Here is a 144,179-nt window from a genome sequence, read left to right as displayed (position 1 = left end):
AATATGAGCAAAGGTACAGTTCACCTTGTGACTACGTGCAAAGTAACTTTTGTTTAGAACAAAGTTACTTTGAAAAATTTCAGATATTTGAACATAACAGGTTTTACAGCTATTAACTGTTTCAAAACCAAAATATTTCAAATGATATCCTCCTATTTTGATGAATTTTCAATATGAATTATGTAAGATGTAGGTGAAAGGGGTAGTTATAAAATTCATATAGCCATAACTGACCTAACATTGTCCTTTTAGTTTTTACTATAAATTTGCAAAGCTTAATATTAAAGATGTAGTTCATATTTCTTAACACAAGACACTTGAAATATAGTAATAATTATTACTTCAAAAACCATTTGACTTGTTCGACAAAATAATGGCGTTGATTTGAAAGGAGAGATGACTTAGATGATAATAATTTTATTTTATATAAAACTTTTTCTACAGTAAAATGAGTAACAGGAGATATGATGTCCGCAGTCTACTAATATCTGCACAAAACGACAACCGTCAGACTTAAACGACCCCCGAGTCTAGTCAAGTTAAGAATAATTATACCAGATTGGAATAAATATAAGCAACTGTAGTTCACAATGTTAAAATCTCATAAATTGGTTAGGTATACAAATCAAGGAAACAAACAAAAACCTAGAGAATTGCTAGAACTCTTAAAAGAGCGAGACAAGATGCGTCGACAAGGTGAGCGTCTACTGCTGTGCATGCATCACCCGCCATGCGAATCTTAATTCAGAATAAAGAAGACTATTATAAGATTAGGAGGGTTTGAAAAGCGGTGGAAAATAAAGATAATTATAATAATCACGGCAAATGTAGTACGATACAGTAAAGACCTTAATATGCAATTACCACCTACATTTTTTTGTACTTCTCAAGAAACAACACTTTAAAAATTAATTAATACAGCCATTGAAGAAGTTTCTGACATGAGAAAGACCTAGTTTGAAATGGCTCTAACCAATTGGTTTGCGAGACCAACCTCTTTTCCCTTTTCATCTTGATCAGTGAAATAAAAAACGGTTTGTAGAAGAAAGAAGATTAACAGTCCTTCTGTTTGTAGGTAGAGCATAGCAAAGACTACTACGTCTTATTTTTTCATGTACTGAAATTATCTGATTACAGCTGTACTTGACATAAAAATTTAGTTATACATTTATATGTAAAATATATATATCATTAATACAACCACCGAACAAACACGAAATTCAAAAAAGGGCAAATGGCTAGCAAATATTAAAAGCAAATTCATCGGAAATCTCACTTTTTTTACAAACGAAAATAGTTTACATCTTACGCGAACATGATAGTTTTTAATGTTATGGTCTCATAATTCAAATAAATAGTATGTGAAAATGAAAGACTATAGAACAATGATTTTTGCGAGAAAAGGTTTAAAAGCGCAAGATTGTGAATATTAAAGAGAACGTAGTAATTTGCAAATACTGATGTAACTTCAAGTTCTTCAAGATAATTTTATAAAGATGACTGGCACATTATTCAATTATTTTGTCCCGTTAGCTTACAGGATTTAACTATAATCTATAATCAGATAGTACAATATACTAGGCTAACTAAAGGTCAATACAGTGGGTGTTGCAGTTAGGAGTTATTGTCATGTCCATCGTGATCTTTCTTCATCGTATATACTTTGATTTTCCAAGTCTTCTATACTATGTTGAAGAATCTTATCAACAATTTAAATGAATTTTTTAATGAAAATTAGGATTTCCTAGCAACAAATTTGGCAGTGGAGTTAGTCCCAAAACACTAAATGACTAACAATTGATTTCCTTAAAACAAAATTGTTTTCTCATTTATGTTCAATTTCTAGACACCATTTAAAAGATTCTGATTTTAAAATCTAAAATATGATTAAAACAGACCATTTTCGCAATGTTTTCCTTCGAATCCAGCCGCACAGTTACACTTATAGGACCTAATGTAATCAATACAGCTGCCATCATTTTGACAGTTGATTCCTATGCAATCGTCAATATCTACAAAATATATAAAACTAAGCTGCTAGTATTAAGATTATAGATTCTTATTATTCTGAGTCTCAAATGATTGATTTTAGGTATACACAATTGCTTAGTATCTGAGAAACATATTCATACAAATTCGTTTAGTAAATAGCAAACGGTGTATGGCACACTCGTTTTGAAGCTGACATTTTCACAGATGTGGTTAAGTTTTCGGAGTAAGAAGGGTGTATTTTGTCACTTATTGAGAAACCCCGAATGGTACCATGTTCTGCGGCTTCAGCAAGTAAAAAGTCCCTTTTTTCACACAGTTTAATTCTCTAGACATTCAGTACTTTACAAACATTTTCCTCCTTTTCCCAGAAATTGAACTCCGGAATTAGACTTATAACCGGGTTTTTACATGACCAACACGACGGGTGCCACATTTAGAGCAAGGTCTGCTTACCCTTCCGGAGCACCTGAGATCATCACCCGGTTTTGGGTGGGGTTCGTGTTGCTCAGTCTTTAGTTTTCTATGTTGTGTTTTGTAAACTGTTCCTTGTCTTTTGTCTTTTTCTTATTTTTTTTGCCATGGCGTTGTCAGTTTAATTTCGACTTATGAGTTTGAATGTCTCTATGGTATCTTTCGCCTCTCTTTTTCAATCATTTCTAACATCCATATCTTTCGCCTCTCTTGAACAACTTCACGGTTTTACATCTTTAATATACAGTCTCCTGCTCTTGGTTAATGGTTAAGCTAAGTCAATTACTAAAATAAGCGTTATGTCCAATATCCTTCCTAGCCATACAGGTTTTTTTTTTAATTTATATTTATAGCTGTTTTCCTCGATTGTAGATGCATTAGGGCTACTTACCCATATGGAGTATATATCTCCCAGTTGATACGATATTCCAGAGCTTGGATTTCCTATCATGATTTCCTTGATAGTGGGTTAGCTATTTATCCAAGAGTTTCAAGTGGTGAAGTTGAAGTAATCCCGTCGAAAATTTTAATGTCGCCATCATGAGTTGGTTGACACCGTAATGAAATCGTTTTTAACAAATGACGACTAATATGTTCCAATCCTGTCCTCGTCGGTTTTTTTGGGGGGGGGGGGAGGGGGTGTTGATCATTGGGGGTGGGGGGTGTTGATCAGTCTCTAGTTTTGTATGTTGTCTTTTGTATACTGTTATTTTTTTGTTTGTCATTTATCGTTTTTTGCCATTGCCAGATCGTTTTCTACTTAGTTTGACTATTCCTTTGATATATCTTCCGCCTCTCTTTACGAGTTCAAAATTATTAATTTTACATAGATTTCTGTTATTATTAATGTTCCCTGATACTTAAGTATTTACCTGTACATGTATTGCCATCAGTACCCAGCTTAAAGCCTGGTCTACAACTACAATGATAGGAACCAACGGTGTTAGTACACAACTGTGAACATTTAGACTGTCTTCGGCATTCATCAACATCTGAAATGTCAAAACAACTAGTTTATTTAAAGTAAACTTAAAATATGTCTTACCTATTAGATAAACATAAGATACACTAAGTTCTATGTTAAACAAATAGTTGACAATATTTTTATATAAATTTACTCCTGTGGTATTCTGAATACAAGATATCTGATTACTAAACTTATAAAGCTTATAAGGCAAAAAACTACTGTTCAATATGGAATGCATTGTTTATTAAATTACAAAGTCACTCCGATTAAAATCGTGAAGTCCACTAGTGCAGTTCTATATTGATTATATATTGTCTGTTTGTACGAATGAAACAAGATAATAATTGGCAATGAAATCTGTGCATCACAGTTACACTTATCACTATAAACTCATCATAGATACCAGGATGAACATTTTACTTTCATATTTTTTTTACAGTAATAGGTGGTTTGCTTATAGTATAGTTGTTTGATTGACAATCATAACGCATCTATTTTAAGTTATCAAATATATATATATTTCTCTAATTCTTACCCGATTTATCCTTTTCCTGACCCGGTGATTATTTTTTTTAATCAACGTGTGGTTTGTTTGATCTCAAGTATTCATTGGTAAATATTCGATTCTGACGTCAAATTTTCTTGCTTTTCTCTGAATTTCCTATTGTGACGTCATGAAAAAAAGGTGACCATGCCTGATGACGTCACATAGAAAGAACACATCTTTTTGCAGTTCTTTTGAAAAGAAGGAATAATTTTGCCTGCATATTGTATAAAAATCATTAGAGAATCAGATTCCACCACCAAATCTCGTATAAAACGATATTAATCCACTCTCGACATTTAAATTTCAAACATTTGAAACAATCGGCAAGTCTCGCGTTTTAAATTTTAAAATTTAACTGTCTCGAGTTGACAAATATCGTATCACACTCAACGCAGTGGTAAAATCTATATATATTTATATATATATTAAATATTTGTTCTGCTGGTTTACTCATATAAACATTACCAAATGTTTTCTGAATCCTCTAAGCATCGAATGTTGCAGAGAAGTGATTAATTTACTGAAGAATCCATTTTTGGTAAATAAAATTTAGAAAAGTAAAAAAAAATAAAAATCACCTTCGCAAGTTTGTCCATTATTTGAAAAACGATAACCCTTTCTGCACTGACACGAATATGTCCCATGCTCGTTTATACAAAGTTGGTCACATCCACCATTGTTTAATGTGCATTCGTTTATATCTGAAAAATAATAGGAAGTAAAAACATGTTCTTCGTTCAATATATTTTTAAAATATTATATGTTTAAAATTGATTTTATGCATTAAAAACATTTGTCTGATATGATTAAATCTGTGGTTTACCTTTCAAGTACAGATTCAATATTTCTGTAATACAAAACCTGTTAACGCTTAACAAAATGACAAAAAACGATTCTTCTCCTTTCGTTTATGGATAACAGAAAAATCAATTATGTCTCGCACTAGTAAGGAGTAAACTTTTGGAACATAGTAATGAACAGATAAGAAGGCTTATACATTTTCGTTGGTCAATACATCTACATCCTAAAAACATATAAAAGATATCTCTATTTATTTTTTTTCAAAGTTGAGGCAAAACTAAGTACGCAAACAGTAAAAGTAAAACATCACTTCAACAATTCAACATATAATAATCAAATATAAATACGACTATTACCTGTACATGTTTTTCTATCGTTGAGCAGATGAAACCCTTTTTTGCACTGACACGTGTAAGATCCTGCAGTGTTCTTACAGTTGTGACTACATCCACCATTGTTGACCAAACATTCGTTAATATCTAAAGAAAAAGGTACAACAGATTTGTAAGTGGTATCGCCTATGTCTTTCATGAAAAGATGGAAGGATACAAATTTCATAAAATGATTATTGAATTTCTTTCTTACAACAGAGTGGTTCGATACCTTGTGAAAGCTTCTCAAGATCTACAGGATAAATATTAATGGAAAATAAAACAAATGAAGGTTTTTATAACTATTGTATTATGAATTTCATTACAAGAGAATCTCAAACTTTCTCTTATTAAACAAGTGAAATTAATCAGTTCCAATGCAATTTTAAAGGTCTTAAGAACTATGCTTTGTCAGCTGACTACATGATATACACATATATTTGTCTTTGGGTACGGACAACACAACATACCAGAACATGTTTTCTTGTCATTTTCGAGATTGAATCCTATTCTGCAGCGACATCCAAATGATCCAACAGTATTTACACAGATTTGACTACAGACACCGTTATTGGTTGAGCATTCATTAATATCTGTTAAGAATAAACGTTAGTATAAATATTACCAAGAATGAAAAATATTTGACACATTGCAATAATCTTTTTTTTCTGGAAGTGTTAAATGAAAACTTTCTTCTCAAATTTTATCATTTTGTTTGTTCATACCGAACTACCTTAATAGCAAATAATACGTTATTGTTAAACCATGTTGTTTGAAAACGTACCAGCACAGGTTTTTTTATCGCCTCGCAGTAAAAATCCTCTTCTACAAGAGCATCGAAACAAACCATGTGTATTTGTACATATTTGGTTACAGCCTCCATTGCCATTAGTACATTCGTTGATATCTACAAGCATAACAAATTATCTTTATTTGATAAAGGTTATTGAAACATAATTCAATCTTAAATATTCATTACTGGACCAATACCCAGTACTTAGTCTTATTGAAACAAATTACAAGATAAGTTAAGCTTAAAATCTTGTTAATAGTTTTTAGCATATAGAAAAAGGTAATGCCGTTGCACAATTTTAGTATAAATTCACTCTATTTTTGTTAATAGTTTATGTTAAACCTTTTCAGTTAATTTATAGATATTGATCAAATATTTTTTTTTTATTTGAATGCAACATAAATTCAACATAAATTATGTTTAAATGGTAAAACTAGCGTCATAATTATACCTATAAAATTACACAAATATAATGGAAACCATCCCTTTTTGTACAAAATAAATAACAGAAACCACATTTGCAGTTACTGTGAAAACCTACATGTTAAATGTAGACTGCAGAAAATTCTCTTTCTTCCCTCCTAAACTTGAATCCGGTTTTATAAATACAAATATAGGCGGGAGACGAATCACACTTTGAAAAACAAATCATCCTGATTCAATAAAAAAAACTAAAACTAAAACCGAGGTAATCCAAATGCTTGTTTTCAGTGACAAATATCTTTTGGTGGGACGTGTTATTCTGTTAAAAGTCGGCATTCCTATTTGAACCAACTGTGCTCCTTTTTTTGGCGATTGTTTCTCTTTTCGTAAGAGACAGATATCATAACGTTCCGCTATATAGATGATGTCCTCTCACACAATAACTCAAAGTTTGGTGATTATGTTAATCTTACCTAGCCAATGGAATTTGAAATACCTTTAAGGGTACAACAGATACATTTAAGTCTGCTTTATAACTTGAATTACATATTAATCCACATTAGGTATCTCTTACTAACTAAGCTTTACAATAAAAAAGAGAATTTCGTATTGTGAAAATTTCATTAATGTTTAGAAACATTTCAATACTTTGTAGCAACATTCCGGTATTACCTACATCTTGAGTAGATATCGAAATTCATATGTTTCCGTTTCCGTTTCTTTTATGATTTCTTCGGTAGAGGATTGCTGCTTACAAAGGAACCTTTTGAAACTATTTTTTTAATAAAAAGTTTGAAGTCATCTGAAGATTTACGGACTCCATTATGGTTTTGTTGTTCATAATTGAATACCTATGTCAAAATGACTATGTGTATTTTCCACTTGTCTAAAACACGATGTAATTCTTTTTTCCCGCTTGTGACATCACCATATGTTATTTATCAACAGATTTTTACTTCCCATGTGATTAAAACGGCGGTCCCGCAGTGAAACTGTAACTGTCTATTCTTACTGAGTACCTGAGTTCGCGCCCATTTTTTTTTTATCTCAATTTATAGTTTTCTGTAAAGTGTTTTGTGAACTTTTGTTGGTCTGTTTGTCATTTTTCTCTTGTCTATTGTGTTGTCTGTTTTTGTATGACTTGTGGTTGATGATTGCACTCTTGGTATCTTCCCCTTTTCAAAAAACAATATGCTAAAATATTTTAAAGAACTAAATGCGTCGGCACGTTTAGAATGTATCCGTGTGCAACCTTATTGTGAAAAGTATGTCTGCGAAACGCCAACTCGATTTATAAGACATCGATTAACACATTTGTAAATTAAAATCATCTCCAGACCTGAGGCATTTTGAAAATAACGCAGGCAAGTACAATTTTCATGAAATAGCCTTATCGCAAAATGGCAATAAACCAGAGCTAAACGCAAACTCTACCTGCAATCATCATTGTACAGTAATGAACCAACTTATTAGATTAATATGCGCAAGCATAACGAAAAAAAGTCTGACTAACTAATTATTTTATGAGGACGGAAGGAAGGACATCTGTAAGTCTATATGTCCAGGTTTACTACATATCATGCAGTAATAACAGGGCACTACGAAACGGATTGATCAACCTCGTTATTACAGGCAGTAAGGTCAATAACTACGGGTTCAAGGATAACATACCTCTGCAATACGGACTGGAGAACCCTCGTTTACATGTACAATAATTAGGCCGTGCGCATGTTCCCCCATTCGGACAGGTTGTTGATCCGTGACAAACAGCTTTGTTTTGTAAAAAGCAAAATTGAAACGATTAATGACAGAAAAAACATAATATCAAATGTTACAATCCTAAACAGAATGTAATCAGATCACAATTTTGCCAAAGAATTAGGCTACTGTCATTATGTTCTATTTGTATAAAAAACCTTCTTGAAGAAAATGATCTTACAATAATTACATTACATATAAAAATAAGAAGATGTGGAATGATTGCCAATGAGACAACTCTCTTCCAGAGTCCATATGACATACATGTATATGTGTCATTAGAATCCGTAAATTTGATTGGCTGACAACAATCGTGAGACACTTCAATATCAATTTATTTCCGTAAAAAATACACTGTCAGGTATGACTCCACATGCTATCCGTGACAATGTTAAAACAATGCATAGAAAAACAAACGGAAAGCTTGATATAACTCTTAATTTCATGGTTGTAGCATAAAAATGTAATTATAACAACTGAATGCTTCTTTTTATAATTTTATAGGTGGTTGAGCGTTGATCGTGCGCACATTTTCAGAATGAAGCGCTTCCGCCCAATAAAATTATAAAAAGGAGCATTCAATTCTTAAATGAAATTTGTTTTAGATTAACGCCTCATTTCGTCTTAGTTTTTTTTCTCTTCTAATTTGCCTATTGTAATCATCTTCCCCCTTTTGTAGCCAAATAAACACGATTAACATTTTTTAAGCGGCGGCTTCAATCTTAATTGAACAAATTAGACACTGCTTAGTTATAACATCGTTGATGATCCTATAATGTTTGCATATATGCATTCCCTTAAATAAAGGCTGCATGTGTATGTGCATAGAATTCGCCTAATTCCGAACTATTTACGAGACAAATAGATATGCAAGAGTTTATGACCTACTCATTTGATATAATGATTGTATGCTTCTTCTTTATTCATTATATAGTTTCACAGCATGGTATGGAAACAGAAAGTAATCAATCGAAAATATTTCTTCTATTCCAAACTTTTTTTTTAATTTACAGAACAAATATCAAACTTAAGATACGGTTAGGTTAACTATTCCAAGTAGATGAACGGGTATAGTTATATATATAATTATACATTAAAGTTAAGGGCTTTCGATTTTATGAATTATCAAAAATAAGTCAAATCTACGTTGAAATGTATAAATTACTTATTTCAAATTAATTAATCCACGAAAAGGTCAAATATTTTAACTTTTAAAGATCGTAATTGTCTCGCTTTAACTTTCTTATATAGAAAAAAATCACACTTTTATTGATATAAGAAGCTAATTAATAATCGTGATGTACAGTATTTAGAATGTATGGTAAGAGTTGAATGAGTAACGCAAATTGTGAAAATGCAGAATGACCTTACCCTGAGAACATGATGACCCGACATATCCAGTGCAACAACGAGCTTGCCTACAGCCTGCGTAATATGTATAAAGTTTTTGTCTGGAAATAAAACGTGGCAAAGTATGCATTTCAGATATTATTAAAATGATTATTACAACTGATCACCGGATGTTTCGTACCATGAGACACAAGGGAAACTGGGTTGTGTTAATAATTGAACATGCACTTACTGTTCTGCAGGACGAGAGTTTACCTCAAGTTTTCTTTTAAAGGGTTCGTGTTGTTTTTGCTTAAGTTAGACACATTCACCAATCCACTATAGAATAAAGCCATATTACAACTGTCTATAACTTATAAAGATTCACTCATCAGTGCCCCGACGGGTGCAACTAGTATTGCAAGAACCGCTTACCCTTCAGGGACACCTGAGCTCAAACAAGATTTTTTTTATGGAGTTTGTGTTGCTCATCGTTCTTTTCGATTCTTTTGATCGTGCATTCATCATGCAGATTTTATTCTTTGTTTTATTTGTCCATCTATTTATCTTTTAGTAGTACTTGTGGTAAAAGCTTAATAGTGAAAGTATCGTTAAATTATAAGACATTTTAATTGTTGAAATCCAAAATTCCAAACGATCTTATTATCATTAAGCATGCAATTCTCCTGAAACACACATTATGCATAACGTCACAGTACCCAAATTGCACCTATTCAGCAAAAAAAGCAGCGGAAATCTTACAAGTTTTCTTTCAGACTAAACAATTTGTATTTTTATAATTTGACATTATACACGTCTTTCAAGATAAACTGGTCCGCCATTCCACCAAATCTAGTGTAGCGATAAGTGAACACAACAGGGGTCCAGTCTACTTTCAAGATTATAAGACATAGGTAAACATATCTAAATATACACATAATGTTCACAGTAGATCAACAAATGAAGTATTCAAAGGAAAAAAGGAAAATCTTGCGAAATCCACAAAAAAATCATCTTTTAAAAATGAGCAAATAACATATGTTACTAGCATCCATTTCTTAAAAAATGAATACTAAGCATGGACCAATGTCAAATTGTTCTAAATATTTGAAGAAATAAAACAAAACATCTGTTATTCGATTTTTAAGGTTGTGAATTCAAGCATGGGTGCAATTTGGGTACTCCTCATTACATAATCATGAATCGTTTGGAGGTCGGTTCAAACCCATTTTTCTACGATTCAATATGGATTCAACATGAAATTGGTGTAACCATATAGACAAAAAGGATACACATCTACAAAATAAACACAGAATGGAAACTTTTGTCTGGATCATAAATAAACATAGGTGAAAAAACTGTCAGAATCGGTGCAATTTGGGTACCGCAACGTTAGAGACCCCAAGTAGCATTTCGCTCATCTGGCATTTTTTTTTTTTTAAAATATATACAATGCAATAAGACTATTTATGCTAAATATAACCTGTGTGGGCAAGTTTGCGGGACGAAGTTTTTTGTCTATTCATTATAGTTTTCAAGCAACAAGACATCGACAAAAAGAAAAACAATACTGGTAGTAGAGTTGTGATTTAAGGACAATAACTCTTTCCCATGTTATATTGACTTCGTAGATCTTATGTTGCTGATAATTTTTGCTTTAAAAGTTTGACTCTATTTATAGTAGTTTCAAGCGCCCAACCCTCCTCCAAAAATGGACAGTGCTGATACAGTACAACATAAGTACAAACTATAAATATCTGATGAAAAGGCTTGTTTTGCTTATCATTTTTCTATCAACCATATTTTCTTTAATAAAAGGGACCAGGTTGACCAAAAATGTAAAGCAATACAAAGGCGAAATCTTACACTCTCTTTAAAGCTAATAACATAACGGAAATGAATTACGACAGACGGCAACTAACGACAATCACTGTGTCTCAGTCTCCTTGCTTGAGACAGACATATAAAGAAAGAGTCTGTGTTTAATATGTTTGTGTGCGCTCTTTATCTTTATACATTTTTTTCGCTTTTTTGTCTGGTTCTAATTTGATTGTTCCCGTATTTTACGTTGGATTACATCTTAGCATCTCTGACATATTATCATGAATTTCTATTTAATTATTCTTATTACCTGTATCGAGTGCATCTTTTCCAATTAAAGGCTCCACAACGTTTGTGATACTTTTCAGTTCTGTATCCAGTTTTTCGACATTTCGAATAATAGTAACAAAATCCGCTTTCTGACAGCCTGTAATATAAAAAAAAAGCGTTAATCTCCTAAGGAAGACATGTGTTTCCCGTCGTCTCCAAGTACTATCAGCAGAAATGGCGAAGTCCATGTTTTTGGTATGTGAAACCAAAAAAATTACATCAGTAGGTACAATCCTTTACCTCTCATGTGGAAGAATATGTAAAAGTTTGGTGGAATTCTGTCAGACCGTTTTCCATAGTTGCGAATTAACAAACTGAAATAAGCAGAAATAGTTTAGGTCATGTTTTGGTATGAGATAACACAAACATCACTCTATTCCAAAATCAAAATAACAGATTCGGAACTTTAAATAGAAATAAGAAGATGTGGTAAGAGTGTCAGTGAGACAGCTCTCCATCCAAGTCACAATTTGTAAAAAGTCAACAATTATAGGTCAAAGTACGGCCTTCAACACGGAGCCTTGGCTCACACCGAACAGCAAGCTATTAAGGGCCCCAAAATGACTAATGTACAACAATTCAAACAGGACAACCAACGGTCTAATCTATATAAAAAACGAAAAACGAGAAACACTAAGAACCACACCAACAAATGACAACTACTGAAGCCTGAGGAAGATTATGTGAAAGTTTTGTTGAACTACGTCAAGCCTTTTCAGGAATTTGCTTACAAACAATCGTGAGACACGGACGACGAAAGACGACAGAAATGATCCCTTTGTGACGCCCAGCTTCGCTGTCTGCCGACACAGTTAGTACAAAATAATAGGATAACACTCCCAAATTATCAATACCCATTAAATTCGTTTTATAAAGACAACTGTTAAAAATGGTCGTTTGTGCATACTCCTATAATTCGTGTACAGGAAATATTGTATTTTTGGTTTTATATACCAGTTTTATAGACAAATTGTAAGTACAAAGACTAAAGAAATAAGGCCATGACATAATATGATATAAAAGGCTACTTTTGTGGTGATGGCTTAACTATCGGGAAACAAGTAAGCTGGTAGAAAAGAGATATTCCTATTTATTCCTTTGATCATTTTGATATCAAATAAAGTTTGTTTTCTCCATGGCCATAATACTATCATTCCGTACTTAAAATACTGTTTTTCTCTCCATAAACAACAAATAAGAAAATAATTTCAATTGCATATTTAATCGCAAAAATGTAAACAGGGTGCGAGATTTTCTCGCTGCATTGAAGACCCATTGGTGGCCTTCGGCTGTTGTCTGCTCTTTGGTCGGGTTGTTTTCTCTTTGAAATATTCCCCATTTCCATTCTCAATTTTATAGATAACAATCAGAGTTGTTTATTTTTCACGCATACTGATTCATTGCATACAACATTGCAACAGAGCCTTTCATCCAAAACATTTTATAACGATCTGAGAAACGCGAGGACAACAATTAAGGTTTTATTTTTTGAATACTTACATACTATGATCTGCCGTCAAATAACAGGTGAAAATTTGTTGGCATTCAAGGGATATAGTGTTGATCAAAATTGAATGTAGTCAAAACAAACCGTACAATTTCATGTTTTTCTCTGACTGTTTATGACGTCTTTACACTAAATCCACTGGATGTGTACTGATTGATATTTTCGGCTTAGATACATGATTTTTTTTATTAGTTGTTATTATCTTTGAACTAGCTGTCAGTAACTGTGAGTACTCTCAGATCTGTACTTAGTGTCTTTTTTGTAGTTGTGGATGAGGGATGGATAAAAACCCTGCCACGTCCGGTCTGTGTTTTTGTTTGCTGTTTTTCTGCTTTGTATCGATCTGACGAGTTAAGCCTTTTTCAACTGATTTTTATAGTTTGTTCTTATCTTGTGCAGTTACACCACTGTTCCAGGTTAGGGGAGGGGTGAGCGCTCACACACATGTTTAACCCGGCCACATTCTTTATGTGCCATTCCCAAGTCAGGAGCATGTAGTTCAGTGGTTGTCGTTGGTTCATATCTGTCATATTTGTTTTATCGTAAATTGTTTTGTTATGAATTAGGCCGTTAGTTTACTCAATTGAATTGTTTCATATTTTTCATGTCGGTGCCTTTTATAGCCGACTATACGGTATGGATTTTTCTCATTTTTGAAGGCCGTACGGTTTCCTATAATTGCTTATATCCACTTCATTTGAACTTTGATGGATAGTTGTATCATTGGCAATCAAAAAAACGGGTGTTGACAGCTCAATTAAAGCATGTATAAAAAAAAACTAATATGAGAATTATATTTATTTATTCAAGTAACTGTTTAACAATTGCAAAAGATACACATAATGTTTATTCAATCATTAGACAGACAAAGTACAATAAAAAGCAACATGAATATCAAATCAACATGAACCAATCACATTTAAATTAGATATAATTAAGATGTATAGTAACATTACACGACACTATAGATCTTTATGCCTCCTTATTTTATAATGGATGGAACTGAGAACAGTGGGAACTTGATTACATTTGTATGGTTTTTTTTTATTTTATGTTGACGATGATGCTTTTTTTTAATTCTATGTATTATTATAGCCTTTCATCATCTTATTGGTGATATTCGAGTTGAATAAAGTTGTCTGTCTTTTCCAAGTGTAGTAGGTACTAGGTATCTGCTAATTGAATGGTAGAAATCTCTCTTTCCTGATAATTGGTCTAAAGGATGGTAATCCTTCTAACCTTCTTGATTGTTGGATGTCCTTGTCCTTGTCCTTCTGTTCTGTAATGGTTTCACAAATGCTGATTAACTCCCACGCAATATTCAGCAACATCATCAGTCCATTTGTCGGTATTAATGTAATATTCTTTAATCAGTGAGCTTTTCAAAATCTTAATATTTCAATGAACAACATTTTAAGATTGTATTGATTTTGCATACATTTTTGAAAATTAATACTTTAAACAATATAAATCTATGTAAAAGACATATCTATTTAATAAACATTGGGTAACTTTTATTTATTTATATAAATATTATTTTAATATGAAAGAATAACTACTATTAAGTAAAATAACAAAAATATCGAACTCCAAGGAAAATTCAAAACGGAAAGTCCCTTATCAAATGGCAAGACAAAAAGCTTAAACTCATGAAAACATAACCACTAGTCATATAAAACCTAAAAAAATAACATTATGCATAAGAGTCTTAGGAGTAAAAGTATTGACAGATTAAATATTTACAACATCAACATCCGAGAAAACTGCTAGATATCAAGCTTTTAGTTGGAAAAACACTTTTTTGTATGAAAATTTACAAAATAGTTTTATTCTGTTCGTCGTACTATTGACATAAATGTTTAAAGTTACTTATAGGCGCAAAGGGTCGAGTGTCGATTGTTTTATTTACACAGTATTTTAAACTATTTGTCAAAATTACATGTTACTATAATAAATAATCTAGGTTAGTTTAGTTTAGTTATACTTGTATTCATATTTTCGATTGCTTTTTCTTTATTCCCGCTGAAAAATTAGTATCTCATAATGTGCTTTGAAACGAATATGTATTGTTTTTATCACAGGTTGAAGCTTTCGGGATTTTTGTTTTTGTTTGAATGCTCAAGGTAAAATGGAGAATGGAAATGGGGAATTTGTTGATTTCTGTATTTGGTGAAAATGACGTCAGGTTGAGCAGTAATCAATTCTACATCTTAAGACAGTAAACTAAACTGATCCACACAGTTTTCAAATCATTTATTATTGAACGATGTTGCGTATTGATTATAGCCTTAGATTGGTCACTTATTAATCAAATTATTAGGATATTTTTATGAATAGATGAAGGGTCATTTGATATCATTTATTCAAATAATGAAACATTTACGCATTTGTAAATCTTTTTTTTCTTTCTTTTTTCATGGTGGTGGGGGGTAAATTTAATATTTTGTTACTTCCGTACATGCAATATCTAACAACTACCTATTGATAATGTCATGAAATTCCTACCAATGAAAATATCCTTTAGTGCGATATGAGAGTCGTAGTTACATTATTTGGCAAACACTTTTAAAACATTCCATTTTTCTAAAGAAAAGTATATGACTTTACAAGTCTGACAAAAATAGAAAAAAAAAATTAAACGATTATAAGGTGTGCAATCTGTCTGTGAAGTTTCAATTATCTCGAACGAATAGTATACAAATTGTGTACGAGGAGTTGATTACAAAGAAATGGTAACGTTTTTATAAAGTATGCTGAAAAAAATTAATAAGTTTCCAAGTCTGCAATAATGGGAGAAATTGATCACACATTGTCTTGTTGTGGTCCTCTTTTTATTGCGTACAGACCAGGTTATTCCGAGTAAATAAACATGCGTCCAAATCGATTTTCTCTTATTTCGCACGTATAAACCTTTTATTGATGAAAGTCAAACGTATTTGAATTAAATACAAGTTTTAAGTATAAACAACGCATAATTTCCTTCTATTAAGCTTACAGTCCAGATTTTTGCAATGTCAAGGTTTTTCGAGTGCTACAATTAAAACGTCCCGGTTTTTTTTCAAAATTGGTCCGAGTTTTGCAAGGAAATATGAACAAGAAATAGAGAGGCGAAAGATACCAAAGGAACATTCAAACTCATAAGTCGAAAATAAACTGACAACGCTATGGCAAAAATAGAGAAAGACCTAAAGACAAATAACAAAACACAAAACAAAACAAAACATAGAAAACTCAAGACTGAGCACACGAACCCAATCAAAACCCAGGGGTTATCTTAGGTGCTCCGGAGGTTAAGGATATCCTGCTCCACATGTGACTACCGTCGTTTTGCTTATTTAAGTACAAACCTGGTGATAAGTCTAATTCTGTAGGTTACATTCGGGGAAAAGAGGACGAGATTGTGGTAACGAAAATTGGAACATATCCTTCGTCATCTGTGAAACCGATATTCCATAACGGTTAACCAACTTGTAATGACCTCCGTAAAATTTACGAAGGAATGATTTCAACTTCATCACTTGGAACTATTGGTTTGATAGATGGCTTGTGAGCAGCAACCCTATATTAAGGAAATCATGATAGGAAATACAAGGCCTGGAATATCGTATCAGCTTGGAGATATATACTCCATATGCAGGAGCTTCTGGAATGTTGCTACATAGAAATGAAAAGTTCACAATTGGGAAGCTGAAATCATCTCTTTTGTCGTAAAGTTTTGTTTTCAACTGACCCTTATTGTCAATTTCTAGATGTAAGTAAAGATATGAGGTAGACTTAACTATATCTGTTGTTTTTCCTTTATCTCAAATTCGATGGGTTAGATACGTTCAGCATCATATGAATAAAGGAACAAGTCGGCAAGAAGAGGAGCACAGTTGGTTCCTATAGAATGCCGATTGCATGTTGAAAAACACGTCCTCCAAACGTCAATTAAGAAATCAAGCATCTTGATAATGTCAGTTTCAGAGATATTTTTGTTTAAATCAGAGTGATTTTTTACAAAGTACGATTTATCCTTCTACGTTGGCTTTTTTTTATGAAACAAAGCAGGACCAATTACTTCAATTTGTCTTTTAGCTTGGAATAGGGAATACTTGTGTAAAGTGTAGAAATGTCAAATGTTTTAATACTATTGCAAGATGAAAGAATCTCAGATTGTATGTACTCTAATAGAATCTTCGGAAATTTTTAGCATCCACATTTGTCTTTGATTGCTGATAAAATTGGTGTTATTAAATTAGAAAGAGGTTTCGTGGAGCACTTGGTAGACCCAGCAATATATCTTTGTGGGAAGGACTCTTATGAAATTTAGGTATCCAATACAGTGAAGGAAGATCCGGTTCTTCATCTTTGGTTGAAATTCCAAAGGAACATAGAACAAACCTATGATTATCCAGGATTTGGTACCTCCTTGGTAAGTGGCGTTGGGGTATATTTTGAGTTTCCAAGTGAACTATCAATACCTAATGTATTTATCAACCAGTTTATGTAATGTGATTTACACCCAAAAATCATGTTGTTTGGAGCTTTATCAGCGGGGACAACAGCTTATTTTTCATGGAGGTAGGACAGGTGTTTTGCAACATTTGGGTCTTTAAAAAATGATGTAGCATGTATATTCATAGACCCATTCAGTTCTTTTTAATTCTGATTTGTATCAACGACCTCCAAGCCTCCATCCATTCGGAAAGAAAGAATGCATTTGGGACCTTTAAAACGTTCATGATTTATGTTATTATGGTAATCAGGTAAAAGACAAAAACACAATAAAAAAAAGACCACAAAAATATAAATGAGTTGATCAAATTTATCCCGATTCAATGGGTATTTTATGTTCTGAATACAAATTCACTATAGCCTCGCAATATCAAAATCACTGGAGCTTTTATAAATGGTCACTTAAACTAAGGAGAATGGATTTGTTTCATATCATTTAATGCTTGCTTTGATTTTAGTCTGTCATATTTTATGTTTTTTGCATGTATGTAAACTCTGTATTAGTCTCCTTTCCGAGGAGCTCTGTATTAGTCTCCTTCCTGAGGAGCGTAATTACGACATATGGTGTAAAAAAAGACACTTAATCCGGGTTTTGAAAGATACTTGATTTGAACATTTTCATTTTTTCAAACGTAAATGCATCAATATATTATCTTTTAACCAATCAGATAAAGATATCCAATAAAAAAAATGGACCCTACTCGAAAAACCCATACATATAAAACATATTTTTTTGATAAAGATATTTATGTGCACCACTAATTGCGGAGCTGTTTCTGTATTTTTACGAACAACAATTTATGTCTATAAACAGCAGAGATCCATCAAAACAATATCTGATATAAAAGTTAAACAACACTTTTAGATATTTGGATGTTATTTTGGTTCTCAATAATGACTAATGACAATTCATTATGTACGCTAAAGAGATTTATCCTGTTGAACTTACTCTAAATAAAGCTAATACTAACAATAAACACTCTCCTTCCCTTTATCTTGCTATCTATATCTTTAATGGGAAGCTTAATACTAAAATTTACGATAAAAGAGGTGATTTTTTTATTTCCTTTTGTTAATTATCCATTTTCATATGATGACGTTCCCTTGGCACCATCGTATGGTGTTTATATATCCCGACTTGTTCGATTCGTTCGTGAATGTAACAACGTATTTGATTTTAATTAAAGATATCTCTGTATGACTGAAAATTATTACATCAGGGATTTCGATATCACAGACCTGTCCGTTAGCATTGGTACATGGACATCATTCGCTTATATACTCAACGTGCAGACATCTTATACGTTAATCACGAGTTGGTTGACCGTTATGGAATATCCGTTTCACAGATGATAGCGGAAATGTTCCAAATGTCGTAACTACAATCCTGTCCCCTTTTCCACGAATTTGACCTACCGAATTAGACTTATTACCGGGTTTGTACTAACATGAGCAACACGACGGGTACCACATATGGAGCAGGATCTGCTAACCCTTCCGGAGCACATGCGATCACCCCGAGTTTTTGGTGGGGTTCGTGTTGCTCAGTCTTTATTTTTCTATGTTGTCTTTTGTGTACTGTTGTTTGTGTTTGTGTTTGTGTTTGTCTTTTTAGCCATGGCGTTGTCAGTTTATTTTCGACTTATGAGTTTGAATGTCCCTTTGGTATCTTACGCCTCTCTTTCAGGTATTTCAAATCCAATCTTTTACGGTTATATTCTATACAAAAGCCCCAAAAAGTCGTCATTTACCTCATAAGCTTACCAAACCCTTCCTTAAAAAGATTTATTCACAAAGGATATAGTTACGATATTGTTGTCAGGTCATCAGTTTAATTGAGGTCTGGAGCTGCCATGTCAGTAACTTCTAGTAGTCCTTTGTTAATTTATGTTGATCATTGTCATTTTGCTTAGTTTCTTCTGTTACCTATATTAACATCAGACTCAGACTTCTTTTAAACTGAGTTTTGCGTATTGCTATGTGTTTGTTTATTCCACATTGGCTACATATTTGCCAGATGTATAGAGGGAGGGTTGAGATCTCACAAAACATGTTTAACCCCGTCACATTTTTGCGCCTGTCCCAAGTCAGGAATCTCCAGCCTTTGTTATTCTTGTGTATTTTTTTAATTTTGGTTCATTTATATGTTTTGGAGTTTAGTGTGGCGTCCATTTCGCTGAACTAGTATACATCATTGTTAAGGGGCCAGCTGAAGCCCGCCTCCGGGTTCGGAATTTTCTCGCTGCGTTGAAGACCCATTGATGACTTTGGGCTGTCTGTGGTCGAGTTGTTGTCTCTTTGGCACATTCCCCTTTCCATTTTCAATTCTATTTTTTACAAAGTTTGTCTTTAGTACCGTTTTGAGGTAGTAGAGTACCTCCCCGTGCTTAAGGTGCATGTTCTTATAATATACAAGATAATGGAGTGTGTGTCCGTGCGCGAACTTCTTATTGTTCATTACTTTAGACATATTTATCTGAAACTCATATTTCATGTTTCAGCCCCATTCTTCATTTTAGTCGGACTTCAGGCGCTATCCTGATATACCCTGTCCTCTGGTTTCGTAATTTTGTTAGGTACTTAATGACGGCTAGCTCTTGACGTCTTATGTCGAACAGTTTAATCTTTTTACTTGATTTAATTCCTGTGTACTGGTTTATATTCTGGACGCCAGTCTTTGCTCCTTTCAATTGGAAATACGGATAACAAAATGAAGCTCAGAAAAGGATAAATACTTAATACCAAAGTCGTTCAAAAGGTATCCTTCTATCGATAAGTGTCATGCCAAAAAAAATACTAACATGCCCCCGTCTTTCACCCAACAATACGGTAAGGTCCAACTTTAATGGTAATTTACTTTAAATATTGAAACTGATATAAATTAAAAACTAACAGTATTATCTATATTCTTAGCTGAAACAAACCGGGATGCGGTATTAAGTACGTAGGTGAAACCGGATACTATGAATTTAAATGCACACAAGAACACCTTTATCGTTTTAGAAGACCCCATTAGTTAAAAGTATCATTTATCAACACATTTAGGAACACAATCATCCTATTAAATATTCCACAGCTCAACCTTTAGATAGAGTAAATAAGAAACCTGGGGAATTTCTTTCAAAATGGTACGATCGAGGAAAATAATTGAAATAAATTGGATTAAAAAAAATTACAGACGGTTTATCATCTCGGTCCTAATGGTAATATCAGTGGAATTGGTAATATATCAAGAACCGATTCTGTTAACATTTTTGATATAGTTTCTAAAACTGTACGTAAAACCCGTCCGCATGGACGTAGAATAAATCGCAATAATAGAAAATTTCGTACTAGTAATACAAATATTTTGGACCTAATTACTATTTCAAAAAACAACGTCAGATATGATCTGTTAACCAAGCTCTGTTCTTTACCTACCAATAAATTACATCAAATTCTGGAGGATTGCAAAAAAATTCATATTGCAGTCTTAAGTATGAAATCGTCCTAATTATAATTGCATACTGTTATTTTTAACTGTTTCCCAAAATTGATAGCTCTGAAGATCATAAAAGTATTCTATTCAAATCAAATATGTCAGTAAAGGTTTTGATTTCATAAGTATTGCCGGTATTCCTAATAATCATGCTGCCAAAAAATAAATTCCTGGTTATTTTGTAATACTTAGCTCCCTCTGATTTGTTATGTTTACAAAAAATCTACCCGGAAATATATTTTTAATTATAGCGAGGTGTGTAAAGATGCTTATATCAGTGACAATACACATATGTCAGGACATTGCAGTAATTCTAAATATATTTATGGTCCCAGTTCCCATGTTATAACAGGAGACCTTAATATAGTCCATGACCGAGAGTTGAAATAATTCATTAGAAAAGGAGCTAAATATCGACTCCCGGCAATTATGAATTGGAATGAGTGTCGTAATAGCATCGGTTTTTTTTTTTATTATTTTGGTTCATTTATATTTTTCGGGGTTTAATGTGGCGTTCATTTCGCTGAACTAGTATACATTATTGTTTAGGGGCCTGCTGAAGCCTGACTCTTTGGTCGGGTCGTTGTCTCTTTTACACATTCCACACTCCTCATTTCCATTCTCAATTCTGTTATTGTCTTGCGAAAACAATCATTTTTGTCAAATGTCTGTTATAGACTATTTTTATATTACCTACTTTTGACTCCGGCGCATATAATTTTCCGATGAAGGACATTCTGGTACTCTGTAAAGTAAAAGCAACTCAAAGATGTAAAATCAACCTTACTATCGATGCAATTTTGACCGAATACCAGAATGGCCTCCCACAGAGTAGGTAACCTGACGAAAATTTCCTGAGTCAAAAGTCGTTTATATAAAAATAGTCTATTGTAAGGATATATAGATTCTACGAATGCATTTCCTTTGATTTTTGCTTTCGTTTGTGTATCAAAAGGGGTTTATTCTATATTTTGGAATAAAAACATCTTAAGGGTATATTTAACATTAATGACGCAAAATAATGTATGGATAGTGATAATGTTTCATCCCAAATACGAACTTAACTTATATAGATAATATCACTGCATCGAGTGTGATACGATAATTCTCCATTTGAGACAGTTATTTTTTTTATTTGAAACACGAAGCTGGCCTAGCGTTTCAAACACTTAAAATTCAACTGTTGAGCGTGGATAATTATCGTATTACACGAGATTTTGTGGTGGAATCCTTAAGTCATAATTAATTTTGGCCAATAAAGAACACCGAAATCAGACGAGCCACACGTTGATTAAATAAAAAATAATCAACAGGTCAGGAAAGAGATAAATCGGCTGAGAATAAAAGAAATATTTATTCCAACTTGGTTTCATGTCTTACTAAAAAAGAAGTATGTTTATTTACATTTTTTTCAAACGTTGTCATACTTAAAAAATACCATCAAATTACTCGAAAATAAATATTTTACCTGAAAAGTAAGACTGCACCAAATGCAATGAGAACCTGTCTAAATAAAAACATTTCCTCGGATCCGTATTCCTTGTCAGACACTTATCATTTCACAAAATGAAAAGGTATAAATTAATATTTTAAGTCGAACAAACAAAATAACATTACTCGGAAACGAGATACTGGTTATAAATCCGGTGCGTTGTCAGAATATGTCAACTTTTTATAGGAAAACGGACGTCTTAAAAAGTTACTTTCAAATTGACAGCTTCATATAGAAATTGTTATGTCGTTTGTTCAATTCAGTTATTTATGTATACCACGGATTTTTACGTTATCATATTTTACATATAAAATCGATGTATAAAAATATATATCTTGAAAGAGCACTTAAACAATAAGGAACATCTGAAATGAACATAAATGACATAACATTGTCTCATTGCCAATCATACAACATCTTCTTATTCTTATATAAATGAATTCCTTTCAGATAGTGATATATAAGTATAACATATTTTAAGGGTAATAGTTTCGTACCGAAACGATTAAGCGGTTATATGTATTCAGATAAATGTTTCAATTCACCTATATTCAAAGAATTAATTCACAGTTTCAATAAAAAAAATTTATAGCTTTAAATCCCCAAGTGTTCAGTTAAATTACTTTTCAGGGTAATAAATCTCTTTTTAACAGGAACTCTTTAAAAAAGAGAGAATCCCCCTTATGCATGGATGGAAAACTAAAATTATGTACAATGTAGAGTGCAACATTTAACCCATTTGGCCTCAAAACGTAGCATATCAAAACATGACTTAAAACTAGACATTGATTCGTACAAGGGAATAAACTTGCAAAGAAAAACATCAAATGAAGACATAAAACAGCTACGTTGAACATAAAACCGCTAAATGTCTACAAGGGAATTACTTTTCTCTGATAGCTGTGGCCTGTTATCTATGTCTAGCATGAAGAGATGTTTCTCGCATCACAATGCACGGAGTTTGATACGAAAAAGTGGTACAAATAAATGCATTTATTTGATTGGCGTATCCAGCATTATGAAACGATGTTGCGACATTTACTTTGGCTTTTCGTTAGGTCATGGATCGTTTCCAAAGATCAAAACGATGTACATTTCCTACATGACAACGGGAATATGTGATTTCTTCAATAAGATACAAAACACTCACTTTTCACCTGAAAATGTTACTTTTGTCAGATTTTATTATATTCTGAAGCGTACAAACAGTTTTTAAATATCTGATGTTAGAATTTGACACCGGAACAGGACACATGACGTCATGCTGGTATGTGCAAAAGACTATATCAACAAGTCGCGGACTTTTCTATTTAACACAAAGATAATGTTGACCATAAGAATTTAACAACTCGTGAGAATTGGAAAAAGTTGTATATCAACTGTCGTTTTTCAATTTAAGTAGTAATGATATGCTCACCAAAGTCTCGTTTGTTATTATATTGAAGTTAAATATATCTAGTTGATATCAAGCGATATCTTATTTTTACTAGTTATGAAACCTATAAGAAAGTAAAGTAAAAGAGGGGATATGGTGTATCCATTTGTTACGTAAATTCCCTACACACACTTAATAAAACTCAAAGCAAAGGAACGATTAATTTATTACTGTTCTTTTTCCCAAAATCACAGTGACCAAACAGTCACACTCCACTTGAAGTCCAGGTTTTCTTTGCTACATGTCAACTAATTTACTTCTGTTCATTGAAGCACACATATGCGGGTACTATCAATAAATCACGACTAAAACTGGAAAAGATATCTAGCAAATACTGTTAAATAACATTAATATAAAAAGCGACTGAAGATGCAATGGCGTTGTTGAAAGTGTAATAAACTAAACACAGTAATACCATGTATGTGCAGTACATTTTTCAGATTCTCTAGCCCTAATTTTTTTACAACTGGTCAAGAATGTTTAAAGAAGTTGCAAAACTAAGAAACGCAACTGAGGTTACCAGGACTGCTGAAAACCGAATCGACTGGTAGTTATTTTGTCCAATAATTTTAAGAATAAACGGTTGAACATAAAATAAGGAACTAACCTGCGTTTCAAAAATATCTTACGACTTAAACTGAACGTAATTCATGAACGAATTGATACACTCACCATCAATTTTAGTCGCAAGATTTTTTGTGAAACATAGGCCAAGAACAGAGAATTTTTTTGTTATTATAGAAAATATTTTCAAATTAAAATCAAAACATTAGTCATCATTCGCTCCAAGAAACTTTATTCCTTCTGAATATTAAGACAATCGTTCTGAAAAAAAAAATTAATTAGTGAATTATTTTTAAAATACTATTTTGAGTAGACTTTAGCTTTGTTAGAGTTATATACGAGTACTCAAACTGTCTGTTTAGAACATCGGATCGTCTTTGGCTGATTTCTATCACATCAAACCGGTTTGGTAACAGTTATCGCATTTTACCTTGCATAAACACTTTTTGGCGCCATTGATCAAATCGTCATTTCCAAATGGATGCACCTTTATATAAGCGTATTGTTTAATGAATAAACACCCATTTTACCATTCGACACGTTCACTATCTAAAGTTCCCGATTGATATTCCTCTCTTGTTTGTTCCTCCGTGTCGTCCTTCTTTTTTTTTTTGCAGTTTTCCATATACGTGGTTTGGGTCCCTCTTAATATTTGTACAAAATATGCTTTCAGTTGTTTGCTCCCTTTTAAGAGACAATCAAAATTGGTGGAAGTGTTCATCTTCTATCTTTGAACGTAGTTCCATTTCCTTCTTTGTAATTTTTGTAAAACCAGGTTCAACCCACCATTTTTTCTTAAAATGTCCTGTACCAAGTCAGGAATATGGCAGTTGCTATCAAATAGTCCGTTTCTATGTATGTTGGCGTTTGTTTTTGTTGCAGTTCAGTGTTTCTGTTGTTCTGTTGTTTTCCTCTTATAGTTGATGTGTTTCCCACGGTTTTAGCTTGTAACCCTGATTTTTTTTCGCTTAATCGATTTATGACTATTTAACGGTATACTACTGTTGCCTTTTTTATTTCTGTGTTGTTGAAACTTAGAAACACGTCGGAGTCAGGTACAAAATCTTCCATCTCAACTATAGTAGACCGTATTTCTTCCATTTCTTATTCTTCTTCTTCAAGAGAAGCAAATAGTCCATATATTGCCTTATTTGTTTTCTCCTCAATTTATACAATTGCTCTAGCATATCGTCTTGAAACCAAATGTTGATTAACTTTATTTCTGGTATCTCGAATTTTCCGTTCAATTATCTTTCTGCTTTGTGTGATTGTGGACAAATTTTCATTCCCTTGATTTCGAATTTGACCCATTGCTTCTTTTAATTCTATGAAAAGCCTTTCGAGTTTCTCCGTAGCATTGGATCTGTCTACATTTTGGAGGGCATCATCAAAAGAAAGAATGTCTGTACAATTGTTATGAATAGTCCAAATACATTTTGTGCAATATGGCTTCTCGTGCGATTCACAAAATGTTCTTTAAGTCTCTCCATGTTCATAACACATATAAAAACATGTCAGAAGCGGATTTTTATATTCAGATAAAAGAGCCATTTCGCGGTGTCTTGATGCCACACACAAAGTGTGAATGTCTTTACAATGATTATATAGACATAGACTACCTAGACAACAATCGAAGCACCATGCATTCGCTTTTCTAGAAACAGAACTGAGAGCACAATAACCGCACATCTTTGAAGATCTGTGTCCTTGTTTTGGTGACTGTAAAATAGCAAGAATATCATAAGGGGATAAAACATTTACAGTATATAGATAATAGCCAAATACTCAGATTCGCAAGTAGATAATGGTGTTAGAAGCACATCTATTGGAACAACCTTTACAGGAAAGTTCAAGTAAAATAACAAAAATACCGGACTCCAAGGAAAATTCAAAACGGAAAGTCCTTTATCAAATGGCAAAATCAAAAGCTCAAACACACCAAACGAATAGAAAACAACTGTCATGTTCCTTACTTGGTACAGGCATTTCCTTATGCAGAAAATGGTGGATTAACCTGGGACAGAAGATACAAAGGGGACAATAAAACATCGTAAGTCGAGGAAAAACAAACAACACCATGATGAAAATAAATAGTTTCAACTGTCTATGGTAAAGTTGATCTTAAACTGATTTGCTTGCATTAAAAGATATGATGAGTCCTTAGTTTTCATATATTTTAACTACCTTTACGTATAGCCAGGAGTGTATATAACATGTGTCACTCACTAAGGTCGGTGTGTTCCCGTTTCTCCAACATTTGATATTTTGTCTACATGTAAATAATTGGTGGGAGAAACGAGATTTTTTTTTTGGCAATATGGATTAATAAAATTTACCTGCAAATGGAGTCAGAGTGAATCCAGCTCAAATTAACTTTTGAATGATCTGACTTAATGATTGTTGAAAAAATGTAAAAATTGAAGAAAAAAATTAATTTATTTCATCAAAAGGCAATAATTATATACAGAGCAGTGACTGACGACGAAACTACATATTTTACAATCGTGTAAAATTATCAAAAATATAACGGACATATGCGCTATAATATCGTGAAATTATGCACAGGAAAATGCTTTAAATTGCGGGCACATTAATAGTATTATACAAAAAATTAAAATCTTTGAATTATGCACAAAAAGCTTAATTAATAAACAAAAGTGCACAAGCTAAAATTTCTTGCCTTCTTTACTAATCATGATGGAATTTATGTTGAAAATCTGTAATATGAAAATTTTGCTACAAATATCACATAAACTCGGCACCATAAATGATACATGTAAATGAGGTCAAGGTCAGATGAACCCTGTACGCTTTACAAGTATACCGTACACCAAATATAGTTAGCTTATTCCTTTAATAAAAAATCATTTATTATATGTAGTGGAAAAAACAGCTTCCCAAGATAATGTTGGCGAATGTTCGTTGGGCAGAATTATCTCAAAGTCGGTCAAGAATATCTGTGTTGCTAGTTGGAGTAAGCAGTTTTCAGCAAGTTGAATAAGTGGACAACATTTCGGCAGATGACGTTGTTATTAATCAGGTTCATGCATTAAGTTTTTCAGAAAAAAAAATTCAAAACTAGATAATATATGTAAAATTATTGTTTTACAGGAACTTACCTTTGGATAAGCATATTCAAAATTTATAAACTAAGTGCATGCAAGTTATAAATTGTATGAAATTACTTACAGGGATCAGATGGGGCGCAACCAGTCATACACTTAGAAAAACTTATTTAGCTTTGATTTGATACAAAAATGGATTATGGTTGTGAAATATATAATTACATCTAAAAAATATTTATATAACATTCCAACGCAGGCATAACTTCTTTGCAATCTTTACTAAGTTGAAATGGGTGATCAACCTTGTGAAATAAATAGAAGAAAGAGTCCGGCTAAATATGCGGCGATTAACGATACTTTTATTTTTTATTATTTCTAAAAAATTGTTTAACAAAATCCTTTTTAAAGCTGTCATATATATTCTTATTTTAGATTATAATTGGAAGTTGAACAGTATAAGAAAAATGTTCATACTAAAACCCATTTACTTTTTCTTTTTTTTTTTCTGTATGTATTTATTATTTACATTTATTATCAAAAAGCATAATATGAAAATTATATTATACATTGTATACAGGTCTCACTATACCTTCATAGAAACAAGAATTTTAATTGCTATATAAACACCAAGCCCATCTATTGTTTGAAACTTGTTGTATAAACGTGAGTTGGATTTTTCAAATGTTGGAGAACCGTGAATAAGCCCCTAGGTTATGTTCATCTTCAACAATGAACGCTCTCCAAATTCATAGACTAGAGTAAAATTCATGACTTCTTTTTTTTTCTTGTATTGCTGATCTTTTTTTCTGTTTACAGTTTTTCTATATACTCTACAGATTTTTCCCAAAACACAAAAAAGATACAAATCGTCATTTTAGGGCAACAACGCCTATAAGAAGACAACTTACTGTTGTATTCAATGCTGGCTTATTTGCAGATTTTGTCTTTCTGGTCATTTTTTATTTTTAAACTTGCTATCTATTATAGTTTTTAAGATAATAGGCAAACACGCAAAAAATCGTAAAAATCGTCATTAAAGAGCAAAAACTGACAATTTCGGCTATATCGGCTTATTTGTAGATCTTTTATTGCTCCTACAAGAAGCCATCTTATTTTGATCTAAATGGACAGTAAGTAATCCTAACATTTCGAATATATTTGACCCTGTCAGAATTTCTTTATCTATAGCGGTTTTCAAGAAAATAGACAAAACTTGCATTTTACCCTTATGTTCTATTTTCAGCCAAGTCACCAATGTTGGTTAGCAGGCGGAGTCATTGAACACATTTTTCAAACTCGATACCCTAACAATGATTATTGTGGCCAAGTTAGGGTAAATTTGGCAAAGCAGTTTCAGAGGTGTAGATTTTTGTAAAAAGTTAATGGACGACGACAGATGACGGACGTCAAGTGATAGGAAAAACTCACTTAGTAGGTATACAGACTATTCAAAAACTCGTCATGAGCACTGAAATTGGTGTCATCTATACATTTTGCGTAGTGAGCGATTTTAACAAAAACAATCTTCACATAATTGTTCCTAGGCAAACTTGTAGCAAAATAGAGGCGGAAGATACCAAAAGGATATTCAAAACTCATAAGTCGAGATTAACTGAAAATGACACACAATCTGAATTTAAATAAAATAACAAATATGCATACATCAGCTTGACAACGTTCTCTACCAAAATATTAAGTTACTTGTGAAGCTGCTGTATGTTCCTCTGTTTGTTCCTCTATCTAACTTTATCATATAAATCGACAGGTCCATTGCCTACTATTTGTGAATTGCATCATGCAATCAAAAATATTAAATAGATATCTGTTTATTGTAAACGTAGATAGATGTTGAATTTCTAATTTCAAATACTGCTTTATTTATAAGACAGAGCTAGTGTTCATCTCCTTTCATAAAAAACGCTTTCAATAATCATATATTGACTTACTTGTATGGTCATCTTATTCTCAGAATACTTTTACGTCATTTTATGGATTTTTTTGTCGTTTTTTCTGGCGTGTATTATTTTCATTTGTTTTTTCAGGTTGAGGGAACACTCTAGTACTTATGCGCCAAAGACTAACAGTGCCTGAGAATTTAGTCAGTTCTGCTCTTCAACTTCGTTTTTGATATGGCCTTTTAATTATTTTTATTCGACCGTCACTGATGAGTCTTTTGTAGACGAAATCCGCGTCTGGTTTTTTTTTTTTTTTTTTTTTTGTGGTTTTTTTTGGGGGGGGGAGGGGGTCGGTCTTTACTTTTCTGTGTAGTGCGTGGTTTATAGACTGCTTTGGTTTTAAATTTCATCGTTTTTCATTTTGGCCATGTTATTGTCTGTTTTTTCGACTTATTACTGTCTTTTGGTATCATCTGCCTCTTTTTGATTGTGAGTATTAGATCTAGTGTCAAATTCAGCGAGGTGGTAAAAAAATATTGAGAAAGCTCCAAAGAAACAGTGAGATTTCAATTTTTCCAGAAGGTGTTGTAACCTATATGTTTTCATGTAATTACTTATAGTTATTTATAACCTGATAATATACAAATTACGAATATTATAAATCATGTAGTTATATAAGATCATATTAAAACCACGGTCACACCTTCCGACAAAATGATCTTTTACATACTATAAAGACCTTTTGGTTACATGCTCACAAAATTTCGAGTATTTAACTTACCAATTATCTTACATCTAGAGCACCTAATTATGATTATTCCTGTTAAATTGTCGTTGGCTCTGATATCATGTGTATCATATGATTAAATGGCAGTCCAATAACAAAATTCTGGATTAAGATATAAACAAAAATATCAAGAACATTAGAACGAGTATATAAGTAAAAATTCACTTACAGTTTCTATCAGGCCAACTTTGTTGCAGAGATGAGTAAAACGCCTTATCATGAGAAAACATACTAGCACTCACAACGGCATCAGCTACCTACAATTGGAAAGTTTGACAAATAACATATATATTTGAGGGGATATGAGGGGATCTAGTTTCCCTTCTTCTTTTTTAAGTCTTTCTCTGTATCTTTTAGGCAGGTGGAATTTTTTCCTCAATTGGTTTCAACCTTTTCTATTGAATCATTAGAATGATGCTTTTTCGTATGAGTTAATGATTAGTTTGACCTTGCCAATACAGTGTCTCGGAATAATAAATGGCGGGTAGAAATGTTAACTATATAAATTGCATAGCTCCTGTAACAGTGTCATTTTTTAATTTCACTGTGTTTTAGACACTGAACGATTATTTCTGGAATGCCAATAAGTAAATGAAATATTTTGTTGTTGTTGAAAATTGGAGATCCGCATGTGACAATGTTGAACACCAAGTAAGAGTTAGAGTATAGAAAGTAAATTTTGAATGGTCAGAATGTTAGGAACAAGAAAAGCAACCCAGGATTCTTCTTACGTACATCAAAATTTTGCTTAACATAACTGGCTTGGAGTGTGAACTGATTTTTCATATGCCAATTCTAAGCGCATAGATCCTGTGAAACGTAAACAGAAGGGCTTAAGTACACTTTTTGTTAGTGGCCATCTGTTGGCAGCTGGATCATACAGGTTTTATTATGTATTTAACTTTTTTTTTGACAAATGGTCTATATATGCTAACAGTTGGGTATTTTGTGCACGTGAAACGAAACTGTGTAGTCCTTTTTCGGAGTGTTGTTTGTCTTTTTAACGTGTTTTGGCCATGATGTTGCTTGGTTTTGGGGTTTTTTTTTTGCATTGTAAGGGGCATTTTACATGGATCTGGTATTCTATTCCTTTTTTACTGCGGCAAATTACCTGAGGTGCCTACAGTAAGTTCACCTCTAAAAATCTTGTTTGCAAATGTGCTTCGCAAGGTTTGTCGTCTCTCAATAGAAAACTTGTACACTGTCGTAGTTCATTAAATTCCATGAAAGTATCAACAATCTGAAAATATAAGAGACATATGTACGTCGGATGGCACAAAGATAATATATATACACATAAGTAAATCAAAAGTAAGATTCAGGAAGGTTTAGAGCTTGGCATATTCAGACACTTGTCTATTATTGAAGACCGTTTGTTGACCTCTCAATGTCTTTCAGTGTTTGATTAGTTGGGTTGCTGTCCCTTTCAAAGAACTACTTAAACTCATCGTTAGGTATGTCAGTGGCTGTGGAACAAACGAGATACAAAACAAGCACAACGAATTGATTCAGCAGGGTACGTCGGATAGATTTGAATAAGAGAAAACAAAGGATTAGTATATTGCAGTCTTATTCAAATGTAACATCAAAGGCGATTAAGGAATCAACGTGCTAACAATGATCTTATTCTTTATATTAGTACCATTTGGAATCTTCAGCATATGCATTTCTACAAATGAAGAACGACAACAGCAAAACTTGGATAGAAATAATGTACAAGATTCCAAACGAATTTAATACAAAAGAGGCTTTCTCATAAGTGACAAAAACAAGAAACGACAACCGGTGGATTTCTTTCATTTGTCTTATTTAGAATCACTATTCAGTGCTCTATTTTTCATCCCGATTGTTAATGAAAGCAATAAAAACATACGAAAAAAAATATAACTGAATACTTAAAATAACCGCAGATTGCCAGATATTAGGCAACACATAATTAATACATCATATCAAAGAATATTTTTGAAAAACAGAAATGTACAGTACCTTGTCTATACCAATATTATGTGGCACGGTAGTATTTCCTGGCCCATAGGAATAATGATAGACTTTTTAGAATTCACCACTTTCTAACACTACCCAAAATTCTACATACACAGTTAACTGAAGTACTTTCGTTATAATATTCAAAAATTAATTTGAATATGTATGATGACCGTTTACTTTTTTTGCTATCTTTATAAACCTAAGGCTTCTAGTGCTTCTAGGTCTTTTATCATGCAGTGAATACAAAATCATCAAAAATTATCAAAAATTCATTTTCACCTGTATGTTAAATTATTTCATATTTTTCTACACCTGATCCATCCCTCAGTTTGGAAAAGTATGTTCAGTAGATACTGTTTTTTTTGTCCAATCATACTGTTCAGATACATTGACTTAAGTAGGGTACACAAAAGAGCAACCTAAATTCCGGAATGTAAATACTACCGTGCCACCAGCAATTGTCACTCCTTGTTCTGAATTTAGAGACAAGAAATTTCTTAGCAGAGATATAAAGTCTGGCGTGAAATCGATTTTCTTCACATAAGGAAGCATCTTCTGATATTCCCCAGCTCAGCAAAACACTGGGTCACCTTCATATAGGTATGGGCTCTCGGATATGTAGACAAAGCAAATGTATTGTCCGTTTCTATGACAAGGTCTCCCAGTTCTTTACTCCTTTGAAGCTATAAAAATTGAATTGATAATTGCTAAACATTCTCTTGAAAAAAATGTGTAAAAAACTTGACTTCTTAAATAAAGACTTTGGTTTTTCAAGAAAATAAAAAAGGACGAAAGCATTTTCGTCTGCCTAACATGAAATAAGCTGTAACTGTAACATTCACTTTGTTATAGGATAAAACTCATTAGATATTTAGATACATTTCTACACTATAGATGCTTACCTGTACCTTACACAGTTACAGGAATATATACCTTTTGTTTTTAAATATTCATTACTTTAAATGCAAACTCATGACCAAGAAGAGTTATGTTCTGCAATATACTGTATCATTTTCATGGGTTGTATTTAACGCTTTTTCTCAATCATAGTAGTTAGTTATCGTTGCAATTACATACCTGGTCTTCTTTCAACCATTTCTCTAAAAATATTAATCTTCCCCTGCTTTAAAACAGTTACATATCTTTATAGATTCACACTTATTCGATTTGCCCATTGTCATCAGAATATCAAAATACTGGAGAAGAGGAAGTCTATCCATCTTGACTGGAATATCCTGGAATTTCTGTATGGTGTCTAATGTTCTCAAAATATCCTGTAATAAGTTTTTCAATAACAAATGATATTCCTACGGAAACGTATTAGTATGGAAGTTTATTAGCGCCACATTCTCATGTGCCCAACATATTTTTTCTGGAAGAAACTTACCCAGCTATGCTCGTATCCAAAAGTTTAGACTGCGCAAAAAAAAACGTTTGCTTCAGCACAATTACAAAATTTAAAAGAACTGGAAATTCACAAACAAAAGGTATCATTCAAATCATCGAAATACTAAATAAAATTGAGAATGGAAATGTGGAATGTGTCAAAGAGACAACAACCCGACCAAAGAGCATAAAACAGCCCAAGGCCACCAATGGGTCTTCAACACAGCGAGAAATTCCCGCACCCGGAGGCGGGCTTCAGCTGGCCTCTAAACAAAAATGTGTACTAGATCAATGAAAATGGACGTCACTCCGAAACATACAAATGAACTAAAATTAAAAAACATACAAGACTAACAAAGGCCAGAGGCTCCTGACTTGGGACAGGCGCAAAAATGCGGCGGGGTTAAACATGTTTTGTGAGATTTCAACCCTCCCCCTATACCTCTAGCTAATGTAGAATAAACAAACACACAGCAATACACACAGTAAAACTCAGTTTAAAAGAAGTCTGAGTCCAATGCCAGCTCCAGACCTCAATTAAACTGATTGAAAGATTATGTCTTCATCAATTGAAAATCAAGCACAATCCCTCCTGTTAGGGGTTTAGTATCATACCATCATAAAATATATGAGAAGAACATAACCCGTATCATGCCAACAACTGGTTTCATGTCTGGCGTATTGAATTTTAAGCCTAGTACCTTTTGTTAGCTATTATTCGAGTGTTTCTTTGTCCTATATGTTCTCCCATTTATTTGTATTGTAGTCCTGTCATGTGATGTTGTCGTTTTGGTGTTGTGTTTGACGTTGCCATAAAAGCGGGAGGTTTGGCATGCCACAAAACCAAGGTTCAACCCACCATTTTTTTCTTTAAATGTCCTGTACCAAGTCAGGAAAATGGCCATTGTTATATATTATAGTTCGTTTCTGTGTGTGTTACATTTTAATGTTGTGTTTTTGTTGTGTCGTTGTTCTCCTCTTATATTTGATGCGTTTCCCTCAGTTTTAGTTTTTAACCCGGATTTGTTTTTATCTCTATCGATTTATGAGTTTTGAACAGCGGTATACTACTGTTGCCTTTATTAAGAATAAACGTGTTTATTTCCGAAGCAAAGACCCGGTGAATCAATATTAATTCCAAAATATACCATCTTCAATGACCTGACAACAGTATCGTAACTACATCCCTTCTGAATAAATCTGTTTAAAGGTTTGGTTAGCTTTTGAGGTGAATGACGACATTTTTGTGCTTTGTATAGAATATTACCATTAAAGATTGGATGTGAAATACCAGAACGTATAAGATGTCTGCATGTTGATTTATATCTACGAATGATGTCCTTGTATATACCGATGATAACATTTAGTAAATGTTTTGACTAGTTTGTGATATCGAAAACCCTGGTGTAATAATTTTTCAGTAATACAGAGATGTCTTTCGTTCAAATCAAATACGTTGTTACATACACGAGTGAATCGAACACGTTGAGATATATAAACACCATAAGATGGTGACAAGGGAACGTCACCATCTAAAATGGATAATTAACAACAGGAAATGAAAAATCATCACTTTTATCGTAAATTTTGGTATTAAGCTTCCCGTTAAAGATATATAGATATCAAGATCCAGGAAAGGGCAGTGTTCATTGTTAGTATTAGCTTTATTTAAAGTCAGTTCCGCAGGATAAATCTCTTTAGTGTACATACTGAAGTCGTCATTATTGAGAGCCAATATATCATCAAAATATCTAATAATGTTATAAAATTTTTGTATCAGATGTTGTTTCGGTGGGTCTTTCCTGATTTTAGTCATACATTGTAACTCATAACAATACAGAAACAGGAGCGCAATAAGTGGTGCACAGTTAGTTCCCATTGGAATTTCGATAACTTGACGATATACAGAATGTTCATAGCGAACAAAATTGTTATCTAGTAAAAATTCAGTGCAGTTATCGTATCAAAGAAGGTCCAATTGACATAGTTCTTTTGATTGTTGTTACTAAAAAATGACTTAAAAGAGTTTGAACATATATATATTCGCATTCTTACTTTTTAAATCCCCATTTAATTAGGTGTGTGATTTTTTTCTTAATGAGATTATGAGGCAAAGTGGTTATAGGGTAGAAAAATCAAAACTTTGAACATATGCGAAATCACCAATATAAGCATGCAATTTATCAAGTACTTCCAACGATTTTTTGACACTCCAAAAGTAATTAAAGGATAGGTAATTTTACGTCGAGGAGCGTACAACATACAATAAAAAAAGGTATTTAAAATAATATTGAGTAACAATTGTTCTTTGTTGCATGACTTTCACGCCTGGGCCGTTATCTTCGGTCTCCATCTGCTTCTTTGTTCGGATAACCGTCTGTACTAAGATTGAAACAAAACGACTGTTGTATTCACCGTAATAAGAGCTATCATGCTTTAGAAAGACTTACCCTTGGTGCAAGCGCAGCTATCTGTCCTGTATCTTCATACTCCCCACTTTCAAACAATTCGTTGCACCTTGTAAGTGGGCCATGTGAGCTATTTTCGTCGCTGTTTGTGGATTCTCTATGTTTTGAACCATGAATATCTTTTCATTTATTCCGACTGAAAATACCTAGGAAAATGCAGAAATATTTAGAGATATCTTTTAAAGCACTATCTTCTTTAATGTACAGGGGATACAATTTCACTAAGTACTGTACAGGGGATACATTCTCACTAAGTACTGTACAGGATATGTATTCTCACTAAGAAATGTACAGGGAATGCATTCTCACTAAGTACTATACAGGGAATGCATTCTCACTAAGTACTGTACAGGGGATGTTTTCTCACTAAGTACTGTAGCGGGGATACATTCTCACTAAGTACTGTACAGGGGATGTTTTTTTTACTAAGTAATGTACAGGGGATACATTCTCACTAAGTACTGTACAGGGAATGCAATCTCACTAAGAAATGTACAGGGGATGCATTTTCACTAAGTACTGTACAGGGGATACATTCTCACTAAGTTCTGTACAGGGGATACATTCTCACTCAGTAATGTACAGGGGATGCATTCTCACTTAGTACTGTACAGGGGATGTATTTTCACTAAGTAATGTACAGGGGATACATTCTCACTAAGTACTGTACAGGGGATACCTTCTCATTACGTACTGTACAGGGGATGCATTTTAACTAAGTACTCTACAGGGAATGCATTGTCACTAAGTACTGTACAGGGGATACATTCTCACTAAGTACTGTACATGGAATGCATTCTCACTAAGTATTGTACAGGAGATGCATTCTCACTAAGTACTGTACAGCGGATACATTCTCACTAAGTACTGTACATGGAATACATTCTCACTAAATACCGTACTGTACTGTGTAATGTATAGGGGATGTATTCTCACTAAGTACTGTACATGGGATGCATTTTCACTAAGTAATGTACAAGGGACACATTCTCACTAAGTACTATACAGCGGATGTATTTTCCCTAAGTGATGTACAGGGGATACATTATCACTAAGTAATGTACAGGGGAAACCTTCTCACTAAGTACTGTACAGGGGATGCGTTTTCACTAAATACTGTACAGGGGATGCATTGTCACTAAGTACTGTACATGAGATACATTCTAACTAAGTACTGTACAGGGGATACATTCTCACTAAGTAATGTACAGGGAATGCATTCTCATTAAATAATGTACAGGGGATTTATTCTCACTAAGTACTGTACAGGGGATGCATTCTCATTGAGTAATGTATAGGGGATGTATTCTCACTAAGTACTGTACATGGGATGCATTTTCACTAAGTAATGTACAAGGGACACATTCTCACTAAGTACTATACAGGGGATGTATTTTCCCTAAGTAATGTACAAGGGATACATTATCACTAAGTAATGTACAGGGAATGCATTCTCACTAAGTACTGTATAGGGGATGCATTCTCACTAAGTGCTGTGCAGGGGATGCATTCTCATTAAGTAATGTACAGGGGATGTATTCTCACTAAGTACTGTGAAGGGGATGCATTCTCATTAAGTAATGCACAGGGGATGTATTCTCACTAAGTACTGTACAGGGGATGCATTTTCACTAAGTACTGTACAGGGGATACATTCTCACTAAGTACTGTACAGGGGATGTATTTTCCCTAAGTAGTGTACAGGGGATACATATTCACTACGTACTGTACAGAGGATACATTCTCACTAAGTACTGTAGCGGGGATACATTCTCACTAAGTACTGTACAGGGGATGTTTTTTTTACTAAGTAATGTACAGGGGATACATTCTCACTAAGTACTGTACAGGGGATACATTCTCACTAAGTACTGTCAGAGACATATATGTCTCTGGTACTGTACAGGGAATGTATTATCACTAAGTACTGTAAAGGGGATGATAAGTACTGTACAGGGGATACATTCTCACTTAGTACTGTACAGGGGGTACATTCTCACTAAGTAATGTACAGGGGACACATTCTCACTAAGTAATGTACAGGGGATACATTCTCACCAAGTAATGTACAGGGGGATGCATTCGCATTGAGTACTGTACACGGGATGCATTCTCAAATAGACTCTACAACGAAAATGTGTGTTTAAATTCTTCTAAGCAATTTTGACATTTGTTTAATCATAAATACAATACAGCACAGAACACTATAAGTTATACATTTCAAACTGTATTAACTAACTTTAAAAATACGAAGGTGCTTATATTTCATTATGAAATATTAAATCTAGAACTACTAGTACTAAGAGCAAACATTATATAGGTTTTAATAAGCTTTCTATGTTTTGCCGAAAATGATTTTCAAATATTACGTATGTATGATATGTACGTAATAAACGTTTGAATCACTTAATCTTTGTATTGTTATAAGTGACATATAGCTGGCTTGATGATCTACTGCCATTAAGATTAAGTTCTAGAATTTTATTTATCAAAACGAATAAAATGAGATGTGGGGTACATGCTAGACAGCACAACTTACAACATAAAAATCACTATAGACATCAGGTATCATTTGTGCCAAGTCGGCAGTAGGTTTCTCAGTAGAACCTATCATACATCCATAATTTATTGGAATATTACTTTTAATGATAGAGATGCTCGCAGTTAAAGGGAATTCAATCGGTATACACGCAGGTTCTCATGTCATATATGACCCTAGGTCATTATTGCCGAATATGTCTACGTCATAGATATATGTTCTTCAGACAAATGTGCATAGCAACTCCACTCTCGATTGAATTTAAAAAAAACGCGTAATATTTAAGAGATCGAAAATGTTTGATGTCTATGATAACTGATACTCTCATATCAGGAATATTTAAATCACTTATACTATTTGAATCGGGGTTACTGGCTTTTATTTTGGGATGTTTGTGGTCATCTTCTTTATTTTGGATATCTAAGTTGAGAGTTGATGGGTTACTGACAACTAATATATTTGATAAATTTGCGGTAACATTCATGTAGGCTTAAATACAGTGCGTGCTTGCTCATTTTTCAATAAACCAAATCATCGTCATTACAGATAATCTCATCATAGATACCAGGATTAAACTTATGTACGCAGACGCGCGTTAAGCCTACAAAAGACTCACCAGTGACGCTCAAATCAAACAAGTTAAAAAGGTCTAATAAAGTGCGAAGTTGAAGAGCATTGGATGAACCAAAATTTCGAAAGGTTTTGCCAAATACGATCAAATACAGCTAGGTAATCTATTCCGGGGTAGAAAAGCCTTAGTAATTCGAAAAAATATCTAAACAGTTAATTTATAATTATGGACATATCAATGATAAGGCTAGAGATACCCTCGAGGAGGCAACCTCCAACAGTAGTGGCATCGACCAAGTGGTTGTAAATAAACTCATCATAGATATCAGGATTAAAATTGTATACTCCAGACGCACCAGAACAAATGATTGGTTGGTTGGTTGATTGATTATCAGGTAGGTTGTTGTTTGTTGAAGGTATAGTGGAAAATATTTAATTGTCATTCGGGACGATAAACGACCGAAGATAAATGATGAGACAACATGGTCGACTTCGATTTGATTAACTCGGGTTACTCGGATAAAACTTTTTTACGTAACTGCACAAACGCACTAGACAGTTAAATCGAACATTAACTTACAGGTCGAGTAAACTCTCCAAACCCTTTAAATTGCAGCATTACATGGAAGAAATATTAGACGACAATAACATTATATTGAATATAATTGAAAAGAATTAGAGAAATGTTTTAAACTATTATATGATCTCAAACATTGTTAGTGTTGTCTTATTTAACTATAAGAGTAATGATATGATTTGTTTGTGTTGATAAATAATAAAATTACCTCTTTACAAAGAAAGCGGCAAAATAACAAATTCACGATATTGCCAGCGCCGGAAAAATGGACATTGCTATAGAATATGCCTTTTTGTTGTATTTAATTCGGGTATTTTGATCAGAGCTGGCAAAAAAGATTATTTTCTATTTTTGCCGGCGCCGGTATTTTGTAATGGAACTGTCGAAAAATGTTAAAATTCCCTCTTCAAAATAACAAATCCACGATAATGCCTGTGCAAGCAAAATAGCCATTGCTATATAAATATGTTATTTTGCCGGCTTTTATCAAGGTATTTTAATCAGAGCCGGCAAAATACCATATTTTCTAGATTGCCGTCGCCGGCAAAATAGCCACTGCTTTATCAAATCGTACCAAATCGATGAAAACATTTTTATTTTGTATTGAATCAATAACTGAGCTTCTTTTTATATTTTGTTTTTATGGTTTTATAAAGTTGTTATTTTTGCCTGTTACCCAGTGTAACATGCAAGTAGCTTAAATTTGAAGACAATATGTTTTCAGTTTTTATTTACTTCACTTGTTCTTCCGTCTTGTTTTTTTTTTTCTCTACTCGATTAAACCTGCCCACGAGGTAGGTAGAACTCGACTCGGGTCAAAAGGTTAAATTGATGACGTTTTAGAGAAACTCTACCCGTTCGATTTAAACTCTACTTACACGAGTAACCCGAGTTAATCAAATCGAAGTTGACCCATATGAATCAATAAAATCAGAAATTCAGACTCCGTAATTACTTTTGCAGTAAAGGCATTGTCTTTGTGACGATCATAGTAACACATAGATCGTAACACTTGGATAGTGAAGAAGATGGTATTAAACAGCCTTCATTTACTTTAGGTGACCAAACCCATGTATGAATATAATAAATTAAACCTAACCTAGTCTTATTTTTGTCTTGTTGTATATGTCCCTGGTATAAAAAAATGTATCTTGTGTGATTGTGCATAAAGGTTAGCCTTAAATAAAATATTGAATTGTTGGTTAAGTAAGCAGACTCCTAATTCGATGACGGTTTTAGAATTTTATATGAAATTACCAAACTTCATCCCAATAAGTATTATGAAATATTACTAGATCACTTAAAAAGGTCTCACATGCAAGGATTATTCGTTTATTTATGGGGAGGGGGAATACGATGTGTATATCAACTGTTTTGTTTGGAAACTCTGTATTTGCTATTCGTTTGAGAATACGTAGATATGTGTAAAAATCTTGCATATTTCGATATCCCTGATCATCTTCAAATGTCCCAGCAGATATCATTTATGTTAAAGACACCGGTCTTTTTTCAACCGATGATTTTACTTTCAATTAAGTTGTCGAGACGATCAAATATCTTCCGATGTTGAGAGTTAATTGTAAAATGTTTTATAGGAAGTATCATATAGACAGGTCAGATAGTATCTTCGTGCATATTGAAATAATAACTTAAGTGTGCGATAACATTGGTATATCATACGTTGACTGTCATATATTCGATTCCGCTGCAGGGTGACTGTCATTCCCATTTCTCCAGGTACTGGTATAATATAATCATACAATCTCATTTTAAATGTTCCATTAAAGTTTTATAAGTCATGCCATTTTCTTACAATTGAGGTTTTAATTCCTCCAGACAAAATTGACTGTAGACGGATGTTTGCTGTAAGTTCTGTTAAGAGACTATTTAAATGTTAATACCTCCAAACGTTCTATGTATTTCGCTTCTCAAATAATTGCTGTTCTGTATTGTTCCACTAAAACGCTGGAAATTGTATATCAGAAGTGACTAGGAATTCAGTATTGTATAGTCCTGTGTATATATAAACTAGTAACATATTTTTAAAAAATGATTATCTAGTCCTCCTTTTGCATGGCTGATGCACATGTTTTATATACATATTGTAAATTGGGTAATTAATATGTTTCCTTTAAGCACCTAAAGTTAAATCAAGAGGTAATGGACGCCGGAAAATGCAAAATCGAACAATAATATTTCTTCGGAAGACACATAAAACACCTCGTGTATCATAAATTTTACCTTTGAAGGGTAATGGTTACATTTTTCGTTATTTACAAAAGTTTTCAGATGGGTAATTTTGAAAGGACATGTAGGAGTGTGTGTTTAACTCAAACGAAAATCAGAAACATTTCCTAGGCGAAAAGGTTTTAAAATTACAGTCATCTGAATATACTTACTCTTAGTAAATGTTAATTAGGAACACCATAAATAACATTTTTTGAAATTCCCCACGGTCAACAACACGACAAATCAAATGCAGTCAGACGCCACCATCATTTCTATTAAATTTTCTCTGACTGTTTATGATGTCTTTACACTTAATTCATTGGATGTGTACTGATTGATATTTAAGTCTTGGAAAATATTTTATTGTGTGCTCTTGGCTTTGAACTAGTGTCCAGTAAAAAGGTTTTAAAACCAACGGAACGAATAGAAAACAATTATCATATTCCTGACTTAGAACATGCATTTCCGAAGAAAATAGTGGGTTAAACATGAACATGATTTTATGGCTATTATAACTGCGATTACTCTCAGATCGATACTTTTGTGTCTCAATACAAGAATAAGAAGATGAGGTATGATTGCTAATGAGACAACTCTCCACTCTAGAAACCAAATGCCGTATAAAATAGCAACTATATGTCCCCACACGGCCTTCAACAATGATCAAAACCCACACCGCATAGCAAGCTATAAAAGACCCCGAAATGTAAAACAATTCAAACCGGAGAAAACTTTAAATTGGAATTTTATTGCAATCGGTGATTTTTCGCTTATTTGTAAATCTTATACAGTGGCAGTTTTGTAGATATTGATACTATTTAATGTTTACAGTTTATACCCATCTATTAAAGTTTCTAAATTATATGAATTAGTTAAAATTTCACCATTTGAGGACAATGAATACTTGTTGATCTTAGTTTACTGATATGTTTTTCTTTTTAAAATTCCTGTTTATTTACTACAGTTTTTATAAAAGAAAAAACAAAGAATGAGCTGTCAAATTGACAACAAACTGGGTTTTCTGTATTTTGAAAGGCGCTTTCAGGCTTTTTTAACCGCCATATTTCGGAAACCCAATCAAAAGTGGGTAAAAATCATCACTCAGGGAAATAACTCATATAAGTAGTCAGTTGACAATTTCGTCCATGTTGACTTATTTGTAGATCTTATTGAGCTGAACCTTTTGCTTTTATCTGTTCCTCTCTATTATAGATTTTGTAAAATACTCAAAAATTGGTAAAAATCATCTTTCATGGACAACACCTCCTCTAACGGGTCAATTGCCGATTTGAAACATGTTGACAGATTTGTAGATGTGATCTTGCTAACCAATTTTTGCTATATATTGTTGTTCTAACATAGTTTCTGCTAAAAATTCATAACATGGTTAAAAAAATCATTCAGGAGCAAGAGCTCCTATAAGGAGTCGGTTGACAATTTTAGACATGTTGACTTATTTGTAGATCTTAGGGTGCTTTACATCTTTGCCTAATACAATTTCTCTCTATCTATTACGGTTTCTGCATAAGATGCAAACATATGTAAACACCATCTTTTAAGGGCAACAGCTCCTAAAAGGGGTCAATTGACGATTTCGTCCATGCTTATTTATTTGTAGATCTTATTTTGTTGAACAGTTTTGCTATTTAAAGTTTCTTTCTATCTATAATGATTTCTACAAAAATGGGTAAAATCATCTTTCAAGGACAATAACTCCTACCAGGATTCAATTGATCATTTTGCCCATGTTGACTTATTTGTAGATCTTATTTCGCTCAACATTTTTGATATTTACAGTTTCTATCTATATAAAGATAACTAGATGTGGTATGATTGCAAATGAGATAATTCTCCACCAGACCAAATGACGTAGGAGTTAGCAAACTGTTTGTTGACCGTCTGGCCAATAATATGTAAACCCCATTATAAAATGCCCCGAAATAAACTGTTAATCAATCCAAACGATAACACTAAACGCCTGATTTATGAACAAAACAATAAACGAAAAACAACTATGATATACAGCAACAAATGACAACCAGTTGATAAAACTTTGCACGATTGTAGACCTTTATATGGTTGTCAATTTAAGCTATGGACCCACTCTGAAAAATCAAATATGGCAGCCATTTTCATGATGGCTGTCAATCAGTCAAAATTTCACCACCATGTATAAATTAAAGCAAATAATATTCAAATCAAATCTTTGAAAAGCATATAAAATGTAATCCAACGTTTCTAGTAAGTCATGGCGGTATATAAGACTTTAAAACTTTTTTTTAAATGGCGAAAAATTACAAAATGTCCGCCAAAAAGTGAAGTAAAACTAAACTTAGGCAAGGCTCTGTTGATATTCATTTCTTTCATCGAATTGCACTTTGCAGTTCATACGATATTCTAGGGATTGTGTTTCCATGATACACCGATGCTGCTTGCAAGAAAATTTAATCAAAGGTCCCATAAATGGAAACATTCGAACGTTTTTAAGACGCGTTTAGGATTTGTTTGACTGTGTACCATCTGAGTCACAAATGATAGTTCATATGTTCCACTTCTCCTTGCCACAATCCTTTCTTTTTCCTCGACTGTGGATCAAGATGATCAATAAATACGACTCATCACCGATTTTCTACTTGTAATGAGTAACACCACTCGTGCTAACAGTTGGCCAGAAACTACACACCCTTCTGGAATACCTGCGTTGACCCCTAGTTTTGATGAAAAGGGACTTGTTTTGTTTATGCTGTCAATGTTGTGTTATTTGTTCTTTATTATTCATTGTCTGTGTTGTAAACCAATGAAAGTCGTGTTTATCCATCGTACAGGCATGGAAAACCTTATTTCATTTCAAACTTTCACATTTGGTCAAATTTTAGATCCGTTACATATACCAACAGGTTTTAAATTTGGTGATACTGGATATGAGATCATCCCCTGTTTGTGAGGTGTTAGATTTTTGTGTAGAGATATCTTGACTGATGTTGAGTCTGTTTGCGGTTTTTTTATTCATGCTGTTGTCTGGTTTTGTTTTTCTACTAATTTTTGAGTGCGTAAGTGTCTTCTTCATCTTTTTTATCATCTAAACAACAACATTTTCACAGCAGTTTACAAAGTGTTTATTATGGACAGTCCATTTAGTCTTTCTCCTCAGCACATTTTAAACAGCACTGTACATAAGATCATTGTCCTCGCACATATTTATCTACCGTTTTCAACCACAATTTATTAGCTCATTCCAACATGCTGAAACTTGTGTGATAAATGTCCAATAGGGTATATGCCATCCGCTTTCACTCGAAGAAAAACTCCGGATAAAAGGCCGAAACATTCCCCATTGTAAAGCTTTCATATGCCTATAAGGTGGATTGAAACTTGTTAATTACTATAGCCATTTCTAGACAAGACACAATATTTATATGCTGTTTTTGTGCGATATTAACGGCCAATCCGATTGCACAACCTTCTCCTTTTACAAGTTTGTAATTCTACTCATGGATTGAACTACATTTACCATTTTCAAATTACGTTTACAACACTTGAACTGCATAGTTAAATCTCATAATATCGCACACGGGTACTGGGAACCATAATTAGGATGGGAAAATGCAAAGAACCACTGAATAAGCAGTATAATGATACCTATATACACATCAGTAAAATTATGTTAGTATCTTTGTATTAGAATGAGAAGAACATCTACTGTAACCTCATGGAAATGTCTTCTTCATGGCACATGAGAGCCTCTAAAAAGAATCTGCTGTTCATAAAGTATTATGTTTCCTTAATTGAACACTTGTTCAATTACTGTTTTCTAACCAATCATACAAGGTTCTAAACGATGCCATTCCTATATGAAAACCTACAGCAAAACTAATCTGTTGTGCTAAAATATGTTTGCCACTGTTCCGATTTGGCAACAACAAAAAAACGAATTATCACAAGTGATAATTGATACTGCCTCAGAAAACAATTAACACATTGCTAGATTGTATTCATGGAATGTCGAATCGTAGTGACAGATTTGACCTTTTTCTGAAACATTGATCAGTGCGACGGATATATAAAGGTGGATGGCCATTTGTCTCGGCTCTACATGCGTGGAATGATGTCCAGACATACTTAATGTTTTCATTATCATCTGCTTCAAGCCATCTGTATTATCATTTTGTTAACTTATGTATACCATGTAAGGATAGAGTTGCACAATTGACTAATTATACCTATATTTCTGGTTAGACAATTGACAGAGTGCATGTCTAAAAAACGGTTATTACTAAATGTAAGTATGAAACGCATGGTTATATCTAGTTAGTGCTAGGATATAGCTTATTCTATACTTATAGTATTAGTTACTAAGATATATCAATAATACGAACAGTTGTGCTGGCGCGTAATATATTGGTTAAAGTATCCGAGAATATAAGAGAAATGCATATATTTCAAAGCATTAGGTTATGACGAATTAGCCTAGTTAGACAAAAAAAATGCTGAAATATGGAAATGTTCGTACTATGAGACAATTCTTTAGCCGTATAGTTGAACTCCTGTTATTGTCAATAGTGCCCACGGCTGCTGTTGTTAATCCACCAGGATTTCTATAAAAAATATTAAAGATAATACATAACCCAAAACTGTAAAATTTCCTAAAAATTAACTATTTCTGGACAGTAACCCAACAATAAGTTGTCCTATTGGTCTGAAGATTACTTGACAGGTAGATCTAAACCTGTGTAACACTTTCACCTATGTCAGTTTTGCTCTTACTGCTTTAGTTTTTGAGATGAAAGCCAAAAACTTCATTTGACCCCTATGTCTATTTTTAGAAACTGCCGCCATGTTTTTGAATGGATCAAATTCCCGAATACAATCTATAAACTAGATATCCTAAGGAACATTCAATTAAAGTTTTTAAGTATTTGGCCAAGTAGTTTCAGAGAAGAAGATTTTTTAAAAAGTAATTAGACTTTCACAAAAAATGTAAAAAAAAACGTTTTAAGGGCAATAACTCCTTAAGGGGTCAATTGACTATTTTGATCATGTTTGACTTATTTGTAGATCTTACTTAGCTGAACATTTTTGCCATTTACACTTTCTCTCTATCTATTATAATATTAAAGATAATAAACAATAAAATGCTTCGCTGAGCGCAGCCAGATACGTCCGCAGAGGTCTGATCCTGAACAGTTGGGGCAAGTTTGGACACAATGTTCAAGCTTGATACTGTCTGAATTTGGATTGTGGTCAAATTTTTTGACATAATATAGGTTTCTGACACAAAATAAATGTTGTCAAAGATCTTACAAATTGGAAATGGGACATTTAATTTACCTAGAATGGTCTGATATCCAAATCTATCAACATGGTTAGATTCAGCATATAAAAAACACCAAAAGTTTAATTTTAGTTGAAGTCAAACAAAGTTTAATTTTAGACCCTTCAAACCTTAATATGGACTAATTTGAAAACAGGGCCCAAAATTAAAAATTCTAATTGCACAATAAGATTCGGCATATCATACAGCCGCGCATTAATTCAATTTTTGATGAAATCAAACAAATTTTAATTTTGAACCCATTTCACCTCAATGTAGACCAATTTAAAAATGGGCCCAATATCCAAAAAAGTAACACAAAGTTAGAACCCCAAAAATTCAAGATTTTAAATTAATCCCATTGAAATTGGTTAAAAGATTTGTATTTATTTTCAATTTAAGATTTCTTGCTATTGTGCAATACTGTGCAATTGAAGATTTCTTGCTATTGCGCAATACTGTGTTGTTGCACAATACTGTGCTATTGCGCAATACTGGCCAATTGAAGATTTCTTGCTATTGCGCAATACTGTATAATTGAAGATTTCTTGCTATTGCGCAATACTGTGCAATTGAAGATTTCTTGCTATTGCGCAATACTGTGCAATTGGAGAATTCTTGCTATTGCGCAATACCGTGCAATGGAAGATTTCTTGCTATTGCGCCATACTGTGCAATTGAAGATTTCTTGCTATTGCTCAATACTGTGCTATTGTTCAATACTGTGCTATTGCGCATTACTGTGCAACTGAAGATTTCATACTATTGCGCAGTACGGTGCAATTGAAGATTTTTTGCTATTGCGCAATAATGTGCAATTGAAGATTTCTAGCTATTGCCCAATACTGTGGTTTTGAACAATACTGTGCAATTGAAGATTTCTTACTATTGCGCAATACTGTGCACTCATTTGAAATTTCAAAAATTTGAAGAAAAAAATTATGAACCCCCCAAAAAAATTGGAAAAAAAGAATCCCCCCAAACTTTTTGAACCCCCTCCCCCTTGGAGTAATTACCCCCAAATTAATCCCAGCCTTCCCTTTGTGGGATGGAACCTTGTACAATTTTAGAGAGATCCATACACTTAAACACAAGTTACTGTCTGGAAACTAGAAAAATACTTGTTTTTGGCCCCTTTTTTGCCCCTAATTCCTGAACCGTTGGGGAAATTACCCCCAAACTCAATCCCAGCCTTCCCTTTGTGATATGGAACCTTGTGGTACAATTTCTGAGAGATCTATACACCTTTCCACAAGTTATTGTCAGGAAACTACAAAAATGCTTGTTTTTGCCCCCTCATTCCTAAACTGTTGGTACCATAACTCCAAAATCAATCCCAACCTTCCTTTTGTGGTATTGAACCTTCTGGTAAAATTTCTTAGAGATCCATTCACTTAAACTAAAGCTATTGTTCGGAAACCAAATGTGTCTTTGGACGACGCCGACGACGACACCATAGCATTATAGAACGCAAAAAATGTTTAGTGGTCGTATAAAAAACAGTAAAATTTCATAAAAATAATCTATTTCAGACAGTAACCCTACAATGGGTGGCCCAATTGGTCTGAAAAATTTTTAGCAGATAGATTTTGACTTATTCATCACTTTTAACGACATGTCACTTTTGCTCTAACTGCTAGTTTTTGAGATAAAACCCAAAAACTGCACGTGACCCCAATGTTCTATTTTTAGCCATGGCGGCGATGTTTGTTCATGGATCAAAACTTCGGATACAATTTATAAACCAGTTACCCTAAGGAACATTCAGTTAAAGTTTAAAAGTATTAGGCCCAGTAGTTTCAGAGGAGATTTTTAAATGTTAGCAAACATGATGAACAAATTGTGTAAAATTGTCTTTAAAGGGCAATAACTCCTTAAGGGGTCAATTGACATATTTAAAGATCTTACTTTGCTAACATTTTTGCTGTTTACAGTTTATCTTTATCTTCAATAATGTTCCGGATAATAACCAAAAACTGCAAAATTTCCTTAAAATTACCAATTTAGAGGCAGCAACCCAATAATGGGTTGTTCAGTTCATCTAAAAATTTCAGGGCTGATAGATCTTGACCTATTGAACATTTTTACCCTTGTCAGATTTGCTCTAAATGCTTTAGTTTTTTGAGATATAAGCCAAAAACTGCATTTGACCCCCATGTTCTTTTTTAAGCCATGGCGGCCATGTTTGTTGATGGATCAAAACTTCGGATACAATTTATACACTAGATACCCTAAGGCACATTCAGTTTAAGTTTGAAGGTGTTTGGCCAGTAGTTTTAGAGAAGATTCTTGAAATAGTTTACGACGATGACAGACGACGACGACGGACGCCAAGTGATGGCATAAGCTCACATGGCCCTCAAAGGGCCAGGTGAGCTAAAAAAAGTGTGGAAAACTGATTATTTGTGTTAATTTCTAAGTCCAAGGGCCATTACTTTGCACAAAATCATCAGACCGAAACAAAATTCGAACTTGATCTGATCTTGTCATGATAAAACTATATACCAAATATCAAATCAATATCTTCAAGCACGAAGAAAAAAGTGTGGAAAACTGATTTGCCGGACGGACAGACAGACAGACAGACGGAGTGCAAACCTAAACTCCCCTTCGACTTCATCGGTAGGGGAATAATAATCATCAAACAGAAGAAGTAAGCAACTGCCTTGTTAATGGCATGGCAAGCCTCAGATTACTGCAATTTTGTTTAGATCATTACTATGTCCTCTTCCACCTGATCATAAAGAAAACTGTTCGTCGAGAAGTTTTCATTCTAGTTAAGTCTAGATTAAATATTTGAATAACTCCAGTATCTTTACGTGCTACCTCGTTGTAGACTACATTTCTGCAAGAATGGTACCGTAGTTACGATTTTCTATACTTTCTTCACAAATTTCTTGAAGTTTGGCTTCAGTAAACTAGAGGCTCTCAAGAGCCTGTGTCGCTCACCTGTATTTACTGATGCTTTGGAAATCATGTAAAATAAGGTTTAAATCGTAATTAATAGTATTAGATATTAGAAATTATAATGATAGCTAAGATAATAACAAATAAAATGCTTCGCTGAGCGCAGCCTGATACGACCGCAGAGGTCGAACCCTGAACAGTTTGGGCAAATTTGGACACAATATTCAAGCTTGATACTGTCTGATTTTGGATTGTGATCAAATTTTTGACATAATAAAGGTTTCTGACACAAAATAAATGTGGTCAAAGATCTTACAAATCTATTGCACAATACTGTGCAATTGAAGATTTCTTCTTGAAACTTTTCAAAAATTCCAAAAATTTGAAGAAAAAAAAATCCCCCCCCCCAACTTTTGGAACCCCCCCCCCCCTTGGAGCAATAACCCCAAAACTCAATCCCAGCCTTTCCTTTGTAGTATGGCACATTGTAGTACAATTTCAGAGAGATCCATACACTTAAACACAAGTTATTGTCTGGAAACTAGAAAAATGCTTGTTTTTGGCCCTTTTTGGCCCCTAATTCCTACATGTTTGAGGCAATTAACCCCAAACTCAATCACAGCCTTCCCTTTGTTATATGGAACCTTGTGGTACAATGTCAGAGAGATCCATACACTTACACACAAGTTATTGTCTGGAAACTAGAAAAATGCTTGTTTTTGGCCCCCTTTTGGCCCTTAATTCCTAAACAGTTGGCCCCATAACCCCTAAAATGAATCTCAACCTTCTAATTGTGGTATTTAACATTGTGGTATAATTTCAGAGCAATTGAAATACTTATACACAAGTTAATATCCTTCCTTTTGTGGTATTGAACCTTCTTAAAAAATTTCATAGAGATCCATTCACTTTAACTAAAGTAATTGTCCGGAAACCAATGTGTCTTCGGACGACGACGCAGACGACGATGACGACGACATCATACCATTATACGATCCAAAAAAAATTTTTGCGGTCGTATAAAAACTGCAAATTTTTTGTAAAATTACTAACTCAGGGGCAGCAACCCAATAACGGGTTGTCAGATTCGTCTGAAAATTTCAGGGCAGATAAATCTAAATCTGATGAACATTTTTGCCACCTGTCAGATTTGCTCTAAATGCTTTAGTTTCAGAGATATAAACCAAAAACTGCATTTTACCCCTATGTTCTATTTTTAACCAAGTTGGCCATGATGGTTGAAAGGCGAGGTCATCGGACAAATTTTTTAAACTAGATACCCTTATTATGATTATGGCCAAGTATGGTTAAATTCGTCTCAGTAGTTTCAGAGAAGAAGATTTTTGTAAAAGATTACAAAAATTTACGAAAAATTGTTAAAAATTGACTATTAAGGGCAATAACTCCTAAAGAGGTCGACTGACAATTTTGGTCATGACAACTTATTTGTAGATCTTACTTTGCTGAACATTATTGCTGTTTACAGTTTATCTCTATCTATAATAATATTCAAGATAATAACCAATAAATGTGGATAGTGTCGACATGTGGACACAGATGATGCCCCAGCTTGCATATCATATAGTTATAAAGGGACATAACTGAAGAACGGTTAAAATGACGCTACCCAAATTTAAACTAGATCTGAGTTTTGTGGTAATACGCATTGTTTGTAAGTCTCATAACATTTGGTTGAGGCTAACTTAAGTAGAGAACAGAAACTAAAAATTCAGCAATTTATCTATTTGTAAACACGCATAACTCTAGAACGGTTGTGTATAAGTTTTATAACATTTGGTTGAGACAAACTAAAAAAATTCAGCAATTTTTATGTTTATAAAGGGACATAACTCAAGAATGGTAAAAGTGTGGCCACCAAATTTCGTACTTCATCTGTATAATGTAGTAATAAGCATTGTGTATAAGTTTCATAACATTTGGTTGAGGCAAACTAAAGTTAGAAAATGGAAACAAAAAATGTGTACTTGATCTTAGTTTTGTTGTAATGAATATTGTGTATAGGTTTCATAATGTTTGGTTGGGGCAAACTTAAGTTACAGAATGGAAACTAAATATTTTACAATCTTTCGATTTATAAAGGGGCATAACTCAATAATGATTAAAGTGACACTACCTAAGTTTGTATTTGATCTGTGTTTTATCAGTGGGAGTCAAAATTAAACATTGCATTGTATAAAGCATTGATTGTAGTTGATTCAACTATAATCATGGACAAAGAAAGATAACTCCAATTTTAATAAAATTACTTTATATTTAGAAGAAAATAAAAATTTTGCAATTTTTCCATTTCTAAAGGGACATTACTCTAGAATGGTTAAAGTGTCGCCACCAAACTTCAAACTAGATCTGTGTTTTGTGGTAATAAGCATTGTGTATAAGTTTCATAACATTTGGTCGTGGCAAACTTAAGTTCGAGATTGGAAACAAAAAATTCAGCCATTTTTCCATTTCTAAAGGGGCATAACTCTAGAATGGTTAAAGTGACGCCACCAAAATTCAAACTTGATCTGTGTTTTGTGGTAATAAGCATTGTGTATAAGTTTCATAACATTTGGTCGTGGCAAACTTAAGTTCGAGATTGGAAACAAAAAAATCAGCATTTTTTCCATTTGTAAAGGGGCATAACTCTAGAACGGTAAAAGTGACGCCACCGAAATTCAAACTTGATCTGTGTTTTGTGGTAATAAGCATTGTGTATAAGTTTCAAAACATTTGGTTGAGGCAAACTAAAGTTAGAGAACGGAAACGATAAATTCAGCAATTTTCCATTTGTAAAGAGGCATAACTCTAGAACGGTAAAAGTGACGCCACCAAAATTCAAACTTGATCTGTGTTTTGTGATAATAAGCATTGTGTATAAGTTTTATAACATATGGTTGAGGCAAACTTAAGTTAGAGAACGGAAACTTAAAATTTTGCAATTTTTCCATTTATAAAGGGGCATAACTCTAGAAGGGTTAAAGAAACGCCACCAAATTTCGTACTTCATCTGTATTATGTAGTAATAAGCATTGTGTATAAGTTTCATAACATTTGGTTGAGGCAAACTAAAGTTAGAAAACGGAAACAAAAAATGTGTACTTGATCTTAGTTTTGTTGTAATGAATATTGTGTATAGGTTTCATAATGTTTGGTTGGGGCAAACTTAAGTTACAGAATGGAAACTAAATATTTTGCAATCTTTCGATTTATAAAGGGGCATAACTCAATAATGATTAAAGTGACACTACCCAAGTTTGTATTTGATCTGTGTTTTATCAGTGGGAGTCAAAATTAAACATTGCATTGTATAAAGCATTGATTGTAGTTGATTCAACTATAATCATGGACAAAGAAAGATAACTCCAATTTTAATAAAATTACTTTATATTTAGAAGAAAATAAAAATTTTGCAATTTTTCCATTTCTAAAGGGGCATTACTCTAGAATGGTTAAAAGTGACGCCACCAAAATTCAAACTTGATCTGTGTTTTGTGGTAATAAGCATTGTGTATAAGTTTCATAACATTTGGTCGTGGCAAACTTAAGTTCGAGATTGGAAACAAAAAATTCAGCCATTTTTCCATTTCTAAAGGGGCATAACTCTAGAATGGTTAAAGTGACGCCACCAAAATTCAAACTTGATCTGTGTTTTGTGGTAATAAGCATTGTGTATAAGTTTCATAACATTTGGTCGTGGCAAACTTAAGTTCGAGATTGGAAACAAAAAATTCAGCATTTTTTTCGATTTGTAAAGGGACATAACTCTAGAACGGTAAAAGTGACGCCACCAAAATTCAAACTTGATCTGTGTTTTGTGGTAATAAGCATTGTGTATAAGTTTCATAACATGTGGTTGAGGCAAGCTTAAGTAAGAGAATGGAAACGATAAATTCAGCAATTTTCCATTTGTAAAGAGGCATAACTCTAGAACGGTAAAAGTGACGCCACCAAAATTCAAACTTGATCTGTGTTTTGTGATAATGAGCATTGTGTATAAGTTTCATAACATTTGGTCGTGGCAAACTTAAGTTCGAGATTGGAAACAAAAAAATCAGCATTTTTTCCATTTGTAAAGGGGCATAACTCTAGAACGGTAAAAGTGACGCCACCGAAATTCAAACTTGATCTGTGTTTTGTGGTAATAAGCATTGTGTATAAGTTTCAAAACATTTGGTTGAGGCAAACTAAAGTTAGAGAACGGAAACGATAAATTCAGCAATTTTCCATTTGTAAAGAGGCATAACTCTAGAACGGTAAAAGTGACGCCACCAAAATTCAAACTTGATCTGTGTTTTGTGATAATAAGCATTGTGTATAAGTTTTATAACATATGGTTGAGGCAAACTTAAGTAAGAGAACGGAAACTTAAAATTTTGCAATTTTTCCATTTATAAAGGGGCATAACTCTAGAAGGGTTAAAGAAACGCCACCAAATTTCGTACTTCATCTGTATTATGTAGTAATAAGCATTGTGTATAAGTTTCATAACATTTGGTTGAGGCAAACTAAAGTTAGAAAACGGAAACAAAAAATGTGTACTTGATCTTAGTTTTGTTGTAATGAATATTGTGTATAGGTTTCATAATGTTTGGTTGGGGCAAACTTAAGTTACAGAATGGAAACTAAATATTTTGCAATCTTTCGATTTATAAAGGGGCATAACTCAATAATGATTAAAGTGACACTACCCAAGTTTGTATTTGATCTGTGTTTTATCAGTGGGAGTCAAAATTAAACAATGCATTGTATAAAGCATTGATTGTAGTTGATTCAACTATAATCATGGACAAAGAAAGATAACTCCAATTTTAATAAAATTACTTTATATTTAGAAGAAAATAAAAATTTTGCAATTTTTTCCATTTCTAAAGGCGCATTACTCTAGAATGGTTAAAGTGACGCCACCAAAATTCAAACTTGATCTGTGTTTTGTGGTAATAAGCATTGTGTATAAGTTTCATAACATTTGGTCGTGGCAAACTTAAGTTCGAGATTGGAAACAAAAAATTCAGCCATTTTTCCATTTCTAAAGGGGCATAACTCTAGAATGGTTAAAGTGACGCCACCAAAATTCAAACTTGATCTGTGTTTTGTGGTAATAAGCATTGTGTATAAGTTTCATAACATTTGGTCGTGGCAAACTTAAGTTCGAGATTGGAAACAAAAAATTCAGCATTTTTTTCGATTTGTAAAGGGACATAACTCTAGAACGGTAAAAGTGACGCCACCAAAATTCAAACTTGATCTGTGTTTTGTGGTAATAAGCATTGTGTATAAGTTTCATAACATTTGGTTGAGGCAAGCTTAAGTAAGAGAATGGAAACGATAAATTCAGCAATTTTCCATTTGTAAAGAGGCATAACTCTAGAACGGTAAAAGTGACGCCACCAAGATTCAAACTTGATCTGTGTTTTGTGATAATGAGCATTGTGTATAAGTTTCATAACATTTGGTTGAGGAAAACTTAAGTAAGAGAACGGAAACTAAAAATTTTGCAATCTTTCGATTTATAAAGGGGCATAACTCAATAATGATTAAAGTGACACTACCTAAGTTTGTATTTGATCTGTGTTTTATCAGTGAGAGTCAAAATTAAACATTGCATTGTATAAAGCATTGATTGTAGTTGATTCAACTATAATCATGGACAAAGAAAGATAACTCCAATTTTAATAAAATTACTTTATATTTAGAAGAAAATAAAAATTTTGCAATTTTTCCATTTCCAAAGGGGCATAACTCTAGAATGGTTAAAGTGACGCCACCAAAATTCAAACTTGATCTGTGTTTTGTGGTAATAAGCATTGTGTATAAGTTTCATAACATTTGGTCGTGGCAAACTTAAGTTCGAGATTGGAAACAAAAAAATCAGCATTTTTTCCATTTGTAAAGGGGCATAACTCTTGAACGGTAAAAGTGACGCCACCGAAATTCAAACTTGATCTGTGTTTTGTGGTAATAAGCATTGTGTATAAGTTTCAAAACATTTGGTTGAGGCAAACTAAAGTTAGAGAACGGAAACGATAAATTCAGCAATTTTCCATTTGTAAAGAGGCATAACTCTAGAACGGTAAAAGTGACGCCACCAAAATTCAAACTTGATCTGTGTTTTGTGATAATAAGCATTGTGTATAAGTTTTATAACATATGGTTGAGGCAAACTTAAGTAAGAGAACGGAAACTAAAAATTTTGCAATTTTTCCATTTATAAAGGGGCATAACTCTAGAAGGGTTAAAGAAACGCCACCAAATTTCGTACTTCATCTGTATTATGTAGTAATAAGCATTGTGTATAAGTTTCATAACATTTGGTTGAGGCAAACTAAAGTTAGAAAACGGAAACAAAAAATGTGTACTTGATCTTAGTTTTGTTGTAATGAATATTGTGTATAGGTTTCATAATGTTTGGTTGGGGCAAACTTAAGTTACAGAATGGAAACTAAATATTTTGCAATCTTTCGATTTATAAAGGGGCATAACTCAATAATGATTAAAGTGACACTACCTAAGTTTGTATTTGATCTGTGTTTTATCAGTGGGAGTCAAAATTAAACATTGCATTATATAAAGCATTGATTGTAGTTGATTCAACTATAATCATGGACAAAGAAAGATAACTCCAATTCTAATAAAATTACTTTATATTTAGAAGAAAATAAAAATTTTGCAATTTTTCCATTTCTAAAGGGGCATTACTCTGGAATGGTTAAAGTGACGCCACCAAAATTCAAACTTGATCTGTGTTTTGTGGTAATAAGCATTGTGTATAAGTGTCATAACATTTGGTTGAGGCAAACTAAAGTTAGAGAACGGAAACGATAAATTCAGCAATTTTCCATTTGTAAAGAGGCATAACTTTAGAACGGTAAAAGTGACGCCACCAAAATTCAAACTTGATCTGTGTTTTGTGATAATAAGCATTGTGTATAAGTTTCATGACATTTGGTTGAGGCAAACTTAAGTAGGAGAACGGAAACTAAAAATTTTGCAATTTTTCCATTTATAAAGGGGCATAACTCTAGAACGGTTAAAGTAACGCCACCAAATTTCGTATTTGATCTGTATTATGTAGTAATAAGCATTGTGTATAAGTTTCATAACATTTGGTTGAGGCAAACTAAAGTTAGAAAACGGAAACAAAAAATGTGTACTTGATCTTAGTTTTGTGGTAATGAATATTGTGTATAGGTTTCATAATGTTTGGTTGAGGCAAACTTAAGTTACAGAATGGAAACTAAAAATTTTGCAATCTTTCGATTTATAAAGGGGCATAACTCAATAATGATTAAAGTGACACTACCCAAGTTTGTATTTGATCTGTGTTTTATCAGTGGAAGTCAAAATTAAACATTGCATTGTATAAAGCATTGATTGTAGTTGATTCAACTATAATCATGGACAAAGGAAGATAACTCCAATTTTAATAAAATTACTTGATATTTAGAAGAAAATAAAAATTTTGCAATTTTTCCATTTCTAAAGGGGCATAACTCTAGAATGGTTTAAGTGACGCCACCAAAATTCAAACTTGATCTGTGTTTTGTGGTAATAAGCATTGTGTATAAGTTTCATACATTTGGTTGAGGCAAACTAAAGTTAGAAAACGGAAACAAAAAATGTGTACTTGATCTTAGTTTTGTGGTAATGAATATTGTGTATAGGTTTCATAATGTTTGGTTGGGGCAAACTTAAGTTACAGAATGGAAACTAAAAATTTTGCAATCTTTCGATTTATAAAGGGGCATAACTCAATAATGATTAAAGTGACACTACCCAAGTTTGTATTTGATCTGTGTTTTATCAGTGGAAGTCAAAATTAAACATTGCATTGTATAAAGCATTGATTGTAGTTGATTCAACTATAATCATGGACAAATGATTGTAGTTGATTCAACTATAATCATGGACAAAGGAAGATAACTCCAATTTTAATAAAATTACTTGATATTTAGAAGAAAATAAAAATTTTGCAATTTTTCCATTTCTAAAGGGGCATAACTCTAGAATGGTTTAAGTGACGCCACCAAAATTCAAACTTGATCTGTGTTTTGTGGTAATTAGCATTGTGTATAAGTTTCATAACATTTGGTCGTGGCAAACTTAAGTTCCAGATTGGAAACAAAAAATTCAGCATTTTTTCCATTTGTAAAGGGGCATAACTCTAGAACGGTAAAAGTGACGCCACCAAAATTCAAACTTGATCTGTGTTTTGTGGTAATAAGCATTGTGTATAAGTTTCATAACATTTGGTTGAGGCAAACTAAAGTTAGAGAAGGGAAACGATAAATTCAGCAATTTTCCATTTGTAAAGAGGCATAACTTTAGAACGGTAAAAGTGACGCCACCAAAATTCAAACTTGATCTGTGTTTTGTGATAATAAGCAATGTGTATAAGTTTCATAACATTTGGTTGAGGCAAACTTAAGAAAGAGAATGGAAACTAAAAATTTTGCAATTTTTCCATTTATAAAGGGGCATAACTCTAGAACGGTTAAAGTAACGCCACCAAATTTCGCACTTCATCTGTATTATGTAGTAATAAGCATTGTGTATAAGTTTCATAACATTTTGTAGAGCAAACTAAAGTTAGAAAACGGAAACAAAAAATGTGTACTTGATCTTAGTTTTGTGGTAATGGATATTGTGTATAAGTTTCATAACATTTGGTTGAGGCAAACTTAAGTAAGAGAATGGAAACTAAAAATTTTGCAATTTTTCCATTTATAAAGGGGCATAACTCTAGAACGGTTAAAGTAACGCCACCAAATTTCGTACTTCATCTGTATTATGTAGTAATAAGCATTGTGTATAAGTTTCATAACATTTGGTAGAGCAAACTAAAGTTAGAAAACGGAAACAAAAAATGTGTAATTGATCTTAGTTTTGTTGTAATGAATATTGTGTATAGGTTTCATAATGTTTGGTTGGGGCAAACTTAAGTTACAGAATGGAAACTAAATATTTTGCAATCTTTCGATTTATAAAGGGGCATAACTCAATAATGATTAAAGTGACACTACCCAAGTTTGTATTTGATCTGTGTTTTATAAGTGGAAGTCAAAATTAAACATTGCATTGGAGAAAGCATTGATTGTAGTTGATTCAACTATAATCATGGACAAAGGAAGATAACTCCAATTTTAATAAAATTACTTTATATTTAGAAGAAATTAAAAATTTTGCAATTTTTCCATTTCTAAAGGGGCATTACTCTAGAATGGTTAAAGTGACGCCACCAAAATTCAAACTTGATCTGTGTTTTGTGGTAATAAGCATTGTGTATAAGTTTCATAACATTTGGTCGTGGCAAACTTAAGTTCGAGATTGGAAACAAAAAATTCAGCATTTTTTCCATTTGTAAAGGGCATAACTCTAGAACGGTAAAAGTGACGCCACCAAAATTCAACTTGATCTGTGTTTTGTGGTAATAAGCATTGTGTATAAGTGTCATAACATTTGGTTGAGGCAAACTAAAGTTAGAGAACGGAAACGATAAATTCAGCAATTTTCCATTTGCAAAGAGGCATAACTCTAGAACGGTAAAAGTGACGCCACCAAAATTCAAACTTGATCTGTGTTTTGTGATAATAAGCATTGTGTATAAGTTTCATAACATTTGGTTGAGGCAAACTTAAGAAAGAGAATGGAAACTAAAAATTTTGCAATTTTTCCATTTATAAAGGGGCATAACTCTAGAACGGTTAAAGTAAAGCCACCAAATTTCGTACTTCATCTGTATTATGTAGTAATAAGCATTGTGTATAAGTTTCATAACATTTTGTAGAGCAAACTAAAGTTAGAAAACGGAAACAAAAAATGTGTACTTGATCTTAGTTTTGTGGTAATGGATATTGTGTATAGGTTTCATAATGTTTGGTTGGGGCAAACTTAAGTTACAGAATGGAAACTAAAAATTTTGCAATCTTTCGATTTATAAAGGGGCATAACTCAATAATGATTAAAGTGACACTACCCAAGTTTGTATTTGATCTGTGTTTTATCAGTGGAAGTCAAAATTAAACATTGCATTGTATAAAGCATTGATTGTAGTTCATTCAACTATAATCATGGACAAAGGAAGATAACTCCAATTTTAATAAAATTACTTTATATTTAGAAGAAAATAAAAATTTTGCAATTTTTCCATTTTTAAAGGGGCATTACTCTAGAATGGTTAAAGTGACGCCACCAAAATTCAAACTTGATCTGTGTTTTGTGGTAATAAGCATTGTGTATAAGTTTCATAACATTTGGTCGTGGCATACTTAAGTTCGAGATTGGAAACAAAAAATTCAGCATTTTTTCCATTTGTTAAAGGGCATAACTCTAGAACGGTAAAAGTGACGCCACCAAAATTCAAACTTGATCTGTGTTTTGTGGTAATAAGCATTGTGTATAAGTTTCATAACATTTGGTTGAGGCAAACTAAAGTTAGAGAAGGGAAACGATAAATTCAGCCATTTTCCATTTGTAAAGAGGCATAACTCTAGAACGGTAAAAGTGACGCCACCAAAATTCAAACTTGATCTGTGTTTTGTGATAATAAGCATTGTGTACAAGTTTCATAACATTTGGGACGTACATACGTACGGACGGACAAGGGTAAAACTTAATGCCCCCTCCGCTACGGCAGAGGCATAAAAACTGCAAAATGTCCTTAAAATTACCAATTCAGGGGCAGCAACCCAACAACAGGTTGTAAGATTTGTCTGAAAATTTCAGGGCCGATAGATCTTGACCTGATAATCAGTTTAACCCCATGTCAGATTTACTCTAAGGGGACGACCATTTGATATTCTGGGGAGGGGGGGGGGGGGCCAGGAGGATTTTGAAAATAAATAACTCAGCCTTGATAATCACAAAAATAAATTGTTTGTTCTGTGGTAGTTTGAAAATAAATTACCTGACTTGCAATGTATTGAAAATAAATAACTCAGCAGGTCTAATCGAAAGTATGAGATGGCAACCGATTCTTCATAAATTCATCTTTTTTCCAAAAAAAAAATCGGGAAACACTTCCCATATCTTTTAATAATAAAAGTATAAATATTATTTAAATATACTTGAAATGTCAGAAAATTGGTTTCATTTAACTTGAGGTTAATTGTCTCAGGAACACTTACCTCACTTTTATTAAATCAGGGCCGTATTAACTACATTGAGACAAATGCCTCATGTAGGAAATTTCAAAACCAAACACTTGTCTCCATATCATATTGTGTTCACCGTGAGTGCCTTGCAAGAAGCAAGTTCCGTTCTCCCTCAGACGTAGCCCCTGATTTTTCGGGATCAATGTTTCTTATGTATTTGTCTTTTGTTCATTGATTGCCCTTCTGTATTCTGTTAGTGTTGCATTCATTTTGTAATTTAGTAATTTTATTATAACTTGATTATGAGTTTAAAAAAACACAGCAGCCACAGACTTAACTATGTGAATTACATTTTTGCTTTATCATGCATATTTGTCTTTTAATGTTGTTCCTAGAAACTTAAGTCTTACACTGAATCTATAACGTGATTTTGCTTTGAGACCAAAATATTGTCATAAAATTATTTAAACAGAACTTGCATTTTCAGTTTAAGAAAGGGTCTGGGGAACACCCAGAAGGCATGATTTTGCATCATTTGTTCTATAGCTTCTTGGGCCTTCAGCGGTTCAAAAACCCTTCAAAAAAAATTTTGCCTCGCTCCGCTCGGCGATACATGTTTGCCAATACTTTTAAAAGAGCCTTAGTTACAACCAAACTTTAATACTGTGTATGTATGCAATACATGTATATGCATTGGGGAATATAGAAGATTCATTTCTGCAGAGGATAATAATTAATTCTGATTAAATGGTACATAATGACTTGACTATACATGAATTATTTATAAATAACAAATAATTTAAAAATTGTATGTTTTCGAATATTATAAATATAGTTGTGAAAATAAATAATCAGTGCCTTGCTTTAATGAAAATGAAAAATCTTGCTTCAATAGTGCAGAAAATAGATAATCTGTCCTCTTAGTTTACAAAAATAAATAACTGATCCAAAACAAATCCTCCTGGCCCCCTCCCCCTCAGAATATCAAATGGTCGTCCCCTAAATGCTTTTGTTTCAGAGATATAAGCCAAAATCTACATTTTACACCTATGTTCTATGTTTAGCCATGGCGGCCATCTTCGTTGGTTGGCGGGGTCATCGGACACATTTTTTAAACTAGATACCCTAATGATGATTGTGGCCAAGTTTGGTTAAATTTGGCACAGTGGTTTCAGAGAAGATTTTTGTAAAAAGCTAACGACAACACGCCAAGTTATGAGAAAAGCTCACTTGGCCCTTCAGGCCAGTTGAGCTAAAAATGTGGCTTACACCTGGTATCATAGGGCACTTGGTTTTACTGAAGGTACGTCAAAACAAATCACTTTGTAACCTTATACAAGGGATATTTGTTGATTTTGATATCTTATGGCGGCCATCTTGGAAAAAGCCACCATTTTGAAATTTCAACTTGGATCCATGTTATATTGTTTGAAGCATCCAGCGCTACTAACATTCCAAATTTGAACTTGTATACAGTCCACCACACAGCCCTCTATTTTTCGCTATTCTGGAGCGCTCTTTCATCTGGTATTAAATGTCAGATAAGCTAGTATTATCTAAGTACTTGTCACTTTCAATTAAATATATTATTGTTTCAATTTTTATCTGTAAAAAGTTAAACTATGTACAAGATGGTGTAATATGACTCCCAACAATGTAAACACTACTTGACTACAAGTTTTGTCATAGATGGAGATTTTACATTATGAAAAAATTAAGAACGAAATAAGAACAGTAATTTATTATTTTCATGCTTATTAATTGTATTCTTTTACAAACTGATTGTTTATATAACACTGAAATCTTAATCATTGATTTTAGAGTCTGAACGTTCTGATTCAAATAGGGTGGGAGGTGGCTGGTTCCTAAGTCAATACAAAATAAGATTGCTGTGTGTGGCTTCTCCGCTAAGCACAAATCATGACGAGTAACCGCAGAGTGTGGTCAGCTCAGAATTGGAATGTTGTTTCTCAGATGACTAAATGATAAAATAACAATTAGATTTGTCCTGAAATGTTAATAAGGGGAATGTGTGTGGGGGGAGGGGGATTCTGCTAGAGCCTTAGTGAAATTTACTAAAAGAATAAACTGTGAATCCTGATATTTATGGATCTTAATTCATTTGTGTAAAATTTAAATGAAATATTTTTTTTTATTTTTCAACTCCCCTTTTTTGTTCTTTATTTTAGTAACTTGAATTGTGCGATACATGTAAACTGCAAAATAACTGAAAAGATGAACTTTGAAAATGCCAATTGTCATACAGATGTGAAACATATCCATGTTTAAATTTAAAAGTTTGTGTATCTTGCTTTTAAAATGTGTTATGTATTATAACTAGTTGGGGGCCTCGGTGGTCTAAGTAGTCCAACTACTCTATCACTAGCCAGTCAACACTGAGGTTGTGAGTTCGAATCCCGCACAGGACAGGTGCACTTGACTTCAATCTTAATTGACTAGAATTGTCAGTTTTCCTACCAAAGTTCGGTGGTTCTCTCCGGGCGCTCCAGCTTCCTCCACCAATCAAAATTGACCGCCACGAAATAGCACAATAGTGTTGAAAGTGGTGTTAAACACCAATCAATCAATCAATCAATTATTATAACTAGTTGAAATGTTTATACCAAACAGTTACTTTCTGTTAACTTTTTTTTTCATCCCTAACAAAAAGTCATGAAATTGTTTATTCTTTTATGTATATAATATGTATTATATTTACACCTGAAATTATATTTCATGTTCTGCACAAAAACAATGCCATCTATGTACACCAGTTTTATCACAAAGGATGCAGAAATTATCACTGTAGCTAGCAAGAACCGACCGAACCTGTCTAATGTTAATTTTACTGATACAATTAAAATTTGACAAATCATTTAATGAATGTTGACAGCCACTTAGGATTTATGTTGTTTTTATCTAAACAGTAGTTGTGTAAAACTTTTCAAATTTGAGGGCTGTGTGTAGGACTGTATAAGTGATATTTGTTGATTTTGATATTTTGAAACGGCCATCTTGGAAAAAACCACTATATTGAAATTTCAAGGTGGGTCAATAGCTTATATTTTTTGACACACCCCACACTACTATCATGCCAAATTTGGCCTTGAATTTTACCTTATATAATATATGTTGATTTTGATATTTTATGGTGGCAATCTTGGAAAAAGCCGCCATATTGAAATTGCAAAGTGGGTCCATAGTTAATATTGTTTGAAACACCCAGAACTACTACCAGGTCCATGCAAAACTTGGTGCTTTTGTCATCAAACCCACAATTTTGTCACCGATCAGCCAGACTAGAGCTTTTATTTTTCAAATTATTACCACTCTTTAGGTTGCAATAACGAACATTATGCACAGCTTTCATCAGGAAAGGTTACTTATCGAATGAAAAATATTTCCAGAGACAGCAAGTAGAACTGAGCAATTGCTCACAAACGATACCCACTTTTTTTTTGTATAACATGAAGTGGAATAGAAATTATTCTGAAAACATATTACATGGTAGAGCATGTTCACATAAGCCTGATAACAAATTTCAGCAAGTCCTTATTTTTAGTTCCCAAGAAAAATGTGACAAAAATTTCATACATGACCATTATGTTTAAAACATAAGTATTCCTTAAACATGAAGTTGATGAAACTGTGTCACAGTATAGCATGCTGACATGGAGTCTGATAACTAATTTCAGGAAGCTCTTATTTGAAGTTCCCTAAAATATGTGACAAATTTCATACAAGTTTAGAATGTATAAATATTCTGTATTAGGAAGTTGATTATCGATGATTCTGTAACCACATCAAAACAGTATACATGTAGCATGATCACATAAAACCTGATAAAAAATTCTAGTATTTGTAGTGCTGAAGAAAAATGTGCCAAAAATTTATGGAATGGACGGACAGACAGAGGTAAAACCATATACCCCTCATTTGGAGCAGGGATATAATGATGCCAGCTTAATACAAAATTCATAAAAAAATTGTATTCATATAAAATGGTTACATATATACTCTTTTGTCAATGAAATTATCAAGACTGGTATAAAGTATATAATGTCTTTATTATAGATGCATTGCATAAGACATTTAATTAGTCAAAGAGTCCAAATCCCATGTCATCATCAGACTCTGATTCTGGCTCAGGTTTCTTCTTTTCTTCTTTCTTTGCTAAAATTTTAAAATAAGTAGATTACTTTACAAGTAAAAAGAATTTATTTTATGTTTGGCCTTTCTTTCGACTACTATTAACTACATATCAAGTAAACATTGCAATGAAACTAACTTTTTTTATAAAATGCTCCGCTAGGCGCAGCTTGATACGACCGCAGAGGTCGAACCCTGACCAGTTGGGGCAAGTTGGTACCATAACCCCCAAAATCAATCCCAACCTTCCTTTTGTGGTATTGAACCTTATGGTAAAAATTTTTTAAGAGATCCATTCACTTAAACTAAAGTTATTGTGCAAAAACCAATGTGTCTTCCGACGACGCCGGCGCCGCCGATAACGACGCCAACGTCATACCAATATACGACCGCATAATTTTTTTTTCGGTCGTATAATAAGTCATTATATTCAATATATTATGCTACATTTCACATTTGTATCCCATGCTCAAGGGAGATAGGAAGATTTGTGCACTGAAGAAAAATCTATTTCCTGAGGGCATCGCCCATTTTATCTAATTTTCAATCTAATCAAGGCAGACCTCCTTTCACAAAGTGGAATACCATTAGAGGATTATTTATATTCATGCCTTAATTTCATAAGAAAACTTGTCTGGAGTAATTAAAACCTATTGTTTCATCCTTGATAAAAAATTCTGCATCTTTTTATTCTCTTTAAAGTCAAACAATTGAAAGAAATGTACAACTATATTAGAGTGACAATCTTGAACAAATAGAAACGGTTTTGTAAATGAACTGGTCCCTAGAAAGTAAACATTACTGGGATCCGGAAAACTAAATTCACTCTAACAATTCAAAACAGGTGATCATAGGATCAAAATTGTTTTGGAAATTTAAGGTTCCAAACATGATTAAATGGTCACACAGAGATACGACTAGCCTGTATGTAATTTTGATAGTACAATGCAGATGTTGAAATAAAATGACAATATTTTTATCATTTTAACTAGGCAAAATGTTCAAACACAATGAACAATACTTGAAGGTGCAGGATAAAATAATCTGTGGAAATGAGAAATGCTAATGCTTATACAACTGCATAACAAATACCAAAGACTTGCCTTCAGTTCTTTCCCTTAAGGTTCATCATAACTTTTTGGCAAATATGGCCGTATTTACACCACAAATTTTATTCAGAGTACAGACAAACCTGCGCACCTTGTAAAGTTTTAAGGCATGACAGGAACTAGATAAATACATTTTAAATGCATTTAATATTTCAGAAAATTATAAACTTTTATGGATTTTGAGATTCCTTTTTTTTCTTTCCCACAGGTGCCAAAATAAACTAAGTTTGGAAAAATGTTTGAGATGTTCCCCTATGTAATTAATATTAGTGAGTTGTTAAAATTGACATGGACAATAGATACCTGCACAACAATATGTGATTTAAACTGTGTAATTGAGTGGACCATATCAAATGAAATTCAGGTGTTTGTTTATTTTGGCACTCCTGTTTACTTTCTAGGGACCAGTTCATTTACAAAACCGTTTCTCTTTGTTCAAGATTGTCGCTCTAATATAGTTGTACATTTCTTTCAATGCTACTAAAATTTGGGTTGGGCCCCTAAATTTTTTTATTAAAATGCCCATAGTGCTTATGTTAATTTATACATTGTGGCAGGTTGGGCCCCTAGTTGGGAAATGTTGAGTCTTATTCCCCGTTATACATTTTCTGAAACATAAAATGCATTTGAAGTGTAATTATCTAGTTCCTGCCATGCCTTAAAACTTTACCAGATGCACAGGTTCGTCTGTACTCAGAGTAAATTTTGTGGTATAAACACAGCCATATTTTTCAATTCCTTCTGATGAACCTTAAACTAACCTAATCAGTTAACATGAAAACAGAGTCAATAGACCATGACTGAGAGGGTAGATCAAATAATCTGCATGAAAATAAGATGTCCCACACAACTACATACCAAATAATAATGACCCACATCTTAAACTGACTTAATCATAGACTGATACATCGATGAGGATGCTGTCGTAGGAAGACAAAAATCAAGACAACTGAAGAACATTGCATTTCTTCAGATTAAAAATCTAAATTTTTCTGTATTTACCTCCTCCTTTAGGTGCTTCCTCAGCAGCAGCAGCAGGTGCGGCAGCTACAGCTCCTCCTGAAGGTACTGAGGCCAGCTTTTCTTGACCTTTTCAAAGAGAAATATGTATGGAATAATACCAATGACTTTACAGACAACAAACTGTATTCTACAAAAACTAAGATACAAGTGGAAAACATACTTAAACAAATTTAAAGCTCTGTCCATTCAATTGCATAATCTTTAATTTAAATATTTATAAAGATGTAAATCTAGTCTGACAGTAAAAAATAAATTTGTAAGCATGTAAAAGATCCTTCACAAAATGAAGTCTAACAGCCACAACTATAATGCATTTTGTTCTGGATTTATCAACTCGATGCGAGAAAATTGCTAGGCCATAATTTGAAAGTTCCTGCAGCAGAAAAAGTACAAATTTAAATATATTGATTGCAATTAGACTAATTAAAATGTATTTTCGACTGATACATTTTCATTAATGATCATCGGTCCAAATGTCATTCAAGACAAAATTCTTTTTAAAATCTCTGACCATGTGTCAACTATGGTTCAGTAATTTATTTGATCTGAAAGCATAACAAAAAGTATGACTATTGTATACCTTCTTTGATCAGGTCTTCTAGGTTTTTTCCTTTGAGTTCACTTATAATTTTCTTGATTTTATCAGCTTCGGCTTCTATACCAACTGACCCAATAATCTTTTCAAGGTCACTGGCTGATGGATTTGCGTTTCCTCCAAGGGATGCAAGTAGGTAAGCTGCCACGTAACGCATTCTGTGAAAAAAAATACAGATCCTTGCATAAATTTAGGTACGCCATATTTAGTAATTCCAAAGTTCTATTAAGACACATGCAAAGGATCAGCTAAAGGATAAGAATTAAGATCAAATTGATAATCAAATAATCCAACAATATTCTTCAGATGTTAACAAGACAGTTGTCTGATACACTATCAGTATTGATCTTTTTAGATTTTGCTTTTAAAACAAATTAGGCTTAAATTAAATATTGTTTGCTTGCAGTTTACCGACCGACCCTTGAAAATCCCCCCCGACTGTGAAAATTTTAATGCTTTAAATTTTAAGAAATTATTTTTAAAACTTCTATTGCCGAGATCCAGAAATTCAGGTCCTTTCCGGAATTGATTTAAGTCTAGGTTTTTCTTGCCTTCCCGTCAAGCGTTCATGTGACCGTTTAATGATAAAGCACATGAAGCTCCATGAAGTTACGGAAGGAGTACTTTGTGCTGTCGACTTCTGTCAATTTTAAGACAAAATACAAACAAAAAAGTTTAATAGTAAACTGTTTATACAGATTCAGGCACATGGAATAATGTCTTTGATGATATCATTGAAGAAGATGCAGCGGATATTCACAACCGAAACGATAACTCATCTTTGCCAACTTTCTGTCTCAAACAAATCGGGTACAGAATCTTTTGAGCCTGACTTTATGGAACAAATTTCAGTGGTTAAACAATTCGACAGCAGTTTGAAGTATGTCATATTTTCTATAAATCGTTGTGAAGAAGACAAAGATGAAACCACTCCTCCGTGAATATATGGATACCTGTAAACATGCCTGTATGGAGAAAGAGCTCATTTAAAATGTAAATGGATAGAGACCATGCCAAATCAATGAGAAGCAACCCAAAATACACAAAGATGTAGAGAAAATGAATGATCAGCTTGAAAAATAAATATACAGTACTCTCTCTATATTAAATCTATCTTCGATTGCAATGAGTATGCTCCTTTAGGATAAGGGGGGCTGCCCCACTCATTGCAACTATTCTCTTTCTTACAACATTAAATATACCCAAACTTTGTGGTCTGTCACTGTGTGAATTGAATTAAAGCATGTTCTTAGGAGCTATGCTGCCATTTTTTTGTATGCAGTCAAAACATTTCAGTACAGACCATTTACTTTAATGGGGTGCTATGGATTTCGCCCCAAACTAGTAAGTTTTCTTTGGTTTTTATTTAAGCCTGGCATCAACATATCTTTCAAAATATAACCTTATTGCATATAATTAAATATTGTTAGAAATATGAAAACAGTCTTTTTTTAGATGCCCTTTTTTCAATTGAGGAAGATTCAATGGCTGATTTTTTTTTTATTAAAAATACACTCTTTAATACATTGTCTTATAAATCTTTAATATCTACATTTTTCTGATGAAAATACTCTACTCATGAAAACATTTTAGTCAAGAAGCATATATGTCCGTGAGTATATTTCTTTAAAACAGTTCTAGTCATTCCTTGTTTATAAGTGTTTCAGTATTTAATAATACCATATTTTATGTCATAAATTGAATTAAAGTTTCAGTTCTAGTTAAAAAGTTTTTTTTTTATTTGACAATGCCTGTTCATTTCATGTTGGTTTTCAGTGTTTGTTGTTTTAAAATAGGTTTTTTTTTCTTAACAAGAAACTTGGTTTCTGTAACTGCTTGTTAAAACTTTTGGCTGATAAAATAAAATATTTTTCCTACCTACCGACCCTTCAGTCTGAAGGTACAGTCGGGAAACTGCAAACAAACATATTTTTAAGGTTGGCCTTAAAAGGATTCCCTCCCAAGATTTTTTTGAAAATAAGATGCAAAATCCTGCATTGCAATGTCAGTTTAGAATCCCCTTTTAGAATACACCTTATTGCTATTAATCCGCCGTTACTGGACATCACAATAGAAAATTTCTGACGCCACAAAGTAATAGTGATTGTTGTATGAGGGCAATAGTTCAAGTGTCACAGATTTTCCGGTCAAGTGTTGAAGATTCCCAAATAGCAATAAGGTCTATTTGCCTTGGCTTGGGAGTTTGGTATCTTTTTTATACTTTATTTTTTATTTTTCATGGTTTTCAAGCTTTCTTCAGCCAAAGTGGGAATATTTGTCTTAAATTTTAGTCATATCCAGAATAAGCTTCACTTTCAATTTATATACCAATTTACATTATTTTTATGTGCAACTTGATAAACAATTTTTTTATTGCTAAGCATAGTAATTATTCTTAACAAAATAAAAATTTGTCTCTTGTAACAAGCAGAGGTTGACACTTACTTTAAACAGGTAGTAGTCCATAGGACTGTAAAAATAAATGGAGAATGTGTCCATGGGACACAGATGATGCCCCGCTTGCATATCATATAAAGTTATAAAGGGACATAACTGAAGAACAGTAAAAGTGACGCTACCCAAATTTGTATTTGATCTGAGTTTTGTGGTAATAAGTATTGTGAATAAGTTTCATAAAATTTGTTTGAGGCACACTTAAGCAAGAGAACGGAAATGAAAAATTCAGCAATTTTTCCATTTGTAAAGGGGCATAACTCTAGAACAATAAAAATGACACCCCCACAATTCAAACTTGATCTGTATTTTGTGGTAATTAGCATTGAGTATAAGTTTCATAAAATTTGGTTGAGGCTAACAAGTTAGAGAACAGAAACAAAAAATTCAGCAATTTTTCCATTTGTAAAGGGGCATAACTGTAGAACTGTTGAAGTGACGCCACCAAAATTCAAACTTGGTACATTCCCCATTTCCATTCTCAATTTTATTGATCTGTGTTTTGTGATAATAAGCATTGCGTATAAGTTTTATAACATTTGGTTGAGGCAAACTAAAGTTAGAGAACGTAAACCAACTTCAAGACGTACGGACAAGGGTAAAACTTAATAGCGGCGGGGGCATAAAATTAATTGACTAGTCCTAATTTTGTTGTAGTCCCAAGGTGGCTCAGGTCTTTTGAAAAATAAGATCTGCAAAATCCTGCATTCTGAGAGCTTCTGACATTTTTTGTCTCAAATTTACATTTTAAATCTTTTGTTTTCAATAATACCAATGGATAAATGCTTCGCTGAGCACAGCTGGATACGACCGCAGAGGTCCAACCCTGAACAGTTGGGGCTAAAATGGACACATATTATTCATGACATCAATGTTCATTTTGTTCAACCGCTAGCTTTATGCCAAAAATCGCCGACAAGTAATGTGTAAACCGAGTAAAAACATATCTGACTGACAAAACAGCATTGACAAAAACAATGGCCCCCATAAACCGGAAATGTCGACAATTACAATACTGGATCATATTCTGGGAGCGGATAAGGCTAATTCAGGGTTTGCCAATCAACAATAAATAAATAATAAAATGCTCCGCTGGGCGCAGCTTGATACGACTGCAGAGGTCGAACCCTGAACAGTTGGGGCAAGTATGGCCACAACATTCAAGCTTGATACAGCTCTGAATTTGGATTGTGATTAAATATTTGACACAGCATAGGTTTCTGACACAAACTGAATGTGATCTAAGAACTTAAATTTTTTTTAATTTACCTACTGTAAATTCACAAATTATTGTGTGCAGTTATTATTGCGATTTTGTCATTTTAGCCTAAAATGCGTTTTTAATTTTTGCGATATTGAGAAAAATCCTGTTTAGTTCATAAAAAAAATTTCAAAATGCGAGTTTAAATTATTGCGATTATAACCCTGTCGCATTTTTCGCAATAATAAAAACATCGCAATAATTTCTGAATTTACAGTATTATGGTCCAATATCCAAAATCAAAATACATGGTTAGATTCAGCATATCAAAGAATCCAAAGAATTCAATTTTTGATGAAATCAAACAAAGTTTAATTTTGGACCCCTTTGACCTCAATGTGGACCAATTTGATAACGGGGCCCAAAAATCAAAATACATGGTTAGATTCAGCATATCAAAGAACCCCATATATATTCAATTTTTGTTAAAATCAAACTAAGTTTAATTTTGGACCCTTTGGACCTTAATGTAGACCAATTTAAAAAACGGGACCCAAAACTAAAAATCTAAATACACAGTTAGATTTGGCATATCAAAGAACCCCATTAATTCAATTTTTGATGAAATAAAACAAAGTTTAATTTTGGACCCTTTTGACCTCAATATGAACCAATTTGATAGCGGGGCCCACAAATAAAAAATCTAAATACATGGTTAGATTCAGCATATCAAAGAACCCCATATATTCAATTTTTGTTGAAATCAAACAAAGTTTTATTTTGGACCCCAATTTGGACCAACTTGAAAACTGGGCCCAAAATCAAAAATCTAAATACATGTTTAGATTCAGCATATCAAAGAACCCCAATAATTCAATTTTTGTTAAAATCAAACTAAGTTTAATTTTGGACCCTTTGGACCTCAATGTGGACCAATTTGATAACTGGGCCCAAAAATCAAAATACATGGTTTGTTTCAGCATATCAAAGAACCCCATATATTCAATTTTTGTTGAAATCAAACAAAGTTAAATTTAGGACCCCAACTTGGACCAACTTGAAAACTGGACCCATAATCTAAAATCTAAACACATGTTTAGATTCAGCATATCAAAGAACCCCAATAATTCAATTTTTGTTAAATTCAAACTAAGTTTAATTTTGGACCCTTTGGACCTTAATGTAGACAAATTTAAAAACTGGACCCAAAATTAAAAATCTAAACACATGTTTAGATTCAGCATATCAAAGAACCCCAATAATTCAATTTTTGATGAAATAAAACAAAGTTTAATTTTGGACCCTTTTGGACCTCAATATGAACCAATTTGATAGCGGGGCCCACAAATAAAATATCTAAATACATGGTTAGATTCAGCATATCAAAGAACCCCACATATTTAATTTTTGTTGAAATCAAACAAAGTTTAATTTTGGACCCCAATTTGGACCAACTTGAAAACTGGGCCCAAAATGAAAAATCTAAATACACAGTTAGATTTGGCATATCAAAGAACCCCAATAATTCAATTTTTGATGAAATAAAACAAAGTTTAATTTTGGACCATTTTGACCTCAATATGAACCAATTTGATAGCGGGGCCCACAAATAAAAAATCTAAATACATGGTTAGATTCAGCATATCAAAGAACCCCATATATTCAATTTTTGTTGAAATCAAACAAAGTTTAATTTTGGACCCCAATTTGGACCAACTTGAAAACTGGGCCCGAAATCAAAAATCTAAATACATGTATAGATTCAGCATATCAAAGAACCCCATATATTCAATTTTTGTTAAAATCAAACTAAGTTTAATTTTGGACCCTTTGGACCTCATTGTGGAAAAAAATTGACACCCCCCACAATTTCTTTTTACCCCCCCCCCCCCCCCTTTTCCCACAAAAAAATCTTTCCCTCAAGATATGGTCATAATCTCAATTCAAATTTCCAATGGAGTTTGCAACCATAATTATCCATTTAAATTTACAATAGTGCTAACTTAATCTATTTTATAATAGAATTTAAAATATAGTGTCAAATCTTTCATATGGATTTTTACTGGTTGTATTTGGATTACCTCCCTTACACTGTTTTAAATTATCTTAATTGTTCATTAACCATTACTTTATACATAATTTAAAAGCAGTGTAAGGGAGATAATTTCAATGATGTATTTGATTTATCTCCCTTACACTGCTTTAAATTATGTTTTGTACTAAAGTATTTGTCCATTAACCAGGACAACCTTGTCTTTCCCCCTTTTTTGCCCCTAATTCCTAAACGGTTTGAGCCATAACCCCCCAAAGCAAATCCTAACCATCCCTTTGTGGTATGGAAACTTGTAGTATAATTTCAGAGAGATCCATACACCGTTCCACAGTTATTGTCTGGAAACTAGAAAATGCTTATTTTTGGCCCCAAATTCCTTAACTGTTGGTACCATAACCCCCAAAATCAATCCCCACCTTCCTTTTGTGGTATTGAACCTTACGGTAAAAAGAGATCCATTCACTTAAACTAAAGTTAGAGTGTGAAAACCAATGTGTCTTCGGACGACGACGACGCCAACGTCATACCAATATACGGTCGCATAAAAATAACTTGATATTTAGAAGTTAATAAAAATTTTGCAAATTTTCCATTTATAAAGGGACATAACTCTAGAACGGTTAAAGTGACGCCACCAAAATTCAAACTTGATCTGTGTTTTGTGGTAATAAGCATTGTGTATAAGTTTCATACATTTGGTTGAGGCAAACTCAAGTTAGAGAACGGAAACCAATTTTGGGACGTACGTACGTATGTACAGATGGACAAGGGTAAAACTTAATGCCTCCACCGCTACGGCGGGGGCATAAAAAGGCTGTAAACTTTTATCACATGTGCCTTATAAGAACTACGATATTTTGATACTACCAGGGCTCACGCTACCAGGCGACTAGGGCGAAGAAGTCGCTTTCCCGTCCATCACTTCGCTTTGCCAGACCCTCAAAAGCGAAAACAACTCGCCCTGTTGTTTACGATACTCGCTATTCAGTCGCTTTCGTCATCGGCATTATTCAATTTTTACCAAGTCGATGAAACAGCAATTTTTCATTTAAAAGTGAAGAAATTCAAGGCATACACTATTTATTTTCATCAGAAAAGAGGTTAAAGCATTTATTTTAAGTTGGTGGCATGCTATTTCATAAAAAACATTTTTTTTTCACTTCCGGTACTTGTCCCCTACTAGCATGACTAGAGAGCGTATTCAAATCATTCTAACATTCAACAAAATAAGTTGTTACTTCATAAGAACTTGATGAAATTTGCCTGAAGTAAATTTGTTATCCATGTATTGCATTAAAAACGTCATATTCCTTTCCAAATAGTGTGTCAAACATCGTTTATTTTTGTTAATTTTACTTTGTCCGACATTTAAATTATTGGGCATATTATTGTACAACTACGGACCGGAGTCAGGATTTCATGGAAACGGACCGGCTATGACCAAAATACGGATTCTTACGATAATGATTACGGACACATGGATGGCACTGCTGACAGACAAAAATTGATCCCAAAAGGAACAAAATACACTTTCTACATGCATTAACATACTTTTGTTTAGATCTTCTTGATTAATGTATATATTTCCAGTGATATTGTTTGCCTCAAATTACAGCCGAAATTCTGCTTTTTCCCCTAGAGAAAATTCCCAATTATTAAAAAAAAAGGCTTAAAATTCCTCCCAAAAAGTTTTACATTTTCCCCAAACAGTGATGGCATTGGTAGTAATGATTGTAAATATCGTATTCATGTTATTATTTTGATATTAGAAAGCGCTTTTGAGATCCGGTTTTCTGATCAGAATCATCATGGTGTTTGTAACACATGTGGTTTTCAATGCATTAAGTACCATCATTGCTTCTGTTTCTTTCCCCTCTTAGAAAAGTACCTTTCAGGTTGAAAATGTCTGACAACTAAAATATACATGAAAAAACAGTGCAAAAAAGACTGCAAAGGTCGGCAAAAAATCGGAAATGTGTTTAGAATAAAATATACAAATTTCCCAATTTCAATAAAAAATATGCATTTTTCCCAATAAAAAACGGTAGAGGTAGTTTTGAAAAAAGACAACAATATCACTGATTTCCATGTATATGCAAAGTTTCAATTTATAAGTTAAAGTTGCTCAACAGGGTTTGACACTTACTAAACGTATGTACTAGCCTGCAGGGCTAGTGAAATTATTATTCTACTAGCCCTCTAGTCAATTCACTAGTCCTCCAAGTGCCTAAGGCACTCGGACGGTCGTGCCACCGGCACGACCCTATCTAGGAGGGTCTGGGGGCATCCCCCCCCCAAAATTTTTGATACAAATGAAGCTAAATCCTGTGTTCTGGAGCATTTCCAGAGGGTTTTGAACATGTTTTTGTTTATCAAATTTCACCGGTTTGCTAATAAAAAATACCCCAAAAAAAAAAAATGCTCCGCTGGGCGCAGCTTGATACGACCGCAGAGGTCTAACCCTGAACAGTTGGGGCAAGTATGGACACAACATTCAAGCTTGATACAGCACTGAATTTGGATTTTGATTAAATATTTGACACAGCATAGGTTTCTGACACAGAATGAAAGTGGTCTAAGAACTTAAAAAATTTTAATTTACCTATTCAAACCATAACATAATTATTTGCTTTTATATATAAATCAGAAAAAACCAATTTAAAATGGAAAATTTAAAAAAAAAAAAAAATGAAAAAAAAAATCCCCCCTCAAATTTTTTGAACCCCCTTATGATTCATCACCCCCAAACTCAATCCCAGTCTTCCCTTTGTGGTATGGTACCTTTCAGTACAATTTCAGAGAGATCCGTACACTTGAACACAAGTTATTGTCTGGAAACTAGAAAAATGCTTGTTTTTTGCCCCTTTTTGGCCCCAAATTCCTAAACGTTTAGGGCAATTACCCCCAAACTCCAACCCAGCTTTCCCTTTGTGATATGGAACCTTGTAGTACAATTTCATAAAGATCCATACACTTACACACAAGTTATTGTCCTGAAACTAGAAAAATGCTTGTTTTTTTGCCCCTTTTTGGCCCCCCAATTCCTAAATTTTGAGGCAATTACCCCCAAAATCAATCCCAGCATTCCCTTTGTGATATGGAACCTTGTGGTACAATGTCAGAGAGATCCATACACTAACACACAAGTTATGTCTGGAAGTTACAAAAATGCTTATTTTTGGCCCCTTATTCCTTTACTGTTGGTACCATAACCCCCAAAATCAATCCCAACCTTCCTTTTGTGGTATTGAACCTTATGGTAAAATTTCATAGAGATCCATTCACTTAAACTAAAGTCAGAGTGCAAAACCAATGTGTCTTCAGACGACGCCGCCGCCGTCGTCATACCAGCATACGACCACAAAAATTTTTTTGCGGTCGTATAAAAATTAATATTTTAATCATCTATATTAAGAATGTGTTCGACTTATTTTGAAGACCCCTTTAGACTGTTAGATCATTACTTCATCATCATCCTCATTTTACTTATCATTATTACTATAGTGTCTTTAATGAAGATGGATAAGTTAGGGATTTAAAAATACACCCACAAAAGAGGAAATGTTTGCCCTTGCTGTTTTTTGTCATAATTTGTCATGGACTCCTTCTTTTCCCTTGTTGTTTCAGTTTATTTTTTTTTTTCAGGACAAGATTTTATTCCTAAAAATCTGTATATTTTTACCAGAGACCAAGGAATTGTATAGTATACAAATCCTTGCAGAGACCTATAATGTTGTTTTTATGACAATAATTCAGTGATATTGTTTGCCTCAAATTACATTCGAAATACAGCTTTTTCCCCTAAGAGAAAATTCCCAATTACTAAAAAAAATGGCTTAAAATTCCTCCCAATAAGTTGTACATTTTTCCCAAACAGTGTAAATTTTGTATTCATGTTATTATTTTGATATTATGAAAGCACTTTTGAGATCCAGGTTTTTGATTAGAATCATCACGGCGTTTGTAACACACGTGGTTTTCAATGTATTAAGTACCATTATTGTTTTTGATTCTTTCCCCTCCCCAAAAAGTACCTTTCATGTTAAAAAATGTCTGACAATCAAAATATATGTGAATAAACTGTACAATAAAGACAGCAAAGGTCAGCAAAAATTCTGGGATTTGTTGACAATTAAAATTTTGTGAAATTCCTAGTTTTAAACAAAATTTTGACTAGCCAGTTGTACTGTGATGAAAACTTTACTAGCCCTCCCTAATTTTTACTAGCCTCGGGCTAGCGGACTAGCGTTAGTGTCGAACCCTACTCAACTCTGGGACTATTACACTAATATGATTATATTATGTCCAAGCTTAGCCGTTAAATTTATATATCTTTTTAATGAGAAATAATTTCATGAACATGCATACAGAGTAGTTTTTTAATTGAATTTTAAATGATATAACAACTTTCTTTTCCTTTTTGATATAAAAAAAAATCTTTTTTATTATTGCCAGATATTTAATTGTTTTTTTCTGACAAGAGGACTCATATGATTGTGCAACTATATATGATAAAATTAAACAAGTTATTCTACTTGTATACCAAAGGTACAATTTGAACAATATCAAATAAAATAAGATACATATCATTATGGCACTTAATGTATTATAGTAAAAACCAAAGATTGTAGCACCGCGAGCAAACAAGCACCTCTTTCAAATCTCACCACTTCACCCTCTCAATTTCAAAAAGAGAAGTCACTTCTCCCTATGATTCTGAAGTAGTGTGAGCCCTGTACTACTATAACCTTGATCTCCTTATTTTTATATTGAGTGCTTTGTTGTATACTTTAAAAACAAAAAGAACAGAAAATAAAAATATAAATAGCTATCATGTAGTTTCTTACTTTATTTTCACAAAAAAGATAATTTTTAATGAACTAAACACACTAAAACTCACATTGGGTATATTTGTTGTTTTCCCAATTTCATTGAAAATCCTGAGGGAAAAAATATCCAAAACTGGCCTGGGTCTTTTTTTCAAAAAATACACAGAAAAACCCCTGGTAAAGGTGGACACAAAGCCTAATGAATGGCATCAGCACAAACAAAGTATTACACTGAGTGACGTAGCCAATTTTTCACCCATTATATATATATATATATAGTCTATGTGTCTAACTAATAACACCTTACCTACCTACCAAAACATTTTATAAAATAAAAAACACCTACCTACATACCCACCAGCAAAAATCTGGATAGGGTGTGGGGAAACAAAGATTCTTTTAATTGTGGCCCTATCAGGATAAATGGAGATGCGTCACCGACGTATTTACAACAATATTTACAAGGACAATCCCAACCCCAACACAAAGGGAGTGCTAGGACACCGGGAAGTGTTATTATGGTGGAGGAGCCGAAGTACTCAGAGAGAACCACCGGGACACACGACGGGAACAGACAAACGGGAGAGATATCAGAAGATTGATCTCCAGGTAAAAGTAGGGGGCAACTGAGGCCCCAAATTACCCATTCTAGTTTAAACTCTGGTCTGAGTACCAGAGAAGTGTGTGGGAGGGTGATTTTGGTGAAAATCACCATTGTGATGTACTGAAATTTCCAGCACCCCGAGACAGAATCAAACCCAGGTACCTTCAGCACTGTTGCCATCAGTCTTAACCACTTGACCACAATATATATTTACACTGACTTTTTCGAACCATCAGAACTTGTACTTAATGTATACTTCAAAATCATATTTATGTTATAACTATGAAATAATACTTGTAATATTATATTTTATCCACAATGCCAATGGAATAAATATTTAAAGTATGGATGATGTGGCGGTTTGGTCGACACATCCTATGGACGACGTGGAAGTATGGCCGTCAGGTCTCGAAAGCCTTCGTGTCCAAATTATAGCATGGAGTACAATGAATACGAAGATGAATCCATAGTTTTTTAAAACTTTGAATTTTGAAGAAAAGAAACTGTTTTGCATAAATAGCTAACACAGTTCGTCCTCTTTTACAGGTAACACATGTTTCATATTAATTTATCTTTTTAGAAGAATGCAAAATATGCTAGGTCAGTGTCTACACTTGCACGTGTTTCAAAGGATGAAATAATTTACGACCACGTGGTCAACCAAAAATGTAAAGTATAACTTTTCAGAAGAGCTGCAGTATTTCTAAAGTGCTGAAATGTGAAGAGTTTTTGTTTTTCTATTAACCAGAATGTTTTTGAGTTTGTAAGAAGAACAATTCATGTATACTTTTAAGTCTTTCAGACACGAAACTGTGAACAACTTCTTCGATCAAATAAAATGGTTGAAAGGAAGATCTTTGGTTTCTGGGTAATAAAGAAGCGTGATACCACTAAAATCCATCACTGACCATATTAGTTAATAAAGAAGGAACGTACATTTTACACTGTTTTTTTGTTGTTGGAAAGATTGGAACTATTGTTCCAAGTCCTTCCTAAGGCACCGGTCTCCCAAAAAAAAGTAGCAGAGGTTAGCTTCTAAATATACAAAATGTATGCACACTGAAATATAGTTCCCCATATGTCTCATGTCTCCCCAGTCAACAGACTAACAGTGGGCCAACGTTGGCAAATTGTCGGTCCGTTGGTCGACCGTTGGTGTTGGCTGCACAACATTGGCCCAACGTTGGCAAATTGTCGGTCCGTTGGTCGACCGTTGGTGTTGGCTGCACAACATTGGCCCAACGTTGGCAAATTGTCGGTCCGTTGGTCGACCGTTGGTGTTGGCTGCACAACATTGGCCCAACGTTGGCCTGCTGTTGTAAATCCATATTATTATCTCATGTTGGTTATAAATAATCGGGCCAACGTTGGCATTACGTTAGTAGCAACATAGGGCCGATATGAAATTTTGTTAATAAAAATTGATTATGAAATATTTTACGCTTTATTTCTTTTGGGAAGGCTGATGATTTCGATTGCTGCATGCTTTATGAAAAGTTAATGTTATACCGAAAGGGTTTATCAACTGAAATTACATTTACAACTCTATGTTGGGCCAATGCTGGGCCAACGTTGATCCTATATTATACTCTATATATAAGTCAGGTAAAATTTATACTGGAATATCATTACTGTAATAAAAAAAAATATATCGTTAACATAGATTGCCTGGTTAAAAGTTTAAATTTATTGCAATCATTATTTATTATAACTTTATTCATTAAACTTTGTGAAACATAATAATTTAGCAATTATATACAGAGTGATATTTGATACAGCCAGTCTGTTAATCAAGCACATTCTGATAAGGTTGACCATATGTTAGACAAATTTCAAAGATAGTTGCTATATGGTAATTAAGTTTATAGGAAATCTGAATGTAATGGGATGGTCACTTTTGTTGTTATTTCCTGTTGTGTATTTGTAAGAAAGCAGTGAAACGAAGAAAACAAAAAGAGAAAATCACATTATCTGAGGTTCAAAGAAAAAGAAAGTGACATGTAAGTTATAACTTTAAAAATTCTGTTATATATACGATTGTGGATGACAAACTTATATGGTTTTTTTTTAATCTGAGGGATGTTGTTCAAAATTAAAACATATAATTTCTAACATTTTATAATGTTGATCTTGAAGTTTATACGTTTCTGGCGAAATATTTTCTAGATTTTGTTTAAACCATTTCAATCCTAAATAATCATGAAATATTTGCCACTGAACATTAGTATCATCAAACAAATTGTAAATTGTTAATATTTTAATGTTTTATTTGTGAAATCTATAACGATTGCATTTATCACCAATACTGAAGTTAATGGAAAAAATCTGTCTTAAGATGTACCTTGTTCCGTAATGTTTCAGAAATGTGGTATAATGATTTCTACTTCATAGAAATATAAATGAATTTGTTAGTTTTATTATTTCTAAATCGCATGCAAACATATACGATATATTTGTGAAACCTGATCATATACACACTTGCATGTGTAACAGTGTTTTAGATATCAAATAGAGTATTTATTTATTAAATTCATTGCAAGAATGTTGTAATTTATATATAATTATACGGACTCGACTGAATTTAGTTTTTTTTCCTCGGCAAAACTTTTGCAAAAGAAAACCGATATTTGAATAGTTTGTAGGAGTAAATATCAGTCACAAAAAGCTGACGCTTGAAATATAAAAAAAATAGGGGGGATGTAAAAAAAAAGACTATACCACAAATAAGGATATTTATAAAAGAAAAAGACTATAAAGATTATTGTCTGAATTACTTGAAGTAGCTTTTCTTTTTGATATACAATTTTACATTTAAATATAAATTTATAGGTTAGGTATTTGAGTACTACAGAAGACAAAATAATTCAGAGGGCAAAAGGAATAATACAGAGCTAGGAATAATAGAGATTATTGACAACATCCTGGCTAGAAAATGCATGGGAATGGAGATGGGAAAAAATGCATTCTACCATTTGATAGCCCAGGATGAATAAGTTTAAGAAAGTAAGTTAACATAATAGCCATCATTTATGCTACATCGGATTCGAATTTTACAGATATATATGCATAACATGTTTAATACTACCGTTAATGCTAGTGTATTTAGATTTGACTCTGCTTAATCTAGCTAGGGAGGTTAAGTCTAGTCATTATGGTAAAGCATGCAATATGCCTTTTGCCTTGGATTGTATAGGCTAGGGAAAATATCAAAAAAGAGTATTTTTTCTATCTATTGTAATGTGCCAGGGCACCGGAAACAATTCATTTTTTGTCTCTTTGTTTATTTTTTAGGAGGATTTAATATATTCTAAATATACATACATTGAGTACTCATTTATTCATTACTTTATTACAGAGGTACATGTAGTGAAATAACTTTTATAAAGATATGCTAAACTGGATATTCAAAAGGATGTAACATTAGACGGAGCCAGAAATAGTGACAAAACAAAGTGTAGCAGAAAACAAAAGGAACACTCTTGTGAATAAAAACCATGTTGGAATACAGAACTAGAAAAATAGCTGTATAAAATGAATTATCAAGGACGTCATACAGAACTTGGATATTGCAACATAAACTGTAATGATATTATACAAATGGGATAAATGAACTATCATGAATAGACTTTAAAATTTACATTCTATAGATCTGATTTAGCAACGTATAGATACAAAAAAAGACTTTTTTAAAATTTGCTAGTTGTCTAGCTAATAATAAATTATATTTAATCATACCTTTGTATTTATATTATTTAAGAAAAATAGGTAACATGGATACGTTGATTGAGTTCATACAAATATGGGTATAAAATTCAGAAGTACAATTCCTGGAGAAAGATTGATTGGTTGTTGGTTACTGAAACGTCCATTGACAAATATTTCATGTATGTTCAGGAAGATTGAGAGAAAGTTGCTAAAAATACAAAATTTTCGGGTAGTATATAAGACACAACATGGTATAGTGGATCTGTAAAACGCAATAATTGCAACATTTAAAAAATTATTACTTTCGCCACTTTGGACTGATGTAAGAACCAGGAATTATTGCAGTTGTTGTCTGGAAGGGATTTTAGTATCCTTCATATGGATAGAAAAGTTTACAGATTGAACCAACAGAGTGCCAACGTTTGTTAACAGTTTGTTTTACTACGTTGGCCCAACGTTTGTTCAACATCGGCAAGTATTATTCCATCATTGGACCAACGTTGGGCCAATGTATTGTATAAAACCTTACAACGTTGTGCCAACGTTTAGCCATCACGTTGGGCCAACATAGGGCCACTTTGCACTTATACATTGGGCCAACGTTTAAAAACAACGTCGGGCCAATGCATGTAGATACGTTGGGCCAATGTTGTGCCAACGTACCAATGTTGTCTGGGTCTGTACATATGCAAGAGGGTAGTATAATGCCCTTTACCGTCAGGCGTCAAACGGTCATTTTAGGCTACCGTTAGCGTCAAATTGGTTAAAAATTTACCGTGATTCGTCAAAATATCCTTGTCGTGATTCGTCAGAGGTCTCAAATAATTATCGTTACCGTTATTTTTGGAAAAAATTTAACGTGATTCGTCAAAATCAGTCGATTTTTTTATCGTCTAAAAGAAAGTGTACATTTTATCGTCATGCACCAAAAATTACCGTTAACGTCATTTGGCAAGAATTAATACCGTTAATCGTCATGAAGGTACCCCCATTACGACCCTCATGCAAATCTATGCACATATGAACAGTATGAGCTAAATCTTTAGAGCAGTTCATTCACGTATGTATGTCTTTAAGTTTTGTCAATTTGCCGGCTATTTTGTCATTTTAATTAGGTAAGATTAATGATACAATACCAGTATGATTGACATCTGCCATGATTACCAAACAATCAGAGAAAAGGTGGAGCCTTAAGTACAATGTCCCAGGCTCCTTAAATGCCAATCATATTGACCAAATTACTAATCAACCTCAGTCTTACATAATTAAACTGACCCTTCATTATACATCTCAATACACAAATACTTGACCTTATTATTGAATACACAGTAACTGTTGTATATAATGTCTCTGATAATGATTAGATGTTTGATATAATGGGGGAGGGGCCTCTATAATTATATAGAAATGATACTCCTTTACCCGCTATCTTCGATGAGGGTTTACAGTTAGATGGATCAACGACTTACTACTTTCGATGACAGAAACCAATCCAACGCTGTACAGACTACGTTAGGCTATAATCCGCGTAGGGCAAATTCCCGCGTCAACATACACTCCAAAACCCATTATGGATGGGGGAGTGGTATGCCGAGTGACGTCCGAGGGCTGTATCCTAGGTGTTAGATGATGGACCACCATTTCACTGTCTCACGACTTTGGTCCTGATAATGCTTCCTGTCATCGTTAATACTACGTCCGAGACTCATCTACCAGTACTCCATCATCGAGGTTAGCGGGCTGCCAAGCTGACCAATCTGGCCCTGAAAAGCCGTTGTGAAGAAATAACATCAAAATAGTCAACAAAAGAAAAACCAAAACAACTCGCAAAACCAAGATGGCGGCCTACCAAAATGGCGTCCTCAACCTGTTCCTGACCGATGGCACAAAATTATTTAAACGCTCACCAAACGCCTTCGGGCACCGAGCCGACCGTGCAAGGGCTGTATAGCCAGTCAAGGTCGTTAAAAACTTCCATTTGTTGTTGTTCATTGCCAATTACTTCTGATGTACACTACTAAGTGATTGTTTAAATTATGTCTGAAAGATAAATGACAAGGGTTAACTGGACCCTTTTTCAAAAGAAAAGAGAAACTGATGTGAAATCTAAATGTAAAAAAGGTTTTTCAAGTAAGGTCTACATTTTACATCATAAATTTTTTATTTTATTTTGTAATTTCTTCTGTTTCTAAAAATAAAACATAAAAGGTGAAATATGAAATTGTGATTTAAACGTAGTTGTTGTGCAAATTAAGGGACCCGCTAACATTGATTCATATCTAGCTTATTTTATCTACCGAGAAAGTGCTTATCCTTTTTAAGACACACAGTAAATGTAATTGTCAGCAATAGTGCTATAATAATGTTCTTTTTGTCCACACCATACCTAAATATGATTTGAAATTATTCAAACTACTCTTCCAATCTTTCCATGAGTGATTTCCATCCGTGACTTTGATTAAGTAAGTAAGTGAGCAAATTTTATTTAGAGTCCACCCATATGTACAAGTATTAGATGTATGGCGTAACTTAAAATGAGGCAAGTTGCCTCACTATTTTTTAAAGAAAACAACTCGGAGATAAACAATGTAACGTGACACGGCTTCGAAATACATGTATAAGGCGAGGATGGTTCCAAACATTTGAAATCTCTTCCAAAGTCAATTCCTGATTCTAAACTTTAAGGCAGATAGAAAAAAAATTAATCCAATTTTGTGTTTAAAAAAGACCGATTTTATACAAATATCTTTGGGCTTTTTATAAAGGGACAAATATCATCCTTGCTGATTCCCGCCTTAAAAATTTAAGAGGTGTTAGTGAATGATGTCCGACCTTTCTTGTTTTTTAGTGCATGTCAAAAATAGAATAATTAATATGCCTTGATTTTAATTAGAAAATGAGTGAACGAAAATAAAATAGAATACAAGTAAGAAATACATCTCAAAATGTGTTCTCGTGTTGAATGTAAATGAAATATTTCCCAACTGGACAATTTACTAAATCACCAATCTTTTATACAATTTTTTTTTATTGGCTGAAAGACGAATCATTTTATTCCGTAGTATGTTCCTAAATTATGCATACCTGTCAACCTATGAAAATGGAAATGAAAATGGAGAAGAAAATCTCAGGTCATAACGCGTACGAACTTTTTTCACCTGAACTTAAGTATTTAGAGGACATTTCTTTAGATTTTAAATCGAACAGTTTCCAAAATATATTCACATGGTGAAGAACTAACTGAATTTAATTTTGTTTTATCATTGCATAATGAGCCATTCACATATATATAAATGTGTTATACTTTATCATTTCAAGCCAAGTCATACCCCTCTCCTTGTTTCATTCATAGTATCATCTCAGGCTATTTGTTTTCCAGTATGTATCATTAAACAATTGTTGATATTGGAATGTAATAAAATAATTAAGCATTTAAAGGAAGTAGAGATAAAAAAAAATAATTTTCAAAATAATTTTTCTAATTGTTCTGAGGTAGAAAAATAAAAGAAGGTAATATTCTGATATGTATTTGCATTCAATTTGATTGACATTTAATCTTTTTACAAAAAAAAACATAAAATTAAGGAGTATATTGTGAAAAGTGACAAAAAAGGGGAAGTAACTCAAATTTATTGTCCAACAACTTTGAAATAGACAAATTATTCATGACCTTAAGCTAAGGTCATTGGTGTTAATTAACAGTGTATTTGACACCAAAGCTGTCAAGTGTAGCCATGCACTTAGTGGGTCACTTAATTTGACAGTTAACACAGCTTTTAGAACTTCATGTCCAGGAAGAATTGCGAATTTGCCGGTATTTCAAAGGAAAATGAGGGTAAAAAATCACTTATGAAATCAGTCTAAAGGCTCAAGAATCTGGGTGAAAACGGGTCATTTTCCGAATTCACGAGTTATTTAACGACCCGGCGGGTATTTAAAAATCCCGGGTATGGGGTGAAATTCTCGGGTGTGACCCGCAGGATACGGGTCAGTTGACGGGTATGAAATAAAAATTAAACCTTTACAACTCATTTTAACAGATGTAAACAATTCAAATATACCAACTTGGCCATTTAAACCTTCTCTAATAAATTGTTCCATTTCTTTTCTTAATTTTAACTGGATATCAGTCTGATCTAGCTATTGAATTTATTGTTGACTCAAGTTGTTCTCGGGTTGAATATAAATGAAATATTTGCTACTGGACACAACCCAATATTATAGAAACATTAGCTCCGCCCACCTAACTAATCAATGCTATGACCAGGAAACACACAGTCACATAAAATGGAATTAAACATGTTGTGATGTATTCACAGGCGATGATGAACAGACATCGGTACTTTCGAACGTAGTGTAAAAACACGGAAATTGTTGTACAATGTTGCATTGTGCCATTTGTTGGTTATTACTCAGCCCTTTGTAAAAGATCAAGGCTGACACTGCTATTTTACCTAGCTAAAATTATATGCATAGAGTTTAGACTAAATTAGTGGCAGATTTGAAATGGCAGACAGACTGACACAGCTACAGGATGCTGTTAATCAAGTAATGAAGTGAATTCAATCATTAACGTCGGTTTTATGTTGCAGGTTCAAGTCCTTTCTTCAACTTAAACAGGTTTTATATAATCCCTTTTGCAAAAGGGATTAGTTTTATACTACTAGGTACGGAAAGTTTTTTTTTAACATCAACTGATCTAAGAAAACTTTACCTCATTTTAAAGGCATTGTGAAGACATTTTCAAAACATTTTCACTTTTATCAATACACATAATAACAACGAAGAAATAGCAAATTTTCAAAATGGTAATTTTTTACTATTCTAGATCGTCCTGAACATGCATGAAATATTTGCCACTGGACGTTAAGCAACCAACAATCAATCAATACTATTCTAGAAAAACTGTTTCCTCTCTTTAAAAATAATAAAATACATTTTTTTAATCATTTGGGTTATAGTTTTGTTTATATTGCTTCTTTTACATCTTGTTAGTCAATTTCAATCCTACATGTTAAGTTTTTTGGTCAAAATAGAAGCATAAAGCATGAAAATGTCAACCACTCTCGTGAAATTCTATCGTCCAAAGTCACGTAACATGACGATACCTTTATATATTCCTTTCTTCAGAACATCAGTTGGTATATTGAAAATGTAAAGTAAAACTTTTTTTTATAAACATTTGAATGTAAAGAAACAAAATATAATTTAAAATATGAATATTACTATTTATATACAAATGTATATGTTTGTGTGTGTGTACCATGAGAGACGAGAAAAGTTTTGAAGTATGTCATCTGTCTTTGTATAGTCATGATAGTTTTAGAATGTTCCTTTTCATTAACATTCTATTTAATGAAATATTCTTATTCTTATATAGCATGTATAGTGAATGCTTATAAATGAAAATAAACAACAACCTTCCAACAATTAAACTACAGGTCTAAAATACCTGTTGCACTGAAAAACAATGAAAATAAATATAACACTATTTATATTTGAGAAATTTCAAACAAAATAATTATGTCAGATCACTGTAAATACTTGTATGTATAAAAGTAAAGTAAATTCATATCTGTAAATCAGTTACAATGTTTATACAGTGAAATCTGTAAACCAATCTCATTCACGACTGAAGTTCAAAATGCATTGAACATGTTGAATCTGAGATGAAGGGACTTCAGAACATGGTTTCCGGTTTATTCAGGGTTTGGTTTAGACAAGTTTCACTGAATCAAGCATTAGTTGTTAGTATGACTTTAGCTTCCCAGATATAATATAATTATTATTTCAGGATATATATTAAATTGCATGGTGTTCGCTAGTGTTTTTTTTTCTCGACATGAAATTACTTCAATACTGATCAATACAGAAAGTGGTAAGCTCCAAGGTAAAACTTGATTAGTTCATGTATTCCTATACATGATCATGCTGAAATCATATTAAAAAATTGCACTTCCGGTGCAACTACATGCAAAACGAATCTTGAACAGAACTTCAAACATGGTTTGAGACCTACCATCTCCGGTATTATCTCAAGTTTTTTGGCTCGATAATCCTCGAGCAGTCTGTATGTGTAGATAGCTGTAGTATCCGTTACGTTCCCTTATTTAATTGTACCATTGTGTTTAGAACATATATGTGGGGAAAATTTCAACAACTCAGTTAATGTGATCACACACACACACACACAAATATGTATACAAAAAATAATATCTTTATAGTGTACTGTTAAATACAGTCTGAAAAATAGGGTCATATTAATATTATTTTGAAAGTTATATTAATTATTCTAAGACAAATAGTATTTGTATAATAATTAATATAACTTTCAACTTGGAAAGTGGCAGTCAGGGAAAGGTGGGAAGGGGAATCTTCTTGTATCAATATGGGATGGAAGACAGGGGAGAATTGATGACAGGGGAATGAATTACCATGTTGGTTTTTTTTTTTCTAAAACCTTAACTGTGAATAGCAGACGAAGTGAACTACAACTACTGCATGGATTCCTATGTATGCTTTTAGTTGAACATGTTGAAAATACATATATTGATTGTTGTTAAACCACATTATTCAGTATCCTTACCACATTGTATCTCGTGTGCAATGGCAAATGGTTAAACTATCTTTAAATCGCAATAAACTGGCTGTAAAATGCAAAAAAAAAACCTATCACGCTGATTTCCAATCAAAACTAAACCAAAAGTTGTCCAGGCAAGGGAAATAGCTATGTATACACAAAAAGGAGAGTTATTTATAAAAATTAATTTTGATATGAAAACAGCTATCTAGATTTATTCATTGGACCTAATTATTTGATTAATATATTAAACTTAATAAAAAAGTACATTTTATGGCTGTATAACGTTCCCTTGTATTTTATTGAAACGAATGTTACTTTCAAACCCTTGTTTGTACCTCAAATATTTCATCGTATTCCCGAAAATTATAATATACAGAATCATGAATATTCATATAATATCTATCAAAAGCAATCAGAACCTTCTGAGACTTAACAAGTTAATAGAAGGCCGTAATCGGAGGTCACCCAAAGATTTTATTTTTACACACATCTGGGAACAATTATTTAGGGTAATTTGGAGTTATCTCCTATTGGTTTGCCATACCTATTTATACATATATAAACGAATGTTCCATCCATGTTTTGTGAATTATACCCTGTTAGTTAAATTGTTTATGTAGAGCAGGGTTCCGCCTGTGCATTCACTGTAGGTCTTCTGACAACATACTGACTATCCTCAGAAACAGCACAATAAATGTATTTACACTTTTGGTATTTAGCTGAATTTTGTCTCCCAATGACCTTAGATCTGCTCCGGATAACCTTCTGACGTCAAGCAACAATCACTTTTTAATTGTGAGGTAAACTTTTTAAAATTGTGACGTCAAATTTTACAGGAACTTGTGTGATTTTACGTAATGGCGGACAAATTTGCATACAATGCAAGTGTAAATACATCTATACAACAAATGACTGGTGTCAGTAATCTAGAAATGGCAAGAGCCAAAGAGGTGTCAATTGCGTCAAGCAATGCATTCGCTCATTTAACAAATAATCAAGATCAATGAAACAGTTTCATATTTAGAATAGACAGACAATAAAATACAAACATCGCCAGATCGCAGTATGGCTTTATGAAATTTAAATCTTTTAATACATTTTAACAATCCAACTTTCCTTTACATGATACAAAACAGAAGCTGCATTTGCAGTGGAAAAAAACCATGATAACTTAACATAGGCACTTGTCTCTGAAAAAAATACCTATATACTTTAATATAACACAAGGTACCTAACTCTTATATTTGAGAAATGTCACCTGGTCCTGTACTTCCTTTATATTTCGCTTTTTGGGGTTGTCTATCCAACTGAAACTTGTTTTCCCGTAAATCAACATTGATTTTTCTACAAAATGGTGTATAACACGCCATTTCTTTATCGGAATCATTCTTAATAGGCTTTCCAAGTATGTCAACCGTAATTATTTCGTCTTCTCACAGCCCTTTGGAAATATTAATCTGGCAGTGAATGATTATTATAAAAAGTATTTCCCAAAAACCTATTAGTTTTATCTCTGAATAGAACTTATCATCAAGAACGTAAATTTGTAAAAGATTCCATGAAAATAATCTAATAAGTGTTATTTGACTTGAGGTATGTCTAATGAGTTACAAGTTTCTATTTTTAAACTCAAATTTTTCATTCCATCAATGTCATTCAGACTCTCGCTGGATATTACATATAAAATTGAGATAGCTCCAAAAAACATTTATTTTTAGCAATAAGATTTGACCAATCACACACCGAGATATGTATAAGAGAGGGGAAAGATACCAAAGGGACAAGTATAATTAACCATTTACTGTGAGATTAATATTTCCAAGGGGCTGTGAGAAGACAAAATAATTACAGTTGACATACTTGGGAGGCCTGCTACGAATGATTCTGACAACAAAGGTAGGCGTGTCATACACTATACAAGTTTTAGTGGGGTAGACAACCGAGGAATCAAAATATAATGAAAGTTCGCGACCGATTGTCATTTTTCAAAAATGGGAGTTAAGTACCTTGTGTTATATTAAGGTATATAGGGGGGAAAAATTTCAGAGACAAGTGCCTGTGTAAATTAACCAAGTAAAAGGAAATTATTTGACCTTACTTCCTTAGTCATGTTAGTGCTTTAAGTTTGTTTGAACTACTAATTTCCCACACAAGAAATTTAGACTTGACCGATAACTTAAAAAGAAAAACTACAGTAGTTGTTCATAAAAAATTTTTCAATCAATTAAGTTAATGATGTCACACATTCTGACATTCCAAGATAAAAAAAAAACATGCGCCAACTGGTTCCCAACTTTGTTAGACAGGAAAATGAACTTTGTAATTTCATGCACCAGGGACCAAAGTCAGAGAAGTCAACAACAAAAAAACAACACATTATCCCGGTAAATCAATTCCAGTTTAAATCCTGGTCCAGCCAGAGCAATATCTGAAACTCATCATTTAGTAGCATTGACTAGTTCAATACCTTTAAAACCATGCAACAATACAAAATTTGAATTCTAGAGTAAGGCTGGAACAATTTAAAAGATTGACGACCAGTCGCTCTAAAATATCTCTCTCGGATTAACCATCTTCTTTAATACGGCTTTCAAAATGTACCTCATCTCTTTTTAAACCTGATTCTCATAAAATAACTAGCTATCCAACGAGTGTACAATTCTTTCTATATTTTGGAACCAAAACGTAAACTATGAATATAAAGAGATGTTTGACTCTTAAAGCTGAAAAATAAATAGATTGGAAAGAAAAAGTCAAACATTGAAACTAAATAAAATTGCATAAAAGTACAATTTACCAGTACGAAAGGTTTCCCCAATCATATGGAAATACAACATATGGAAAAACTGTCAAGACAAGGTTTAAATATTAAATTCTGGACATCGAGTCTGTACCATGAGAAAAACGATTCAGGCTAAAACTCTAAAGACAACTCCCAGGTTAAATATAATAACTAAATATAGAAAAAGGGGATTAACACAAGCCATAAACGTTACACTATGTCCTATTTTTTTTAGGGATTAAATCTAAAGTATATAGATGCAGGATTTGTTATTTGAAGCTTATGACAATTAGCTGTTTTATTATGCGTCTTGTTCATAAGGAATTTATCCATATTTTTTTGACTACATAATTGAAGGAAGTCATTTCAGTCATTGAGACATTATGCCTACATTCTATATATTTCATAATAAATGCAGAAAAAGTGTTTTTTTTTTTTTTTTACATAAGATTATTGCGCACAGGTAACATGAATGAAAAAACGGGAGGTCACAAAAGAAGTCGTTAACTTAGTTAGTCGCACACAGCCAGATATACAGACCTGTACAATGTTAAAGAGGTAGATACATGTACATGATATAAGAGCAAAGATTTCCATCTCTATTAAACATTTAAATTGTCATATTATCAACTGATTATCCATTTAACACAACTACAAGGCTTATCAAAAACGACCCAGGGATTAGAATAGTGATCAGCCAATTTAAAGAGAGCCAGCAATTACAATTGGATATCTAATGTACTCTCGAAGGGCAATAATGTCGTGGCTCAATGAAGAGCAAAGGGAAGTTATGCATTTTCAGTCATATTTAATGTTTATGCCATGGGAATAACAATTTTAACATTGCAACTACAAATTATATTCATAAAGAAATTTAAAAAAACTGAATAGATGTATATTAATAAAAAAAATATTCCAATGTGTTCATTTTGATTATCTCTTGCTCAAGCTGGAAAGGAATTATTTTGCCCCTTTAATAATTGATCAGTAGAACCTGTATTTGACTCTGTAATTACAGCCAATGTATAGAGCATTTGCTGAAAACCAAGTTTGATTCCAGCATGCAATTATAATTTAGGGATTTCTACTGTTCCCTCAAGGGGCTAAAATGTTTAGTATAGAGAATATATTCACATGATATAATCAGATGTACAATGAATAAGTTCTAAAAGGTAAATAGGAGGTGAATTCCATTTTCATATTGATCCTTACGTCTATACATTATAAATGTTAAATATGACGTGCCCAAAAATAAATACAGAAATAGCTCTATTCAAACATTTAAGGAATGACTAATATATTTTCTGTCTATTGGAAATAACATCAAAAATGTGGTGCATACTGAGTTATGTAAGTGTGTGCACCACATTTTTGAGGTTATTTCGAATAGACAGAAAAAAATATAGTCATTCCTTATAATTTAATTCTTAATTCCATTTTTAAGGAGTAAATCATGAAAAAACATTGATGAAGTCACAATCACATGACAAAATTATGTCTATGAGTTGATAGACAAAAAACTTTCAGCCAATCAAAAGACATGTTACATCCAAAATTAAATTATTAAACTTGACTGTGTTTACTTCTTTTTCATCAAGATTTGTGCTTCAAAATATTGATTTAAAGAAGCTCAGGTGTCTTCTTCCAGTTTGGATTGTAAAATAGATGAAAACAATCGGTCTAGATCTTTAATGAAGTATGCAGTTTTGAGAAAGGAATTCAATTGATTTGTAAGACTTTTCATCTAGATGAATAACATAATGTGTTTTATCTTATAATTATGACTTTTTTTTTAAAACACAGAACATTTTTTGTTTTTTAACTCACCTGGCCCAATGGGTGCACTATTGCATCTGTTGTGGTTTTCTATCTTCATAAACTTTTTAAAATATCTTCTCTTTTGAAACTACTGGGTTAAATGGTACCTTTACCTGTATGTTCCTTAGGGAATTTTGTTTAAAAAATTGTATCCAGGAATTTAATCCATAAAAAACAGGGCAGCTTGTTGCTATAAATATAAAACATGTACATGTAGGGCTAATTTGCAGTTTTGAGCATATATTTCATAAACTAAAGCAGTTAAAGTAAAACTAACATGTGGTAAACTTTTACAAATTAATTTGCTGATGACCTTTTGATATTATCTGAAAGTAAAGAAGGCCTACAAAATAGTCTGAACAACTTAGAAAAATATTGTGAAAAGTGGCAATTGACTTTAAATATTAATAAAACTAAAACAATGATTCTGCAGCAATATAATAAAAAAATGGAACCATCTTTTACAAAATATAAAAATGAAAATTTGACAAATGTCTCTGAATATTCATTTCTTGGAATTCTTGTAAAAACAAATGGAAACTTATTGCAAAGCTCTGAAGAACTTGTAAATAAAGCAAGAAAAGTGATGTTTGCCATTAAAACTTATACTGGTTCTTTAAATAATCTGCCAGTTAAAGTAGCTTGCATTCCTTTTTGACTCTATAGTAAAACCAATAGCCACTTACAAATCAGAAATTACTTATATGGATACATATGTTTCAAAATTTAGATCAGAAAAAAGTGCAAATATCTCCAAAACAAATATAGATCTCCTTAATTTAACTGATAAATCATGTTTAGAAAAATTACATTTGTCTTTCTGTAAGTATATCCTGGGTACAAGAAAATCTTCATCAAACATAGCTGTGAGAACAGAGCTAGGAAGATACCCATTAGAGACGCATATAAAAACCCAGAGTATACTTTACCAAACAAGATTACTAAACTCTGAAATTAATCCATTATTATATGATTCCTTTTTTTCTTTCTAAAAGTTTGGATGAATCAGGTTGCTATACCTGGTTTACGTATGTTAAAAATATTTTGAAAGAGGTAAACATAGAAGTATCCATTCTTGAGGGAAACAAAGGAAAAAATTACTCAAAGTTGTTAAAAAAAACTTAAAACACCAATTTTTGAATTTCTACAAAAATATATTTGAACAAAGATTTGAAAAAATAGATAAAAAAAGTAAATTATATTTATATAAAAGTTTGAAGCAAAATTTAGAAATGGAAAATTAAACTGTAAGTCTTTTGAAAAGAGTACATGTAGTAACATAACAAAAATGAGAATTAGCTACCATAATTTATTGATAGAAAAGGGAAGACATCTAAAAATACATAGAGAAAAAAGACTATGCCCATCCTGTAATACATTGGAGGATGAAGCTCATTAACAGGATTTTCGAAGGAAATATCGGTTATTGATTTGGGGATGTATGGTGGGTGGGCGGGCGGGCGGATAGGCGCTTGCCAAACTGTGTCTCTTCAATAACATAAAAACACTGTGATGATTTTTTTTTCAAATTTAGATATGTTGTTTCTTGTGACTAAATGAAGGTCAAGTTCAATTTTCACGATTGTAGTATTTCTCCTTTTTGAGTTATTGCCATTTTTAATATCCAAAAGTGGTATTTTTAAATATTTTTCTCTTGTAATCATAAGCATATGGTAAATGTCTTAACTCACAATTATAATTGGAGTGACAGATTTATTTGAAAATTTTCTATTTCCAAAGTGGTGATGATTATAAGCTATATTATTAGACATTTTGAAGTTAATTACATTACTAATTATAATATATGTAAGGTTAGAGTACTATGTTAAACCATGGTTCTGTTCAAAGGGAAATAACCCTTCAGATTTGCAAGTTTGATTTTCAATATTAATTAGATTTGGGAAATATCTTAGCATATGATAATAATTGGAGTGACAGATTTATTTGAAAATTTTCTGTTTCCTGATTAGATCTGTAGGACTGTATATAAAGTTTGAAATTTACTAGTAAGACTGTATAAATGAAGTTTGAAATTTACTGTTCATTATTAGACACTTTCAAGATAATTACAGATAAGTTTTATAGGTTTTTAAGAGATAGACATTTTGAAGTTTTGATTTTCGAAGGAAATATCGGTTATTAAAATGGTGATGTACGGCGGGCAGCTGGAAGGACCTACAGGCGGCTGCCAAACAGTGTCAGCACAATAACATGAAAATGCTTTAACAAATTTTTTTCAAATTTAAATATGTTGTTTCCTGGGACTTAATGAAGGTCTAGTTCAATTTTCAAGATTTTAGTATATCTCCTTTGTGAGTTATCGCCATTTTTAATATCCAAAAGTGGAATTTTTAAATATTTTACTCTTGTTATCTTTTTTATGACTAAGCATAATGTCTTATCTCACAATAAAAATTGGAGTGACAGATTTATTTGAAAATTATCTATTTCCTAAGTGGTAATGATTATAAGCTATATTATTAGACATTTTGAAGTTAATTACATTATTAATTATTAATTAGATCTGGGTTATATCTTAGCATATAATATCATTGGAGTGACAGGTTTATTTGAAAATTTTCTGTTTCCTGATAAGATCTGTAGGGCTGTATGTATAAAGTTTGAAATTTACTAGAAGGACTAAAAATGAAATTTGAAAATTTACTGTTCATTATTGGACATTTTGTAGATAATAATTAAGTCTCCCTAAACCATATATATTCTTACCCCCACCCCCTTCAATTTGAGAATGTGCTTTTATCTTGTAAATGATTGAGATCCCCACCCCTAAACCATATATATTCTTGTATGGGACAAAAAAACAAATCAAATGAAATATTACGGGAGTCCCTGGGTTCACCCCCACCCCCCTTCTTTTTGAAAACTTGTAAACGGTCAAGATCCCCACCCCGAAACCATATATCTTCTTGTATGGGACAATCAAAAACAAATCAAATGAAATATAGGGGAAGTCCATGGAGGTTACCCCCACCCCCCTTCTTTTTATACGACCGCAAAAAAATTTTTGTGGTCGTATATTGGTATGACGTTGGCGTCGTCATCGTCATCCGGCGTCGTCCGAAGACACATTGGTTTTCGCACTCTAACTTTAGTTTAAGGGAATGGATCTCTATGAAATTTTACCACAAGGTTCAATACCACAAAAGGAAGGTTGGGATTGATTTTGGGGGTAATTGCCTCAAAATTTTAGGAATTAGGGGCCAAAAAAGGGGCAAATAACAAGCATTTTTCTAGTTTCATGACAATAACTTGTGTGTAAGTGTATGGATCTTTCTGAAATTGTACTACAAGGTTCCATATCATAAAGGGAAAGCTGGAATTGAGTTTGGGGGTAATTGCCGAAAGGTTTAGGAATTGGGGCCAAAAAGGGGCCAAAAATAAGCATTTTTAGCTCACCTGACCTGAAAGGTCAAGTGAGCTTTTCTCATCACTTTGCGTCCGTCGTCCGTAAACTTTTACAAAAATCTTCTCCTCTGAAACTACTTGGCCAAATTAAACCAAACTTGGCCACAATCATCATTGGGGTATCTAGTTTTGAAAATGTGTCCGGTGACCCGGCCAACCAACCAAGATGGCCGCCATGGCTAAATATAGAACATAGGGGTAAAATGTAGATTTTGGCTTATATCTCTGAAACCAAAGCATTTAGAGCAAATCTGACATGGGATAAAATTGTTTATCAGGTCAAGATCTATCTGCTCTGAAATTTTCAGATGAATCTGACAACCCGTTGTTGGGTTGCTGCCCCTGAATTGGTAATTTTAAGGAAATTTTGCCGTTTTTGGTTATTATATTGAATATTATTATAGATAGAGATAAACTGTAAACAGCAATAATGTTCAGCAAAGTAAGATCTACAATTTAGTCAACTTGACCAAAATAGTCAGTTGACCCCTTAAGGAGTTATTGCCCTTTATAGTCAATTTTTAACCATTTTTCGTAAATTTTTGTAATCTTATACAAAAATCTTCTCCTCTGAAACTACTAAGACAAATTTAACCAAACTTGTCCACAATCATCATTAGGGTATCTAGTTCAAAAAATTTGTCCGATGACCCCGCCGGCGAACCAAGATGGCCGACATGCCTAAAAAATAGTACATAGGGTAAAATGCAGTTTTTGGCTCATATCTCTGAAACCAAAGCATTTAGAGCAAATATGACAGGATAAAATTGTTCATTAGGTCAAGATTTATCTGCCCTGAAATTTTCAGACCAATCAGGCACCACGTTGTTGGGTGGCTGCCCCTGAATTGGCAATTTTAAGAAAATTTTGCAGCTTTTGGTTATTATCTTGAATATTATTATAGATAGAGATAAACTGTAAACAGCAATAATGTACAGCAAAGTAAGATCTACAAATAAGTCAACATGACCAAAATTGTCAATTGACCCCTTAAGGAGTTATTGCCCTTTATAGTCAATTTTTTACAATTTTCATAAATTTTTGTAAATTTTTACAAAATATTTTCCACTGTAACTACTGGGCCAAGTTCATTATAGATAGAGATAATTGTAAGCAGCAAGAATGTTCAGTAAAGTAAGATCTACAAACACATCACCATCACCAAAACACAATTTTGTCATGAATCCATCTGTGTCCTTTGTTTAATATGCACATATACCAAGGTGAGCGACACAGGCTCTTTAGAGCCTCTAGTTCTAGTTTCCAGACAATAACTTGTGTTCAAGAGTATGGATCTCTCTGAAATTGTACTGCAAGGTACCATACCACAAAGGGAAGGCTGGGATTGATGATGGGGGTAATTGCCTCAATATTTTAGGAATTAGGGGCCAAAAAGGGACAAAAAACAAGCATTTTTCTAGTTACAGGACAATAACTTGTGTGTAAGTGTATGGATCTTTCTGAAATTGTACTACAAGGTTCCATATCACAAAGGGAAAGCTGGGTTTGAGTTTGGGGGTAATTGCCCTAAACGTTAGGAATTTGGGGCCAAAAAACACATTTTTCTAGTTTCCAGACAAAAACTTGTGTTCAAGTGTATGGATCTCTCTGAAATTGTACTGCAAGCTACCATACCACAAAGGGAAGGCTGGGATTGAGTTTGGGGGTGATGAATCATAAGGGGGTTAAAAAAATTAGGGGGGGGATTTTTTTTTTTTTCCTTTTTTTTTTCTTTTAAAATTTTCCATTTTAAGTTGGTTATTTCTGATTTATATTTAAAAGCAAATAAAAATGATATGGTAGGAGATACACACCAAACAGGATGTGTAAATTATTATATAATAAGTATTGTGCAATAGCAAGAAATTTTCAATTGCACAGTATTGCACAATAGCAAGAAATCTTTAATTGCACAGTATTGCGCAATAGCAAGAAATCTTCAATTGCACAGTATTGCGCAATAGCAAGAAATATCCTATAGCACAATATTGCGCAATAGCAAGAAATTGTCAATTGTACAGTATTGCGCAATAGCAAGAAATATTTAATTGCACAGTATTGTGCAAAAGAAGATACTTCGTATAAATTGCTTATTTCTTTACCAATTTCAATGGGGTTTTATTCTTGAATTCTTGGGGTTCTTTAATATGCTGAATCTAACCGTGTATTTAGTTTTTGGATTTTGGGCCCTGTTTTTAAATTGGTCCACATTGAGGTCCAAAGGGTCCAAAATTAAACTTTGTTTGATTTCATCAAAAATTGAATTATTGGGGTTCTTTGATATGCCTGATCTAACTGTGTATTTAGATTTTTAGTTTTGGGTCCCGTTTTTTAAATTGGTCTACATTAAGGTCCAAAGGGTCCAAAATTAAACTTAGTTTGATTTTAACAAAAATTGAATCCTTAGGGTTCTTTGATATGCTGAATCTAAACATGTATTTAGATTTTTGATTATGGGCCAAGATTTCAAGTTGGTCCAAATCGGGGTCCAAAATTAAACTTTGTTTGATTTCAACAAAAATTGAATATATGGGGTTCTTTGATATGCTGAATCTAACCATGTATTTAGATTTTTGATTTTTGGGCCCCGTTATCAACTTTGTCCACATTGAGGTCAAAAGGGTCCAAAATTAAACTTTGTTTGATTTCATCAAAAATTGAATTCTTTGGGTTCCTTGATATGCTGAATCTAACCATGTATTTAGATTTTGGATATTGGACCATAATAGGTGAATGTCCAATTTAAAATTTTTAAGTTCTTAGACCACATTCATTCTGTGTCAGAAACCTATGCTGTGTCAAATATTTAATCACAATCCAAATGCAAAGCTGTATCAAGCTTGAATGTTGTGTCCATACTTGCACCAACTGTTCAGGGTTCGACCTCTGCGGTCGTATCAAGCTGCGCCCTGCGGAGCATTTTATTGAAAACTTGTAATCGGTCAAAATTCCGCACCCTGAAACCATATATATTCTTGTATGGGACAACAAAACGAATCAAATGAAATAAAAGGCGAGTCCCCTGGGGTCACCCCCACCTCCTCCTGTTTAAGAACTTGTAAACGGTCGAGATCCCCACCCCTAAACCATATATATTCTTGTACGGGACAATAACACAAATCAAATGAAATATAGGGGAAGTCCATGGGGTCACCCAACCCCCCTTCTTTTTGAAAACTTGTAAACAGTCAAGATCCCCACCCCTAAACCATATATATTCTTGAATATGACAATAAAACAAATCAAATGAAATTGAGGGGGAATCCCCTGGGGTCACCCCCACCCCCTTTTTTTTTGAAAACTTGTAAACAGTCAAGATCCCCATCCCGAAACCATATATATTCTTGTATGGGACAATAAAACAAATCAAATGAAATATAAGGCGAGTCCCCTGGGGTCACCCCCCACCCCCTCCTGTTTAAGAACTTGTAAACGGTCCAGATCCCCACCCCTAAACCATATTTATTCTTGTATGGGACAATAACACAAATCAAATGAAATAAAAGGCGTGTCCCCTGGGGTCACCCCCACCCCCTCCTGTTTGAGAACTTGTAAACGGTCGAGATCCCTACCCCTAAACCATAAATATTCTTGTATTGGACAATAAAACAAATCAAACAAAATATTGGGGAAGTCCATGGGGGTCACCCCACCCCCCTTCTTTTTGATAACTTGTAAACGGTCTAGATCCCCACCCCTTAACCATATATATTCTTGAATGGGACAATTAAACAAATGGAAAGGAAATTAAGGGGAAATCCCATAGGGTAACACCCACCCCCCCTCTTTTTGAAAACTTGTAAACGGTCAAGATCCCCACGCCGAAACCATATATATTCTTGTATGGGACCATAAAACAAATCAAATGAAATATAAGGCGAGTCCCCTGGGGTCACCCCTACCCCCTCCTGTTTAAGAACTTGTAAACGGTTGAGATCCCCACCCCTAAACCATATATATTCTTGTACAGGACAAAAAACAAATCATATGAAATAAAGGGAGAGTCTCCTGGGGACCATCCCCCACCCCCCCTTTTGAGAACTTGTAAACGGTCGAGATCTCCACCTCTAAACCATATAAATTCCTGTTCGTAATTTCAAGAAGATTTGAATGACATACAGGGTTAATCCATAGGCGTCACTAATGCATATCATAAACCAATTTGTACTGGACATTGCCCAATGTCAAGCGACAATGGGAATGACGAATTATTGGAGCTTTGTTTGGGAGACTTCGTAACAGCATTCTGTTACAATTATTTCTTGTTACTGATAAGTTTATAGATTTTGAAATGACATTGTATTAATGATAAATAAAATTTTGGATTTTTTTCTTCTTTTCTTTGGTAAATTGTTGTAGAATTTTGTGGCAAGTTTGTTTGTTATTCTGTAAAAACTAATTTTCAGAATGCTATATGTAATTTTTTTTGATGAAGTGAACTCCTTTAAAAACTAAGCTTATATTGTCTTTTAATAAACATATATTTAGATTTCTGATTTTGGGCCCAGTTTTCGAGTTGGTCCGAATCGGGGTCCAAAATTGAACTGTGTTTGATTTCAACATAAATTGAATATATATAGGGTTCTTTGAAATGCTGAATCTAAACCTGTATTTATTTTCATTATTAATTAGATAATACCACATTTAGGTCCAAAGGGTCCTAAATTAAACTTATGTTTAATTTCATCAAAAATTGAATTCTTGGGGTTCTTTGATATGCTGATTCTAATAATGAACTTATATTTTGGATATTAGGCCATAATAGGTAAATGTCCAATTTCAAAAATTTCAGTTCTTTGACCACATTCATTTTGTGTCACAAACCTATGCTGTGTCAAATATTTAATCACAATCCAAATTCAGAGCTGTTTTAAGCTTAAATGTAGTGTCCATACTTGCTCAACTGTTCAGGGTTCGACCTCTGCAGGAAAATCCGGTTTGCTGTCACTCAGACAGCCTCTTGTTGTGTATGTTTTCATTCATATAATGTTTGTATGTTATTTTTTATACGATCGCAAAAATTGAAAATTTTTTGGGCGTATATTGGTATGACGTTGGCGTCGTCGTCGTCGTCATCGTCTGGCGTCGTCCGAAGACACATTGGTTTTCGCACTCTAACTTTAGTTTGAGTGAAAGGATCTCCATGAAATTTTACCATAAGGTTCAATACCACGAAAGGAAGGTGGGGATTGATTTTGGGGGTTATGGTACCAACAGTTAAGGAATTAGGGGCCAAAAAAGGGCCAAAAATAAGCATTTTTGTAACTTCCAGACAATAACTTGTGTGTAAGTGTATGGATCTCTCTGATATTGTACCACAAGGTTCCATATCACAAAGGGATGGCTGTAATTGATTTTGGGGGTAATTGCCTCAAAATTTTAGGAATTAGGGGCCAAAAAAGGGGCAAAAAACAAGCATTTTTCTAGTTTCATGACAATAACTTGTGTGTAAGTGTTTGGATATTTCTGAAATTGTACTACAAGGTTCCATATCACAAAGGGAAAGCTGGAATTGAGTTTGGGGGGTAATTGCCCGAAACGTTTAGGAATTGGGGGCCAAAAAGGGGCCAAAAATAAGCATTTTTCTAGTTTCCAGACAATAACTTGTGTTCAAGTGTATGGATCTCTCTGAAATTGTACTGCAAGGTACCATACCACAAAGGGAAGGCTGGGATTGAGTTTGGGGGTGATGAATCATAAGGGGGTTCAAAAAATTTGGGGGGGGGGGATTTTTTTTTTTCTTTTTTTTTCTTTTTTTCCTTTTTTTTTCTTTTAAAATTTTCCATTTTAAGTTGGTTATTTCTGATTAATATTTAAAAGCAAATAATAATGATATGGTAGGAGATACACACCAAACAGGATGTGTAAATTATTATATAATAAGTATTGTGCAATAGCAAGAAATTTTCAATTGCACAGTATTGCACAATTGCAAGAAATCTTCAATTGCACAGTATTGCGCAATAGCAAGAAATCTTCAATTGCACAGTATTGCGCAATAGCAAAAAATATCCAATAGCACAATATTGCGCAATAGCAAGAAATTGTCAATTGTACAGTATTGCACAATAGCAAGAAATATTCAATTGCACAGTATTGTGCAAAAGAAGATACTTCGTATAAATTGCTTATTTCTTGATCAATTTCAATGGGGTTTTATTCTTGAATTCTTGGGGTTCTTTAATATGCTGAATCTAACCGTGTATTAAGTTTTTGGATTTTGGGCCCTGTTTTTAAATTGGTCCACATTGAGGTCCAAAGGGTCCAAAATTTAACTTTGTTTGATTTCATCAAAAATTGAATTATTGGGGTTCTTTGATATGCCTGATCTAACCGTGTATTTAGATTCTTAATTTTTGGTTCCGTTTTCAAATTGGTCTACATTAAGGTCAAAAGGGTCCAAAATTAAACTTAGTTTGATTTTAACAAAAATTGAATTTTTAGGGTACTTTGATATGCTGAATCTAAACATGAATTTAGATTTTTGATTATGGGCCCAGTTTTCAAGTTGGTCCAAATCGGGGTCCAAAATTAAACTTTGTTTGATTTCAACAAAAATTGAATATATGGGGTTCTTTGATATGCTGAATCTAACCATGTATTTAGATTTTTGATTTTTGGGCCCCGTTATCAACTTTGTCCACATTGAGGTCAAAAGGGTCCAAAATTAAACTTTGTTTGATTTCATCCAAAATTGAATTCTTGGGGTTCTTTGATATGCCGAATCTAACCATGTATTTAGATTTTTTATTTGTGGACCCGCTATCAAATTGGTTCATATTGAGGTCAAAAGGGTCCAAAATTAAACTTTGTTTGATTTCATCAAAAATTAAATTATTGGGGTTCTTTGATATGCCAAATCTAACCGTGTATTTAGATTTTTAATTTTGGGTCCCGTTTTTAAATTGGACTACATTAAGGTCCAAAGGGTCCAAAATTAAACTTAGTTTGATTTTAACAAAAATTGAATTCTTGGGGTTCTTTGATATGCTGAATCTAAACATGTGTTTAGATTTTTGATTATGGGCCCAGTTTTCATGTTGGTCCAAGTTGGGGTCCAAAATTAAACTTTGTTTGATTTCAACAAAAATTGAATATATGGGGTTCTTTGATATGCTGAATCTAAACATGTATTTAGATTTTAGATTTTTGGCCCAGTTTTCAAGTTGGTCCAAATTGGGGTCCAAAATTAAACTTTGTTTGATTTCAACAAAAATTGAATATATGGGGTTCTTTGATATGCTGAATCTTACCATGTATTTAGATTTTTTATTTTGTGGGCCTGCTATCAAATTGGTTCATATTGAGGTCAAAAGGGTCCAAAATTAAACTTTGTTTGATTTCATCAAAAATTGAATTATTGGGGTTCTTTGATATGCCAAATCTAACCGTGTTTTTAGATTTTTTATTTTGGGTCCCGTTTTTTAAATTGGTCTACATTAAGGTCCAAAGGGTCCAAAATTAAACTTAGTTTGATTTTAACAAAAAATGAATTCTTGGGGTACTTTGATATGCTGAATCTAAACATGTGTTTAGATTTTTGATTATGGGACCAGTTTTCAAGTTTGTCCAAGTTGGGATCCAAAATTAAACTTTGTTTGATTTCAACAAAAATTGAATATATGGGGTTCTTTGATATGCTGAATCTTATCATGTATTTTGATTTTGGACATTGGACCATAATAGGTAAATTAAAAAAATTGAAGTTCTTAGACCACATTCTTTCTGTGTCAGAAACCTATGCTGTGTCAAATATTTAATCACAATCCAAATTCAGAGCTGTATCAAGCTTGAATGTTGTGTCCATACTTGCCCCAACTGTTCAGGGTTCGACCTCTGCGGTCGTATCAAGCTGCGCCCAGCGAAGCATTTTATTGTATGTTACTGTCACAAATCTTTTAAAATGATTTATATGGCAATAAAAATTATAGGTAAAACTGATCTGACAGCAGGTCAAGATTTGTACCATTTGGAGTAACTGCCCCTGAAATGTCCCTTTTAGCAAATTTCACAGTTCTAGGTTTTTATCTTAAAAATGTATTATGATAGACAGAAAATTGATATAGTAACAATGAGTGGAACAATAAGATCTACAAATAGTCAACATGGCCAAAATTGTCAATTGACAGCTTACACTTGTTATAGTTTTATTTGTATTTTTTTAAGAAACTAAAATAGATACAGATAATTTGTAAAAAGCAAATATGTTCTGCAAAACAAGAATTATAAAAGAGTTAAAAGGGCAGAAATGGCCATTTGACCCCGTATAGAAGTTATTGCCCTTGAAACATGATTTTTTACAGATTTTTTGCATTATTGTAAAAACCATAATAGATAGAAACTGTAAATATAAAAGATGTTAAGCACAATAATCAACATAGCCGAAATACCAGGGAGTCAACTGAATGATGAGTTTAGGTTAATTCAAGGAACTATTTATAATCAGTGATTTGCTTGAAACAATAAACAAAATTGCATAATTTAACCTGAATTTTTTTACTGTAATACAATTTATTTGTTTATTGCCCATATATCGCCATTTAACAGTACATTGTATTTTTAGAAGGTATTTGTACATGTATATTTGAATACATATATTTTTTACAATGAAGAATGAATGCCAATATAAATAAGAATTAATTACTTAATATTTTTCAATGCATCTTTCTGGAAATATGATTTTCCATTGTCCTTTTGTATCATTCTCTCTTTTTTTTTTGTAATAGTAACCCGACAAACACTTATTTACATTTTGGGCCAAAATCGCTTAAACTTTGATGGCTGCCTTAAATTATTTACTGGAGTTGATATAATAAAAAAAGATTGAAAATGATATCAGAAAATTCATAGGATAATAGAAATACAAATGTATTCAGATTTGTGCAACACATCTTTAAGGCATTAAAACCTCAAATGATGGTAATGTGTAGTCGAACAGTAAAGACACAAAAATGAAAGATATGATATTTTAAAATAAAGATCATACAGTTTTGATAAGAAAATAAAAATCTATAATAAGTCATATAGTAATACTTACAAATTGAGCTCAAACTATTGTACATTTGTACATTAAAAAGAAAAAATACATAATAAAAAAATATTCAGTGTTGAAATTGAAATTGAAATTGAACAAGACCAATACCATGGCTTGACCTGTGTTGCTGTGTATAATTGATTGAATTTTCAAACTATCAGCAAACAGGAAGTAACTGCACTGGAGATTTTAAAATTTCTTATATGTTACAATTCCACATTGTCAGCTCAACCAAATATTCCCTTTCATAGAAGCCAAGAAAGAAAACTTTGATGAAAGTTTTCTAGCCAAGGTCTTTTCGACAGAATGATTGAACAACATTGGGGTAGAGCAGTTACAAGATCTGCTCTTGAAGTTTATGAAGAAGATAAATACTCAACTTATGATTGGTTGAATCTTTGGGTTTACTACTAGTCGGAAGCTAATACTGTTGAGGGATTTTTGCAGGAGTTGTTGTCCTTGGACTGAAAATTTAGGGTTTCCAAACTTTTTTATGTAATACTTGAATCAATATATCAGATATTTGGTGTATAATCTGCAGTTTTGACAATACCCTCATATTTAAATGAATATTCAAACTCAATTAATGCCAAGTTGGAAATTCCCAACTACATCAATTACAACTTTGTGCTTGTTCCATCCATATTATTAGTACATTTTTGTCGAGCCTTCGACTTTTGTCTAAAAAGCGAGACATAGCTATCCTACATTCCATTGGCGTCGTCATCGTCATCAGAGGCATCCACAAATATTCACTCTGTGGTTAAAGTTTTTGAAATTTTAACTTTCTTAAACTATCCTGGATTTCTACCAAACTTGGGACAGAGGCTTGTTTATGATCATAAGATAGTATCCAGAAGTAAATTTTGTAAAAAAAAAAAATCCTGTTTTTCCGTATTTTACTTATAAATGGACTTAGTTTTTCTGCCAGTTAACATTACATTCACTCTGTGGTTAAAGTTTTTAAAATTTTAAACTATCCTGGATTTGTACCAAACTTGGACAGAAGTTTGTTTATGATCATAAGATAGTATCCAGAAGTAAATTTTGTAAAAAAAAAAATCCTGTTTTTCCGTATTTTACAAGTTTATAAATGGACTTAGTTTTTCTGCCAGTTAACATTACATTCACTCTGTGGCTAATGTTTTTAAAATTTTAATAACTTTCTTAAACTATCCAGGAATTTTACCAAACTTGGACAGAAGCTTGTTTATGATCAAAAGCTAGTATCTAGAAGGAAATTTTGTAAAAATTTATTTCCTGTTTTTCTGTATATTACTTATAAATGGACTTAGTTTTTCTTCCAGTTAACATTATATACAGTCTGCAGTTAAATTTTTAAAACATTTATTAGATTCATAAACCATCCTGGATTTTCACCAAATTTGGACAGAAGCTTCTTACAATCAAAAGATAGTATCAAGAGGAAAATTTTTAATAATTTTTTCCCCATTTTTGTTGACATAGCGATCCTACATTCCGTCGTCGTCTGAATTAAGGGATAAATCATCAAACAATGTAAAAATTATCTTCTTTACCATTTGTTCATTCAATAAATTTATGTTTCAGCTCTTTTATAAATCTATAGATTTGATTGCATACTGTATTCATTTTTACGAGCATAACTTTTTTCATACATTTCAAACGTTTTATTTCATTAAGTGTAAATCTATTATGTGCATTCCCCTATCACACTGAAAACATAGATAACAGCAAAAATAGGCGAGACACTGGGTTCCGCGGAACCCTTACAAATTTTTTAAATGATATGAGCAAATTATCCCTAATACGGATAAATCAGCATGAGCTATACTGATTTTGTTGCCCTGTTGATATAAATCATGAGTGAATATTGCCTTTCGGACCGGTCCAATACGGGGCGTTCACTTCCGGTTTCAATTTGTTTACACCATATTTAACTTTGGACACATAGTTATGCATAAGATAAATTTTTATCCTATTTTAAAAAATTAAAATAACATAAAAAAAGTTTAAATGATGTTCCGTGTTATGTAACGATTTGAAACGGAAATATTTCACCACATCACAACTGGTAGGGGACATTGTATTGCATATGCACTCCCCTCAGAATTCTTATTTTATTTTCATGCCCTCGCCGTAGCAAAGGGGGCATAAAGTTTTTCCCTTGTCTGTCTGTATGTACGTACGAACGTACGTACGTATGTCCCAAAATTGGTTTCTGTTCTCTAACTTGAGTTTGCCTCAACCAAATGTTATGAAACTTATACACAATGCTTATTACCACAAAACACAGATCAAGTTTGAATTTTGGTGGCATCACTTTAACCGTTCTAGAGTTATGCCCCTTTATAAGTGGAAAAATTGCAAAATTTTTAGTTTCCATTCTCTAACTTAAGTTTGCTTCAACCAAATGATATGAAACTTATACACAATGCTTATTACCACCAAATACAGATCAAGTTTGAATTTTGGTAGCATCACTCTAACTGTGCTAGAGTTACGCCCCTTTGTAAATGGAAAAATTACAAAATTTTTAGTTTCCATTCTCTAACTTAAGTTTGCCTCAACCAAATGTTATGAAACTTATACACAATGCTGATTACCACCAAATACAGATCAAGTTTGAATTTTGGTAGGGTCACTCTAACCAGTCTAGAGTTATGCCCTTTATAAATGGAAAAATTACAAAATTTTTAGTTTCTGTTCTCCAACTTAAGTTTGCCTCAATCAAATGTTATGAAACTTATACACAATGCTTATTACCACAAAACACAGATCAAGTTTGAATTTTGGTGTTGTCACTTTAACGGTTCTAGAGTTATGTCCTTTATAAATGGAAAAATTGCAAAATTTTTAGTTTCAGTTCTCTAACTTAAGTTTGCCTCAACCAAATGTAATGAAACTTATACAGAATACTTATAACTACAAAATACAGATCAAGATTGAATTTTTGTTGCGTCACTCTAACCGTTCTAGAGTTATGCTCCTTCATAAATGGCAAAATTGCAAAATTTTTAGTTTTCCTTCTCTAACTTAAGTTTGCCTCAGCCAAATGTTATGAAACTTATACACAATGCTTATTACCACAAAACACAGATCAAGTTTGAATTTTGGTGTTGTCACTGTAACTGTTCTAGAGTTATGCCCTTTATAAATGGAAAAATTGCAAAATTTTTAGTTTCCGTTCTCTACCTTTAGTTTGCTTCGACCAAACGTTATGAAACTTATACACAATGCTTATTACCACAAAACACAGATGAAGATTGAATTTTGGTAGTGTCACTCTAACTGTTCTAGAGTTATGCCCCTTTATAAATGGAAAAATTGCAAAATTTTTAGTTTCCATTCTCTAACTTAAGTTTGCCTCAACCAAATGTTATGAAACTTATACACAATGCTGATTACCATCAAATACAGATCAAGTTTGAATTTTAGTAGGGTCACTCTAACCAGTCTAGAGTTATGCCCCTTTATAAATGGAAAAATTACAAAATTTTTAGTTTCTGTTCTCCAACTTAAGTTTGCTTCAACCAAATGTTATGAAACTTATACACAATGCTTATTACCACAAAACACAGATCAAGTATGAATTTTGGTGTTGTCACTTTAACGGTTCTAGAGTTATGTCCTTTATAAATGGAAAAATTGCAAAATTTTTAGTTTCAGTTCTCTAACTTAGTTTGCCTCAACCAAATGTAATGAAACTTATACAGAATACTTATTACTACAAAATACAGATCAAGATTGAATATTTGTTGCGTCACTCTAACCGTTCTAGAGTTATGCTCCTTCATAAATGGCAAAATTGCAAAATTTTTAGTTTTCCTTCTCTAAAGTTTGCCTCAGCCAAATGTTATGAAACTTATACACAATGCTTATTACCACAAAACACAGATCAAGTTTGAATTTTGGTGTTGTCACTGTAACTGTTCTAGAGTTATGCCCTTTATAAATGGAAAAATTGCAAAATTTTTAGTTTCCGTTCTCTAACTTTAGTTTGCTTCAACCAAATGTTATGAAACTTATACACAATGCTTATTACCACAAAACACAGATGAAGATTGAATTTTGGTAGCGTCACTCTAACTGTTCTAGATTTATGCCCCTTTATAAATGGAAAAATTGCAAAATTTTTAGTTTCCATTCTCTAACTTAAGTTTGCCTCAACCAAATGTTATGAAACTTATACACAATGCTGATTACCTCCAAATACAGATCAAGTTTGAATTTTGGTAGGGTCACTCTAACCAGTCTAGAGTTATGCCCCTTTATAAATGGAAAAATTAAAAAAATTTTAGTTTCTGTTCTCCAACTTAAGTTTGCCTCAACCAAATGTAATGAAACTTATACAGAATACTTATTACGACAAAATACAGATCAAGATTGAATTTTTGTTGCGTCACTCTAACCGTTCTAGAGTTATGCTCCTTCATAAATGGCAAAATTGCAAAATTTTTAGTTTTCCTTCTCTAACTTAAGTTCGCCTCAGCCAAATGTTATGAAACTTATACACAATGCTTATTACCACCAAATAGATCAAGTTTGAATTTTGGTAGGGTCACTCTAACCAGTCTAGAGTAATGCCCCTTTATAAATGGAAAAATTACAAAATTTTTAGCTTCCGTTCTCTAACTTAGTTTGCCTCAACCAAATTTTATGAAACATATACACAATGCTTATTACCACAAAATAAAGAACAAGTTTGAATTTTGGTGGGGTCACTTTAACCATTCTCTAGTTATGCCCCTTTATAAATGGAAAAATTGCAAAATTTTTAGTTTCCATTCTCTAACTTAAGTTGCCTCAACCAAATGTTATGAAACTTATACACAATGCTTTTTACCACAAAACACAGATCAAGTTGAATTTTGGTGGCGTCACTTTAATCATTATCGAGTTATGCCCTTTATAAATCAAAAAATTGCATAATTTTTAGTTTCCATTCTGTAACTTAAGTTTGCCCCAACCAAACATTATAAAACCTATACAGAATACTTATTACCTTAAAACTCAGATCAAGTACAAATTTGGGTTGGTCATTTTTATCGTTCTTGAGTTGTGTCCCTTTATAATGTTGTATGCAAGCGGGGGCATCATTTGTGTCCATGGGGACACATTCTCCATTTATTTTTAAATATTTATAAAAAAAATCTATTTGCAGATGGCTGATCATTTTTGTAACAGTGTAGGAATTTTACAACAGTATTCACCACCAAGTCAATTCGCTGGATTTGAGAAACAAAAACAGTCTCCATCAGACCCTCCACAAGAAGGTATGCTGAAGTAATTAAAAATGTAAAGGAACTGCCCTTTTCCTCTCCACCTTGCCACTTTAAAATCTGTCAAATGAAAGCAAAAAGACAGACACAATTTCCCTTAAATTGTTAGTCAATAGTTTGTCTTGAAATTCAGATGATATTTCTTTCTTTTAAGGACTAAGCATTTAGTTTAAAAAATAGAATTTAACTGTCCTTTTTTTACACTGAGCACAATAGGATATATGCAATGAATTTGATACAGTTCAATTTGAAAATAAAGATGGATGGTTTAGGTATTTCTGTCTTATCCTAACTCATCTTCATCTGATGACAATTGTGATTATTTTAGAAGGAAAACTGCCTACAGTGCTGTAGATGTAGCTCCTGACTGTGACATGAAACTAATTTTAGATTAGCATTTTTCTTTTTATGAAATAAGCTAGATGAAACAAATACTTAATTCTATACTTTTTACTATTTTTGTTGAGCCTGCGACTTCTGTCGCAGAAAGCGAGACATAGGGATAGTGATCAGGCAGCGGTGGCCACGGCGGTGTTAACAACATTCTTAGAAGCTTAATATTCCAGAAGGTAGAAGACCTTGATCCTTCATACTTTGTATACTGTTTGCAATAGGTCAACTATATTTTGTGAATGAAAATATTTTACGATGTACATGTCAGTCGGACAGGTTTTATTTGACCTTGACCTCATTTTTATGGTTCATTGCTCAATGTTTGGTCTGTTTTTGTATACTATAAGCAATAGGTCAACTATATTTGGTGTATGGAATGATTTTACGGTATACATTTATTTCTGGCTTGGTTTATCTGACCTTGACCTCATTTTCTTTGATCATGTTAAGTTTATGTGATACTTGTAGTAAAACTTTATATTCAGGACTAACAGCATAAAATCAATGGTCAGTAAAGCAGGCGAGACATTTCAGGGTGTACACTCTTGTTTTATTATGATAAAGGGCAAAAACTGGATTAAAAAAAAACATTTCTGTGATGAATTTTTTTGGACCCTAAAATATTTTCTTTAAATGTTGTTGGAAGCCTCGATAAAAGTTAAGTAAAACTATTTCTAGGTTATAAAGAAACTTGAATATGAAATATATTGTATGAAAAATAAGCTATGGATCTTAAACATCTATAATAGCCAGATTTGCTTTTGTGCTAAATGCCTTGAAGTGTAGAAACGGTTCAGTTGTCAATTATCAAATGAGTAGTGTTCAAAGAGTTTGCTATGATAAATTTGAAATAATGCCAAATTAGTCCTTTACCACTAATTATATGTACCAAGCTTTAGATATAGCTCACAACAAAAAGAACCAGTGTGCCAAATTATAAAACTCGGAGCTTAAAAAGAAAAAAAACACAGTAAAACTAGCATGGTGAAATGTGCACTGTAAAACACTTGCCATGAGGGTTCCCATATTTAAGTTAAAGCTAAGAAGGAATTTTTGGGCCTTTGGCCAGTGTAATAAATGTCTTGGTATATGTATTGGTTCATTACAAGAATATCCTGTTTTTACTTGATCTGTGCCCATATTATAATAAAACTCATTGTGAGACCTTTCTCAGAAAATTTTTATTACTTATCTGTTTCTTTTTATGCCTAGACTGATATATTGTATATATATTTAACAGATTATCCACAAGTATTTGCCAAACTGATAGCAAGAACTGCAGGTGATGTGGATCTACTAATAGATTCATTACCTAGTGAAGAATCCTCTTTAGAGTTACAGGTAGGGACTAACAGACAGGTGATGTGGATCTACTAATAGATTCATTACCTAGTGAAGAATTCTCTTTAGAGTTACAGGTAGGGATTTACAGACAGGTGATGTGGATCTACTAATAGATTCATTACCTAGTGAAGAATCCTCTTTAGAGTTACAGGTAGGGATTTAAAGACAGGTGATGTGGATCTACTAATAGATTCATTACCTAGTGAAGAATCCTCTTTAGAGTAACAGGTAGGGATTTAAAGACAGGTGATGTGGATCTACTAATATATTCATTACCTAGTGAAGAATCCACTGTAGAGTTACAGGTAGGGATCTACAGACAGGTGATGTGGATCTACTAATAGATTCATTACGTAGTGAAGAATCCTCTTTAGAGTTACAGGTAGGGATCTACAGACAGGTGATGTTGATCTACTAATAGATTCATTACCTAGTGAAGAATCCTCTTTAGAGTTACAGGTAGGGACTTACAGACCGGTGATGTTGATCTACTAATAGATTCATTACCTAGTGAAGAATCCTCTTTAGAGTTACTGGTAGGAACTTACAGACAGGTGATGTTGATCTACTAATAGATTTGTTACCAAATGAAGAATCCACTTTAGAGTTACAGGTAGGGATGTTCAGACACAGATGATGTGAATCTACTAATAGATTCATTACCTAGTGAAGAATCCTCTTTAGAGTTACAGTTAGGAATTTACAGACAGGTGATGTAGATCTACTAATAGATTCATTACCTAGTCAAGAATCCTCTTTAGAGTTACAGGTAGGGATGTACAAATACAGATGATGTGGATCTACTAATAGATTCATTACCTAGTGAAGAATCCTCTTTAGAGTTACAGGTAGGGATTTACAGACAGGTGATGTGGATCTACTAATAGATTCATTACCTAGTGAAGAATTCTCTTTAGAGTTACAGGTAGGGATTTACAGACAGGTGATGTGGATCTACTAATAGATTCATTACCTAGTGAAGAATCCTCTTTAGAGTTACAGGTAGGGACTTACAGACAGGTGATGTGGATCTACTAATAGATTCATTACCTAGTGAAGAATCCTCTAGAGTTACAGGTAGGGATTTACAGACAGGTGATGTGGATCTACTTATAGATTCATTACCTAGTGAAGAATCCTCTCTAGAGTTACAGGTAGGGACTTACAGACAGGTGATGTGGATCTACTAATATATTCATTACCTAGTGAGAATCCTCTTTAGAGTTACAGGTAGGGATCTACAGACAGGTGATGTGGATCTACTAATAGATTCATTACCTAGTGAAGAATCAACTTTAGAGTTACAGGTAGGGACTTACAGACAGGTGATGTTGAACTTCTAATAGATTCATTACCTAGTGAAGAATCCTCTTTAGAGTTACAGGTAGGGACTTACAGACAGGTGATGTTAATCTACTAATATATTCATTACCTAGTGAAGAATCCTCTTTAGAGTTACAGGTAGGGACTTACAGACAGGTGATGTTGATCTACTAATAGATTCGTTACCTAGTGAAGAATCCTCTTTAGAGTTACAGGTAGGGATTTACAGACAGATCCTCAAGCAAACTCAAAAGGAACATGCTTTATTAATAGCTCTTATTATTACATCGTATACAACTAAATTATTACTGGTATACCTAATACTAGGGTTGGGTTTGCTTTCAGTTTTTGACAATATCTCGCACACAATCCATTTTGATTGTGAGGTCAACATCAACCAGGACAAGGAAGCCCATACTAAGAATAAGAATTTTGTGTTAGAATGATCAATTTGGATTGGAACAAATCAAAGATATGTGGTCACTGTGTGTCTTCACAGTTTATATAAATCTTTCTCTCAATGATAATGATAAATTTATCCTTTAGTCAGATTGGAACAAGACTTGCAATGAGGATGAATTGTGATATTTGAGACACCACTTTTTATACGACCGCAAAATTTTTGCGGTCGTATATTGGTATGACGTTGGCATCGTCGTCGTCGTCGTCCGAAGACATTTGGTTTTCGCACTATAACTTTAGTATAAGTCAATAGAAATCTATGAAATTTAAACACAAGGTTTAAGACCACAAAAGGAAGGTTCAGATTGATTTTGGGAGTTTTGGTCCCTACAGTTTAGGAATTAGGGGCCAAAAAAGGGCCCAATAAGCATTATTCTTGGTTTTCGCACAATAACTCTAGTATAAGTGAATAGAAATCTATGAAATTTAACACAAGGTTTATGACCACAAAAGGAAGGTTGGGATTGATTTTGGGAGTTTTGGTCCCAACAGTTTAGGAATTAGGGGCTAAAAAAGGGCCAAAATAAGCATTTTTCTTGGTTTTTGCACAATAACTTTAGAATAAGTTAATAGAAATCTATGAAATTTAAACACAAGGTTTATGACCACAAAAGGAAGGTTTGGATTGATTTTGGAAGTTTTGGTCCCAACAGTTTAGGAATTAGGGGCCAAAAGGGTCCAAAATTAAACTTTGTTTGATTTCATCAAAAGTTGAACTATTGAGGTTCTTTGATATGCCAAATCTAACCGTGTATTTAGATTCTTAATTTTTGGTCCCATTTTCAAATTGGTCTACATTAAGGTGCAAAGGGTCCAAAATTAAACTGAGTTTGATTTTAACAAAAATTGAATTCTTGGGGTTCTTTGATATGCTGAATCTAAACATGTACTTAGTTTTTTTATTATGGGCCCAGTTTTCAAGTTGGTCCAAATTGTGGTCCAAAATTAAACTTTGTTTGATTTCAACAAAAATTGAATATATTGGGTTCTTCGATATGCTGAATCTAACCATGTATTTCGATTTTTGATATTTGGGCCCGATTATCAAATTGGTCCACATTGAGGTTTAAAGGGTCCAAAATTGAACTTTATTTGATTTCATCAAAAATTGAATTCTTGGTGTTCTTTGATATGCTGAATCTAACCATGTATTTAGATTTTGGATATTGGAATACCACAAAGGGATGGTAAGAATTGTCTTTGGGAGTTATGGCTCAAACCGTTAAGGAATAAGGTGCAAAAAAGGGGGGAAAAGGGTTTCCAGGTTAATGGACAATTACTTAAGTACAAAACATAATTTAAAAGGCAGTGTAAAGTTGGTAATTGAAACTCATTTGAATATCTCACCTAAACTGCTTTTAAATTATGTATATTGGAAATTTGCCAAAAACTTTATTATTAATAAATTCCATTGGAAATTTGCCAATAACTTTAGTTTAATGAACTTCATTGGAAATTTGCCAATATAAAATGTTGCTGAGGAAGCTTTTTTGTTTATCTCACCTAAACTGCTTTTAAATTATGTATATTGGAAATTTGCCAAAAACTGTATTATTAATAAATTACATTGGAAATTTGCCAATAACTTTAGTTTAATAAACTTCATTGCATTTTTTCTAGTTTCCAGACAATAACTTGTGTGTAAGTGTATGGATCTGTCTAAAATTGTACTACAAGGTTCCATACCACAAAGGGAAGGCTGGGATTGAGTTTGGGGGTAATAACTCCAAGGGGGGGAGGGGGATTTTTTTTTCCAATTTTTTGGGGTTCATATTTTTTTTCTTTAAAGTTTTTGTAATCTTCAATTGCACAGTATTGCGCAATAGCAAGAATCTTCAATTGCACAGTATTGCGCAATTTCACAGTATTGTACAATAGCACAATATTGGGCAATAGCAAGAAATCTTCAATTGCACAGTATTGCGCAATAGCAAGAAATCTTTAATTGCACAGTATTGCGCAATAGCACAGTATTGCGCAACAACACAGTATTGCGCAATAGCACAGTATTGCGCAATAACAAGAAATCTTCAATTACACAGTATTGCGCAATAACAAGAAATCTTCAATTACACAGTATTGCGCAATAACAAGAAATCTTCAATTACACAGTATTGCCCAATAACAAGAAATCTTCAATTACACAGTATTGCGCAATAGCAAGAAATCTGCAATTGCACAGTATTGCGCAATAGCAAGAAATCTTCAATTGCACAGTATTGTGCAATAGCAAGAAATCTTCAATCGAAAATAAATACAAATCTTTTAACCAATTTCAATGGGATTAATTTAAAGTCTTTAATTTTTGGGGGTTCTTACCTTGTATTACTTTTTTGGATATTGGGCCCCATTTTTAAATTGGTCTACATTGAGGTCAAAAGGGTCCAAAATTAAACTTTGTTTGATTTCATCAAAAACTGAATTATTGCGGCTGTATGATATGCTGAATATTATTGTGCATTTAGATTTTTTATTTTGGGCCCTGTTTTCAAACTAGTCCATATTAAGGTTTGAAGGATCCAAAATTAAATTTTTGGTGTTTTTTTATATGCTGAATCTAACCATGTTGTTAGATTTTGGATATTAGACCATTCTAGGTAAAATGAATGTCCCATTTCAAATTTTTAAGCTCTTTGACCACATTTATTTTGTGTCAGAAACCTATATTATGTCAAAAATTTGATCACAATCCAAATTCAGACAGTATCAAGCTTGAATATTGTGTCCAAACTTGCCCTAACTGTTCAAGGTTCGACCTCTGTGGTCGTATCAGGCTGCGCTCTGCGAAGCATTTTATTTTGTGGTTGTTTTTAATTGGTTTTTTTTGTTAAATGTTAGTACCTAGATATAGACAAGAAAATTGAAGGCAGTTTTGACAATAAACTCACCATGAAAATAAGTACAGTTATGGCATTTCCTTGTCAAATATTGTTCTACCTTTTGTCATCAACTCCTTGGATGAGTTAAATTACCATTACATTTTGCTTCTGTATCGCCTCTTCTGAGGAGGACAGCTTTGTTACTGTACTGTTTAGCAGTTGCTCCAAGAAAGAGCTGGATATTATGCGAGCTTGCAGCCAAAAATCTTTTTATAGGAAAGAAAAATTAATAATTAGACTAAATCTTTTCCAGTTTTGAAGCAGGTGCTTTAATGAGTGTTACTTAGGTTTTTAGATTATATGAAAAGCATTAAATTGAAGGGTCCATAGATTATAAAACATGCTATGGAAACAGTAAATGACTGCTGAGAAATCATAAATTTGTTTTTGATTGATTGTAGTCATTTGCATTTACCATTTCAGTTGGCCAGCTTAAAGAAACTGGAAAATGAAAATCAAGAATCTGCAAAGCATTTGGAAGACATTGTCAGTAAAGGAGAGACATTACTGAGTCAAATACAGGAAGTTTTACATGATATTGCTGAATGTCAGCTTCGATGTCAAGCTTTAGAATCCAATACTTGATAATAGTATGAAAATCTTTTTGTGCAATGTGTAAAAAAAAACAGATAAACTGCTTCCTGATGCATATTAGAATAACAACTTACATGTTTTGTAAAAACAGATGTGCTGGGACGGTTTTGATTTTCTTGCAACAATGGCTACAGGAGCAAGACGAACTCTGCAGAAAGAAACACCATTTTCTGTATATTGCTGTACATGTATAATAATCTTGTCAGAAATAAATAATCATATTTCAGAATTTGCTTCCTACATCTTCTCATTAGGGCTTTTCCAGAAAATACTATGTGAATACGAAATACTTTATTAAAACAGTTATTTTGTTCAGCTAAGAAAAGATAATGATATATTCAAATTTTATAATGCTAGGATCAAATAACAATATGTTGAATTGAAGTCAGATAGTATTTTTTATGATAAATTGAAAGAGCATAATGAAGCTACAGCATGAGAATATAACGTGAATTGAAATCACCATTTTATGGAAAAAAGTAAGAGACAATATCTCATAAATTTGTTTCATTCTTGTGGTCAAAATCCGAAAGTTGATACTAATGAAATTTCAAATCAAAGCATCTAAAAAATATAAGATATTGGTAAAAATATACATTTATCCTTAACTTTTAATCCTGCTCCTGGTTAGGTGTGTATGACACTGAACTTGATTGACAAGGATTGCCAGAACAATTGTTTTTTTTCCTAATACTCTGACTTCCTTCACCAGAAAAAAAAACTGAAGGTCGCTTAAAGTGGCATTGAGCACCAACAAATAAGCAAGCACATATTCATAAAACAACAATATTATATAGTGCATAACAATTTACATGTTTTTTTTCACACATTAAGCATTGTAGCAGTTAATTTTTGTAAAGAGTGTCACCTTTAAAATTATAACATGGTCTTTGTGTATCATAAATTCAGTGGCAATTGGTCCTTTTGTTGTAACAGTTCTAAGTTCTTTTTCTGTTAAGATACATTTACATAGAAAGAAATTCAACGGAACATTTATATTGGCACAAGTTTAGCATTTTGACTTGAAAATATTTGCAGTCGTATAATAGTATGGCGATGTAATTGTCTGCGTCGTAGTCTGAAGACATTTGGTTTCCAGACAATAACTTGAGTATAAGTATATGGATCTCTATGAAATTGTACCATGGTATTTAGATTTTGGATTTTGGGCCCTGCTTATAAATTAATCCACATTAAGGTCCAAAGGGTCAAAAATTAAACTTTGTTTGATTTCAGCAAAACATGAATTCTTGGGGTTCTTTGATATGCTGAATCTAACTGTATTTAGATTTTGGATTTTGGGCCTGTTTTTCAAATTGGTCCACATTAAGGTCCAAAGGGTCCAAAATTCAACTTTGTTTGATTAACAAAAAATGAATTCAAGGGTTCTTTGATATGCTGAATCTAAACATGTATATAGACTTTTGATTTTGAGCCCAGTTTTCAAGTTGGTCCAAAATTAAACTTTGTTTGATTTCAACAAAAGTTGAATATATGGGGGGTTCTTTGATATGAATCTAACCGTGTATTTAGATTTTGGATATTGAACCATAATGGGTAAATATCCAATTTCAAATTTTTAAGTTCTTAGACCACATTCATTCTGTGTCGGGAACCTATGCCATGTCAAATATTTAATCACAACCAAATTCAGAGCTGTACATGTATTGCACAATTAAAAGAAATGATACGATTCATAGTTGAAAATAGATATAGCATCAAATTCAAATTTTAGAGAAGAAATTATGTATAAATATAGTTTGAAATTTACTAGTTTATTATTAGATATTTCGAAAAATAATTAACGGTAAATTTTATAGATTTTTTAAAGACATTGTATAAATGATGAATGATATTTTGGAAATTGTTTTTTTTTTCATTTTTTTTTGTAAATTTTTTGAAGAACTTCCTGGAAGGTTTGTTTGTGATTCTGTATAAATTAATTTTCAGAATGAGGGAGGGAACCCCTTTTTGATGTAGCAAACCCTTCAAAAAGTTTAATTTCAAATTTTTCAGTTCTTTGACCACATTCATTCTGTGGCAGAAACCTATGCTGTGTCAAGTATTTAATCACAATCCAAATTCATAGCTGTTTCAAGCTTGAATGTAGTGTCCATACTTGCCCTCTGCAGTCATATCAAGCTGTGCCCAGTGGAGCATTTTATTGGTTGTTATCTTGAAAACTATTAAGGATAAAGAGAAATTTTAAGCAGCAAAAAAGTTTAGCAAAGTAAAATCTACCTATAAGTCTAAGAATGAAATTCACCAATTAATCCCTTATAGGAGTTATTATACGACTGCAAAAAAATTTTGCGGTCATATATTGGAATCACGTCGTCATAGTCAGCGTCATCCGAAGACATTTGGTTTCCGGACAATTACTTTAGTTTAAGTGTATGGATCTCTATGAAATTTAACCAAAAGGTTCAATACCACAAAAGGAAGGTTGGTATTGTTTTTGGGGGTGATGGTCCCAACCATTTAGGAATTAAGGGCCAAAACAAGCATTTTTCTAGTTTCAGGACAATAACTTGTATTTTCAATTTTTGATTGCTCTGAAATTGTACCACAAGGTTCAATACTACAAGTAGAAGGTTGGGATCCATTTTGGGGGTAATTGCCCAAACCGTTCAGGAATTAGGGGCCAAAAAGGGTCTAAAACAAGCATTTTTCTAGTTTTCAGACAATAACTTGTGTTTAGGTGTATGGATGTCTCTTAATTTGTACCACATTTTACAAAACGAAAATTTCTTCAAAATTATTTTTTTGGAGGAGGGGGGGAGAATTCTCTTCAAATTTTTTTTTTTTTTGGAGGGGGTAAAAAAAATATTTTGGGGGGGGGTCAATTTTTTTTTCCTCAAGATTTAAGAAATTGTCAATTTTCCAAAGAAAAACATTGGGGGTCACAATTTATTTTTGCTAATTCTTTGTATATAGTCTGAAAACAGATTTACTAAGTATTGCGCAACAGCACAGTGTATTGCACAACAGCAAGAAATCTTCAATTGAATATAAATTCAAATCAAACAACCAATTTCAAGTTCTTTGACACATTTATTCTGTGTCAGAAACCTATAATGTTTGAAATATTCAATTACAATCCTTATTCAGACCTGTATCAAGCTTGAATATTGTGTCCATTTTTGCCCAAACTGTTCAGGGTTGGACCGAAGCAGTTTATTGGCCTTAAAAGACAATTTGTATTAATTTTTTTAATTTTTTTCAAGAAACTATTGTCAATTTATTTCTTGTAGGAGTTATTGTCCCTTAAAGATGATTTTTAATCCCCAACCGACGAAGTCGAAGGGGACTTGAGGTTTGCACTCTGTCTTGTCTGTCCATCCGTCAGTCAGGCAAATCAAGTTTTCCACACTTTTTTTCTTCGTGCTTGAAGATATTGATCTGATATTTGGTATATAGTTTTATCATGACAAGTTACAGATCAAGATTGTATTTTGTTCCGGTCTGATGATTTTGTCCAGAGTTATGGTCCTTGGACTAAAAAAATTCACTCAAATAATCAGTTTTCCGCACTTTTTTTCATCATGCTTAAAGATATTGATTTGATAACTGGTATATAGTTTTATCACGACAAGTTACAAATAAAGTTCGAATTTTGTACTGGTCCTATGATTTTGTGCAGAGTTATGGTCCTTGGACTTAAAAAATTCACCCTAATAATCAGTTTTCTGCCCTTTTTTATCATGCTTGAAGATATTGATTTGAAAATTGGTATATAGTTTATCATGACAAGTTACAGACCAAGTTCGAATTTTGTTCCGGTCTGATGATTTTGTGCAGAGTTATGGTCCTTGGACTTGAAAAAATTCACTCAAATAATCATTTTCAACATTTTTTTTTCGTCATGCTTATAGATATTGACTTAATATTTGTTATATAGGTTACACCATGACAAGTTATAGATCATAGTAGCATTTTGTTCCTGTACAATGAATTTTTAACCGGTAGAGGACTATGTATTGCCATGTAATACTCTCAGAATGCTTGTCCTATTTATCTTTAGTTTTTTCCCAGAAACAGCAAACAGAAAAAATTTTCAGCAAAGTAAGGCCTACAAATAACTCAAATGACCGAATATGTCAATTGATTCCTTATGGGAGTTATTGCCCTCGAAAGACTATTTTTATTAAATTGATAAGTTTTTTTCCCAGAAACTGCGATAGACAGAAACTTCAAACAGCAAAAATGTTCAGCAAAGTAAGACTGACAAATAAGTCAAAATGACCAAAATTGTCAATTGATCCCATATAGGAGTTATTGCCCTTGAAAGATGATTTCTACCATTTTTTAATTATTTTTTTTTGCAGAAACTATAATAGATAGAGAGCAGAATATTTAAAGTCACATTTAAACATTAAACAATAATCATTGTTGCAAGATCTACACAAAATATTCCAGGTGAGCGATTCAGCCTATTATTTTGAAAAGTATAATAGATAGAAACTTTTAAAAGCCTTAATGATCAGCCAGACAAGACATATACAAATAAGTCAAAATAGCTGAATTCGTCAGACCACTCCGTATTGGAGTTATTGTCCTTTAATTAATAGGTTTTGCCTATTATCTTGAAAACTATAAAAGATAGACAAAAATGATCAGCAAGACAAGATCTACAAATAAGTCAAATTTTGCTGAAATCGTTAGTAGACTCTTTATAGGAGTGATTGCTCTTAAATGACTATTTTTTACCCTTTTTGTGTATTGGGCAAAAGCTAAAGAAGACAAGAGAGAAACATTAAACAAAAAAACGATCATCAATGCAAGATCAGAAAAGGAGATTTTTGTTTTGAATTCTGTTCTAGTTTACAACGTTGGAGAGCGTCAATTGTTGAAGATGCACATAGACCTAGCTTATATTTCATAGCTACTATTTTATAATGCATACATACAATATTTTCATGTCCGTGAAACTATGTCATCAAATCAGTTCCCCGTTCGCATTGATTTTTGTTTGAATCAAATAAAAGAATGAATTCAATTCTTTATTGTATGCTCACTTACACTTACATACCCTTTGCATTCCATTTATCGAATTTGAATGGAGCAGGGATGGTCAATGAGGGTATGATGTTGTTGATGGCGGATCTTTGGTAGAATGCTACATTTATTCACAACTTTTTAAGACTTTGTCCCTTTTAGGGCTCGCATATTTTACAGGCACCTGTCTATCGGTCAATCCCATATGTTTATTTCTAGGTGTACTTTTGATTTTCGTCGAGCCTGCGACAATTGACGTCTTACATTCCCTCGTCATCATTAATGGGCGAATTTATTGGAATACAATTTGTTTTTATTTCAAAAAAGTTGTTTAACTTTCCTTTATTTAAAAAAAATGGTTTTCGAACCAGTTGGGAACCCTAATCGTTTTTTTTTTTCATGTATCCAAGGATTTATTTAATAGTAAGTGCTATATTAATCATTGATTTATCGCTGACAAAACTATACTGGTTTTCCAAACTACATACAAACCACCTACTATTTTGAACTGAGATGGTGACAAGCACATTGCAGGGGAATAATTTCATTTATCGAACTTATATGGAGCAGGGATAGTCAATTAGAGTATATATTGTTTGTGGTGTTGATGGCAGATCATTTGATAGAATGTTAAATTGAGAAATAATTGTATTTTGCTATTTTTTTTTTTTTTTGCTAATGATTTTCACAAAATATGACAAAAATATAAAAATACACCTTATGGTTTCAATTGGTTTTTACATCGGATGTGACCTTAAGAGGTTATACCGGTGTTATGTTGCCACAGAAATTTCTTTGCGTTTTTAACTGATAACCGAACGTATTTCGTATAAATACGCAGATATTATCGAGTGGAAAATAACATTCCTTATCGCTTGTTATAAATTCATTTCTTCAATGAATACTCATGAAAATATTGTGTTAACGCATGCGGAAGAATATCTCGAGAGATGATCTGCTATACATATAACTGTTATACAAATATTAATATAATATATAACAACAAACCAGATTATACTGATAACAAATGATTATATCACTACAATATAATAATTATTGAATTCCCTGTCTTTTATTCATCATCTACAAAGGAACTTGTCTCAGAAAAAAAATATATATGTACCTTAACCTAACTTTCAGGTATAGAGATATGATTTTTTTTCTGAGACCATCCACCAGAACTTGCGGTCATCCAATGTTCAGTTCTTCAGTACTTTGATTTTTAATTAACCTGTTGTGCTGTTACACCACTGTCCTAAGTTTGTCAATTGGGGAGGGTTTGGGCACCCGCAAACATATTTAACCCCGCCATATTCTGTATGTGACTGTCCCAAGTTAGAAGCCTACAATTCAGAGGTAGTCGTTTAATTGTTGCTGTGTATCATATTTGTTTTTCGTTTGTTGTTTTGCACACATAAATCAGGCCGTTGGTTTACTCGTTTGAATTGTTTTACGTTTTCTTATGTCAGGGTCTTTTATAGCTTGATAAGCGGTTTGTGTTTTGTTCATTCCAGTTGAAGGACGTACGGTGAACTATAATTGCTTAATCCGCTTTATTTGGACAGTTGCCAACTTGGATAGTTGTATCATTGGCAATCATACCACATCTCCTTATGTTATATTTATAGAAATTTATGTTGTAGCGCAGATAATTGTAAAATGTTTCCGTAGTGAAAGGAAGAACAGTATATATATATATATATAATTCATTGTTTCAATTAATTTTTTTTATTTAATTAATGATATATACCGAAAAAGGTACAATGTATAATATACAGGAATACGTTTTGAATCAATAAAGATTTTTTATTTGAAAAAAAAACTAATGTTCTTGATGAGATGAATATTTTTAGATTCCACTTATGAATATGAAATGTGCTGATGAATTTACCATGTTGTCTTTACATATCTATGTATTCCCAGTTTGATTTTGCCGCAAGTTGGCATTAATTTATATGTCAATTTTGTACAAATTAAACATTAAATGATATATCGATGATACATTGATAACAGTATTAAATATATGACTCCTATACGATACCACAAAAAACCATTTGAGATCATGGAATTCACGAGAATTTTGCTTTACCTTTTGACCCAATGACCATCAAATTTGGTCATTTGAGGCAAAAGATCTGAACATATTATAGAAGATACCATGCGAACAAGCTTAATACTGTTGCTTCTTAAACTTTAATATATAGATAGCACCTAAGCTGTGTAGATGTGTATTTGATATGCATCAATAATTGATTTTTCTTCTTCCTTGACATAAATGTACATAGCCCATCTTGATCTCCATGTATCAAAAGCAGTCCATGTCCCCTGTATTTGTTTCACTCGAAGGGTTAAAATCTAAAAGTTGTAGAAGAATATTAAAGAGCCTATATCATCATACACTTTAATTATTAAAATAAGAAGATGTGATATGATTGCCAATGAGACAACTCTCCACAAGAGACCAAATGACATAGAAATTAACAACTATAGGTCACCGTACATCCTTCAACAATGAGCGTAACCCATACCGCATAGTCAGCTATAAAAGGCCCCGAAATGACAAATGTAAAACAATTCTAACGAGAAAACGAAAGGCCTGATTTATGTACAAAATAGTGAACTAAAACAAATATAATATATAGCAACAAACGACAACCACTGAATTACAGGCGCCTGACTTAAATATTGTTTTACAATTTAACATATTTTAAATTATTTATAAAAAATATAGTACTAGTATACGTTTCTGGGTAAACGATAGACAAAACGAAACTTTTATGGATGGAGCATCCGTTTATAAATTTTGAAATTATAAAGAAACCAAGGTTTCAACTCCCTCAAGCAAAGTTGACCTCAGATGGATTTGGCTATTTGTTTTAGGTATTTTTGTCATATAGCTCTTCAACTGTTTCGGTACTTATACATCCCTCGGATTTCAAATGTTTGGCTTTGAGCGTTCCTGATGAAGGTAAATCCAGAAAAGCGCTTCGGACGCATGAAATTATTAAACGTGTTGTTTTCAATTTTTTACATCACTAGGTCGATACCTTTGCTGGTGGACTATCAGTCCCCGAGGGTATCATCAGCTCATTACTGACATGATTTATAACAAACTTTTCTAAAATTGCCCGTTTATAAATTTTGAAATTATAAAGAAACCAAGGTTTCAACTCCTTCAGACAAAGTTGACCTTAGATGGATTTGGCTATTTGTTTTAGGTATTTTTGTCATATAGCTCTTCAACTGTTTCGGTACTTATACATCCCTCGGATTTCAAATGTTTGGCTTTGAGCGTTCCTGATGAAGGTAAATCCAGAAAAGCGCTTCGAACACATGAAATTATTAAACGTGTTGTTTTCAATTTTTTACATCACTGGGTCGATGCCTCTGCTGGTGGACTATCAGTCCCCGAGGGTATCATCAGCTCAGTAGTCAGTACTTCGGTACTGATATTATTTATAACAAACTTTTCTAAAATTGCCCGTTTATAAATATTGAAATTATAAAGAAACCAAGGTTTCAACTCCCTCAGGCAAAGTTGACCTTAGATGGATTTGGCTATTTGTTTTAGGTATTTTTGTCATATAGCTCTTCAACTGTTTCGGTACTTATAAATCCCTCGGATTTCAAATGTTTGGCTTTGAGCGTTCCTGGTGAAGGTAAATCCAGAAAAGCGCTTCGGACGCATGAAATTATTAAACGTGTTGTTTTCAATTTTTTACATCACTGGGTCGATACCTCTGCTGGTGGACTATCAGTCCCCGAGGGTATCATCAGCTCAGTAGTCAGTACTTCGGTACTGACATGATTTATAACAAACTTTTCTAAAATTGCCCGTTTATAATTTTTGAAATTATAAAGAAACCAAGGTTTCAACTCCTTCAGATAAAGTTGACCTTAGATGGATTTGGCTATTTGTTTTAGGTATTTTTGTCATATAGCTCTTCAACTGTTTCGGTACTTATACATCCCTCGGATTTCAAATGTTTGGCTTTGAGCGTTCCTGATGAAGGTAAATCCATAAAAGCGCTTCGGACGCATGAAATTATCATGATTATTAAACGTGTTGTTTTCAATTTTTTACATCACTGGGTCGATACCTCTGCTGGTGGACTATCAGTCCCCGAGGGTATCATCAGCTCAGTAGTCAGTACTTCGGTACTGACATGATTTATAACAAACTTTTCTAAAATTTCCCGTTAATAATTTTTGAAATTATAAAGAAACCAAGGTTTCAACTCCCTCAGGCAAAGTTGACCTTAGATGGATTTGGCTATTTGTTTTAGGTATTTTTGTCATATAGCTCTTCAACTGTTTCGGTACTTATACATCCCTCGGATTTCAAATGTTTGGCTTTGAGTGTTCCTGATGAAGGTAAATCCAGAAAAGCGCTTCGGACGCATGAAATTATTAAACGTGTTGTTTTCAATTTTTTACATCACTGGGTCGATACCTCTGCTGTTGGACTATCAGTCCCCGAGGGTATCATCAGCTCAGTAGTCAGTACTTCGGTACTGACATGATTTATAACAAACTTTTCTAAAATTGCCCGTTAATAAATTTTGAAATTATAAAGAAACCAAGGTTTCAACTCCTTCAGGCAAAGTTGACCTTAGATTGGTTTGGCTATTTGTTTTAGGTATTTTTGTCATATAGCTTTTCAACTGTTTCGGTACTTATACATCCCTCGGATTTCAAATGTTTGGCTTTGAGCGTTCCTGATGAAGGTAAATCCAGAAAAGCGCTTCGGACGCATGAAATTATTAAACGTGTTGTTTTTCAATTTTTTACATCACTGGGTCGATACCTCTGCTGTTGGACTATCAGTCCCCGATGGTATCATCAGCTCAGTAGTCAGTACTTCGGTACTGACATGATTTATAACAAACTTTTCTTAAATTGCCCGTTAATAAATTTTGAAATTATAAAGAAACCAAGGTTTCAACTCCCTCAGGCAAAGTTGACCTTAGATGGATTTGGCTATTTGTTTTAGGTATTTTTGTCATATAGCTCTTCAGCTGTTTCGGTACTTATACATCCCTCGGATTTCAAATGTTTGGCTTTGAGCGTTCCTGATGAAGGTAAATCTAGAAAAGCGCTTCGGACGCATGAAATTATTAAACGTGTTGTTTCCAATTTTTTACATCACTGGGTCGATACCTCTGCTGGTAGACTATCAGTCCCCGAGGGTATCATCAGCTCAGTAGTCAGTACTTCGGTACTGACATGATTCATAACAAACTTTTCTAAAATTGCCCGTTAATAAATTTTGAAATTATAAAGAAACCAAGGTTTCAACTCCCTCAGGCAAAGTTGACCTTAGATGGATTTGGCTATTTGTTTTAGGTATTTTTGTCATATAGCTCTTCAACTGTTTCGGTACTTATAAATCCCTCGGATTTCAAATGTTTGGCTTTGAGCGTTCCTGGTGAAGGTAAATCCAGAAAAGCGCTTCGGACGCATGAAATTATTAAACGTGTTGTTTTCAATTTTTTACATCACTGGGTCGATACCTCTGCTGGTGGACTATCAGTCCCCGAGGGTATCATCAGCTCAGTAGTCAGTACTTCGGTACTGACATGATTTATAACAAACTTTTCTAAAATTGCCCGTTTATAATTTTTGAAATTATAAAGAAACCAAGGTTTCAACTCCTTCAGATAAAGTTGACCTTAGATGGATTTGGCTATTTGTTTTAGGTATTTTTGTCATATAGCTCTTCAACTGTTTCGGTACTTATACATCCCTCGGATTTCAAATGTTTGGCTTTGAGCGTTCCTGATGAAGGTAAATCCATAAAAGCGCTTCGGACGCATGAAATTATCATGATTATTAAACGTGTTGTTTTCAATTTTTTACATCAATGGGTCGATACCTCTGCTGGTGGACTATCAGTCCCCGAGGGTATCATCAGCTCAGTAGTCAGTACTTCGGTACTGACATGATTTATAACAAACTTTTCTAAAATTTCCCGTTAATAATTTTTGAAATTATAAAGAAACCAAGGTTTCAACTCCCTCAGGCAAAGTTGACCTTAGATGGATTTGGCTATTTGTTTTAGGTATTTTTGTCATATAGCTCTTCAACTGTTTCGGTACTTATACATCCCTCGGATTTCAAATGTTTGGCTTTGAGTGTTCCTGATGAAGGTAAATCCAGAAAAGCGCTTCGGACGCATGAAATTATTAAACGTGTTGTTTTCAATTTTTTACATCACTGGGTCGATACCTCTGCTGTTGGACTATCAGTCCCCGAGGGTATCATCAGCTCAGTAGTCAGTACTTCGGTACTGACATGATTTATAACAAACTTTTCTAAAATTGCCCGTTAATAAATTTTGAAATTATAAAGAAACCAAGGTTTCAACTCCTTCAGGCAAAGTTGACCTTAGATTGGTTTGGCTATTTGTTTTAGGTATTTTTGTCATATAGCTTTTCAACTGTTTCGGTACTTATACATCCCTCGGATTTCAAATGTTTGGCTTTGAGCGTTCCTGATGAAAGGTAAATCCAGAAAAGCGCTTTGGACGCATGAAATTATTAAACGTGTTGTTTTCAATTTTTTACATTACTGGGTCAATACCTCTGCTGGTAGACTATCAGTCTCCGAGGGTATCATCAGCTCAGTAGTCAGTACTTCGGTACTGACATGATTTATAACAAACTTTTCTAAAATTGCCCGTTAATAAATTTTGAAATTATAAAGAAACCAAGGTTTCAACTCCCTCAGGCAAAGTTGACCTTAGATGGATTTGGCTATTTCTTTTAGGTATTTTTGTCATATAGCTCTTCAACTGTTTCGGTACTTATACATCCCTCGGATTTCAAATGTTTGGCTTTGAGCGTTCCTGATGAAGGTAAATCCAGAAAAGCGCTTCGGACGCATGAAATTATTAAACGTGTTGTTTTTCAATTTTTTACATCACTGGGTCGATACCTCTGCTGTTGGACTATCAGTCCCCGATGGTATCATCAGCTCAGTAGTCAGTACTTCGGTACTGACATGATTTATAACAAACTTTTCTTAAATTGCCCGTTAATAAATTTTGAAATTATAAAGAAACCAAGGTTTCAACTCCCTCAGGCAAAGTTGACCTTAGATGGATTTGGCTATTTGTTTTAGGTATTTTTGTCATATAGCTCTTCAGCTGTTTCGGTACTTATACATCCCTCGGATTTCAAATGTTTGGCTTTGAGCGTTCCTGATGAAGGTAAATCTAGAAAAGCGCTTCGGACGCATGAAATTATTAAACGTGTTGTTTCCAATTTTTTACATCACTGGGTCGATACCTCTGCTGGTAGACTATCAGTCCCCGAGGGTATCATCAGCTCAGTAGTCAGTACTTCGGTACTGACATGATTCATAACAAACTTTTCTAAAATTGCCCGTTAATAAATTTTGAAATTATAAAGAAACCAAGGTTTCAACTCCCTCAGGCAAAGTTGACCTTAGATGGATTTGGCTATTTGTTTTAGGTATTTTTGTCATATAGCTCTTCAACTGTTTCGGTACTTATAAATCCCTCGGATTTCAAATGTTTGGCTTTGAGCGTTCCTGGTGAAGGTAAATCCAGAAAAGCGCTTCGGACGCATGAAATTATTAAACGTGTTGTTTTCAATTTTTTACATCACTGGGTCGATACCTCTGCTGGTGGACTATCAGTCCCCGAGGGTATCATCAGCTCAGTAGTCAGTACTTCGGTACTGACATGATTTATAACAAACTTTTCTAAAATTGCCCGTTTATAATTTTTGAAATTATAAAGAAACCAAGGTTTCAACTCCTTCAGATAAAGTTGACCTTAGATGGATTTGGCTATTTGTTTTAGGTATTTTTGTCATATAGCTCTTCAACTGTTTCGGTACTTATACATCCCTCGGATTTCAAATGTTTGGCTTTGAGCGTTCCTGATGAAGGTAAATCCATAAAAGCGCTTCGGACGCATGAAATTATCATGATTATTAAACGTGTTGTTTTCAATTTTTTACATCACTGGGTCGATACCTCTGCTGGTGGACTATCAGTCCCCGAGGGTATCATCAGCTCAGTAGTCAGTACTTCGGTACTGACATGATTTATAACAAACTTTTCTAAAATTTCCCGTTAATAATTTTTGAAATTATAAAGAAACCAAGGTTTCAACTCCCTCAGGCAAAGTTGACCTTAGATGGATTTGGCTATTTGTTTTAGGTATTTTTGTCATATAGCTCTTCAACTGTTTCGGTACTTATACATCCCTCGGATTTCAAATGTTTGGCTTTGAGTGTTCCTGATGAAGGTAAATCCAGAAAAGCGCTTCGGACGCATGAAATTATTAAACGTGTTGTTTTCAATTTTTTACATCACTGGGTCGATACCTCTGCTGTTGGACTATCAGTCCCCGAGGGTATCATCAGCTCAGTAGTCAGTACTTCGGTACTGACATGATTTATAACAAACTTTTCTAAAATTGCCCGTTAATAAATTTTGAAATTATAAAGAAACCAAGGTTTCAACTCCTTCAGGCAAAGTTGACCTTAGATTGGTTTGGCTATTTGTTTTAGGTATTTTTGTCATATAGCTTTTCAACTGTTTCGGTACTTATACATCCCTCGGATTTCAAATGTTTGGCTTTGAGCGTTCCTGATGAAAGGTAAATCCAGAAAAGCGCTTTGGACGCATGAAATTATTAAACGTGTTGTTTTCAATTTTTTACATTACTGGGTCAATACCTCTGCTGGTAGACTATCAGTCTCCGAGGGTATCATCAGCTCAGTAGTCAGTACTTCGGTACTGACATGATTTATAACAAACTTTTCTAAAATTGCCCGTTAATAAATTTTGAAATTATAAAGAAACCAAGGTTTCAACTCCCTCAGGCAAAGTTGACCTTAGATGGATTTGGCTATTTCTTTTAGGTATTTTTGTCATATAGCTCTTCAACTGTTTCGGTACTTATACATCCCTCGGATTTCAAATGTTTGGCTTTGAGCGTTCCTGATGAAGGTAAATCCAGAAAAGCGCTTCGGACGCATGAAATTATTAAACGTGTTGTTTTTCAATTTTTTACATCACTGGGTCGATACCTCTGCTGTTGGACTATCAGTCCCCGATGGTATCATCAGCTCAGTAGTCAGTACTTCGGTACTGACATGATTTATAACAAACTTTTCTTAAATTGCCCGTTAATAAATTTTGAAATTATAAAGAAACCAAGGTTTCAACTCCCTCAGGCAAAGTTGACCTTAGATGGATTTGGCTATTTGTTTTAGGTATTTTTGTCATATAGCTCTTCAGCTGTTTCGGTACTTATACATCCCTCGGATTTCAAATGTTTGGCTTTGAGCGTTCCTGATGAAGGTAAATCTAGAAAAGCGCTTCGGACGCATGAAATTATTAAACGTGTTGTTTCCAATTTTTTACATCACTGGGTCGATACCTCTGCTGGTAGACTATCAGTCCCCGAGGGTATCATCAGCTCAGTAGTCAGTTCTTCGGTACTGACATGATTCATAACAAACTTTTCTAAAATTGCCCGTTAATAAATTTTGAAATTATAAAGAAACCAAGGTTTCAACTCCCTCAGGCAAAGTTGACCTTAGATTGGTTTGGCTATTTGTTTTAGGTATTTTTGTCATATAGCTCTTCTACTGTTTCGGTAATTATACATCCCTCGGATTTCAAATGTTTGGCTTTGAGCGTTCCTGATGAAGGTAAATCCAGAAAAGCCCTTCGTACGCATGAAATTATTAAACGTGTTGTTTTCAATTTTTTACATCACTGGGTCGATACCTCTGCTGTTGGACTATCAGTCCCCGAGGGTATCATCAGCTCAGTAGTCAGTACTTCGGTACTGACATGATTTATAACAAACTTTTCTAAAATTGCCCGTTTATAAATTTTGAAATTATAAAGAAACCAAGGTTTCAACTCCCTCAGGCAAAGTTGACCTTAGATTGGTTTGGCTATTTGTTTTAGGTATTTTTGTCATATAGCTCTTCAACTGTTTCGGTACTTATACATCCCTCGGATTTCAAATGTTTGGCTTTGAGCGTTCCTGATGAAGGTAAATCAAGAAAAGCGCTTCGGACGAATGAAATTACCATGATTATTAAACGTGTTGTTTTCAATTTTTTACATCACTGGGTCGATACCTCTGCTGTTGGACTATCAGTCCCCGAGGGTATCATCAGCTCAGTAGTCAGTACTTCGGTACTGACATGATTTATAACAAACTTTTCTAAAATTGCCCGTTAATAAATTTTGAAATTATAAAGAAACCAAGGTTTCAACACCTTCAGGCAAAGTTGACCTTAGATGGATTTGGCTATTTGTTTTAGGTATTTTTGTCATATAGTTCTTAATCTGTTTCGGTACTTATACATCCCTCGGATTTCAAATGTTTGTCTTTGAGCGTTCCTGATGAAGGTAAATCCAGAAAAGCGCTTCGGACGAATGAAATTATTAAACGTGTTCTTTTCAATTTTTTACATCACTGGGTCGATACCTCTGCTGGTGGACTATCAGTCCCCGAGGGTATCATCAGCTAAGTACTCAGTACTTCGGTACTGACATGATTTATACCAAACATTTCTAAAATTGCCCGTTAATAAATTTTGAAATTATAAAGAAACCAAGGTTTCAACTCCCTCAGGCAAAGTTGACCTAATATTGGTTTGGCTATTTGTTTTAGGTATTTTTGTCATATAGCTCTTCAACTGTTTCGGTAATTATACATCCCTCGGATTTCAAATGTTTGGCTTTGAGCGTTCCTGATGAAGGTAAATCCAGAAAAGCGCTTCGGACGCATGAAATTATTAAACGTGTTGTTTTCAATTTTTTACATTACTGGGTCGATACCTCTGCTGGTCGACTATCAGTCTCCGAGGGTATCATCAGCTCAGTAGTCAGTACTTCGGTACTGACATGATTTATAACAAACTTTTCTAAAATTGCCCGTTAATAAATTTTGAAATTATAAAGAAACCAAGGTTTTGAACTCCCTCAGGCAAAGTTGACCTTAGATGGATTTGGCTATTTGTTTTAGGTATTTTTGTCATATAGCTCTTCAACTGTTTCGGTACTTATACATCCCTCGGATTTCAAATGTTTGGCTTTGAGCGTTCCTGGTGAAGGTAAATTAAGAAAAGCGCTTCGGACGAATGAAATTACCATGATTATTAAACGTGTTGTTTTCAATTTTTTACATCACTGGGTCGATACCTCTGCTGGTGGACTATCAGTCCCCGATGGTATCATCAGCTCAGTAGTCATTACTTCGGTACTGACATGATTTATAACAAACTTTTCTAAAATTGCCCGTTTATAAATTTTGAAATTATAAAGAAACCAAGGTTTCAACTCCTTCAGACAAAGTTGACCTTAGATGGATTTGGCTATTTGTTTTATGTATTTTGTCATATAGCTCTTCATCTGTTTCGGTACTTATACATCCCTCGGATTTCAAATGTTTGGCTTTGAGCGTTCCTGATGGAGGTAAATCCAGAAAAGCGCTTTGGACGCATGAAATTATTAAACGTGTTGTTTTCAATTTTTTACATCACTGGGTCGATACTTCTGCTGGTAGACTATCAGTCTCCGAGGTTATCATCAGCTGAGTAGTCAGTACTTCGGTACTGACATGATTTATAACAAACTTTTCTAAAATTGCCCGTTGATAAATTGTGAAATTATAAAGAAACCAAGGTTTCAACTCCTTCAGGCAAAGTTGACCTTAGATGGATTTGGCTATTTGTTTTTTAGTATTTTTGTCATATAGCTCTTAATCTGTTTCGGTACTTTTACATACTTTGGATTTCAAATGTTTGGCTTTGAGCGTTCCTGATGAAGGTTAATCCAGAAAAGCGCTTCGGACGCATGAAATTATTAAACGTGTTGTTTTCAATTTTTTACATCACTGGGTCGATACCTCTGCTGGTAGACTATCAGTCCCCGAGGGTATCATCAGCTCAGTAGTCAGTACTTCGGTACTGACATGATTTATAACAAACTTTTCTAAAATTGCCCGTTAATAAATTTTGAAATTATAAAGAAACCAAGGTTTCAACTCCTTCAGGCAAAGTTGACCTTAGATGGATTTGGCTATTTGTTTTAGGTATTTTTGTCATATAGCTCTTCATCTGTTTCGGTATTCTCGGATTTCAAATGTTTGGCTTTGAGCGTTCCTGATGAAGTTAAATCCAGAAAAGCGCTTCGGACGCATGAAATTATTAAACGTGTTGTTTTCAATTTTTAACATCACTGGGTCGATACCTCTGCTGGTGGACTATCAGTCCCCGAGGGTATCATCAGCTCAGTAGTCAGTATTTCGGTATTGACATGATTTATAACAAACTTTTCTAAAATTGCCCGTTAATAAATTTTGAAATTATAAAGAAACCAAGGTTTCAACTCCCTCAGGCAAAGTTGACCTTAGATGAATTTGGCTATTTGTTTTAGGTATTTTTGTCATATAGCTCTTCATCTGTTTCGGTACCCTCGGATTTCAAATGTTTGGCTTTGAGCGTTCCTGATGAAGGTAAATCCAGAAAAGCGCTTCGGACGCATGAAATTATTAAACGTGTTGTTTTCAATTTTTTACATCACTGGGTCTATACCTCTGCTGGTGGACTATCAGTCCCCGAGGGTATCATCAGCTCAGTAGTCAGTATTTCGGTACTGACATGATTTATAACAAATTTTTCTAAAATTGCCCGTTTATAAATTTTGAAATTATAAAGAAACCAAGGTTTCAACTCCTTCAGGCAAAGTTGACCTTAGATGGATTTGGCTATTTGTTTTTTAGTATTTTTGTCATATAGCTCTTCAACTGTTTCGGTACTTATACATCCCTCGGATTTCAAATGTTTGGCTTTCAGCGTACCTGATGAAGGTAAATCCAGAAAAGCGCTTCGGACGCATGAAATTATTAAACGTGTTGTTTTCAATTTTTTACATCACTGGGTCGATACCTCTGCTGTTGGACTATCAGTCCTCGATGGTATCATCAGCTCAGTAGTCAGTACTTCGGTACTGACATGATTTATAACAAACTTTTCTAAAATTGCCCGTTTATAAATTTTGAAATTATAAAGAAACCAAGGTTTCAACTCCTTCAGGCAGAGTTGACCTTAGATGGATTTGGCTATTTGTTTTAGGTATTTTTGTCATATAGCTCTTCATCTGTTTCGGTACTTATACATCCCTCGGATTTCAAATGTTTGGCTTTGAGCGTTCCTGGTGTAGGTAAATCCAGAAAAGCGCTTTGGACGAATGAAATTATTAAACGTGTTGTTTTCAATTTTTTACATCACTGGGTCGATACCTCTGCCGGTGGACTATCAGTCCCCGAGGGTATCATCAGCTCAGTAGTCAGTACTTCGGTACTGACATGATTTATAACAAACTTTTCTAAAATTGCCCGTTAATAAATTTTGAAATTATAAAGAAACCAAGGTTTCAACTCCCTCAGGCAAAGTTGACCTTAGATTAATTTGGCTATTTGTTTTAGGTATTTTAGTCATATAGCTCTTCAACTGTTTCGGTACTTATACATCCCTCGGATTTCAAATGTTAGGCTTTTAGCGTTCCTGATGAAGGTAAATCCAGAAAAGCGCTTCGGACGCATGGAATTATTAACCGTGTTGTTTTCAATTTTTTACATCACTGGGTCGATACCTCTGCTGGTAGACTATCAGTCTCCGAGGGTATCATCAGCTCAGTAGTCAGTACTTCGGTACTGACATGATTTATAACAAACTTTTCTAAAATTGCCCGTTAATAAATTTTGAAATTATAAAGAAACCAAGGTTTCAACTCCCTCAGGCAAAGTTGACCTGAGATGGATTTACCTATTTGTTTTAGGTATTTTTGTCATATAGCTCTTCAACTGTTTCGGTACTTATACATCCCTCGGATTTCAAATGTTTGGCTTTGAGCGTTCCTGATGAAGGTAAATCCAGAAAAGCGCTTCGGACGCATGAAATTACTAAACGTGTTGTTTTTAATTTTTTATATCACTGGGTCGATACCTCTGCTGGTGGACTATCAGTCCCCGAGGGTATCATCAGCTCAGTAGTCAGTACTTCGATACTGACATGATTTATAACAAACTTTTCTAAAATTGCCCGTTTATAAATTTTAAAATTATAAAGAAACCAATGTTTCAATTCCTTCGGAGAAAGTTGACCTTAGAAGGATTTGGCTATTTGTTTTAGGTATTTTTGTCATATAGCTCTTCAACTGTTTCGGTACTTATACATCCCTCGGATTTCAAATGTTTGGCTTTGAGCGTTCCTGGTGAATGTCAATCCAGAAAAGCGCTTCGGACGAATGAAATTATTAAACGTGTTGTTTTCAATTTTTTACATCACTGGGTCGATACCTCTGCTGGTGGACTATCAGTCCCCGAGGGTATCAACAGCTCAGAAGTCAGTACTTCGGTACTGACATGATTTATAACAAACTTTTCTAAAATTGCCCGTTTATAAATTTTGAAATTATAAAGAAACCAAGGTTTCAACTCCTTCAGGCAAAGTTGACCTTAGATGGATTTGGCTATTTGTTATAGGTATTTTTGTCATATAGCTCTTAATCTGTTTCGGTACTTATACATCCCTCGGATTTCAAATGTTTGTCTTTTAGCGTTCCTGATGAAGGTAAATCCAGAAAAGCGCTTCGGAGGCATGAAATTATTAAACGTGTTGGTTTCAATTTTTTACATCACTGGGTCGATACCTCTGCCGGGGGACTATCAGTCCCCGAGGGTATCATCAGCTCAGTAGTCAGTACTTCGGTACTGACATGATTTATAACAAACTTTTCTAAAATTGCCCGTTTATAAATTTTGAAATTATAAAGAAACCAAGGTTTCAACTCCTTCAGGCAGAGTTGACCTTAGATGGATTTGGCTATTTATTTTAGGTATTTTTGTCATATAGCTCTTCATCTGTTTCGGTACCCTCGGATTTCAAATGTTTGGCTTTGAGCGTTCCTGATGAAGGTAAATCCAGAAAAGTGCTTCGGACGCATGAAATTATTAAACGTGTTGTTTTTAATTTTTAACATCACTGGGTCGATACCTCTGCTGGTGGACTATCATGCAGTCCCCGAGTGTATCATCAGCTCAGTAGTCAGTACTTCGGTACTGACATGATTTATAACAAACTTTTCTAAAATTGCCCGTTAATAAATTTTGAAATTATAAAGAAACCAAGGTTTCAACTCCCTCAGGCAAAGTTGACCTTAGAAGGATTTGGCTATTTGTTTTAGGTATTTTTGTCATATAGCTCTTCAACTGTTTCGGTACTTATACATCCCTCGGATTTCAAATGTTTGGCTTTGAGCGTTCCTGATGAAGGTAAATCCAGAAAAGCGCTTCGGACGCATGAAATTACTAAACGTGTTGTTTTTAATTTTTTATATCACTGGGTCGATACCTCTGCTGGTGGACTATCAGTCCCCGAGGGTATCATCAGCTCAGTAGTCAGTACTTCGATACTGACATGATTTATAACAAACTTTTCTAAAATTGCCCGTTTATAAATTTTAAAATTATAAAGAAACCAATGTTTCAACTCCCTCGGAGAAAGTTGACCTTAGAAGGATTTGGCTATTTGTTTTAGGTATTTTTGTCATATAGCTCTTCAACTGTTTCGGTACTTATACATCCCTCGGATTTCAAATGTTTGGCTTTGAGCGTTCCTGGTGAATGTCAATCCAGAAAAGCGCTTCGGACGAATGAAATTATTAAACGTGTTGTTTTCAATTTTTTACATCACTGGGTCGATACCTCTGCTGGTGGACTATCAGTCCCCGAGGGTATCAACAGCTCAGAAGTCAGTACTTCGGTGATGACATAATTTATAACAAACTTTTCTAAAATTGCCCGTTTATAAATTTTGAAATTATAAAGAAACCAAGGTTTCAACTCCTTCAGGCAGAGTTGACCTTAGATGGATTTGGCTATTTGTTTTAGGTATTTTTGTCATATAGCTCCTCATCTGTTTCGGTACCCTCGGATTTCAAATGTTTGGCTTTGAGCGTTCCTGATGAAGGTAAATCCAGAAAAGCGCTTCGGACGAATGAAATTATTAAACGTGTTGTTTTCAATTTTTTACATCACTGGGTCGATACCTCTGCTGGTGGACTATCAGTCCCCGAGGGTATCATCAGCTCAGTAGTCAGTACTTCGGTACTGACATGATTTATAACAAACTTTTCTAAAATTGCCCGTTATTAAATTTTGAAATTATAAAAAAACCAAAGTTTCAACTCCCTCAGGCAAAGTTGACCTTAGATGGATTTGGCTATTTGTTTTAGGTATTTTTGTCATATAGCTCTTCAACTGTTTCGGTACTTATACATCCCTCGGATTTCAAATGTTTGGCTTTGAGAGTTCCTGATGAAGGTAAATCCAGAAAAGCGCTTCGGACGCATGAAATTACTAAACGTGTTGTTTTCAATTTTTTATATCACTGGGTCGATACCTCTGCTGGTGGACTATCAGTCCCCGAGAGTATCATCAGCCCAGTAGTCAGTACTTCGATACTGACATGATTTATAACAAACTTTTCTAAAATTGCCCGTTTATAAATTTTGAAATTATAAAGAAACCAAGGTTTCAACTCCCTCGGATAAAGTTGACCTTAGAAGGATTTGGCTATTTGTTTTAGGTATTTTTGTCATATAGCTCTTCAACTGTTTCGGTACTTATACATCCCTCTGATTTCAAATGTTTGGCTTTGAGCGTTCCTGGTGAAGGTCAATCCAGAAAAGCGCTTCGGACGAATGAAATTATAAACGTGTTGTTTTCAATTTTTAACATCACTGGCTCGATACCTCTGCTGGTGGACTATCAGTCCCCGAGGGTATCATCAGCTCAGAAGTCAGTACTTCGGTACTGACATGATTTATAACAAACTTTTCTAAAATTGCCCGTTAATAAATTTTGAAATTATAAAGAAACCAAGGTTTCAACTCCTTCAGGCAAAGTTGACCTTAGATGGATTTGGCTATTTGTTTTAGGTATTTTTGTCATATAGCTCTTCAACTGTTTCGGTACTTATACATCCCTCGGATTTCAAATGTTTGGCTTTGAGCGATCCTGATGAAGGTAAATCCAGAAAAGCGCTTCGGACGCATGAAATTATTAAACGTGTTGTTTTCAATTTTTTATATCACTGGGTCGATACCTCTGCTGGTGGACTATCAGTCCCCGAGGGTATCATCAGCTCAGTAGTCAGTACTTCGGTACTGACATGATTTATAACAAACTTTTCTAAAATTGCCCGTTTATAAATTTTGAAATTATAAAGAAACCAAGATTTCAACTCCCTCAGGCAAAGTTAACCTTAGATGGATTTAGCTATTTGTTTTAGGTATTTTTGTCATATAGCTCTTCAACTGTTTCGGTACTTTTACATCCCTCGGATTTCAAATGTTAGACTTTGAGCTTTCCTGATGAAGGTAAATCCAGAAAAGCGCTTCGGACGCATGAAATTATCATGATTATTAAACGTGTTGTTTTCAATTTTTTACATCACTGGGTCGATACCTCTGCTGGTGGACTATCAGTCCCCGAGGGTATCATCAGCTCAGTAGTCAGTACTTCGGTACTGACATGATTTATAACAAACTTTTCTAAAATACCCGTTTATAAATTTTGAAATTATAAAGAAACCAAGGTTTCAACTCCCAAAGGCAAAGTTGACCTTAGATGGATTTGGCTATTTGTGTTAGGTATTTTTGTCATATAGCTCTTCAACTGTTTCGGTACTTATACATCCCTCTGATTTCAAATGTTTGGCTTTGAGCGTTCCTGGTGAAGGTAAATCAAGAAAAGCGCTTCAGACGAATAAAATTACCATGATTATTAAACGTGTTGTTTTTAATTTTTTACATCACTGGGTCGATACCTCTTCTGGTGGACTATCAGTCCCCGAGGGTATCATCAGCTCAGTAGTTAGTACTTCGGTACTGACATGATTTATAACAAACTTTTCTAAAATTGCCCGTTTATAAATTTTGAAATTATAAAAAAACCAAGGTTTCAACTCCTTCAGGCAAAGTTGACCTTAGATGGATTTGGCTATTTGTTTTAGGTATTTTTGTCATATAGCTCTTAATCTGTTTCGGTACTTATACATCCCTCGGATTTCAAATGTTTGTCTTTGAGCGTTCCTGATGAAGGTAAATCCAGAAAAGCGCTTTGGACGCATGAAATTATTAAACGTGTTGTTTTCAATTTTTTACATCACTGGGTCGATACCTCTGCTGGTAGACTATCAGTCTCCGAGGTTATCATCAGCTGAGTAGTCAGTACTTCGGTACTGACATGATTTATAACAAACCTTTCTAAAATTGCCCGTTTATAAATTTTGAAATTATAAAGAAACCAAGGTTTCAACTCCTTCAGGCAAAGTTGACCTTAGATGGATTTGGCAATTTGTTTTAGGTATTTTTGTCATATAGCTCTGCAACTGTTTCGGTACTTAAACATCCCTCGGATTTCAAATGTTTGGCTTTGAGCGTTCATGATGAAGGTAAATCCAGAAAAGCGCTTCGGACGCATGGAATTATTAACCGTGTTGTTTTCAATTTTTAACATCACTGGGTCGATACCTCTGCTGGTAGACTATCAGTCTCCGAGGGTATCATCAGCTCAGTAGTCAGTACTTCGGTACTGACATGATTTATAACAAACTTTTCTAAAATTACCCGTTAATAAATTTTGAAATTATAAAGAAGCCAAGGTTTCAACTCCCTCAGGCAAATTTGACCTTAGATGGATTTGGCTATTTGTTTTACGTATTTTTGTCATATAGGTCTTCAACGGTTTCGGTACTTATACATCCCTCGGATTTCAAATGTTTGGTTTTGAGCGTTCCTGATGAAGGTAAATCCAGAAAAGCGCTTCGGACGCATGAAATTATTAAACGTGTTGTTTTCAATTTTTTACATCACTGGGTCGATACCTCTGCTGGTGGACTATCAGTCCCCGAGGGTATCATCAGCTCAGTAGTCAGTACTTCGGTACTGACATGATTTATAACAAACTTTTCTAAAATTGCCCGTTTATAAATTTTGAAATAATAAAGAAACCAAGGTTTCAACTCCCTCGGGCAAAGTTGACCTTAGATGGATTTGGATATTTGTTTTAGGTATTTTTGTCATATAGCTCTTCAACTGTTTCAGTACTTATACATCCCTCGGATTTCAAATGTTTGGCTTTGAGCGTTCCTGGTGAAGGTAAATCCAGAAAAGCGCTTCGGACGAATGAAATTATTAAACGTGTTGTTTTCAATTTATTTACATCACTGGGTCGATACCTCTGCTGGTGGACTATCAGTCACCGAGGGTATCATCAGCTAAGTAGTCAGTACTTCGGTACTGACATGATTTATAACAAACTTTTCTAAAATTGCCCGTTAATAAATTTTGAAATTATAAAGAAACCAAGGTTTCAACTCCCTCAGGCAAATTTGACCTTAGATTGGTTTGGCTATTTGTTTTAGGTATTTTTGTCATATAGCTCTTCAACTGTTTCGGTACTTATACATCCTTCGGATTTCAAATGTTTGGCTTTGAGCGTTCCTGATGAAGGTAAATCCAGAAAAGCGCTTCGGACGAATGAAATTATTAAACGTGTTGTTTTCAATTTTTTACATCACTGAGTCGATACATCTGCTGGTGGACTATCAGTCCCCGAGGGTATCATCAGCTCAGTAGTCAGTACTTCGGTACTGACATGATTTATAACAAACTTTTCTAAAATTGCCCGTTAATAAATTTTGAAATTATAAAGAAACCAAGGTTTCAACTCCTTCAGCCAAAGTTGACCTTAGATGGATTTGGCTATTTGTTTTAGGTATTTTTGTCATATAGCTCTTCAACTGTTTCGGTACTTATACATCCCTCGGATTTCAAATGTTTGGCTTTGAGCGTTCATGATGAAGGTAAATCCAGAAAAGCGCTTCGGACGCATGGAATTATTAAGCGTGTTGTTTTCAATTTTTAACATCACTGGGTCGATACCTCTGCTGGTAGACTATCAGTCTCCGAGGGTATCATCAGCTCAGTAGTCAGTACTTCGGTACTGACATGATTTATAACAAACTTTTCTAAAATTGCCCGTTAATAAATTTTGAAATTATAAAGAAACCAAGGTTTCAACTCCCTCAGGCAAATTTGAC

General features: G+C 33.4%; 2 protein-coding genes across 3 annotated transcripts; one reads left to right on the top strand and one right to left on the bottom strand.

The window, feature by feature from the left end:
• Positions 1 to 65,437: 65,437 nt before the first annotated feature.
• LOC127712184 (60S acidic ribosomal protein P2-like) lies at positions 65,438 to 80,307 on the bottom strand. The gene is made up of 4 exons (XM_052218490.1): positions 80,194 to 80,307; positions 68,251 to 68,423; positions 67,650 to 67,736; positions 65,438 to 65,562 (listed from the first exon to the last, which is right to left on the bottom strand). The coding sequence occupies exons 2-4, from the start codon at positions 68,420 to 68,422 to the stop codon at positions 65,486 to 65,488; spliced, it is 336 nt and encodes a 111-aa protein (XP_052074450.1). The 5' UTR covers position 68,423; positions 80,194 to 80,307; the 3' UTR covers positions 65,438 to 65,485.
• Positions 80,308 to 87,521: 7,214 nt separating this feature from the next.
• On the top strand, positions 87,522 to 119,239 carry LOC127712183 (mediator of RNA polymerase II transcription subunit 21-like). 2 transcript variants are annotated; one of them, XM_052218488.1, is made up of 4 exons: positions 87,522 to 87,659; positions 111,898 to 112,009; positions 113,649 to 113,749; positions 118,840 to 119,239. In XM_052218488.1, the coding sequence occupies exons 1-4, from the start codon at positions 87,618 to 87,620 to the stop codon at positions 118,999 to 119,001; spliced, it is 417 nt and encodes a 138-aa protein (XP_052074448.1). In that variant the 5' UTR covers positions 87,522 to 87,617; the 3' UTR covers positions 119,002 to 119,239. The 2 variants fall into 2 exon arrangements, with proteins under 2 accessions (XP_052074448.1, XP_052074449.1); XM_052218489.1 differs by having other exon boundaries at positions 87,658 to 87,778.
• The last annotated feature ends 24,940 nt before the right edge of the window (positions 119,240 to 144,179 follow it).

The sequence above is a fragment of the Mytilus californianus genome, unplaced genomic scaffold (genome assembly GCF_021869535.1).
Source record: "Mytilus californianus isolate M0D057914Y unplaced genomic scaffold, xbMytCali1.0.p SCAF_8, whole genome shotgun sequence".
Taxonomy (NCBI): Eukaryota; Metazoa; Mollusca; class Bivalvia; order Mytilida; family Mytilidae; genus Mytilus; species Mytilus californianus.
Note: the sequence above shows the minus strand (reverse complement) of the source record. Positions and strands in the feature narration are given on the sequence as shown.

Bases quoted from the DNA above. Each gene is read 5' to 3' on its own strand.
- LOC127712184 (XM_052218490.1), bottom strand. From the start codon at position 68,422: ATGCGTTACGTGGCAGCTTACCTACTTGCATCCCTTGGAGGAAACGCA. The intron at 67,737-68,250 runs GTATACAATAGT...CTCTTTGAAAAG, and splicing joins AGAAGACCTGATCAAAGAAG to GTCAAGAAAAGCTGGCCTCA. The intron at 65,563-67,649 runs GTAAATACAGAA...TTAAAATTTTAG, and splicing joins GGAAGCACCTAAAGGAGGAG to CAAAGAAAGAAGAAAAGAAG.
- LOC127712183 (XM_052218488.1), top strand. From the start codon at position 87,618: ATGGCAGACAGACTGACACAGCTACAGGATGCTGTTAATCAA. The intron at 87,660-111,897 runs GTAATGAAGTGA...ATCTATTTGCAG, and splicing joins TACAGGATGCTGTTAATCAA to ATGGCTGATCATTTTTGTAA. The intron at 112,010-113,648 runs GTATGCTGAAGT...TATATTTAACAG, and splicing joins ATCAGACCCTCCACAAGAAG to ATTATCCACAAGTATTTGCC.